General features: G+C 45.3%; 5 protein-coding genes, 2 long non-coding RNA genes, 1 other non-coding gene and 1 pseudogene across 11 annotated transcripts; 3 read left to right on the forward strand and 6 right to left on the reverse strand.

Annotated features, from left to right (window-relative positions):
* Positions 1-36,269: 36,269 nt before the first annotated feature.
* On the reverse strand, positions 36,270-37,972 carry LOC123395527 (haloacid dehalogenase-like hydrolase domain-containing protein Sgpp). Its single transcript, XM_045090531.1, has 2 exons — positions 37,400-37,972; positions 36,270-37,252 (listed from the first exon to the last, which is right to left on the reverse strand). The coding sequence occupies exons 1-2, from the start codon at positions 37,405-37,407 to the stop codon at positions 36,484-36,486; spliced, it is 777 nt and encodes a 258-aa protein (XP_044946466.1). The 5' UTR covers positions 37,408-37,972; the 3' UTR covers positions 36,270-36,483.
* An 11,032-nt stretch (positions 37,973-49,004) lies between these two features.
* LOC123398451 lies at positions 49,005-55,408 on the forward strand. Its single transcript, XM_045092922.1, has 11 exons — positions 49,005-49,093; positions 50,905-51,010; positions 51,075-51,425; positions 51,887-52,045; positions 52,509-52,550; positions 52,654-52,716; positions 53,976-54,068; positions 54,166-54,309; positions 54,636-54,743; positions 54,907-54,958; positions 55,053-55,408. The coding sequence occupies exons 3-11, from the start codon at positions 51,081-51,083 to the stop codon at positions 55,088-55,090; spliced, it is 1,044 nt and encodes a 347-aa protein (XP_044948857.1). The 5' UTR covers positions 49,005-49,093; positions 50,905-51,010; positions 51,075-51,080; the 3' UTR covers positions 55,091-55,408.
* A 6,167-nt stretch (positions 55,409-61,575) lies between these two features.
* Positions 61,576-75,264, reverse strand: LOC123453043 (annotated as a pseudogene).
* A 14,459-nt stretch (positions 75,265-89,723) lies between these two features.
* TRNAG-UCC lies at positions 89,724-89,795 on the reverse strand. Its single transcript has one exon. It is a non-coding gene; the product is annotated as a tRNA-Gly (tRNA).
* A 1,335-nt stretch (positions 89,796-91,130) lies between these two features.
* On the reverse strand, positions 91,131-92,915 carry LOC123396868 (pectinesterase inhibitor 8-like). The gene has a single exon (XM_045091659.1). The coding sequence runs from the start codon at positions 92,913-92,915 to the stop codon at positions 92,301-92,303; it is 615 nt and encodes a 204-aa protein (XP_044947594.1). The 3' UTR covers positions 91,131-92,300.
* A 212-nt stretch (positions 92,916-93,127) lies between these two features.
* Positions 93,128-95,456, reverse strand: LOC123398454 (WAT1-related protein At3g30340-like). Its single transcript, XM_045092924.1, has 5 exons — positions 95,167-95,456; positions 94,829-95,008; positions 93,898-94,312; positions 93,648-93,799; positions 93,128-93,515 (listed from the first exon to the last, which is right to left on the reverse strand). The coding sequence occupies exons 1-5, from the start codon at positions 95,454-95,456 to the stop codon at positions 93,362-93,364; spliced, it is 1,191 nt and encodes a 396-aa protein (XP_044948859.1). The 3' UTR covers positions 93,128-93,361.
* On the forward strand, positions 94,136-96,908 carry LOC123398457. Its single transcript, XR_006610155.1, has 4 exons — positions 94,136-94,225; positions 94,809-94,968; positions 95,182-95,462; positions 96,645-96,908. It is a non-coding gene; the product is annotated as an uncharacterized LOC123398457 (long non-coding RNA).
* LOC123398455 (WAT1-related protein At3g30340-like) lies at positions 96,394-98,294 on the reverse strand. 3 transcript variants are annotated; one of them, XM_045092926.1, is made up of 6 exons: positions 98,104-98,294; positions 97,951-98,013; positions 97,707-97,823; positions 97,177-97,582; positions 96,917-97,068; positions 96,394-96,727 (listed from the first exon to the last, which is right to left on the reverse strand). In XM_045092926.1, exons 1-6 carry the CDS (start codon positions 98,292-98,294, stop codon positions 96,598-96,600), a joined length of 1,059 nt encoding a protein of 352 aa, XP_044948861.1. In that variant the 3' UTR covers positions 96,394-96,597. The 3 variants fall into 3 exon arrangements, 2 of the variants coding, with proteins under 2 accessions (XP_044948861.1, XP_044948860.1); XM_045092925.1 differs by having other exon boundaries at positions 96,917-97,582; XR_006610152.1 differs by having other exon boundaries at positions 96,642-96,727; positions 96,816-97,582.
* A 72-nt stretch (positions 98,295-98,366) lies between these two features.
* Positions 98,367-101,135, forward strand: LOC123398456. 2 transcript variants are annotated; one of them, XR_006610154.1, is made up of 5 exons: positions 98,367-98,458; positions 98,534-98,647; positions 98,732-98,995; positions 99,127-99,191; positions 100,818-101,135. It is a non-coding gene; the product is annotated as an uncharacterized LOC123398456 (long non-coding RNA). The 2 variants fall into 2 exon arrangements; XR_006610153.1 differs by having other exon boundaries at positions 98,534-98,995.
* Positions 101,136-144,179: the final 43,044 nt, after the last annotated feature.

Below are 144,179 nucleotides of genomic sequence, written 5' to 3' on the forward strand. Positions count from 1 at the left end.
CTCCCCGGCAACGACACTAGAAGAATGTTGTTGACGAGTCCCTGACTTGATGCCTTCGCGACAATAGAGCCAGAACTACTCCCAGTTGCTCAACAATTGACAATTATCTTGCAATGGCCCACCAGCACGTGGGTTCGCGGCAGTTTTTGAGGGTAGAGTATTCGACCCAAATTTTTTGTTACGCCAGTGAGGAGGTGAGAGAATACTCTCGAGTATTAGCAGCTGAATGTGTCAGATTCAACAACACCTGAAAGATTAGTATCTGCAAGCAAAGTATCAGCAGCAAAGTAGGATGATAACAAATGTGTCAGAAACGATGTGTTGACGGCATACTATTCCTAACTGTCGTATCAATGGCGCCAGAAGTTGCCCGTTGACGGAAATTGTCTTTGCCCGTCAATGCCGAGCGAGCCAGAATTGTAGGAGGTAGCACCAGTGTGACGAGTAACAGCAGTGGCAAGGAACAGCAGTAGTGACAGCAGTAGCAAGTAGCAACAGTAGTAATAGCAGTAGCAAGTAACAGCAGCAGCAACATTAGTGACAGCAGTAGGAGCAGCAACAGGAGTAACAGCAGTAGCAAGTAACAGCAGCAGCAACAGTAGTAACAGCAGTAGCAGCAAAGCAAGACAAGTAGCAGCAGCAGTGGGACAAACTCATAGGCAATGGGTCGGTGATTTGTTTGGATGATATTCATCATGCAACAGTTATAACATGGAGAGATTTGTGGCTAGCTCCCATTCGTCAATGTGATGTAGGCATGCATTCCGTGTGTAGTCATACGTGCTTAGGGAAAAGAACTTGCATGACATCTATTGTCCATCCCTCCCGTGGCAGCGGGGTCCAAAAGGATACTACAGGATATTAAGGTTATCCTTTTAATAAAGAACCGGAACAACGCATTAGCACTTCGTGAACACATGAACTCCTCAAACTATGGTCATCACCGGGAGTGGTTCCGGTTATTGTCACTCCGGGGTTGTCGGGTCATAACACATAGTAGGTAACTACAACTTGCAAGATCGGATCTAAAACACACATATATTGGTGACAACATAATAATTTCAGATCTGAAATCATGGCACTCGGGCCCTAGTGACAAGCATTAAGCATGGCAAAGTAGTAGCAACATCAATCTCAGAACATAGTGGATACTAGGGATCAATCCCTGTCAAAACTAACTCGATTACATGATAGATCTCATCCTACTCATCACCGCCCAGTGAGCCTACGAATAGATTACTCACGAACGATGAAGAGCTTCATGGAATTGGAGAGGGAAGAAGGTTGATGATGACGATGGCGACGATTTCCCCTCTCAGGAGCCCAAAACGGACTCCAGATCTGTCCTCCAGATGAAGAACAGGATGTGGCGGCGCCTCCGTATCGTAAACGCGACGAAATCTTCTCTTCTGATTTTTTTTCTGGGCGAAAGTGAATTTATAGAGCTGAGTTTGGGGGCGGCAGAGCCACGTGGGCCCCACAATCTTGGTTGCCGTGGCCAGGGGGTGGCCGCGGCAACACGGCTTGTGGCCCACTGGCCCATGCCCTCCGGTGGATCTTTGCGTAGGTATTTTTCATATTTTCCAGAAAAATTCTCCGTAAATTTTCAGGACGTTCCGAGAACTTTCATTTCTGCACAAAAACAACACCATGGCAATTCTGCTGAAAACAGCGTTAGTCCGGGTTAGTTCCATTCAAATCATGCAAATTAGAGTCCAAAACAAGGGCAAAAGAGTTTGGAAAAGTAGATACGGCGGAGACGTATCATGTCTAATGCAAAGGATGTAGCGATTCGCGGGGAGGACTACAAGATCAGGAGGCAGCATGCTGCCCTTGCGAAGGCCCTGACTCTGGTGTGATGTGATGATGTGATGAACTCAATGTGGCAGCATGTTTTATCTTTATCTTTTGGGTTACTTTTGGTAAACTGAATGTGGTTGTTTATGATGTGATGAACTGAATTTATGGTAGTAATGTATTAGGGTACCCAAAATATTATGCTATCTATATTTGTCTGTCCTTAATTTAGCCTGTGGTGTATGGTTAGTTCTGTTTAGATGTTGTAAGCTATGAGTTTAGGTGTTGCAATGATCACACATGTTTTTTTAGTGTTCTTTCACTCATCATACATGCTCCTTTTTCTCACCAGTTTAGGTGCTGCAATCATCACACATGTTGTTTCAGTGTTGCTTCACTAATCAGACATGCTGCTTTTTCCCACGAGCATGTCTCATTATCCGATGTTTTGAGCTGACATTCGATAGGACAGTATAAATTCAGAAAAATGCAAAAAAATAAACCTTGAGAAACTATCTATGTTTGTGTAGGAGATCATGTGTGCAAAATTTGAGGTGATTTAGAGGAGGTCAAAGAAATTTGAATTTGAGAAATGTGCTCCAAATGAGCTCCGATGCTAGTGTAAATAACCCCATTTGTAATCAAGTTTTTCCGGACCTACTCTAAATGAGCCAAATGTTTTTTATTAACACCTATTCAATCTATATAGTGTATATTCAAACTCTCACAATTTTTTAATTAATCTTCATATTTTTACATTTTCTTTTGAAAAAATATGCATTAATATAATAACTACTAAAAACACGTTTAAAATATGAAAATGGAAAACTAAGTTCAGATCATTCTTATTCACTTTGAAATCAAGCATTGGTGGTTTTTTTATTTTTTTTTATTTTCAAAAGCAGAAGTTAACCCTACCTCATCTCCTTGAACTCTATAAAATGTTGTACATGATAGCTCATATGTGTGAAGGTTTTTTCATGAAAATGACAATACACCAAGTTTATGATTTTCATGAAAATGACAATAGACCAAGTTTAGTATTTTTCCTCGTTAGTGTGTCTTATAAAACGACGAACGTCGAAGGTTTCATACTTTTTGTTTTTTTAAATTAAGTATGCTCAGTCAAAACCTTAGAAACCCCGTTGACCTGCTCAAAACCCCACTAAACCCCGCGGGGGTTCGCCTAACCCTAGGTCCAAACGTCAGCCGTCCGATCATTCCCTAGAGCCAAGCGACAACCTTCAGATGTGGTCTTCTAGAAGGAATTCAGTGGGCAGGCTGCGTGCAGGCTCCGCGCCGTTGGATCACATGGATGGCTCCGCATCGTTGGATCGTGGGGCAATCCGCGAGAGGCAATTCTGTTGGTTGTGCTCGGCTGCTCGCCCACCACTGACTCCGCGAAAAAAACGTAGTTATTTGGCCCAAAAGGAAACGTAGTTATTGAGCCCAAAAGGAAAAGTAGAAATTGGGCCCTAGGGTTTACTGATCCTGTTGGCCGAATTGCATCATTTTATTCTTCTTTTCAAACTGTTGGGGATATTATCTGTTGATAACCCGCCCTAGTTGGGCCGGGTCACCAAAGCTGGCGACTCATCTAAAATGTAGTTTGGGCCTTGGTCTGGTGAAGCCGAGAGTAGTATGGCGGTTTATGACTTTTGGAAGGAGTCCATAATGAAGAAGGTCTCCAAACTTCGGAAGGGCGGCGACTTAGAGATCGCAAGAGTCACGATTTGTGTAAAGGAAAGGACCCTTGTAAACCCTAAGGAATCGACCTATATATAAAGGCGGGTCCCAGGAGAGAGGAGGATAGGTTAGAAATCATCGAGTACTAGGTCTGGCGAGTTACGCCCTCCTTGTAATGGAAACTCCATCAATACAACTCAAAGCAGGACGTAGGCCTTTACCTCCTCACAAGGGGCCGAACCTGGGTAAATCACCGTCTCACTCCCGTTCAACCCCTTTGAGTCGCCACCAAAAGTGCGATGGCTCTAGTACTAAGTCCTTTCACGAGGACATCTGCCGTGACCAAACCACGACAGTTGGCGCCCACCGTGGGGCCTGCGCATGGTGGAGTTGAGTTCTCAAAGGGAGCCCTACCAGGGTTTGGGAGCTACACGACGGGGCTCATGACCCGGAGCCGCCGTGGGAAGTACTACATCAACAACCTGCAATGGGGGCCCGAGGCGGATTCGATCGAATCTGGTTACAGGGTCCCCTTCGGCAAGATCAACGTCTTCATCAGCATGATTAGATCATCCGTGCCTGAGCCGGACATCTCCACCGACATCGTTGAGCCGGCCAGGTACGTCCGCCCACTAACAACGCCAAATCTGATTCGCCCGGTCTTTGTTGGATTCACGCAGGGATTGGAGGAACCAGAACACTCAGCGACCCAGGAAACCACACCAGTCAACACTGATGAAGAATCATCGATGGGCGATTCAGATTCAATCCGGTCTCTACATGGGGATTGTCTTGGGGGCTTGTCGTTGTCCATGGACCCCGAAGTCCTTGACCGAACCCGCCGCCAGATCGCCATTTAGATGGCTGGGGCGACTCAACCCTCGCCAAACCCGGCAGGCGGGGATGGGCTGGCGAGACATCTAGAAGCCCGACCGCTGTCTTGGTGGAATTAGCAGCGGAAATTACAAACCTTATGGCGACCCCCATCACACCGGAAAATCAGGAGGCAGTAAACACGGAATTGGCAAAGCTAATAGAGGCAGTGGCAAAGGCTCGTCGGGATGCCGAGGTGGAGTCCGCCAAGATCGAGACCCGGCAAGCTCAAATTACCGCCGAGAGAACTCGCTTAAATACTGACAACTCGCGGCTCAAAAGACACCAGCGCGCATCTGACGCCGTCCACCAGCGGAGGCACTAGGGTCACCTACCCCCTGATCTCAACCCGACCCACCTGTTCGATACTCCGCGAACTCCCGGGGCGGGAGCCGCCCCCGGGGGAGGACCGGGCCAACCACCTAACCCACCGGTTCAACCAATTGAGGATCGTATTCCCCGATTCCGGACACCTCAAGGTCACTTTTCCAACCTAGTGGACAACGTCCTTGCTGCAACTCGCCATTTGGAATCTCTTTCGATTCACGGCAATACTCCTGCCGAGATAGAAGCAAGAAACGCCATTGAGATGTTGAAGACGGCGGTGGTTCAAAACGCCCAGTTCTCACATAGCCTAGATAGGCTGCATTCCACTCCCCGGGCGAGTCACACCAGGAGTCGGCCAGAGGACCAGCCCGCTGTAAACAGCGGACCACGACTCATCCCCCAGGACAACCCGCCTGATCATCAAAACCCACCGGGCCGGGATCTCCCGAACATCCAAGTCGCCCCAGTCCCTCTCGTCGGGAGCGGTGGACGAGTGGGGGTGCCGTGCTAGGCCCCCGCCCTTCGCAACGAACGAATGCCCAAGGATTTTAAAGGACCAAGAAAGGTGCCTAACTACACCCCGACCTTGAGGTGGCATCATGGGTCAAGAGTTATGAAATCGCCATGGACATGCTCGACGTAAACGAAGCAGTTTGCGCCAGATACTTCACAATGATGCTCGAAGGGTCAGCACGTACTTGGTTGAAAAACTTACCCCCCAACTCCATCCAGACCTGGGCTGAATTGAAAGAGCGCTTCATCAAAAACTTCCGAGGAACCTGCAAGCGTCCAATGACGATTGTCGATCTGCAGCACTGTGTTCAGCGCCTCAATGAGTCGGCCCACCACTGGTCACGGCGGGTCACGGAAATTATCCATTCATCAGACGGTATTACGGCGGCTCAGGCTGTGTTGATCCTCGAGCAGAATTGCCACTACGAACCCCTGGTGCAGAAGTTGGGGCGACTCAAGCGAAAGGTCCAAGACATGGGGGAGCTAATGGATACCCTCACTAGATACGCTGAAGCAGACGACACCAAAGATCCCGGTGAGGACGGTAAAGCTAACTCGCCAAAGAAGGGTGAGTCATCCAAAAATCATACCCGGTTCCAGGGACGTAACCGCCACAATCAGGGAGCCAATGGCAAGAGAAGGCAGCAAGAGGAATCTTCGGATTTAGTCGCCAATACCAACACCAACAATGGCAACCAACGCCAGAAGAAAAACAGGGGTTACAGTGGTAAGAAGCCGCGTAACTATGAAGAGTTACTCAAGGGCTCTTGCCCGCACCATGCTATGGCAGACGGACCGGCGACTCATTCCTGGGAGAACTGTTTTGTGATGCGGGACTTTCGGGCGGAGGCGATCAAGAAAAGCCAAAATGGTGACCTGGACCAACGGCAGGAGCAGTTTGCTGCAACCAACCAACGTCAGAACCCCTTTGGCGGTTTTCCCGAGCCGGGGGCTCAGGGGGGCTCGCAGGCGAGCAGCGGCCAGTATGCAGTGCATCACCAGCGGTGGTATAACCCGCCCGGAGCTTTTCAGCAACCACCCCCACAGGGGGCTTCGCACGGTCAGGATGACAACGGTGGCTTTCGCAACAACCCCAAACAGTTAAGCAATGGGCAGTACCACGTTTTCACCACCAATGCTTGCAGGCATGATAAGAAGGTGAGTCATCGGGCGTACAGTGTGTCCGAGCCGGCACTTCCCAGGTACCTCCACTGGTCCGAGCAGACCATATCATGGAGTAGGGAGGATCATCCGCCAATAGTTGACAATCCTGGCGACTTAGCGTTGGTCGTAGCTCCCCAAGTTGGGGGGTACACCCTGTCGAAGGTGCTAATGGACGGTGGCAGCAGCATTAATATCTTATATTTTGACACTTTCCAAAGGATGAATCTATTGGAGAAGGATTTGATGCCTTCAACCACGGTATTCCACGGAATCGTCCCGGGAGAGTCGGCGTACCCCATAGGCCGAGTCGCAGCATATAACTACAGGAGTGAGTCGCTGATGTTTCAGGTGGTCAAATTGAAAATCCCCTACCATGCGCTATTTGGGCGGCCGGCTTACGCCCGGTTCATGGCTCGCCCATGCTATGTTTACCTTAAAGTCAAGGTGCCTGGACCTAAGGGACCCATCACGGTGGACGGTGATAGAAGAATTGCAAAGGAATGTGAAGAAGGGGACGCGGCTTATGCAGAAGTCGCCTGCGCTACAGAAGAGCTCAAGTATCATCGGGCCAATGTTGATCCTGCTGACATGTCACCCTTAAAGAAGCCAACGACAGATGTTGAGCCGCCCCTCAAGTTCAAACCAATGGATGACACTAAAACGGTTGATTTCGTTCCTGGCGATTCATCCAAGCAGTTCACCATTCGGACGGGTCTGGATCCCAATTAGGAAAGCACGCTCATCGAATTCATCCGTGAGAATCGGGACATCTTCGCATGGAAACCTTCTGACATGCCTGGTGTGCCGAGAGAATTCGCTGAGCACCATCTTAATGTTGACCCAAAAGCAAAACCTATCCAGCAGTATCTTCGCATGTTTAACGAAGAACGACGCAAGGCAATCAGGGAAGAGGTTGCCCGTCTCTTAGCCGCCGGATTCATCGTGGAAGTTTTCCACCCCAAATGGTTGGCTAACCCGGTCTTGGTACTCAAAAAGAATGGTACTTTCCGTATGTGCATTGATTACACGGACCTCAACAGAGCTTGTCCAAAAGATCCTTTCGCTCTTCCCCGCATCGACCAGATTATTGACTCGGTGGCGGGATGTGAACATTTGTGCTTTTTGGACGCCTACTCTGGATATCACCAAATCAAGATGGCCGTGGAGGATCAACAGAAAACAGCCTTTATAACCCCCTTTGGGGCTTTTTGCTATGTATCCATGTCGTTTGGGCTCAAGAGTGCAGGGGCGAATTATCAGCGCTGCATCCAAAACTGCCTCCGCAGCCAAATCGGACGCAACGTCCACGCCTATGTCGATGACATTGTGATTAAGACCCGCCAGGGGGAGAAGCTACTGGAGGATCTCAAGGAAACTTTCGATAATCTGCGGGTGTGTCAGATGAAGCTAAATCCCACCAAGTGTGTTTTTGATGTTCATGCAGGGAAATTGTTGGGCTTCCTGGTGTCTGAGCGTGGCATTGAAGCTAACCCGGACAAAATCGAAGTAGTCACATCCCTTGGGAAACCGGCAAATGTTAACCAAGTCCAACGGATGGCGGGTCGCATTGCGGCTTTAAGTCGCTTCGTAAGCCGCCTGGGAGAAAAGGTGATTCCCCTTTATCAATTACTAAAGAAATCTGACCATTTTGTTTGGACAGATGAGGCAGATGAGGCTTTCGAAGCCTTGAAATGGCAACTGGTCAACCCGCCGGTCTTGGCCGCCCCGACTGAGAAAGAACCCATGCTTTTGTATATTGCGGCAAATTCTAAAGCAGTAAGTGTGGTGATGGTCATTGAAAGGAAGGAGGAAGGGAAGGAATACCCAGTGCAGCGCCCGGTGTATTTTGTCTCCGAAGTGCTAACTCTTTCCAAGCAACGGTACCCACATTGGCAGAAGTTAGTGTATGGGGTGTTTATGGCGAGTCGGAAGCTTAAGCATTATTTTCAAGAGCATCCCATCACGGTGGTTAGTTCCGCTCCCCTCGGGGACATCATCCAGAATCGGGAGGCAACAGGGCGGATTGCCAAGTGGGCGATTGAACTTGGGCCGCATCATGTGCGATATACCCCTCGCACAGCCATCAAATCCCAAGCTTTAGTTGATTTCGTCAATGATTGGACAGAGTTGCAGGCCCCGGAAGACAGGCCTGATCTTACATACTGGACTATTTATTTTGATGGATCCAGACAGCTGGAAGGCTCGGGGGTTGGTGTGGTACTGGTATCCCCTCAAGGAGATAAATTCGGTTATGTCCTCCGACTCATGTTTCCGTGCACTAACAATGTTGCGGAATATGAAGCTTTGCTTCAGAGCTTGTGACTCGCCAAGGAGATGAACCTTACGCGGGTTAGATGTTTTGGCGATTCTGATCTGGTGGCGTAGCAAGTTTCAGGCACTTGAGATTCTCGAGACCCCGTGATGGCGGCTTACAGAAGAGCTGTGTCCGATGTGGCGGGTCATTTCCATGGCTATCAGGTTGATCACATTGACCGGCGCCTTAACGAGGCAGCCGACGCCCTTCCACGTCTTGGTTCCCAGCGAAAGCCGGTTCCCCCCAACGTTTTCCTGGATATTTTGCATAATCCCTCCGTAAGTTTGCCGTCAGAGGAGGAGTTGGCGATACCAGATCCCGAGTCTCAATTCGTGGCGGCTCTCCACGTCACGCCGGATTGGGTTCTTCCCTATCTGGCCTATCTCGCCCGGGGCGAGTTACCAACAGACGAAGTTTTGGCCCGCCAAATTGTTCGGCGAAGCAAATCCATGGTGATCATCAATGGCGAATTATATAAGCGGAGTGCCTCTGGGGTTTTTCAACGATGCGTTTCCTTCGAAGAAGGATGCATAATCCTAAATGACATTCATTCCGGTGATTGTGGGCATCACGCCGGGTCACGCTCTTTGGTTTCAAAGGCATTCCGTCATGGTTTCTTTTGGTTGACGGCTCATGCAGATGCAGAAGAGATAGTTCGTCGATGCGAGGGATGCCAGCGTTATGGACGACAAGCTCATGTGCCGGCTCAAGAACTAAGAATGATTCCCATCACTTGGCCTTTCGCGGTCTGGGGGTTATACATGGTTGGCCCCTTTAAAATGTCATCTAACAAGAAAACCCATTTGCTGGTGGCGGTTGATAAATTCACCAAGTGGGTCGAGGCAAAGCCTGTTGGAGCTTGCGATGCGGAGACGGCGGTCAAATTCTTGAAAAAGCTGATCTTTCGGTTCGGATATCCACACAACATCATTACTGATAATGGCACTAATTTGTCTCAAGGGGCGATGCAGGAGTTTTGCCGTCGAGAGCATATTCGGCTTGATGTTTCTGCGGTCTCTCACCCGCAGTCTAATGGGCAGGCGGAATGGGCGAATCAGGAAGTTCTACGGGGAATCAAGCCCCGGCTCATGGTTCCTTTGGAAAAAAAACCCGGGATGTTGGGTTGAGGAGTTGCCTTCAGTGTTATGGAGCATCCGGACCACCCCGAACCGGTCCACTGGTTTTACCCCTTTCTTTCTGGTCTATGGAGCAGAAGCAGTTCTTCCCACTGACATGAGGCATGACTCGCCCAGAGTCGCCGCTTACGTGGAACAGGACAACGAACTGGCGCGTCAAGACTCTCTGGATGCCTTAGAGGAGGCGCGTGACTTGGCTGCGGCCCGATCAGCCATTTATCAGCAGGATTTACGGCGTTATCACAACCGCCGGGTCAAGAGCCGAACCTTTCAAGAAGGCGACTTAGTGCTTCGGCTGATACAGGATCGTGCTGGCATGCATAAGTTATCACCACCATGGGAAGGACCGTTCGTTGTCAGCAAAAATCTTCACAACGGCTCTTACTATGTGGTGGATCTCCGGCCTGACCGGCCAACCACGGAGGCTGAGTCGACTCGCCCTTGGAATATTGCCCACTTGCGGCCTTACTACACTTGAGCTTTTAAGCTCTGCATTTTGTAAGTTTTTTAGTCCTTATTATAAAGCAACAAAATTAAAACGCCTCCCGACTTGGGGGCTTCCTCTTATTGAGATCAGTTTTATTATCCATTTGGCCTATGAAATTGTTATGTTGGGTGGCGCTTGAGCTATTTGACTCGCCCTATCCTGTCGCGACCTTATGAGCCGACGAAATCATTCTTGGGTGGCGCTTGAGCTTATTGACTCGCCCTATCCTGTCGCGACCTTATGAGCCGACGAAATCATTATCTTGGGTGGCGCTTGAGCTTTTTGACTCGCCCTATCCAGTCGCGACCTTATGAGCCGACGAAACTGCTATCTTGGGTGGCGCTTGAGCTTTTTGACTCACGCTATCCTGTCGCGACCTTATGAGCCGACGAAACTGCTATCTTCGGTGGCGCTTGAGCTTTTTGACTCGCCCTATCCTGTCGCGACCTTATGAGCCGACGAAACTGCTATCTTGGGTGGCGCTTGAGTTTTTTGACTCACCCTATCTAGTCACGACCTTATGAGCCGACGAAACTGCTATCTTGGGTGGCGCTTGAGCTTTTTGACTCGCCCTATCCTGTCGCGACCTTATGAGCCGACGAAACTGCTATTTTGGGTGGCGCTTGAGCTTTTTTGACTCCCCCTATCCTATCGCGACCTTATGAGCCGACGAAATTACTATTTTTACCTTCCTGGCACTGTCGCAAGGTTTTTCAGCATTTTTTCTGAGTCGCCTCAAAATATTTTGGGGCGACTGCTATTTGTTATCACTTATTATTCATTAAGATGGTTTCACATATGTTTTTCAAAGTTTAGAACAGGTTGATGATCGAAATCATTCTATCCATGGCGGATTAAGCATCATAAAAAAGCCACAAACGGCGGATTAAGTATTTCAAATCGCCTTAAGGGCGACATAAGGATTTTTTTAAAGCCTGTTGCGAGCTTTGGCCAACCTCAATCTGCAAGTCGCCCAGTACCCAGTTACACTTGGACAGAGCGGCAAATTCATCTTCATCGGTCAGGATTGATGAGAGATCTGCGTCCAAGTCAAAAGGATTCTTGGGTCGGCGCGGAGTTAAGTTGGTCGTCACAAAGGTTGGCGGGTTGACCTTCTTGTTCTTATTGTCATAGGCGGCCTGGTATTTTGATAAGTCCAGGCTTGCAGCAAGCTGAGTCGCCGCCAGACGGGAGTCCTTGACAACGCGCTGATAGTCTTCTTCGGCGAACTCTGACCCATCATCCTTGAGTTGAAGAAAGCCCGCCGCTACTTCTTCTGGGTTGATCTCTGGAGCATATGCTAAGCATCGACTCAGCGTAGTCAGCACTCCTTTCCGGGGGGGCTGACCGAGTTAACTCGCCAATCTGGGAAGGAAGCGTGGATAGGCAACCAAGCATCTTCTTTATTGATGTTATAGGCTCCTTGGCGCCCATCACCGCTTTCACAGTCAGCACACTGCCGGTATATAGCTGCTCTGTCAGCGTGTAAATCGCCTTCAGCGTCAGGATGCAATCATCTTGAAGATTGGCGGCTCTCGGACCTGTATAACGGGTAATGATAGTCAGCGACTCATATCAGAGGTATTTGTTTACAAAAGTCAAGAGTTAGTTATTTACCAAAGACGGCTTGTGCCAAGTTTGAGATATGACGTTTTAAGTCGGACAGTTCTTGTTGCACAGTATCCAATTTGGCCTCAGCTTTCTCTGCTCGCTTTGTTAAAACATCTTGGTCAGCTTGAGCCCTTTTTAAGTCGGCTTTTAGCTTTTCCATCTCAGCTAGGACCGGCCGATACTTCTCCTCCGATTTGGCTCGGGCATCCTGCTGATCAGATAAGCTTTTCTTCAAGTCGCCAAGTGTTGATTCAGTCTGGATAAGAGATTCCTATTGAAGCATATGATTAAGGGGCAAGTCTCAGAACTATTGCAAGCAATATCCCTGACACTTGGGGGCTAATGTATAATTTTCAGACAAAATTATACAGCATCAAGACCCGGCTCATCTTTTTTCTGATGACCCGGCCCTTGGGGGTTACTGGTCGAAAGTTTTTAAGTCATCAAGACCCGGCTCATCTTTTTACTGATGACCCGGCCCTTGGGGGTTACTGGTCGAAATTTTTTAAGTCATCAAGACCCGGCTCATCTTTTTACTGATGACCCGGCCCTTGGGGGTTAATGGGGATAATATAGTATACAACAAAATTTACCTCATGTTTGTTTTTCAGGATCCGAAGCAGGCTTTTCTCCATCTCATAACTCGCCTCCAAGCGACTTGCAAAACCAGAGCAAAGTTCTTTGAATTCCAAATGTTCATATTGAGAGAGCTTGGCCTTGGAGAGTTCATACTCGGGAACAGTTTGAGATGATGATGATACATGCTTCGATAAAACCGCTGTGGCCGGTTTAGAGAAGCTAGTACCAGCGATAATAACAGCGTCCGGGTCTTCTGCTGTTGTCAATGGACTTGGCGGCTTGGAGGCATCCATTGTTTCCTTGGGAGAGCTAGGGAGATCCACTTGATCTTCAGGTTTGTCTTGGTTCGGGTTATCTTGGATCGGCGCCGATTTCTCGGTAGGCTCCGAGATTGTGACAGAGTTGACCCGCGAGTCTTTATTTTCTTCACCTGTGCCCTGAAAGGAGCAGGGGTTGTGTTTAAAAGACTGAAAACTTATCACCATCAGTTTCAAAGTAAAAATTATCAAAAGACTTACCCAGGGACACGGATCATTGGCGGAAGTGCCGACATTACTGAGTTGCCAGATGTAGGAGGAGAACTCTGCAAGAATTGTACGTCGAAGATATGAGCAGGTTACAAATGCGATCTAACAAGACGTGAAGAAGTGCTGATTAAAAGATACCTCATTTGGCCTTTTCTTGTTCCTTGTTGGTAAACCGGATACCAGATCGCCGGAATGGATTCGGGTCTTCCGATTTGAAGTGTGTTGTGATTTCTTCAGAAGAAAATTTGGGTCCAAACAAGCATTTGCGTGTGAGAAGGGAACTTTCCCACAAATTCGCCTGGCCGGCTTAGGTGGAGAAGGAGATGAATCGGAGGAAACAGAAATTACCTCTACAGAATCCTCGTGGCTTTCGTTGTCTTCATTCTATTCAAGAGATGCAGAGGTATAAATACAAAGTTATCGGTAATGAATGGCGAGTTAAGAAAGGATAGGTTTTTACCTCTGAAGGTGCGTCGCCGACTTGGGATTCATCAGCCTCAGATGGTTCAGTCACGGCAGCTTTTCCCTTGCCCTTGGATTTCTTCTTTGGAGGCGGCCTAGCTTGCTTCATGGCTGTTTTTTTTGGCTTCTTGGACCAAAATTTATCACCTTTCTGAAATGGCATATTTTTTAAGAAGCCATAGTTCGAATGACACATAAAAAGTAAAAGACAAAAGGCGGGTTAAAGTTGTTTACCTTGGGTGCCGGGTTAATTTTGCAGAAAAGTTTGAGACCTATTTGGCCGCATTTTCCCGCAGGCTCACCGGTCAGCTTCTTGATAATGGTGACAATATCACTTTCCGTAAGAGCCATGTGGAAGTAGCATTGAGGATGATCTAAAGTGCCGTCGAATTCGCACATTAGCCCGTCCCGGCGACTTAAAGGGAGGATGCGCCATTCGACCCAGCAGCGGATAAAATCAACTCCAGTAAGGCCGTTGTTTGTCAAATATCTTAACTCAGACAATACTGGGATGAAATCTGACTCCTCCTCTTCGGTGAGCTTGTCCGGGATCTTGAAATTCGTTGGAAGGCCATCTTCCCTATAACCCAGAAGTTTATTTTCACCTACAGACGAGGTTTCTTGACAATAAAACCAAGACTCGCCCCAGCCTTTGGGGTGGCTTGACATGGCGAGTGACGGAAATGGGCTATCCCTGCGGCGTTGAACATTTACACCGCCGAGCTCCAAGCTGGGGCCATTGTGAAATTCTGTTTGGCGATTTAAGTGGAAGAAATACCAGAATGAGGGAACTGAGGGTTCCATCCGCAGGTAAGCTTCACAAAACACCTGGAACTAGCATATGTTGCTTATCCAATTGGGCCCTAGATCTTGGAGGCGGACATTCATGAAAGCCATGGCGTCTCTGAGGAACTTCGATCCAGGCGGCTTAAAACCCCACTCAAGGTGTTCAACGAAAACAACTATTTTCCCTTCTTTGGGATTGGGGATTTCTTCTCCGAACCCGGTACGCCAACCGATAACATCCTGAGGGTCCAGATTTCCCGTTTTCACATAATCCTCTAGTATGGCATCATTAACCTTGGTAGGGAGCCAGTCACTTTTGAAGACGGCGCCCATGCTACAAAGGGATAAAGTACAGGTGAATTGACACGCCAAAACATCTACTGTAAGAGGTGAAACGATTTCATTTGAGTCGCCAAGTAATTTATCCGCTGGTTGAGGAAAATTTTTGATCCGCCAATAAAGGCCCGGGTCAGGTTGCTAGGGCGACTTACGAAACTATGGCTACTTAAGGGAGCGATGTTTCCAGGGCGTCAGAGGCATTTATCCAAAAAAGGCGAAGTATGAAGATTACAAACAGTTTTTACATAACAAGCGGTAGCTTATGGATCTACTGGACAGATGGAAATAAACGCGGAAAATAATCGGAGACGGCAACCTACGACTAAGATGGGATAATACTGTTGATTTGATGAAGTGCTACTCTAAGTGTGCAAATCGAGAGCGGACAGATAAAGGTATCAAGGACATTGGTTTTCTCGTCATCATCGCCATCAATTAAACAGGAACAAATAGAGCCATTCGGGAGATGCCCAAAGCACAGTAGGTATGAACTTTGAAAGAACTTGGATCTACTCTTAAAATGGCGGAAGCTAACCTCGTGGATATGGCCGGAGACGTCCGAAGAAGGTTTCGCCGCGAGTGCTGTGCGGACGGCGACGAAGGTTTCGGACGAATGCGAAAGCCTCGAGGTGGCGACGAGATGTCCGGTGACGACGAGGTGTACGGCGGCGACGAAGTGCTCGATGGCGGCGAGGCGTTCGACAGCGACAAAACTGCTCGGCCCCGACGGGGTGTTCGGCGGCGACGAAGTCTTCGGGCAGCACCAAAGCTTTCGGGCGGCGACGAGGTCTTCGGACGGCGGCGGAGCTCTCGGGTGGTGATGAGATTTTTGCTGCGATAATGGGGGAAGAAGGGCGATAATGCGGGTAGGTGAAATGCGCCCAGTCCTTTCCCCCCACCTATTTAACAGGGCAGGCGCTGGAATCGAGGCGCTATGAGCGGGAACTGTCAAACGATAAAGATTCGCCATGATGGCGCCACGAAATTTTTGGGATAACGATGTCGAAGGATCCGTTGAGAGATTACGTCGTTATCCTTTCCGGGAATCGAGGAAGGAGCTAACAAGAAGCGGTTTTGGCGACTCAGGTTTTTCCGCAACAGATGGCGGTTTGAGTGCATGGTGCATAAGAACAGTGAAGATGAATCGCCCTTAAGTTGAGCAAAGATATTGGCGTGAAGGAAATTCAAGTCAATATGGGGCCTAATGTTGGGGATATTATCTGTTGATAACCCGCCCTAGTTGGGCTGGGTCACCAAAGCTGGCGACTCATCTAAAATGTAGTTTGGGCCTTGGTCTGGTGAAGTCGAGAGTAGTATGGCGGTTTATGACTTTTGGAAGGAGACCATAATGAAGAAGGTCTCCAAACTTCGGAAGGGCGGCGACTTAGAGATCGCAAGAGTCACGATTTGTGTAAAGAAAAGGACCCTTGTAAACCCTAAGGACTCGACCTGTATATAAAGGCGAGTCCCAGGAGAGAGGAGGATAGGTTAGAAATCATCGAGTACTAGGTCTGGCGAGTTACGCCCTCCTTGTAATCGAAACTCCATCAATACAACTCAAAGCAGGACGTAGGCCTTTACCTCCTCACGAGGGGCCGAACCTGGGTAAATCACCGTCTCACTCCCGTTCAACCCCTTTGAGTCGCCACCAAAAGTGCGATGGCTCCAGTACTAAGTCCTTTCACGAGGACATCTGCCGTGACAAAACCACGACACAAACCACGGTTTCCCACGCGTGTACACTCCCAATGTCGCGGTGGGTGTTAAAATGGGCTACTTCATATTTGACCCCGTTATTGCCACGACGAAATAACACGTAGCACTACGACTATTTAAGCCACCTTTTCCTCTGTCATCCCATATCCATCTCCCATCCTCTGCCATCTGCCCTTCTTGCTCTTCGACCCCTTCTCCTTCTTCTGCACATCCCTTAGCCATGCAATACACCGGACCAACCTACCTCTTCCCACCCATCGTGCCAGAGAGGATCTACCCTACCAGCGTGTACGTTGAGCGCACACTACGTGTGTGGGTGATATCAAGGTGGAGGACCGCAAGGAACTTCATCGAGTTCTTCCTTGCGTCCGGCTACAACCACCTCCCGCATGGATCTTCAACAATGTTCCACGTCGAGGAGGTCATCCAAAACGGGATGGTGGTTACTCTCCTTGCCCACTTCACCAACATATTCGACGCCTTCTACGTCCTCGGCCGGGTGTTTTGGTGTGGTTGCGAGTTCATCGCTTTCACCACCCACAACATGTTCACAGAGTACAACAACATCTTCCCCACTGCGTCGCGCATGCACACTCTTCCGTACCCCATCAACAACGCCCCGGAGGAGCAGTGAAGGGCGCCCGGAGGAGGAGCGAGGTGGAGAAGGCGGCAGCTAGGGTTCTAAACCCTCTATCTTTTTTCTTTGAGTCTATGTTATGTTAAGTTATAATTGAAATATTGTGGATGCTATCGGCTTGTTCGCCCTTTTATTAAGTTCTATTATTAAGTTTTCTATCTATTCTATTATTAAGTTCTTCCTAGTTTGAACTATGTGATCGTGCTATGGGCTTGTTGGCCCTATCTACATATTGGGTCTACATATTTGTTGATTGTTTTCTTAGAGAGCTTGCTTTGTTAGTAACCACCTACTGCATTGATACGTCTCCATCGTATCTACTTTTCCAAACTCTTTTGCCCTTGTTTTGGACTCTAATTTGCATGATTTGAATGGAACTAACCTGGACTGACGATGTTTTCAGCAGAATTGCCTTGGTGTTGTTTTTGTGCAGAAATCAAAGTTCTCCAAACGTCCCGAAAATTTACGAGGAACATTTTTGGAAAATGTGAAAAATATCTGCGCCAAGATCCACCTGAGGGGGTGGGCCAGTGGGCCACAAGCCCTGCCTCCGCCACCGCCCCCCCCCCCCCCCCCTGGTGGCGGTGGGCAAGCTTGTGGGGCCCACACGGCTCTCCCGCCCCCAATCTCAGCTCTATAAGTTCACTTTCGTCCCAGAAAAAATAAAAAGAGAAGATTTCGTCGCGTTTGCGATACGGAGGCGCCGCCACATCCTGTTCTTCATCGTCATCATCAACCTTCTTCCCTCTCCAATTCCATGAAGCTCTTCGTCGTTCGTGAGTAATCTATTCGTAGGCTCGCTGGGCGGTGATGATGTAACGACCAAGATGCGGTCCTTTCCGATCTGGGGATCGAGGCCCCGAATTGGAAAGGAGCGCATCTAAGCGTCTCGCAAACAGGTAACACAACACATACATAATAATAAAGATAGACAATCAGGGGTTCAATTGCCTTCTCATAAATATATATCAGAGTACATCACGCATACAACCAAAGTAGTTCCGCTACGGACTACAAAACATAGAAAGGCTATGGTACCCTGCCTGCAGGCCCACGATCACGACCATGCCTCAATCTTCTGGTAAAGGCGGTCTGTCTCCTCATCGTACTGATACGCCAGCTGCGTGCCGTCGGGATCATCTGTCTCTGGGGTACCTGAACCTGTTGGTATTGTGGAGGAATCCGTGAGCCACGGGGACTCAGCAATCTAAGACCTTGGTGCCAGTACTAGTCAAGTTATTAGGTAGGATAAGGTGAAGTGTTTAATGTTGCAGCATCCTAAGCTTGATTTGGCGGCTAACTTACGTAGAACATTTATGAAGGTGGTCTATTCTAGCGGTCGTGTATACTTGATCACTAAGTGATCCTGAACACCTACCTACGTCATTCATAACCCCATCGTGTTCCGGATCGAAGAGCGATCTTCGAGGGGACAGTCATGGTTACGCACACAGTTTGCAATTTTATTAGCTTTTGTTTAAGTTATCTAATACCGAATGTTAACAAAATATTCCAAGTTGCCACATAACCACGGGCACGGCTTTCCGAAAGATTAAACCCTGCAGGGGTGCCCCAACTAGTCCATCACAAACGTACACGGGCCGCAAAGTAATCCTCTATCACGAATCTCGTGATCTCGTCGGATTCCTTAGAGGAAAACCTCAACTCTCGGGGAAACCAAAGCTTCATCGGGATTCCTATACGCAAGATATATCGCTAAGGTAAGACAAGACTAGCAGGACCTCCCGACGTGTCAACGACCCCGATAAGAGCGGCGTATCTCAGTCTCAGGACACGCCGGATGGAACTAGCTACAGGTACCAAACCTCAAGTTTCCTTGTGGTGGCCCCGCAGGCAGACCAGTTTGGACCAACACTCATGAGGAGCACTGGCCCGGGTTGTTGATTACAGATCCTCGGGGTGATCATTCCCTATGCAGATTATTATTAAGTGATTAGCAAATTAACACCAATGTTGGGTCCTGCCGGACAAGCCTTAGCACTACGCGATTTATCAAGGGGTCCCCATAACAACCCCGAACGTGTTAGGAGCGATCAATATGGAATCAAACACCGGTAGCCGGTAACTAAGGCGGCAATAACGGAACAAAGCACCCGGCAAAAGGCTAGGCCTTCCGTCATTTACCAAGTATATAGGTGCATTAATTAAATAACAGAATTTAGATAATGATATCAAGCTCATGTTGTCACATGAGACAAAGCACCTGCATCTAGCAATGCTAACATTAGTAGCTCAGCAAAGCCTACTTAGCCATTCAAGTTTTGCTAGGAAGGGATAGTGTTTGGTTTCATGGCATATCAGGAGGCAATTTAATTCAGTGGTAGGCAGCGAGCAATATGACATGGAAACGCAAACTAGCATAACAAGTCTAGAGATGGAATCAAGGTCATATCATCTTGCCTGTGAGATCCTCAGCTTGGAAGGGTTCTTGTTCGTCCTTCACGTACTCTCCCGAATCCACGTACTCGTTCTCCGATACCGGTGCTACCCAACATAATAATAACATCCAATGAACAACAGCACCTCAAGATGCAACAAGCACATGATGCATGAGATGAAAATGAGCATGCATCACTATTTCTATCACTAACACAAGCTTAAGGAGCTAAAAACAAGTTCCTGGACAGAACTGCATGCTAACCTATTTTGACATGCATGAGAATGACATGATCAGATGCGTCTCGTGAAAACGATGCAAAACCATATAAAGAACATTACAATCGGAGCTACGGATCAACGGGAATCAATGAAACAAGATATGAAGCCCTACGTGTCAAAATCTTCACCACACACTCAAATGGCACAATTCTGGTTTTCCCAGGTTGCCAAGACATATAACAACCCAACATGAATGGATTGGATCAAGGAAGATCACCACAACATCAACTAAGCACTCACAAACATCAAAAAGACAAAACTACATAATCTGCCATAAACTGCATAATAGCACTTTGTGAGCTACATGCAAAGCACCTACAGCCACCCAACTATGACAAATAATATATGTGGCTGTAGCTAGCCAAGAATACTACCAGCACAAGCAATAATCACACAAAAAGGAATTAAACACAGGAAGATACAAGGCTGCAAACTTTCCCAAAACCATCAGATCTCAGGGACTTCGTGAAAATTCCTGCACCTGACTTTTTGTCTTTGCTCTGAAGCTTTTTTGACAGCAGCCAAAACATAACCTACAGGACTCCAAATGGGATGCAATTTTACAGGGAGCTTTACAAACATACCAGGTCCAAATTCCTAGCACTAAACTAAGGCTAGATCACAACACAATGACCAGCACAACCTCATCTACAGGGGAAGAAAATATAACCAGATTCTCAGACTTAGTGAAAATCTCAGGTTTTCACTAATCTGGAATTCCAACACCAAGCCTACTTTGGATGGGCACAACTTGCACACATGGATTCCAAATCATGAATTGAAACGAACATGTGGTAGAGGGGGTCACCCTCTACTACCACAACCAAGAAACAAATACAAGAGCACTTCACAAGTCACGGAACCAAGCTCTAAACTTAGAAGAAAATGTAAATATGACTTTTCCAGAAAATGTTCCAATGGCAAAAATGATTTCACCAATGGATTCCTGGGATCTTTCTACCCCAAAACCATATATGAAACATATGCACTTGCTTGGAGCAAGTGAGCTCAAACTAGGAGGGAAAAACTATATAGAATCCAACATAGTGAATAGTGCAACATTTCATGCAACTTTTACTAGAACAACTATCACCTAGCTATGCTCATGTGCACAAAGACAATATATACATGAGGGTTTGGACCCCATGTCTTGTGTCATGCACAACAACACCACAAACACTACTACCACATATATCTTACGCACAACTCATGCCCTCTTTCATATGCACATGAGGACGAGCACAAGTGTTGCAAAGTGGGGCTGTTTTAACCACATGCATATCATCAACTCATATGCATGTCATCTAGTAGAAACCCACACCACCTACACATGCTAGCAACACAAAAGAATGCTAGCACATGCATATGGCACTTACACACACACATGCACATACCTACTGCCATCTAACTAGACACACAAGCAAAAGAACACAAACCACCTACACTTACATCAACTACAAGGGAGGCACCACACACACACACCCACATTTGGCTAGCATCATGTGTATGCACACACACACACATACCTCTCACAAGAACACACACACACACATGCACACTCCACTATGCTTGCAAGCACAAGACTATACAAGCAAATGCACCTACATGCACTCCCTCTAGAGCACACACACACATGGGCAGAGAAATGTTTAAACCAATATAGCACAAGAAGTAAAACAACTAGCTACTCACCAAAGCTGATGAAAAAAAATACTCAACAGCAAAAAAGGAAAACAAAAAGGGGGGGTCTCTGGGTTCGAACCCAGGATCCCCTGGTACTGCCTACTGCACCCAAACCACTCTGCTACTGACCAAGCTCGACAGTTTAGGGAAGTTTAACAGGATAAAACATCCCCCTGCGCTACTGCTACTGTGCCAAAACAAAGGAGAATTAAAAAGGGGAGGTGGCAACCCTGGGACTCGAACCCACGCCCACCTGCAACTACACACAGACACACATCATCTGTCGCTATGCTACGCTCGAATACTTGGTGTAACCAAGGGAGTTAGCAAGGTAACCCATCGAGGCGGGTGTGCCCTTCTACTCACAGAGTCGTCGATGGCAGCAAGCCACCGGAGCGAGCCTACATGCTCCACTGCTGCTCTGCGCTACGACGAAAGGAACTACTGCTACTGCTGCTACGTGGGGAAGATCTCTGCTGCTTCTGCAACACCGAGACACACGAACTGCTGTTGCTGCTGCTCGGTAGAGAGCTCGGCGATAGTGAGGTCGCCGGCTGCCTCGTCGTGCTACTGCTGCTGATGCGCCACCGGAGGCCGGAGCAGAACGAGGAGAAGGAAGCCCCTAGAGAACTACTGCTACTGCCCTAGCTCCATCTAGACGCCACGCACAACCACCACCTGCACCTGCTACCGTCTACAGACAGAGAAGCTCGCACGCGTACACATGGAACCGGGCTGATCTACGGAGGGGGAAGGCAGGAGAGGTTGATCCGCACCTTGGGGAGGAAGAAGGGGTTTGGATCGGGGAAGATGGCGCCACCGGAGAGGAAGAAGAAGGCTGACGAAGAAAACCCCTGATTTGCAGAACCGACGCAGGGGAAGGAGCACCGCGAGCGCGCCCTTGACGAGCTCGGGGCCGTCAGTGCAGTCGATCCCTGGGGCTCCTAGCGCCGAGAATGGATCACGGGGATCCACCCCGAGCTCCCGGACATGGCGACGGCGGCGAACGGCGAGGAGCTGCTCTCTTTCGGGTACCCTAACCTACACAGCCTTACCGAGGGGAAGAAGAGAAGGAGATGGGGAAGAAGATGGTGGCGGCGGCAGGAGGGAATGGAGATGAACCCTAGGCGGGGAAGGCACGGACGCCAATGCTTATATGGGGCCCCTCGACGTTAGTGCAACGGCGTCACTGCCCACTCTCTCTTGCACACTGACGGAAAGCGAGGGAAGGAAAACAACGGCGTCAGGAGGAGGACGAAAGGCGGATGGGCCACCTGCGTGAGGGAGGAAGGGAGAGGGCCGCCAGGGAGAGGGAGCCCACTGGCGCTATTTAGACAGAAAAGAAAAACATGTGCTTCTTCTATTTAAAAGAAAGGCCAAAAAGGAAAAATAATACAAGGCAAAAACTACTGGGATAAATTCAAAATAAAATACCCCCTAGTCATATAAAAATATGAACTATTTAAATAAAATAAGATCAAGATTTTTAGGAGCAGATAATATTTCACAAAACAGAATTAATGCCTCTATTTTGTTCTTATTGCACCTGCTTTCAACACTTTTAAAAACACCAAACTATCACAACTTCACACTCACAACAATCCCTAAACATTGGACATTTTTAAAACAGGGAAGGATCATATAAATATTTGAGCTAGGGAACTAAAAGAGAGAGAGGGGGGCTTTGTAAATATGACAAGCCTCACTACCTTAGTACTACCATCACATGAACTCTTAGTAGCCCCTCAACACACACACAAGATCACATGCAACACAAGGTAGCTAACCACAAGATCACCACACCACATGAAATGCTAAGATCATATAGCAACAACACAAGACAAGGCATGCAATGATATGCTAAGCATGCATGCAAGGAAGGAAAAGAAATACAAGGAACATCACAAGAAGTCATGGCACAAATGATAACATCAAATCTCTGACAAGGTGGACCCACTGCAATAGGTTCCAAATAGGGAAGGTTTACATCCGGGGCACTACAGATGAGTAGGATGAGATCTATCTTGTAATCGAGTTAGTTTTGCTGGGGATTGATCCCTAGTATCCACTATGTTCTGAGATTGATGTTGCTACTACTTTGCCATGCTTAATACTTGTCACTAGGGCCCGGGTGCCATGATTTCAGATCTGAAATTATTATGTTGCCACCAATATATGTGTGTTTTAGATCCGATCTTGCAAGTTGTGGTTACCTACTATGTGTTATGATCCGGCAACCCCGGAGTGACAATAACCGGAACCACTCCCGGTGATGACCATAGTTTGAGGAGTTCATGTGTTCACCAAGTGCTAATGCGTTGGTCCGGTTCTTTATTAAAAGGAGAACCTTAATATCCCCTAGTTTCCTTTTGGACCCCGCTGCCACGGGAGGGATAGACAATAGATGTCATGCAAGTTCTTTTCCCTAAGCACGTATGACGACACACGGAATGCATTCCTACATCACATTGACGAACAGGAGCTAGCCACATATCTCTCCGTGTTATAACTGTTGCATGATGAATATCATCCAAACAAATCACCGACCCATTGCCTACGAGTTTGTCCTACTGTTGTTGTTACTTGTCTTGCTTTGCTGTTCTTGCTTGTCTTGCTCTGCTGCTACTGTTGCTACTACTGTCGCTTGCTCTGTTGCTACTTGCTACTGCTGTCACTACTGATGTTCCTTGCCACTTCTATTACTCGTTACACTGCTGCTACCTGCTACAATCTTGATCACTGGTCGTTGACGGGAACAGACAATTTCCGTCAACGGGCAACTTGGCGCCATTGATACAATCGTTAGACAAAGTCTGCCATGTCAACAGATCGTTTCTAACACCATTGTTATCATACTACTTTGCTACTAATACTTTGCTTGCAGATACTAATCTTTCAGGTGTGGTTGAATTTGACATATTCAGCTGCTAATACTTGAGAGTATTCTCTCACCTCCTGTTTGGCGATCAACAAATTTGGGTTGAATACTCTACCCTCGAAAACTGCTATGATCCCACGTGCTGGTGGGCCGTCAACAACATTCTTCTAGTTTCGATTGCCGGAGAGTGCTAGCAGCATTCTTGTGGTGCCGTTGCAGGAGAAGGTCTGCTGTTACGAAGTCAGCATTTTTCTGGCGCCGTTGTCGGGGAAGGTCTGCTGGTACGGAGTCAGCATTTTTCTGGCGCCGTTGCCGGGGAGGTATTGCTATATTCTCTGAGTCACTTGGGATTTATATCTGCTGATCACTATGAAGAATCTGAAGGATCCGAAAACCAAAGTCTTGCCCTCAACTACGAGGAGAGGTAAGGAATTGCCATCTAGCTCTGCACTTGATTCACCTTCAGTTATGAGTAAGTTTGCGACATCACCTCCTGCTAGAAATCTTGATATGTCGCATGTGCTTGATGATGCTTATGATGCTACTGCTAGAGATGCTATGCTTGATACTGCTAGAGATGCTATGCTTGATACTATGCCTGATACTGCTTTGCCTGATATTGCTAGAGATGCTATGCCTGATACTGCTTTGCCTGATGATGCTAGAGATGCTATTTTGCCTGATGATGCTATCCTTGATACTGCTAGAGATACTACTTTACCTGATGTTCCACTAGGGGTATTCCTTGATGCTCATATTGCTAGAGTTACTGCCAATGCTCGTGATGCTTTTGAAACTGCCGATATTATTGAGATAGAACCTGCTTTTGCTCCTATTAGATCTAGCTCTCCTAGATATGAATTGCCTGATATACCTGAGGGTTACGTTATGGAGGGAGAGATAGCTGAGGATTTTCTTGCGTGTAAGGATGCCTATGACGCTAAGAAATTACTTCTCAAGTGGAAGGAAAAATCTCTGAAAGCTAGGATGAAATAATCTCTCTAGTCGAATCTGATCCTTTTCATGGTTATGAGTCTGAGACGGTCGTAGCCCATCTTGCCAAACTACACGATATAGCCACCCTTTTCACTAATGAGGAGAAGATCCGCCACTACTATATCCTTAAGTTGTTTCCTTTCTCTCTAAAGGATGACGCTAAAGCCTGGTTCACCTCTCTTGCTCCTGGATGTGTGAGTAGTCCCCAGGATATGGTTTATTACTTCTGTGAGAAATATTTCCCTGCGCATAAGAAGCAAGCTGCCTTGCAGGAAATATACAACTTTCCTCAACTCCAAGAAGAGAGTCTTCCACAAGCTTGGGGGAGGCTTGTCCAGCTACAAATGCTTTGCCTGATCACCCTCTTAAGAAGAACGAGATACTTGATATCCTCTATAACGGACTTACCGATGCCTCTAGAGACCACCTAGATAGTTGTGTCGGTTGTGTTTTTAGGGAACGAACTGTAGAACAAGCTGAGACCCTACTGAATAACATCTTGATCAACGATAATGCTTGGACTATTCCCGAAACACGTCCTAAGCCAACTCCGAAGAAAAGATGTATTCTATTCCTCAGTCTCGAAGATATGCAAGAAGCCAAGAAATCTATGCAAGAGAAAGGCATTAGATCTGAAGATGTCAAAAATCTACCACCTATCGAAGAGATCCATGGTCTCGATAACCCGATACAAGTAGTAGAAGTGAATTCTCTGTGTAGGTTTGATGAGAGTGATATTCCTTTTGACAAACCTGCTAGCCTATGCTTTGATGAATTTGACAACTTTGTTGCCAAACAACAGAGTTTCAATGAATATGTTAGCACACATTTGGAACAAAGTACTCGTATGCTTAGACATTTAAGTGCTTGTGTAGACAGAAATGTCAATGATCTAAAGCTTCTGAGTAAACATGCCTCTATGATTACTATTCAGGTAGAACAAGTACTTAAAGCTCAGAATGACCTGCTCAATGAATTAAATGACAACTCTGTCAGAGTCATTACTAGAGGAGGCAAAATGACTCAGGAACCTTTGTATCCTGAAGGTCATCCTAAGAGAATTGATCAAGATTCTCAAGGAATCAATGCTGATACACCTAGTCATCCTAAGGAGAAGAAGAAGGATGATAGAAACCTACATGCTAGTTCACCAAATATTATCACACCTGAAGAACCTAATGATATTTCTGCGTCTGATGCAGAAACACAATCTAGTGATGAACATGAACCTGGTGACAATATGGACAGTGATGTTCATAATAATGCTCAACCTAGCAATGATGAGGATGTGGAGAATGAACCTACGGTTAATCCTGATAACCCACAACCTAAGAGATACGATAAGAATGACTTTACTGTTAGGAAGCATGGTAAAGAAAGGGAGCCATGGGTTCAGAGATCTATGCCCTTTCCTCCTAAGCCATCCAAGAAAAAGGATGATGAAGATTTTGAGCGCTTTGTTGAGATGATAAGACCCATCTTTCTGCAGATGCGGTTAACTGATATGCTCAAGATGTCTCTGTATGCCAAGTACATGAAAGATATCGTGACTAATAAACGGAAGATACCAGATCTTGAGATCTCACCATGCTTTCCAACTACACTTTCAAAGATGGAACTCCCAAGAAACTTGGTGATCCCGGAGTGCCCACTATACCTTGCCCCATTAAAGGAAACTACATAAGAACTGCCTTATGTGACCTTGGAGCCGGTGTTAGTGTTATGCCGCTCTCTCTTTATCGTAGACTTGAGTTGGATAAGTTGACACCCACTGAAATTTCTCTGCAAATGGCCGACAAATCAACTGCTTTCACTACCGGCATTTGCGAGGATGTGCGTGTTGTGGTTGCTAACACCACTATCTTAACAGACTTTGTTATCTTGGATATTCCCGAGGACGATGCAATGGATGTCATCCTTGGAAGACCCTTTTTAAACACTACAGGGGCTGTTATAGATTGCAACAAAGGCAATGTCACTTTCCATGTCAACGGTAAGGAGCACACAGTGCACTTTTCGAAGAAACGATATCAAGTACATTGCATCAATGCTATCGAAAAGACTTCATCGATTCTTATTGGGAGCTTTCAATGCCCTATTCCTCGTGTCAAGATGAAGTATGATTTGCTTGTTGGGGAGATACATATCCCCATTGAGGTGACTTAGTGGCTATTCCAAAATTCTCCATTCTCTCTTGCGATTCGAAAAAGTTTTGTCATAAGGACTTGATCAACCCCATTGACGGATTTCTTTCGATGACCATGAAATGGATGAATCAAAGAGTCACATACCTCTGTTTTAAGCTTTCATTTTCTGTTGCTTAGAACAAAAATGATATAATTAGTTTAGTTTTTCCTGTTTTCTGTTTTAGCGTCCTAGAGAAAAATACCTCGAAAATAAAAGTTCTCCGATGGTCCTGAAAATTTAGTATGATTTTTTCTGGAATATTTGATAATTAGTGGGGCTGAGAGCTGGCCTGGGGCCAGACCAATGGGCCACAAGCCCTGCCACCGCCACCCCCCCTGGTGGCGGAGAGCAAGTTTGTGGGGCCCACAGGGACCCCCTCCACTCATTCCAGCTCCCAGCCTCTTCTTCCACCTCCAGAAAAAATTGTTTCGCAGCTCAAACCCGTGTTCTTGCTCATTTGGCTGTGATTTTCGATCTCCTTGCTCAAAGCACCATTCTCCGAACCGTTTTGGGGAAATTACTCCTTGGTAAGTGACTCCTCCATTGGTCCAATTAGTTTTTGCTCTAATGCTTTATCCTTCGCGTATTCTTGCTACCTTGGTGACCCTGTTCTTGAGCTAGAAATGTTGATTTTAGCTTGTCCCAAGTAGTTTTAGCGCGTGATACGGTCTCTAGGCACTAGTAGGAGTAGTTGCTACAAGTTGGGTTAATCTTTATTCACTTTTCTTTCGAAGTCTCTAAAAATTTCAGAATATTTCAAAGCTACAAAAAGGAAAAGATGCGGAGGTTCTTGAGAGGCTCTTCAAGCCGTAACCCCAAGGAGGATGAGAAGAACCACCCCAAGTACGTAGTCCCTCGAGTCACAGAAGTTCGAGCGTGCGAGTGGCCAAGTGATGAATTTCTGCGCGTCGCTGGACTTTATGAAGACTTTTATTACTTAGTGGAGAACGCAGGTCTTACTGCGTTCGTAGAAGATAAGTGCTCACAATATCTCCTCCTCACCAATATTTTTGTTCAAAGCTTCAACTTTTATCCGAGGAAGAATCCTCCCATGGTTGATTTCATGATATACGATGTTCCCAAGTGCATGACACTACAGGATTTTTGCAATGTATGCAAATTACCTTATGTTGGGGATATCCATGACCCTCGTCCACGGGACTTGGAGGATTTCATTGGTACTATTGCTGTTGGAGAGGAGAGAGGAGTGTCTCGCGCTAGAATTGCTAGCATACATTTTCCTGTACTTCGGTACTTCTCATTATTTGTGGGAAATGTTTGGTTGGCCGTGGGGAGGCTGGATCACTTAGTTCTCCAGACCTTGCGGTTTTGCGCGAAGGCCTTTATAGCGATAAGACTTACAGCCTAGGTGCTATTGTGGCCCAGCGGTTGAACATCAACTGTTCCAAGGGTGTCGTCTATGGAGGTATCTATGCTACCCGTCTTGCCAGACACTTTGAGATACCCATTAGACTGGGAGAGGAAGGAGAAATGCTTCTCCCCGAGAAATATCTGGATTATGACAGCATGGTTCGCCATGATTTTCTGGATAGAGATGCTAGTAGACGGATGATTTATAACCTGGTATTTAGTCAGGGTACTCGAGAGACTATTACTTTGCCTGCTCCTTCTTTGTTCGATCTTCATGGAGGCAGGTACACTATTATGCCCTCGGACATCTACGCATATTGGGGCTTGGCCCAACCACAGGCGCCCGTGCCCGAGCCGCCAGTCGAGTACCAGACGCCAGTTTATCAGTGGGAGCTAGAGGAGCTCACACGGCAGTGGCATCCAGAGTCTACTCCGGAGTATCCTGGAGCTGGTGATTTCCCACCATGGGAGTAGACCAAGCTAGGCCAAAAGCCTAAGCTTGGGGGAGTACGTGTTCTCACCGACTTTACATTCATGCTTATGCTTTCACTTTGTTAGCCGGTGTTCACACTTTGCCACTGTATTATCCATGCTAGTTTATTTTCGTTTTTTTGTTCTCTTGTTTTGTGTCCTTTTGAGAAAACCCAAAAAAAATTCCTTTCTTCTTTTGCTTGTTGGGAGCTTTCCCGTGTAAATAGTTTTCTTTTTCTTTGGGTCAAGGTAGAAGATATTGGTTTCAATGTTTAGTGGTTCTTGCATGCTTACATGTTTAGCTTTCAAAGAGCCATATTACTTTGTCTTCTCCTTTGTGTTTACCTGCAGATTCAGCGTAGTCCAATGCACGAGCACTCTTATTATTGTTCACATCGTTCGATCGTGCAAGTGAAAGGCAATAATGATGATATATGATGAAGTGACTCAGACTGAAAAGCTGGTATGAACTCTATCTATTTTGTTTTTGTAAATATGACTAGCTTGTCGACCTAGATTCAGCTTTGTTGTGAGAGAACCATGTTTGCAATGACGACTTAGAGATCATAGTTTCTGATGCCATGCTTATTTAGCGGAGAGTTTATAATGGTTTGTCTTGAATGCCAACATAGATTTTGAGATGACTATGATGTAGTATGATAGGATGGTATTCTCCTTTGAATGTTTCAAGTGGCTTGACTTGGCGCATCTTCATGCATGTAGTTGAAACAAAATCAACATAGCCTCTATGATGATCGTGTTCATGGTGATTTATATCCTGTTCATGCTTGCATTCAATGTTAGTCAAACTCATTACATCTTGATGACTGTTGTCGCTCTCTAGTTGGTCGCTTCCCAATCTTTTGCTAGCCTTCACTTGTACTAAGCGGAATACTGCTTGTGCATCTACTTCCATAAACCCAAAAGTTTTTCCATGAGAGTCCACCATACCTACCTATTTGTGGTATCTACCTACCGTTCCAAGTAAATTTGCATGTGCCACTCTCTAAATCTTCAAGAAATAATCTGTTTTGCATGCCCGAACCGCTCATGTGGTGACAGAGGGCTATTGGTATCTTCCATGCTAGGAGTGTTATCCTCGACATGTGTTTATTCACTGTCATTCACGAGAAAGGGGTCGGTAATTGGAATGCCCAGTTCCGCGCTTAAATCAAAAACATAACAGTAAAACAAGACTCCCCCTGGACTGATGTTAGTATGGACGGTACCCGAGGATTCGGCTAGCCGTGGAGTGTGATTGATTGGTGGTGGGGGAGTTAAAACTTTACTTTTCTGTTTAGGAACCGCCTATAGCATGAGTAGCATGGAAGATATTGAGAACTCTTGGTCATTGCGTTGACAATGAAAGCATGCCACACAAAATTATTATCTCTGTTTTCAAAGCTTGAGCTCTGGCACCTCTGCAAATCAATGCTTCCCTCTGCGAAGGGCCTGTCTATTTATTTTCCTGTTGAGTCATCCTGTTCTTTCACAAGCACCAATTAGAGAGCACCTCTGTCATTTTTATGCTTTGCTTTTGATTGATATTGAGTATGACTATGACTGGATCTTCGTTGCTATGAATTACAATGTTTAGTCAGCCCTTGATCTTTGAAAGTGTTGTGCATTTATGTTTTGCGGTCTCAGAAAGAGCTAGCGAGATACCACCTATTCATATTGTTTCATGCTTGTTTTGATTGAAGTGTTGGTATTCGAAACTCATTATTATGTGCTCGTTAGCTGATTTTGCCATTGATATTAGTTTACCGTGAGACCTTTGTGTCATTTGCTTATGTGGTTAACTTGTGATCTTGCTGAAATTCTGGTTATGAGTTAGACATAGTTGCAACAACAAGATCAAACAGAGTTTGTCAAAGTTTTTCTTTCTCTCTCAGTTTGTCAACTGAGTTGCTTGAGGACAAGCAAGGTTTTAAGCTTGGGGGAGTTGATACGTCTCCATTGTATCTACTTTTCCAAACTCTTTTGCCCTTGTTTTGGACTCTAGTTTGCATGATTTGAATGGAACTAACCTGGACTAACGTTGTTTTCAGCAAAATTGCCTTGATGTTGTTTTTGTGCAGAAATCAAAGTTCTCCAAACGTCTTGAAAATTTACGGGGAACATTTTTGGAAAATATGAAAAATATTTGCGCCAAGATCCACCTAAGGGGGTGGGCCAGTGGGCCACAAGCCCTGCCTCCGCCACCCCCTGGTGGCGGTGGGCAAGCTTGTGGGGCCCACACGGCTCTACCGCCCCAATCTCAGCTCTATAAGTTCACTTTCGTCCCAGAAAAAATAAAAATAGAAGATTTCGTCGCGTTTGCGATACGGAGGCGCCGCCACATCCTATTCTTCATCTGGAGGGCATATCTGGAGTCCATTTTGGGCTCCGGAGAGGGGAAATCGTCGCCATCGTCATCATCAACCTTCTTCCCTCTCCAATTCCATGAAGCTCTTCGTCGTTCATGAGTAATCTATTCATAGGCTCACTGGGCGGTGATGAGTAGGATGGGATCTATCATGTAATCGAGTTAGTTTTGATGGGGATTGATCCCTAGTATCCACTATGTTCTGAGATTGATGTTGCTACTACTTTGCCATGCTTAATGCTTGTCACTAGGGCCCGAGTGCCATGATTTCAGATCTGAAATTATTATGTTGCCACCAATATATGTGTGTTTTAGATCCGATCTTGCAAGTTGTAGTTTCCTATTATGTGTTATGATCCGGCAACCCCGGAGTGACAATAACCGGAACCACTCCCGGTGATGACCATAGTTTAAGGAGTTCATGTGTTCACCAAGTGCTAATGCGTTGGTCCGGTTCTTTATTAAAAGGAGAACCTTAATATCTCGTAGTTTCCTTTTGGACCCCGCTGCCACGGGAGGGATGGACAATAGATGTCATGCAAGTTCTTTTCCCTAAGCACGTATGACGACACACGAAATGCATGCCTACATCACATTGACGAATAGGAGCTAGCCACATATCTCTCCGTGTTATAACTGTTGCATGATGAATATCATCCAAACAAATCACCGACCCATTGCCTACGAGTTTGTCCTACTGCTGTTGTTACTTGTCTTGCTTTGCTGCTGTTACTTGTCTTGCTCTGCTGCTACTGTTGCTACTACTGTCGCTTGCTCTGTTGCTACTTGCTACTGCTGTCACTACTGTTGTTCCTTGCCACTTCTATTACTCGTTACACTGCTGCTACCTGCTACAATCTTGATCGCTGGTCGTTGACGGCAACAGACAATTTCCGTCAACGGGCAACTTGGCGCCATTGATACAATCGTTAGAAATAGTCTGCCGTGTCAACAGATCGTTTCTGACGCCATTGTTATCATACTACTTTACTACTAATACTTTGCTTGCAGATACTAATCTTTCCGGTGTGGTTGAATCTGACATATTCAGCTGCTAATACTTGAGAGTATTCTCTCACCTCCTGTTTGGCGATCAACAAATTTGGGTCGAATACTCTAACCTCGAAAACTGCTACGATCCCACGCGCTGGTGGGCCGTCAACAACATTCTTCTAGTTTCGATTGCCGAAGAGTGATAGCAGCATTCTTGTGGTGCCGTTGCAAGAGAAAGTCCGTTGTTACGGAGTCATGCATGCAGCCACAACGAACCCTTTTTTTACACAAGCCACAAATATGTAGCCACCTAGCTAGAAGAGAGGAACCAGCGGCACTGACCGTCACTGCATCCATAGCGGCTGGCGTGCAAGAAAGATGATCGGTCAGTGCATCATGGCGGCACGCATCGGCGCAAGCAGGCTCGGTCGGCGCATCGTGGCGGTGCGCATCGACGCATGCAGGCTCGGTCGGCGCATCGTGGCGGCGTGCATCAACGCATGCAGGCAGGCTTTGCTGGGTGCATGCTTAGCAGGCTTCTGTCATGACGGCGCGCGCACACGTTTAATGCAAGGGACGGTCCAACGAAGCCACGGCCCAACGGTCGAATAGCGACACCACCCAACGCGGCCCCATTTGTCAGGTCTAATGGTCGAACAGCGACACCTCCCAATGCGGCCCCACTTGTCAGGTCCAACGGTCAAAGGTGAACTCGGCCCTACGCGGCCCCACTCGTCAGAGTTAAGGGTCAAAGCCATTGACCCGACGGCAACGTCCGTTGTGACCAGTTCTAAAGGTTTCAGGCAAAGGAGTAGGGAAAACTGAGCAAAAGTTTAGAACGCGGGAATGAATGAGTAGAGCTAAGGAACTAGGGTACACATAAAAAAACCCAAAAGAGAATGGACACCGACAAATTAATGCATGCACACAGTAATAGCTCGTACTAAGGGCCTGTTCTGATCTCCAGCTTCTATCTTCTCAAAGTCTCGAGTGAAGCAGTTCCGAGCGATTTAGCTCGTAAAAGCTGGAAACGAGAACCTGAGCGATCCCATAGTGCCAAAATGAGAAGCAACGAAAGCCCAGCTCCACAATACGAAGAAGCGAGGAGTTCCTCCTAATTACAAGAGGATGCCATCGCGAAGTACAAAAAACGATTCGCGAAACAGATCCCAGTCGCTCGTGGGATGCTCGCCTTGCTCGTATCCTATGCGAGCGCACGTGGCCAGTCCTCGTCCACACAACGATACAAGGTGGGCTGCCTCCATCCGGCCCAAATTGGCACCCACCAGGCCAATAGGCTCCCAGCTGGCCCAAATCATAGAGAGAAGCTACGAACACTGTCGAACGAATGGAATCGCCAGGTGAAGTTCAAAGCAAGCTCCAGAAGCTGATTTTGTGCAGTTTGAGAAGCTCGGAGAGGTTCAGAACAGGCCCTAAAACGAAAACTCCCGACTATTGAAGAATTGACGTGGGTCTTCATTTAATTTAATGTTGGCTTGAGTTGTAATGGACATAACAAGTATTGTAGAGCGACGTACCACGAGTATACAGGTGTGCTCCATTAGGGTGAAGGAGGACGGAGCTGATCGGAATAGGAAGGAAAGGACAGGTTGCTCAAGAGGAAAGAGAGGAAGCAAGCATTGGTGGCGAGAGAGTAAGGGAGAAGCATGCGTCACTGGTGAAGATCCTTGAATCGATTCCTTCTGCGTAGATGATATAGAGGATCTCATGTTGGGCCAAACGGACTCTGGGATGACGTCCTCATTGCGTGGGCAACAACTGTGGCTACAAAGCTCTTAGATGTGCCTATGGCAAATGTGATTTCGTGGGGCAAACGCTTAGGGCCAGTTCTTTTCTGTGGGCCAAAAGAACTCGTTTTGAGAAGCCCATCTCTAAACCCTAAATAAGCTAGAAGCCCAAAAGAACTCGTTTTGAGAGTAGCTTCCCGCAGCTTATGACTTAAGACCGAAGCGGTATATCAAAAGGACACCTTCTTTGCTGAAATTATAGAGAAAATACCCCTCCGAGGTCTCAGCCCACGTCACCCGACCCCCCCCCCCCCCCCCCGCAGAACGGAAAAAAGAACCGTCGCCTCGCTCGATCCCCTCTCGCTCTCGTGCTCGCACGCCGCACAGAAAGGCTAGAGTTCCTCGCCACCGTCGTCGGTCCCTGCTGCTCGTCGCGTAGCTCCGTCTACATGGACGACAGGTAGGAGCCCACCTTCTACCGCTTCTCCATCCACTGGCGCGACTCCTCACCCCCGGTGTTCCCCTTCCATCCACCGGCATGAGGACACCGGACAGCTTCGAAGCAGCGGCACAGGTGGCCTCCGTGGCAGCAGGACCTGCGACAAGTTTGCTTCCCTCATTGCATCTCTGCCACCAGGCTTGCCCATTCCTCTCGCCGTCGTCCCGCTCCGGCGGTCATCTCATGTTCCTCCTGCCGACCCGTCCCCGTCCCCCCTCCCTCCCTCTTTCCCAGGTGTTGGACGAAGCCCGGGCAGCAGCTCGTCGGAGCATGGCGGGCAAGTCCCCCATGCATCTCCGTCAAGCCTACATCGGCCACCTGGTGGTCCATCTCCGTTGTTTGCAAGGGTATTACAGACTATTCCTGAGCATATGTGAAAATAAGCTAAAAAGACAGAACCAAAAAAGAACTAGATAGCTTATTTTCATGGGCTTATTTCTAGAGCAACTTTTCCACGGCTTATTCCCATCACAACTTATGCAATAGCTGCATCACAAAAGAACTAGCCCTTACTAGGTAGTGGCAGCGAAAGAGGGAGCCCCAAGCTCTTTCCCGAACATCTTTAATAGGGGAGGCGGGGACTCACGCGACTAGTCTGACGGTGTGCGACGGACGTCACCATGGTCCGGATCATGCGAGGTGTGTGACACTCTCGTGAGGTAGACGACAAACAATGTTAGGTTAGGTCATGGAGAAACAAGAGTTTTCGGGGGGCCGTTGCGGGAGTTTGTGTTAGTGCGAACGAGAAACGAAAACGGGATGCAGGTGTACTATGCATTTTTCTGATGTGTTTACAGGAAATAGAATAACTCTTGTTTAAAAAATGTTTGTATGTACGAATGCAATCCAAACGACTTCAAATCTTAAAGGTAGTCTCTTTGGTACTCCCTCCGGTCTTTTTTACTCCGCATATTAGAATTGTATCAAGTCAAACTTTACAAAGTTTGACCAAATATATATTAAAAAATATCAACATCTACAGTACCAAATACACATTTCATGAAACTACATTTCGTAATGAATCTAACAATATTAATTTGACATTGTGAATGTTGATATATGTTTGTATAAATTTGATCAAAGTAGAGATACTTTGACTTCGGGCAAAGCTAATATGCAGACTAAAAAGGACCGGAGGGAGTATATATCAAGGCCACACAGAAATATTCAAGGTTTTTGGAAACTTATATATAATAGGCATTCCCAAATACCCCATATAAAAAAGTTATTAATTAAGGTTGAATCCTAAACATAATATAAAAATAATTAACATGTAAGATAATAGCATATTATTAAGAATGTACACATTTTTTGAGGGATTTTCATATACAAAGTGTTAGATTTGGAGTGAAGTTTATTTGATCTGTCCAAGAACAGGAAAATAGAAAAATTAAACAGCTAAGCGGCGCTTGGGCAAAGCATCTATATTCTACGCATAACTGTAAACTTTTAACAGACCCTGCATTTATTTTTTTATCAAAAGCTGCTCAAATGTTTAAATTGTTTTTGAAAATTAAAACAAGACCTCACCCATCAAATTATCTATCATAAAAAAAACTTAGATTTTTTAATTGTATTTTTTGAAAAAAAATTCTTTCAGCGCGGATGCAGATGATGTTTGGCTCATAAGTGGATTATTGACGGGATTCCAGGTACTCAATTCTCCACGGGAACGGAAACATGAGGCTCCACCGCGCTCAGCTCTGAATCAATCTTGGGAGCTCCGGCGGCGGCGTCCAGCGCGGCCCAGAGCTTGGCGTCGCGGTAGTCCCTGACGACCATGGACGCGCCGGCGGCGACGACCTTGGCCTCCCGGCTCTCACTCGCGACAGCCACGACCGGCATCCCCGCGGCCACGCCGGCCTGCACGCCGACCACGGAGTCCTCGAACACGACGGACCGCTCCGCCGACGCGCCGAGCAGGGCGAGCGCGCGGAGGTAGGGGTCGGGGCACGGCTTGGAGCGTCCCTCGCCGCAGTCCTCGCCGGCGACGACGAGCTGGAAGAAGTCCGCCAGCCCGAGGATCCCGATCATGAGCTCGGCGTTGGCGCGGGGTGCGTTGGTGACTGCCGCCCGCTTCAGCCCGCGCTCCCGCGCCCACCGGCACAGCTCCCCCAGCCCGGCCACCTCCCGGAGCCCCTCCCCGGCGTACCGCGCGAAGAGCGCCTCCTTCTCGGCGAAGAAGGCGTCGAGCCGCTGCTGCGGCCAGTCCGGGAACAGAAAGCGGCCGATCTGCTCGTTGCTGCGGCCGGCCATGTGCGCCATCCCGAACTCCGGCGTGACGGGGGCGCCGCCGTTGTAGCCCAGGCCCTGCAGCAGCTCCGAGAAGGCGCGGTGGTGGAACGGGTCGGAGACGCACATCGTGCCGTCGATGTCGAACAGCAGCGCCTCCAGCGGCGCCGCCCGGCGGATCCCATTCGCACCGCTGCAGATTGCAGAACGCACACGCGATTCAGATTTCAGAGTGAGAAAAACAGAGGAAGAAGTCAGAGATTGTTGAGATTTGAGAACCAGAAAGAAAATAAAAATCACATCTTTGCACCTGCTTACTAGAGAAGAACTCAGAGATTACCTTTCCATGGTGGTGTTGTGTTCTTGAGGATGCCCGGCTGATCTGCAAACTGGGTGGATTTCTGATGGCTGTATTGATATTGGCAATGGGAGAAAGTTGGTTGGTTAGTGTCTGAGCTGAGCTGCCTCTGCTAGTGAGGTTGGTTTGAGTGTGGTTGGTGGCAAATTCATCATCATCATCTCACCAGTTCCAGCTTTTGACCTTTCAGAAAAGGAGCAGTTCACATTGCAACACTGTATACACGATTGCACTATGTTTTTTAAGATTAAGACAGAGCAGTTTCATCCAACTTCCGGCAGAGATCTCTCAAGGTTAAGTGGTCCATGGTCGGCAATAAGCCCAACAATTTTCGGATTTCCGTTGGCCCCGTGAACAACACAACAATCTCGGGTCATTGAAACGGAAGTTATTTATTTGTTTCTTTAATACTTAGTACTCCCTTCGTAAAAAAATACTTGTCATAGAAATAGATGTATCTAGATGTATTTTAATTTTAGATATATCCATTTCCATTTATTTACGTGACAAGTAATTTCGGACGAAGGGAGTACAAATCAAGAAGGAAAGAAAAGAAAAGGGTATCACACTAAAATCTTTGCATTTAAAATAATATCAGAAATATCACGGCTGAGAGGGCTATGGAGATGGTTAGAAATATTGCGGCGGTGAAGCCTATGAATGACTGTGATATTAGTGCACTAGGGATGGAGGCATTAGAGTGTTTATGTGAAGATCTTGTGCCACCGTCACTGATGTCTGAAGAGTATAATGAAATAGGTTCGGAGGGGTGTATGGCCCCTTCGCAACCTAATGCAGGTGCACAGTCTGACCGGTTATATGGTCCCGATGACCGAACGGGATAAGCCAAAACGCCCGTGGGAGTGGAAGGTTTATCCTGAATATGCGGTACGCAGAAGCACAAGACTTAAGACTGCAATTTTTTATGATGAAAGATGAAAGAAATCTTTTGAAACAGTAGAGGTCTAGTGGACTTGGCTAAAAGAAGATTTCTAGGGGAAGCAACACTTGAACACAAACTAGCTTTTATTGCACTAATGGAAACCGGTAGAGATAGTTTTACGTCACAATTTCTTAGTACTCTCTTTGGTGGTATTGATTTTGGTTGGCACTGTCTATCGCCAAGAGGAAGGTCCGATGGGATCTTACTTGGGGGTAAGGTGCGCGACGCTCGAAGTCCGAAACGTAGTGTTCGGGGGCTTCGCCATAAAATTTAGGGTGCGCTCGAAGGAGGATGGGTTCCATTGGGCACTTATGGGAGTGTATGATGTCGGCCAGCCGGAAAAAAGATGGACTTTGGCTGACCTTGTCCGGATTTGTTGGGACGAGCAGCTACCGATTTTAGTTGGGGGCGATTTTCATATCATTAGGCGACGAGATGAAAAAAATAACAACTTTGATGGTAGATGGTTATTCATGTTTAATACAATAATCGAAAGCCAAAATCTGTGAAAAGTTGAGCTATCGGCCAGAAAATTTACTTGGGCGAACGCTTTGCCCAATCCAACCCTTGAGAAGTTGGATCGGATTCTCAATAGTGTGGATTGGGAGCAAAAATTCCCTCTCGTAACGGTGCGAGCGATGCCGAGAGCGATTTCTGATCACACCCATTGCTTGTTGACTCGGGTGAAGCAAAACATGCGGGTAACAAGAACACTTTCTCTTTCAAGTTAGCATGGTTTGAGAGAGAAGGCTTCATGGACCTCACAACTAGTGAATGGGCTAGGGCTACAGGGGGAAGATCGATGCCGATAGATTGCAAAATAAAATTAGACACCTGAACGGTTCCTAAGGTGCTATGGAAAACATGAGAGCGGCAGATATAAGAAGGAGAAAGAAAGACTTCGCAAACTTATAAATGAGTTAGACATAAAAGCCGAAGTCGCGTTGTTAGATGACAATGAGAGGGCATCTAGAGGGGAGGCAGAACAAAATCTCAAACAACTCCTCAGAGAAGAGGAGTTGTAATGGGCACTTAGAGTGAAACTGACAGGAAGTTCAAGGTGATGAGAACATGCATTATTCCCATTTTGATTGCGAATGGAAAACACAGAAATAAAAAAAATCCAACTTGAGCAAGATGAAGGTACAGTTGTAGGGCTCGAAAACCTGAAGTTGTATATCTCTGAATATTATAAGCAACTTTTCGGGGATCCTGATGACAATTTTGTGTCGATGGATGAGGAGATGGTTGGTGATATTCCACAGCTCAGGACAGACGAGAACGAGATTTTAACTGCACCATTTACAAAGAAATAGGTGTTTGAGGCCATATCAAAAATGAAGGACAATAAGGCACCAGGTCTGGATGGGTTTCCGTATGAGTTCTATAAGATATGTTGGCACATTATTAAGGATGACTTACTTCAGATGTTTCATGACTTGTTTAATGGTCACCTGCAGCTTTTCCATTTAAACTTTGGGACAATTACTTTGTTGACAAAGAAGGAGGGGGCGGTGCGCATTGAAAAATTCCGGTCTATTTGCCTGCTTAATGTGAGCTTCAAAATATTTACAAAGGTAGGGACGAATAGATTGACGCAGATTGCACATGCTATGGTGCAGCCTAGTGAGATGGCTTTCATGCCAGGCAGAAACATACTAGAGGGTGTGGTCATCCTCCATGAAACCTTGCATGAAATTCACTCGAAAAAACTAGATGGGGTTATCTTCAAGGTGGATTTTGAGAAAGCTTATGATAAGGTTACACTACAAGAAATATGTTAATTTGCGACCCTCCATATTGGTCGCTGAAAGGTCATTGCTTTTCATTTGCGACCTTTTTGTGACCAAAAATAGTTGGTCAAAAGCTGACCATCTTTAATGAAACTTAACGATCAAAATGAAAGGCCGTTGGTTCTATGACCAATTGTTTCGGTCACTAGCAATCTGTCCACAACACGTCAAATCCGACGTGGCAAGCTGACATGGCAAAATTGCGACCAAATGAAAAGGTCGTTGATTAAAATCAACTCGCTCGAGTTCGGTGTCTATATGGGGTAGGCCCATTAATTTAACATATTTATTGTTTTTCCTTACAATTTTGGTCAGCTACATGGGCCAAGCCCTACAAATCGACCTTTTTATTTTCTAAGCCATGGCGTTTTTGTACCAAGAGTTTTAGTTTTTTTTTTATAAAATGGGTCCACTAGTCAAACATGTCCCACTTGTTAGGTTCTGATAAGTGGGTCCCAACTCTTAGGCTTAGATTCTTCATATTTCCCTTTCACAAAACCCTTTGTGTTCTACTCGAGATAACATATACTCATGAACCTACCTCTGATACCACTGTTGGGGAACGTTGCATGGGAAACAAAAAAATTCCTATGCACACGAAGACCTATCATGGTGATGTTCATCTACGATATGAGATTAGATCCACATACCTGTGTAGATCGCTAAGCAGAAGCGTATATAATGGGGTTGATGTAGTGGAACGTTCTGTCCCGCGATCTGTCCCGCGAACTTCATCATGATCCGTCCCGCGAACTTCATCACGATTCGTCCCGCGAACTTCATCACGATCCGTCCCGCGAACTTCATCACGATCCGTCCCGCGAACTTCATCACGATCCTTCCCGATCTAGTGCCGAACGGACGACACCTCCGCGTTCAGCACACGTACAGCTCGATGACGATCTCCACCTTCTTGATCCAGCAAGAGGGGGCAGAGAGGTATAAGAGTTCTCCGGCAGCGTGACGGCGCGCCGGTGGTGGTGATGATCTACTCCGGCAGGGCTTCGCCTAAGCTCCGCAGAAATACGATCTAGAGGAAAAACCGTGTGGTATAGGGTCGAGCAGCACGTGGCAAAGTTGTGTCACAAAAACCCTCAATACCCCTAGTATATATAGGAGGGAGGGAGTGTTGGGGAACGTCGCATGGGAAACAAAAAATTTCCTACGCGCACGAAGACCTATCATGGTGATGTCCATCTACGAGAGGGGATGAGTGATCTACGTACCCTCGTAGACCGTACAGCAGAAGCGTTAGTGAACGCGGTTGATGTAGTGGAACGTCCTCACGTCCCTCGATCCGCCCCGCGAACAATCCCGCGATCAGTCCCACGATCTAGTACCGAACGGACGGCACCTCCGCGTTCAGCACACGTACAGCTCGACGATGATCTCGGCCTTCTTGATCCAACAAGAGAGACGGAGAGGTAGAAGAGTTCTACGGCAGCGTGACGGCGCTCCGGAGGTTGGTGATGATCTTGTCTCAGCAGGGCTCCGCCCGAGCTCCGCAGAAACACGATCTAGAGGAAAAACTATGGAGGTATGTGGTTGGGCAGCCGTGAGAAAGTCGTCACAAATCTGCCCTAAAAGCCCCATATATATAGGAGGAGGGAGGGGGACCTTGCCTTGGGGTCCAAGGGACTCCCAAGGGGTCGGCCGAGCCAAGGGGGGGAGGACTCCCCCCCCCAAACCGAGTTGGACTTGGTTTGGTGGGAGGAGTCCCCCTCCCTTCCCACTTCTTCCCTCTTTTTTTTCTTTTCCTTTGATTTTCTTATCTTGGCGCATAGGCTCCCTTGGGGCTGTCCCACCAGCCCACTAAGGGCTGGTGTGTCCCCCAAAAGCCTATGGGCTTCCCCGGAGTGGGTTGCCCCCCTCCGGTGAACTCCCGGAACCCATTCGTCATTCCCGGTACATTCCCGGTAACTCTGAACACCTTCCGGTAATCAAATGAGGTCATCCTATATATCAATCTTCGTTTCCGGACCATTCCGGAAACCCTCGTGACGTCCGTGATCTCATCCGGGACTCCGAACAACATTCGGTAACCAACCATATAACTCAAATACGCATAAAACAACGTCGAACCTTAAGTGTGCAGACCCTGCGGGTTCGAGAACTATGTAGACATGACCCGAGAGACTCCTCGGTCAATATCCAATAGCGGGACCTGGATGCCCATATTGGATCCTACATATTCTACGAAGATCTTTATCGTTTGAACCTCAGTGCCAAGGATTCGTATAATCCCGTATGTCATTCCCTTTGTCCTTCGGTATGTTACTTGCCCGAGATTCGATCGTCAGTATCCGTATACCTATTTCAATCTCGTTTACCGGCAAGTCTCTTTACTCGTTCCGTAATACAAGATCCCGCAACTTACACTAAGTCACATTGCTTGCAAGGCTTGTGTGTGATGTTGTATTATCGAGTGGGCCCCGAGATACCTCTCCGTCACACGGAGCGACAAATCCCAGTCTTGATCCATACTAACTCAACTAACACCTTCGAAGATACCTGTAGAGCATCTTTATAGTCACCCAGTTACGTTGCGACGTTTGATACACACAAAGCATTCCTCCGGTGTCAGTGAGTTATATGATCTCATGGTCATAGGAATAAATACTTGACACGCAGAAAACAGTAGCAACAAAATGACACGATCAACATGCTACTCCTATTAGTTTGGGTCTAGTCCATCACGTGATTCTCCTAATGACGTGATCCAGTTATCAAGCAACAACACCTTGTTCATAATCAGAAGACACTGACTATCATCGATCAACTGGCTAGCCAACTAGAGGCATGCTAGGGACGGTGTTTTGTCTATGTATCCACACATGTAAATGAGTCTTCATTCAATACAATTATAGCATGGATAATAAACTATTATCTTGATACAGGAATTATAATAATAACTATACATTTATTATTGCCTCTAGGGCATAATTCCAACAGGGAGGGGAGGAGGCAGCCTCGAAACCTCAAGGTTTCGCCGAAATTGGAGGTGAAGGAGTCCTACTCCAATCCTACTTGGAGTAGGATTCCACCTTCCCACTTGGAAACTCTTTCCACCTTGTGTTTTTTCCTTCTCAAACCTTATGGGCCTTAGTGGGAACTTATTCCAGCCCACTGGGGGCTGGCTTATCTCTTCCCATAGCTCATGAGACCCCTTGGGCGTGACACCCCTCCCTATGGTCCCCGGCACCCCTCCCGGCACTCCCGGTACACTACTGATGAGCCCGAAACTTTTCCGGTGACCAAAACAGGACTTCCTACATATCAGTCTTTACCTCCGGACCATTCTAGAGCTCCACGTGATGTCCTGGGTCTCATCCGAGACTTTCGAGCAACTTTCGGTTACCAACACCTATAACTCAACTATACCGAAACGTCACCGAACCTTAAGTGTGCACACCCTACGGGTTCGAGAACTATGCAGACATGACCTGAGACACTCTCCGATCAATATCCAATGGCGGGACATGGATGCCCATATTGGATCCTACATATTCTCCGAAGATCTTATCGTTTGAACCTCAGTGTCAAGGATTCATATAATCCCGTATGTCATTTTCTTTGCCCTTCGGTATGTTACTTGCCCGAGATTTGATCGTCGGTATCTGCATACCTATTTCAATCTCGTTACCGACAAGTCTCTTTACTCGTTCTGTAATACAAGATCCTGTGACTTACACTTAGTCACATTGCTTGCAAGGCTTGTGTGTGATGTTGTATTACCGAGTGGGCCCCGAGATACCTCTCCGTCACACGGAGTGACAAATCCCAGTCTTGATCCATACTAACTCAACGGACACCTTCGGAGATACCTGTAGAGCACCTTTATAGTCACCGAGTTACGTTGTGACGTTTGATACACACAAGGTATTCCTCCGGTGCCAATGAGTTATATGATCTCATGGTCATAGGAATAAATACTTGACACGCAGAAAACAATAGCAATAAAATGACACGATCAATATGCTACGTATATAATTTGGGTCTTGTCCATCACATGATTCTCCTAATGATGTGATCCCATTATCAAGTGACAACACTTGTCTATGGCCAGGAAACCTTGACCATCTTTGATCAACGAACTAGTCAACTAGAGGCTCACTAGGGACAGTGAGTTGTCTATGTATCCACACATGTATTTGAGTTTCCAATCAATACAATTCTAGCATGGATAATCAACGATTATTATGAACAAGGAAATATAATAATAACTAATTTATTATTGCCTCTAGGGCATATTTCCAACACCTTGCCTAAAAACATGACATATCGAGTTTGCTCGAAATTCGCCGAAATGGAAATAAATCGACATTTCGGCAAAATATAAGCAACTCACGGGTCATGTCACTCACACAAATCCCTTCATATCGCAAACACACATATTCCCATTATTGAAATGCACAACTTTTTAGTCACCTATATATATATATCCTAAGAGAGATTGTGCACGGCTAAATAAATAGCTAGACCTAGTTGTTGTGAGGAGAGATGACTCTAGCTAACTAGGGAAGAGGGAGAGAGATGACCTAGCTAGCTAGATCTATATGTATGGAAGGAGGGGAGAACCAAATAAGTGTGGAAGCTAGCTAGAGTGAGAAGGCCATATTTATGGAGGAGAATCAATTAGGGTGGAGGGGGCATTATTGAGGAGAGATGATAGGTAGAAGAAAGAGAGAAGAAGGGCAACAATGGTGGAGAAGTAACTTAGAGAGAGGAGAGGAGAAATGAGGGTATAGGGCAAAGGGGGGAGGAAGGGGGAGAGGGGGTGTGTGTGGGTAAAAAACTGTCCACAACCACGTGTAGCAGTAGCGCTGGTTCTAGAGGAGCGCTACTTCTATGGAACTTAGCAGTAGCGCTTTTCACAATCGAGCGCTGCTACTATAGCTACTGTCGGTGGCCTCGTTGGGGCCCTTTTAGCACTAGCGCTGGTTCCGGAGGAGCGCTACTTGTTGGGGAACGTCGCATGGGAAACAAAAAATTTCCTACGCGCACGAAGACCTATCATGGTGATGTCCATCTACGAGAGGGGATGAGTGATCTACGTACCCTTGTAGACCGTACAGCAGAAGCGTTAGTGAACGCGGTTGATGTAGTGGAACGTCCTCATGTCCCTCGATCCGCCCCGCGAACTATCCCGCGATCAGTCCCACGATCTAGTGCTGAACGGACGGCACCTTCGCGTTCAGCACACGTATAGCTCGACGATGATCTCGGCCTTCTTGATCCAGCAAGAGAGACGGAGAGGTAGAAGAGTTCTTCGGCAGCGTGACGGCGCTCCGGAGGTTGGTGATGATCTCGTCTCAGCAGGGCTCCGCCCGAGCTCCGCAGAAACGCGATCTAGAGGAAAAACCGTGGAGGTATGTGGTCGGGCTGCCGTGGAAAAGTCGTCTCAAACCAGCCCTAAAACCTTCGTATATATAGGTGGGAGAGGGGGGACCTTGCCTTGGGGCTCAAGGAGCCCCAAGGGGGTCGGCCAAGCCAAAGGGGGGAAGGACTCCCCCCCAAACCGAGTCCTACTTGGTTTGGTGGGTGGAGTCCTTCTTTCCTTTCCCACCTCCTCCGTTTTTTTCTTTTCCCTTTGATTTTTCTTCCAATGTGCATAGGGCCCTTTTGGGCTGTTCCACCAGCCCACTAAGCGCTGATGCGCCACCCTCAAGGCCTATGGGCTTCTCCGGGGTGGGTTGCCCCCCCGGTGAACTCCCGGAACCCATTCGTCATTCCCGGTACATTCCCGGTAACTCCGAAAACCTTCCGGTAATCAAATGAGGTCATCCTATATATCAATCTTCGTTTCCGGACCATTCCGGAAACCCTTGTGACGTCCGTGATCTCATCCGGGACTCCGAACAACATTCGGTAACCAACCATATAACTCAAATACGCATAAAACAACGTCGAACCTTAAGTGTGCAGACCCTGCGGGTTCGAGAACTATGTAGACATGACCTGAGAGGCTCCTCGGTCAATATCCAATAGCGGGACCTGGATGCCCATATTGGATCCTACATATTCTACGAAAATCTTATCGTTTGAACCTCAGTGCCAAGGATTCATATAATCCCGTATGTCATTCCCTTTGTCCTTCGGTATGTTACTTGCCCGAGATTCGACCGTCAGTATCCGCATACCTATTTCAATCTCGTTTACCGGCAAGTCTCTTTACTCGTTCCGTAATACAAGATCCCGCAACTTACACTAAGTTACATTGCTTGCAAGGCTTGTGTGTGATGTTGTATTACCGAGTGGGCCCCGAGATACCTCTTCGTCACACGGAGTGACAAATCCCAGTCTTGATCCATACTAACTCAACGAACACCTTCGGAGATACTTGTAGAGCATCTTTATAGTCACCCAGTTACGTTGCGACGTTTGATACACACAAAGTATTCCTCCGGTGTTAGTGAGTTATATGATCTCATGGTCATAGGAACAAATACTTGACACGCAGAAAACAGTAGCAACAAAATGACACGATCAACATGGTACGTCTATTAGTTTGGGTCTAGTCCATCACGTGATTCTCCTAATGACGTGATCCAGTTATCAAGCAACAACACCTTGTTCATAATCAGAAGACACTGACCATCTTTGATCAACTGGCTAGCCAACTAGAGGCTTGTTAGGGACAGTGTTTTGTCTATGTATCCACACATGTAAATGAGTCTTCATTCAATACAATTATAGCATGGATAATAAACGATTATCTTGATACAAGAATTATAATAACAACTATATTTATTATTGCCTCTAGGGCATAATTCCAACACTACTGCTATGGCACTTAGTAGTGGCGCTTTTCACAGGCGAGCGCTGCTGCTACAGCTACTGCCGGTGGCCTCGTTGGGACCCATTTAGTAGTAGCATTGCAGATAGTTCTAGCGCTACTGCTAAGGCCATTACCAGTAGCGCTTGATATTTCTAGCGCTATTGCTATGTAGCAGCAGCCCTGGCTATTTTCCAGCGCTACTACTAGGCTCCTAACTATAAGGTTTTTCCTACTAGTGTGTGTCACATGGGAAAGGAGGTTTACGGTGAGGTGAAAATCAACCGGATGATTTGAAATGTTTTTCAAAAATAAAACGAGCATTCATCTGGAAATTGATAGAAACCGGACGTATCCAGCCATCCGATGTGGCATTCCCCTTATGTTGAGATTTGGGAGGCGGTGATGGGGCCTTTGTTGGGGTTGGCCTCCTAGGGGAAGTCAACCAAATTTTCACTCTTTCAAGGGCCTATTTGAGACTGCTTCACTTCATCAAAATCAGCTTCACTTCATCAGACCACTTGGAGCAGTTTTATACATAAGCTATAACACTATCAAGAGAATGTTTGGCTTCCATCTAGCTTAAGCTTCAAGAATAGAAAATTTGGTGGAAAGAATCTATTTGATTGGTCGAGGAGAAAGAAATGAAGGGGTGTCCAGTTACTCGTGGTAGTAGCGGGTAATTTCCCACCAAATCCATCTTCTAGAGTTTTTTGAAGCACCCTGTGAAGAGCTTTATAAAAACTTTAAAGTTGTACCTCAGATTCTAGTTTTTTATGGAGCGGCATATCGCGGAGCTATCCTGTTTGGCTTGTATTTTGCGGAGCGGAGCTGAATTTTAAGGAGCAAACCAGTCCCAAACACGCTCTAACACTAGACTTCGCCCCCGTCTCATGTTAAAGATAAGGGACTGCTAGGCATCCACTTGCAGATGCGCGCGTCCGCCACTTCGCTGGCCGTTGGATTTACATGCGGGCAGTCCTTGATCGATCTCTTGGCATGTCCCATTTGTCTCCTCCCCACTCAATAATTCCTGAAACAACGGCCGCGTTGCAGAAACAATTCCTCAAACAACAGCCGTATTACGGAAATAACGACCGTGTTGCAGAAACTTTCTTTTTTTCCTGATGACATCCGCCTAACTTTTCTAATTTTCTGCAGCAAGACCTTTGTTGGAAAACCTACCCTTCTTTAATTTTCTACAACAAAACCCTTATTGCAAAAATTGCAAACACATCTTTCGTCTATTTTTTTCTTAGCAAGACCTTTGTTGCAAAAAATGCAACAAATCACCGATCACATCGCACACTAACACAATCTGTTTTGGTGCCAGGACTGTGTTTAGGTTGAAGTGTTCCACGGCGGAGTGGCGATCTTGCCGGATTTGTCGATCTGGTTGCCGGGAGGCGTTTGGCGGCGGAGATCCAGCATGGATGCGCTCACGCCGTCGATCTACAGGCGGTGGCGCTCGGGCGACGACACTTACGCATCACGGACGGTGGACGGATCTCAGTGAGGGATCCACAGCTAGCGGTGGATGCGTAGCAGCTCCCAAATCATTTCCCTAAAGATAAATCTTCTTCTTCTGAATCGATAAAATATACTCCATCCATTCTAAAATACTCCCTCCGTTTCTAAATATAAGTCTTTTAAGATACTTTATTAGAAGTCTACATACGGAGCAAAATGAGTGAATCTACACTTTAAAGTATGTCTATATACATCTGTATATAGTTCATTAATGAAACCTCTTTAAAGACTTATATTTATAAACGGAGGGAGTAAATGACTACTGTATTATTTTAAAGCGAAGGGAGTATGACAAAAGTGTGTTACTTGGGCTGCAGCCAGAGTGAAGCCCAAGAGGACCGATCCACGCAGCCCGTGACCCTCTCGCCTGCTGCCGTCGGTCCCGTCCCCGCGCCGCCGCCCACCAGTGACAGTCGCCGCCGCCTATCCCACCATCGCCTGCCGCTCGCTCGCCCGATTTCCTCCTCGCCCCACCACCGAACGCATCCGGCCGTCCGCGGGTTAGACAGCTACGGGGGGTTGAAGCTCCAGCCTCAACCCGTGACCATCGCCGGCGCCAACGCCCCCGCCCCCGCCCGCGCGCTCCGCCGAGGACCTCATCAACAGGCCACCTTCTTCGACCTCGTCGTCCTCCGGTAATCAATCCATCCCTTCCAGAAGATAAAATAAAAACCAGAGGATATGACTGTACCTGAAAATGTACCAATATACATACATATGGGCCACTGGTACACGATGTATCTCATTGCGTCAATCTGTACTAGCTCAACACCTCAAGCTTTGCATGCTAAATTTCTATGGCTGCTTGATTAGTTTTTCTGTAGTGCTCTGCATCTGCATTACCATGGCCCGGCTCTGCACCTGTGTGGGTTGGTCTCCATATATGCATCAAATCAAGTATTTATCATTTTCATATGGTTGTGTAGATGATGGTACTGGCTTTGAGCAAGAGAGAACCCCATAAATAAGAGTGGCATTCAGCTTAACTACGGTTGCTGCTATATATGTTGTCTCTCATGTGTGCAATTTCTCCTATATCATTCTCATCTATGCACTTCCGTCCAGCCTATCATACCATGCGGTTAATACATATCATTCCCATTTATGCACCTCTATTAAGTTATTTCCAGATGATCATTGTGAGATTTAAGCTTAGCCAGGAAAAGTAGAGCTGCAGACCCTTACTTTTTTTTATTCTGTTCTCTGTTAGACGGTGTGACTTCCCTCTTCCCCCAGGGGATGATGGGGATACTACCCCTGAGGGAACAAGTGCGAAAAATTAGTCTAAGTATTTCAGAAGGGGGAAGGGGGGGGGGGGGCGGAGGTGATGTTCTTGAGATGTGTGAGAGTGGGGATGGGGGAGGGCCGGCCCGTGACTGAATAAGTCAAAGTGTGACGCCTAAGAGCAAGACGCCACACATTACAAGTGTGGCGCCACACTACGGGGGGTGGGGTCGGCCCTGATAGTGCCAACGTGACCAAAGGTACGGTGCCTAGGACTAATGCGTCATACAGTATAGTGCGGCGCCTTCTTGTCGGACGTCACATAAAAAGGTTAGACCAGTGAATTTCTTTCGCGTACAGTTCATTTTGTGAATTTGTTGCGTTCTTAGGTCAAATTTGTCCGTTTTGCCCTGGTCGTCCCTCCAAAGTCCAAAGTTGTGTCCTCCAAAACGGAAATCACGGCGTTGAAAGTTGAAACTCGCAGAAGAAGAAAATAAAACAAAATATACCCTATACCCTCGTCTTCTAAACTAAACCCTATCCCACTCCGATTTCACCCGAATCGGGGGTCCTCCTCCCCCTTTTCCCCACTCCACCACCAACCCAACACAACCAGCGCGGCGGCGGCGGCGGCCGCACAGGTGCGCTTCTCCCATCCTCCCCCTCCCTCTCCCCTCTCCCCGACCCCCTCTCTTCCCTGCACCGTCGCCTCCACCCCGACGCGCCCTCCTCCTCTCCCATCTCAGGCGTCCCACCCCCTCTCCCATGGGCTACCCAACACCCCCCTCCCCGACGCGGCCGCCCGCGCCCTGCCTCTCCCGGTCTCCGCGTGTCCTGCCTGCACACTGCCTGTTTGTGATTTGTTCTACCACCAGCAAGTAGTATCTGTTCGTCAGAAATAAGCTCTCCAGGATTCACTGGACCAACAAGTGTTTGTTGTTCTAGCATGTTTGTTTCAAGCAATTTGTTATTCAAGCTGCCTGCCCGCATTGCGAGACTTGGCAAAGGAACCTGCAAACTTCACCTCTCACCAGCATCCACTTATCCTGTTGTTCATGTCCATATACACCATTTGTGCTGCTTCCATGTTACAGCTTCTGCAAACAATTTATTACTGTGGCTGGCTCTCTGGGCGCCTCTATTTCTCTTCTAGTTCTAAATAAATCTCCACTACCTCTGGTGTGCAGCAAGTTGATTTTTCTGTCTGTGTATCATTGTGCAGATTAGCCAAGTGTTTGTCGATCTGCAATCGGGTTTAAGAAGCCCAATTGGCCAGTCCAGTTCAACACGGAGCCCTCCAATACGGCCGTCCAAACCAAGCCTCAGTGGTACACTGAAACTTTCCGTTCTCACCAGTGCTATTTTGGCTACCATCTCATTTCGCGTTAGCAGCTGTCGATGAGGAGTTGCTATTCTTCTTCTTCTCTCTGTGGGATTTCTAGAGCGGCGTGGAGGCACGCTGTGGCCGGCACCCTGAGCCTGAGCGACATCCGCCACCACCACCAACACAGCCTGCGCTACTTGCCCCTCAGGCCTCCCGTGCCGCCCATTGCCATTTGCCTCGCCGAGCGCTTCTTCTCTTCCTCCTCGTCCAAGCGCCCCACCAAGAGATCCGCCGCAAAGAAGGCCACACCGCCGCCGATGGACTCTGCCGGCAGCGACCCGTTCTATGTCGTCCGCAAGGGGGATGTCATCGGCATCTACAAGAACCTCGCCGACTGCCAAGCTCAAGTCAGCAATTCGGTAATGAGTTCTGTTTTTAATCTTTGTTTTACCTTCTCCTTACCTATCAACTAGTTACACTAAGCATTCAGTCAATTGTTTTTGACGATTATCTGCATTTATCACCCCCCTTGAAGAAAATGTTAACACCTGCTCACCTGCCATTTTTTTCAATGAATGTAGCATCCTAAGAAGACATATCTACACTTGATAACTGTACCTCTAAGTGCTTCCTGGAATAAGAAAGGATGGATAACGTAACACTTCACATAAATCCTGAACGGTGTTCATGCATCTCATAGGATGCTAATATCATTGTTGCGCTGGAGACTGCATCTCATAGGATTGCTTAAACCGCTGTGTTCTTTCTTGCGTTGCTGCAAAGTTCATCTGTTTGTTACTGATAAGGCGTTACTCAATGAAAATAAAACTTATTATTACCATTCAAATAGACATTTCTTATGTGAAAATTATCTTGGTAGGTCTGCGATCCTTCTGTGACTGTGTACAAAGGCTATTCTCTTCGTAAAGACACCGAGGAGTATCTCACTGCGCGCGGGTTAAAGAATGCTCTGTATTCCATTAATGCAGCAGATGCAAAAGATGAATTGTTTGATGATCTGGCACCCTGCCCTTTCCAGGTAAAAATTCCTTGTGTAATTGTAGTTTCCAACTATTTTCCCTGATATTATATCTGTAACATGGCAGTGTAGTATAGTTTTATTAATCCCTTTCCGCTTACCTGTGGAAGTTACCATATATGCTCTGTGTTGTACTGTATTTTGAAAACGCTTTGCAATGTGTGGCGGCATTGACGCTACCACCTAAAACCAGACTTATGTTTTATGTGCTTCTTGGTTCTATAGGCATGGTATTAGTATTGATAGAAAGGGGTCACCACTAAAATATAATTTTGTGACCTCCTTATACCATATATGCCAATGATATCCCATAATTCCAGGGCATTAGTTTTTCTGACACGTAGTTCCAAAGCTAACTTGACAGTTGGGCTTATCTTTCTGTTGTATCCTCAGCGGTGGTTGCATTACTAGCGCGTTTGCTCATAAACTCTCATTATTTTTATTGTGTCACCTTTCGTTTCAGCAACCTGATGGAACCTCTACTTTGAAAAGGCCACAGGAGATGGTGAGTAGAGATCTTTTTCTCTCTCGAAGTTAAGCGTGAACAAATGCTCTGTTCAAAAAGTTTTCACATCTCATGTACTCACACCAATAATTATTTGCTGAAGGAAACTGGACCATCTAAGAAGCATCCCAAAGTCGCTGGACAGGAGCCATTGCCTGATAGTCATGTGAGTATGGATACCATGTTCTAGCCTAAACTGCATGAATACGGTGATACAGTTACAGATATGGACACTACGGTACCGTGATACGTTAGTTTTTAAAAAACACATATATGGGTATGCGGACACCGCAACATGTGCAGTATAGAACATTCTAGCAATCAAAGCATCAAGCTTGCTGTGAGTTTGCAGATCGAAGCTTGCTTCAATAGCTGATGACACCATTCTCTTCCTCCTACTGATGCCATTGGTTGGCACTGGAATATCGAGAGGCTTGTTAGGAGCCATTGCATCAGCCCTGTCTTGTTCACCTTTGAGCTGAATTAGAACATCAACATTCATTTTCGAACATGGCTTGACACCATAATTTGACCACTACCACTTCAAGAGATGTGCTTTCACTATTGACTACCTCCCATTAATTTCACGGTTACAGATCTACATACGAGCTTTGTATTCCCTCCTTGGCCTCATCTGGTCTTCTCAATCTTCTGAGCATACCTCGACAGTGGTGACTTTCACATCTTCATTTGGATGAATCACACGAGCATCATTCAGCATTTTGACTGCACTGACCCCTCCACTGCCTGCACATTGAGTTTGAGCTTCCAAGTTCCAATGCCAGAACCAGAACCTCTAGCAGAGCTAGCCATGGGTGACCTTAAGAGGAGAAGAACTGAGTGGAGTGCAGCACCTCGAAAAGAGGGGGGAAAGGGGAAACTGGCCTGGCCTAAAGAGGGAGCTGCGGTGGCGCACAGATTGGGTGGCGATCAGATAGAATGATGGAGCAACAGCGGCCTGGGGCTCTCCTACTGTACGGTGGCACTCAGAACAGGGGCGGGAGCAGTGGCGGACCGGCGGCAGCCAGCCTTCCTCGCGTGTGTGCTGTATAGCGGCGGCGCGGAGCTCAGGTCGGATGGGGGCAGAATTAGGCAAGAAAAAGGGAGGGGGTTCTTGTGGGTATAGATGGTTGGGTTAGGATTTTCCTGTGTCCGACTGGTATCAGGGGGTATCCCACTGGTATCCGAATTAGTTTAATTTTTTGGACAACAGAAAATCAGGTGTACATACAGGATAAGTATCAGCTGGTATCCAGATGTATCTAACTCCCAAGATGTCGTTCTCCTGTCATATCCATGCAATTTAGGTCCCTCTTTCTTGTTTTATTTTGTCATTATGATTTTGATATTAATATGCATATTTGCAACTTATCTTGACATGAGGAAATGTTGACTTACTCTCATCATTGAACCTCGTCTTTACAGCTATCCTGCATTCTTGAATTTGATGGTGCTTGCAAAGGAAATCCCGGGAAATCAGGGGCCGGTGTAGTAGTAAGGCGGTCAGATGGATCTATGGTATGTAAGCCAACTGTTACTGTGCTGGTTTGTTTTCTTAGTGTTTAGTTACCACGAGTAGCTGATGAGGACCATGTTCTTCTACTTTTAACTGAAGATTGCTCAACTACGCGAGGGTTTGGGTATTGCAACGAATAACGCTGCTGAATATCGTGCATTGCTCCTGGGGTTGAGATATGCTGCTAAGAAGGGATTCAAATATGTTCGTGCTCAAGGCGATTCTAAGCTTGTCTGTAACCAGGTCGGTTGTCGTACCTTCGCTACTTTGAAGCTTGATGTGCAGTTTCTGGTTACTCTTTGCAGTCCATCAAAACAATAGACTTGTCAAATTAAAATGATCGAATGGCTTCTGTTTTTAGTTCGTGCATTGTTTCTCCTTTAGTTTAACACGTTTATATTATTTTATTTGGGCAAGGAATAATTGGATTAAGGTCTTGATTGTTAGGGCATACAGTATCTGGTGAAACTAATCAGAGTTGTTTCATGAGTTCCTACGGTAGCTGGAAGCTTTTATTAGCATTGCTTTTTTTTCTTAACATAAGTAACACACTGAACTTTCTGGAGCAGGTCCAAGATCTCTGGCGTGTTAGGAATGATAATATGGCGGACTTGTGCAAGAAAGTCAAGGAACTGAAGGGAAGTTTCCTTCAGTTTCAAATCAACCATGTTTTGAGGGTAGGTATCATATCTTTTTGTTACCTTGTGATCCGGTTCAAACTTACTTGTATGAGCCAGCCTGGGGATCTATCATATGAATGCTAGTTGGTCGCTCCGAAGTCTGAACAGCTGCCAGCTAAAGCTTCTGACGCTTTCACTTATTTGGTTCTCTGCTACACAGGAGTTTAATGCAGATGCGGATGCCCAAGCTAACTTTGCTGTTGAACTTCCTGGTATGCAATCATTCTCTGAATCTATCGCGTGAACTGTTCTAGTGTCTATCTACGTACGTGTGAATAACACCTGATGCCTTGTTGCTCTCTACAGTTGGTGAAATTCAAGAGCAGTCAAGCTTCCCATGCTAGTGGTTGCGCTTCAGAGTAGGGTTTTTTTTTTTTTTTTTTGCCGCGACTGAAGAAGTTAAAGCTCATTTCACATTGACCGAAGCAAGAGTTCACTGTTGAGCAGTGGGAAAATGCGTAATTCGCAGTTGATCCGTGAGGTTACGAGCTGGAGTCGAGATGTTAGGAGGAAATTGTGTCTAGATTTTTGTATGAGCTTGAGTAGCCTGGCGCTTGTGTTTAATTCACTGATATTATGCGGACTACATACAGCGTCAGATACTATTCAGTAGCATATAGTTAATTGCTATTTCCACAAAGGGAACGATTTTACTGCTGCAATTTTTCTGTCTTTTAGCCTTGTTCAGAGTCATGCTGCTGCACTTGCACAACCTTGTTCAGAGTCATGGCGATAAAACAGTGCCACACTCGCAAGTTTGTTCTGATTATTCTTGCATAGAGCAAAAGAGAAAATGGTTTATTCACAACAGAAGCAGAAAAAATATAACATTGATGACGTTTTAACAAACAGAAAAGTTGCCAAGGTAATTTTTTTGGTTGACAGTGGGTTTGGACCAATTGCAATCAAGGGGTGCAAGTTTTTCTAACCCCGCTTTTTAGGCCCTGTTTGGAACCATAATAGATTATGATAATCTGGATTATGAAGATAGATTATATAATCTGGTTTATAAAAATAATCTAGGTGGGCATGTTTGAATATAAACTGTAATCCAAGTTTTACATTGTATAATGACTTGTCTGTCCTTTGTTTTTTTTTTTAAAAGAGGAGGGTGTGGCGGTGGCAGGAAGAGTTTCTTTACAAGAAAAATAAAAGACAAATATCAACAAGTGGTATATTATACGACTATAATCAAAGAGTTTCTTTACAAGAAAAATAAAAGAAAAAGATCAACAAGTGGTATATTATACGACTATAATCAAACTGAGGTAAAAGAAATACTTGGCCATATCAACTTGACATACGGAATCATTTGCATAATGTATATATACTTAGAGCGATAATCCACTTCTGAGCAGGTTCATCTGCACCCGCGTTGAAGATTTTTATTTTTCAAAATAAATACTAGAAAATTTCAAAAAAAAATTGCACAGCAGATAATTTGGTGCGTGAGCCCCCCCCCCCCCCCCCTAGTGCCCGCTGTAATGTATAAATCATTTGGAGATCTGGACGGTTCTCGACAAAAAAGACAAATTCAGGGTATGTAAAAATGTTTATTGTTCATGCATTGTTGTGATTGAATTTGTCTTTTTTGTCAAGGGCTACTCACATGTCCAAATGATCTAAAAATTGGAGCGGACCTCACGCAATAAATTTCCTATCGTGTAATAATTTTCCTCAATAATTTCTCTACTTCGATTGACAACCCTCTTGCTTGCGTCGAATGCAAGTGTTTTGCTTTTTGTGTGCAGTCGCTGAAGACGGGGGTTGGTTGTTACTCCTATTGGTTTGATAAAACTTACTTCTCTACTGAAGGAAATACTTACTTATATTATGTTGCATCACCCATTCCTCTTGACGGAAAATCCAACGCATATCATAAGCATCACCCATGCCGCCCTAACCACCAACAACAAGCCGATTTGAGCCTGCCCCACCGAAGATCGCGCGACCGATTCGGAGGTTCGTTGGAGCTCCGACAACGGTACTGGTTGTAGCAGCTCTCAGCCGCCTTCCCTAGTAGCCGCTGCCCTCTCATGGAGCTAGCAGGGGCAGCCGTGCGACCACCGCAACCCACCAAACCGGCGACTTCTCGGTCGTTGCCACTACCGATGCATTAGCGGGAGCGAAGTCCTCCAAAAGCCACGCGGTCGTCCACAGGTTGTTGAAGCAGTCATCGCCCATCCCAAACATGCATTGCACCGCCCATCAACGCTCCGATCCATCGTCGGTCGATTTCTTCCACCTCGCACATAACATGTTCGACATAATTCCCCAAGGTAAAAAATCGTGCAAACTGGAGTTTTCCCTCGATGATAAATAATTTTCTTTAGAAAAAAATACTGTTTAGAGTGAGAGCAAGCGTGCTGAAAACTAGAAAAGTGCGTGCCAATTCACTATTAATTCTTACCTTGATAGTATATCATCGAGACGATCACATAAAAACACCGTTAAGAAGAGATACCTCAACCCTGGCAAAACCTAAAACAACAACAATACTATAGTTATGCAACCATCAATCTTAGATCTATAACGACAACACTATAGTTATATAATCTAATTAAAAATGCTCACTTATAATAAGTGCGGCTGGGACTGATGATATGAAAAGATGGTTGTTGACATTATGCCGAACAGTTATCATGCACATGACATCCTATCGTGGCTGGTAGGATCAACACCTATGGCCGAGTTGGCACCTAACCCCCGAGCCCCGCGCATTGTCTTCATTGTGCGCAAGCACCAGAGCACCCACATTTGACAACGCTGATATGATGCGCAAAAGGATAAAACAAGGACCAATTGAAGGCTGGTCACAGTAGCGACATGACGTTCATTGCTCTGTCGTTCCTTGCTTTCCTGCTGGCTGTGGTGAGCCATTGGTGTCGACACGCATGCTAGGAGGAGGAGGAGCGTGTTGGCGCGCGCGGTCGAGAAGTCGAGGACCGTGCCACTACCTGCTGGTTGATGGACGCCCGTGCTGCTAGTTGGCGGCTGCCATGATGCGGATAACAATGATAGAAATTGATGGCGGCTCGACAGAAAAATACTCAATAGTGGCCTCTGATGCTAAGTCCCGTACTTCGATGCTTGGCAAGGCATCCGTGCAATGTCAGAATAGCACGATTGGTTAATCGAACTATCTGTCCTGAGCCCGACATGGACCGAAACAGGAAAGATGTGCTAGTCTTGGCCTAACCCGGCCAAGATCTTGCATTAAGTAGGACTTCATAATCACATATTTATACTAAATATTTTTATTTTGTTACACCTTATTATCACAAAATTTGACTAGTATTTGCATTATGTTTAACAATATTTACCACACATCTGCATTGGTAATATTTTAAAATTTAAACACTACTGGCATATACAAACTGCTATCTTTATAAACAAGAAGAGTAGCATACTATTTTATTTGGAAATTATGTTAATTTTTGGTATTATAGTTCAGGATGTTTTTGAAATAAATCTGGTTGATCCAAATCTAAATAAAGCACAACAAATGACAAAATCACATGCATCCATCACCGGAGTAATTTTTTCAATTTATTTAGAGATAACAAAAGATGTAGTTTGCATGGCTTGCACACGCGGTGAGCTAGACATTGTACATGTATATAGTGTGTTTAGATGTGTTTGTGGTTGTTTTACCTATAAATATCTTCGTAGAGGATTCTACTATGCACAAGTCTAAGAAGTATATGGTACTTCTTCTGTTTCAAAATAAGTGTCTTAGAACATCTCTAGCAGACCCCGTATAAAGCCGCGTTCCGTAAAATAACCATCAAAATATGGGTTGACGCGGAAAATGTTGTCCGACCAGACCCCGCAAACGCGTCCGATCCGTAAATATTTTTGAGAGGCGTGGCAAAATCTCATCCCCAATCCGCGAAAACGCAGGTTTCCACCTCGCCCTTGCAGTGCCCCGTGTCCGAGGAAAGCAGTTGGCGGGAGGGACATTTCAGCCCGTGCCCTTTCACCACCCCTTTCCGCGGCCGCCCGCCATTGGTTCCACCCGTCCGACGCCGAAAATTCTGGCCAAATCTGCGGGCAGAACCGCGCCGCGGGGGCACCCCTACCCTCTTCCACTGAGCCGATGTACCGGCTGCCCGGATCCGCCAATCCACCATCGGAGAGTCACCGCCCCCGAGCAGCCGGTGAGTTTGTATTTGTGCTTGTGCCCAGCGGTATGCATAGTTGGTTAACGCAACACGGGTATTTGTGAATTTAGATGGAATTGAGCCCGTGCGAGAAATTTTTGCTCGAAAATTCGTCCGATTCGGATGACTCGGATGTTGAGACGCTGCTTGTCAACTATCGGCAGCAGACGTTGGTGATGACCCTTGCCATGAAGGAGCACAAAGACGAGAACCGAAAGAGGCGGCGAGGATCGACCGTCGGCCGTCTTTGCATTCCTCGAAATCGCCATCTCAGGAACGAGATGTTGATGCAAGACTACTTCGCGGAAAATCCAACATTTCCGTTGAACCTCTTCCGAAGAAGGTACCGAATGCACCAATCCCTCTTTGTGCAAAAATTTCAAGGTTGCTTCGGTAATTTGAATAATTATTACAATTTGGATGATTGTGAACTATGTTTTATTTGTTTCAATTTCAACTCATTTGTCGGAATCGCTGTCAAATTTGCCTATTGGGGGGTTTTCGGTTTGCAGGCCGACTCGGCGGCGCCCGAGCAGACCCCGCGTAGCCGACCCGTAAAAGAGCATCTTCTGTGAATATTTTTTTTACAGGTCCGTTTTGCGGAGTCTGACTCTGTCCTCGCCCGCGCTGGTCCGCAAATTCGTTTTTTCGTAAACTGTAAATACATTTTGCGGGTCGGCGTTATACGGAGGCCCTCCGCTAGAGATGCTCTTAACTTTAAGCTAGTTCTAGTATAAAATTGTACTAAGCTTGAGACACTTATTTTAAAACAGAGGAAGTAATTGTTTCATCTCTTATTTTAGTACTAGCCAAGTTAATAGTTTGTCCACACATTTCTATGTAGCAAAGTTATTTTTATATTAACAGATGAGGTAACAAATACATGGTGAAATAAAAGTTGTCCCCTTTCAAAAGGGAAAAACCCTCAATGAAGCAGATATTTTTGGACGAATTATTGTACACACAAGAACCAAAATTGCATGTCTTGGTAGGTATGCGGCAACCATATCATCAGTGTTTAGACGTTAGATTTAGCATAGATGATAAATAAATGTAATCTGGTCGAATCAAAATGCATTTCCAAGAAGGTGTTGATGCACAAAATATCTACTAAACTGTACACATGAATCATTTCAAAAAACCCTGAGAAGTAGTATAAAAGATGAAATAAGACATGACATTGCTAAAATATTAGCACGATGGAAAGGGTACTAAAAGCGAGTAGAGAAAGAAAAACTCTTCTCAACTATCCCTACATATATTCAGATTCACCTCTCTATCTACTTCATATGATCTATCTTCTATCTTCTGATGTGTCTCTCTCTCTCTCTCTATATATATGTATCTGTATTTTTTCTATATAGGACAAATTTTATCTATCATCGGTGGTAGTTACAACCATTTGCGTTTTGTATATTGTAGCATCTATCAAATCGAAAAGTATGTACGCGTAGTATGTAGTATATAATAATGTTTAGGTAGTATATGTACTATTTTTTTGGTATTATATATCATATTTTGTGTATGTTCTTTTTTACATACAAAAATATACGTATTTCACAAATATAATAAAACTATGGGCTAACTTATAATTGTTTCATGTAACTCACTTTAAAAAATCTTATATATAATATATAAACATAACTAAAATGATAAATTAATATATATATTAACGCATGATAGTATATGGAACATATGGGGTAACTACAACTGGGTTATAAGACTTTGAAAATCATATGTTCCACCCATATACTAACGCATGAATGTTTAGGTAGTATATGGAATATTCATTTCATATAAGACTAGTAAAATTAAAAATATAGGTTATAAGACTAGGAAAATCATATTTCATGTATATTTTACACTATATTTTTATGTTTGTAATTTTACAAGATATAAAATATTTGTTATGCTGACTATATATTTTCTTACGTTCTCTTTTTACGTATGAAGTAAGAACAAAAATTGAAACATAAAGCATTGATGTGAATATAGAGGGGGGTGAAGAAAAAAATAGTTTTCATCCACGATGACGGATAGTCAATCCCTAGAAAGTCTATTCATCACTCAGGATGCAGAATAAGTTATATTTCACCCGAGGTAATCTTACGTTTCATAATTAAATTACATTTAAAATGTAAATAGTTACATTTAAAATGTAAATAGTTACATTTATACAGATTCACTTTGTAAAGTTTGACATAAAAAACAAAAATATAGGTCATAAGACCAAAAAAACGCATTTTACGTATATCTTACACTATGTTTTTGTGTTTGTAATTTTACATGACATAAAACATTTTTATGGTTTCTATATATTTTCTTACTGTCTCTTTTTACATATGAAATAAGACAAAATTTACGAAACGTTAAATGACAATGCATTGATATAAAAATAGAGGGGGTGAAAAATAGCTATTCCTCAATCCAAATTAACAGAAGCTTGAACAAGGAACTAATCCATGCGTGGGACGTTATTGTGACGTTCTCTACAAAGGAGGGCCGGTCGGAAATATTTCCACATCTCACCGGCATGGCCTCCTTGGCCCATGCTCTGGTTGGGTTTGTTTCCATAAAAACCCAAGTGAAAGCGACAAATTCAGAACACTCTCCTCAGGATTCGCCCTGCAAGCGCCAGTTAATGATGAAACAACACCCAACCGAAATCACGACGCCGGCGGGAGCTGCAGCGGGAGGAGGAAGGGCGGGAGGAAGGGCGCCCGGTAGAGCAGGCACGTGTTGTGGCCCTGCGCGGCCATACGGTCGAGGCAGACGTAGTGGAATACGTGTCGGCACCCTCGCAGCCGGCGCACGCGCGCGACGGCGTGTAAGTCGTCGAGGCACACCGCGCAGCCCTCCGGTAGCAGCATAGCTTCGCCTCCGTCTCTGGCCCTGGAGAGCGCGTCAAAGCGCATGGCCGGGGAGTGCTCCTCCAGCTTCTCGAGGCAGTGGTCTTGGCCATACTGTTGGAAATATGCCCTAGAGGCAATAATAAATTAGTTATTATTATATTTCTTTGTTCATGATAATCGTTTATTATCCATGCTATAATTGTAGTGATTGGAAACACAGTGCATGTCTGGATACATAGACAAAACACTGTCCCTAGCAAGCCTCTAGTTGGCTAGCCAGTTGATCAAAGATAGTCAGGGTCTTCTGATTATATACAAGGTGTTGTTGCTTGATAACTGGATCACGTCATTAGAAGAATCACGTGATGGACTAGACCCAAACTAATATACGTAGCATGTGATCGTGTCATTTTGTTGCTACTGTTTTCTGCGTGTCAAGTATTTGTTCCTATGAACATGAGATCATATAACTCACTGACACCGGAGGGATGCTTTGTGTGTATCAAACGTCGCAACATAACTGGGTGACTATAAAGATGCTTTTCGGGTGATGAGGATGAGCCAGCCGATCCTAACATAATTTTGGAGGACCCGGACGACGAAGCCTCAAAATCAGATAAAGATGTCTCCGACGCGACCGGACTTCCACTAGATTTTTATAGGGGTCAGGAGGGACTACAGGTATCTCCGAAGGTGTTCGTTGAGTTAGTATGGATCGAGACTGGGATTTGTCACTCCGTGTGACGGAGAGGTATCTCGGGGCCCACTCGGTAATACAACATCACACACAAGCCTTGCAAGCAATGTGACTTAGTGTAAGTTGCGGGATCTTGTATTACCGAACGAGTAAAGAGACTTGCCGGTAAACGAGATTGAAATAGGTATGCGGATACTGACGATCGAATCTCGGGCAAGTAACATACCGAAGGACAAAGGGAATGACATACGGGATTATATGAATCCTTGGCACTGAGGTTCAAACGATAAGATCTTCGTAGAATATGTGGGATCCAATATGGGCATCCAGGTCCCGCTATTGTATATTGACCGAGGAGTCACCCGGGTCATGTCTACATAGTTCTCGAACCCGCAGGGTCTGCACACTTAAGGTTCGACGTTGTTTTATGCGTATTTGAGTTATATGGTTGGTTACCGAATGTTGTTCGGAGTCCCGGATGAGATCACGGACGTCACGAGGGTTTTCGGAATGGTCCGGAAACGAAGATTGATATATAGGATGACCTCATTTGATTACCGGAAGGTTTTCGGAGTTACCAGGAATGTACCGGGAATGACGAATGGGTTCCGGGTGTTCACCGGGGGGGCAACCCACCCCGGGGAAGCCCATAGGCCTTGGGGGTGGCGCACCAGCCCTTGGTGGGCTGGTGGGACAGCCCAAGAGGGCCCTATGCGCCAAGGATAGAAAATCAAAGAGAAAGAAAAAAAAGGAGGTGGGAAAGGAGAGAAGGACTCCACTTTCCAATCCTAGTTGGACTAGGATTGGAGGAGGACTCCTCCTCCCCTTGGTGCGCAGCCCTTGGGGCTCCTTGAGCCTCAAGGCAAGCCTTCCCTCCCTCCTCCTATATATATGGAGCAATTAGGGCTGATTTGAGACAACTTTTCAAAGGCAGCCCGACCACATACCTCCACGGTTTTACCTCTAGATCGCGTTTCTGCGGAGCTCGGGCGGAGCCCTGCCAAGATCAGATCACCACCAACCTCAGGAGCGCCGTCACGCTACCGGAGAACTCATCTACCTCTCCGTCTCTCTTGCTGGATCAAGAAGGCCGAGATCATCGTCGAGCTGTACGTGTGCTGAACGCGGAGGTGCCGTCCGTTCGGCACTAGATCATGGGACGGATCGCGGGACGGTTCGTGGGAGGTTCGCGGGGCGGATCGAGAGACGTGAGGGCGTTCCACTACATCAACCGCGTTCACTAACGCTTCTGCTGTGCGATCTACAAGGGTACATAGATCAGAAATCCCCTCTCATAGATGAACATCACCATGATAGGTCTTCGTGCGCGTAGGAAATTTTTTGTTTCCCATGCGACGTTCACCAATAGTGGCATCATGAGCTAGGTTCATGCGTAGATGTCTTCTCGAGTACAACACAAAAGTTTTTGTGGGCGGTGATGTGCGTTTTGCTGCCCTCCTTAGTCTTTTCTTGATTCCACGGTATTGTTGGATTGAAGCGGCTTGGACCGACATTACTCGTACCCTTACGAGAGGCTGGTTTCATCGCTACGAGTAACCCCCTTTGCTCAAAGATGACTGGCAAGTGTCGGTTTCTCCAACTTTAGTTGAATCGGATTTGACCGAGGAGGTCCTTGTATAAGGTTAAATAGCAATTCATATATCTCCGTTGTGGTGTTTGCGTAAGTAAGATGTGATCCTACTAGATACCCATGGTCACCGAGTAAAACATGCAACAACAAAATTAGAGGACGTCTAACTTGTTTTTGCAGTCTATGCTTGTGATGTGATATGGCCAATGATGTGATGTGATATATTGGATGTATGAGATGATCATGTTGTAATAGATAATATCGACTTGCACGTCGATGGTACGGCAACCGGCAGAAGCCATAGGGTTGTCTTTAAACTAACGTTTGTCCTTGCAGATGCGTTTACTATTTTGCTAGGATGTAGCTTTAGTAGTAATAGCATGAGTAGCACTACAACCCCGATGGCGACACGTTGATGGAGATCATGGTGTGGCGCCGGTGACAAGAAGATCATGCCAGTGCTTTGGTGATGGAGATCAAGGAGCACATGATGATGGCCATATCATGTCACTTATGAATTGCATGTGATGTTAATCCTTTTATGCACCTTATTTTGCTTAGAACGACGGTAGCATTATGAGGTGATCTCTCACTAAAATTTCAAGACGAAATTGTGTTCTCCTCGACTGTGCACCGTTGCTATAGTTCGTCGTTTCGAGACACCACGTGATGATCGGGTGTGATAGACTCAACGTTCACATACAACGGGTGCAAAACAGTTGCACACGCGGAACACTCGGGTTAAGCTTGACGAGCCTAGCATGTGCAGACATGGCCTCGGAACACATGAGACCGAAAGGTCGATCATGAATCATATAGTTGATATGATTAGCATAGGGATGCTTACCACTGAAACTATACTCAACTCACGTGATGATCGGACTTGAGCTAGTCTAAGTGGATCATGAACCACTCAAATGACTAGAGAGATGTACTTTTTGAGTGGGAGTTTAGCGAATAATTTGATTAAGTTAAACTCTAATTATCTTGAACATAGTCTAAGTCCACTTTTAATATATTTGTGTTGTAGATCATGGCTCACGCGACAGTCATCCTGAATTTTAATACGTTCCTAGAGAAAGCTAAGTTGAAAGATGATGGAAGCAACTTTGTAGACTGGGCTCGTAATCTTAAGCTAATCTTACAAGCTGGGAAGAAGGATTATGTCCTTAATGCTGCGTTAGGAGATGAACCACCCGCTACGGCTGATCAGGATGTTAAGAACGCTTGGTTAGCACGTAAGGAGGACTACTCAATAGTTCAATGTGCAGTCTTGTATGGCTTAGAACCGGGACTTCAACGTCGCTTTGAGCGTCATGGAGCATATGAGATGTTCCAGGAGTTGAAGTCTATCTTTCAGAAGAACGCCCGGATCAAGAGGTATGAGACCTCCGATAAATTCTATGCTTGCAAGATGGAGGAGAATTCGTTTGTCAGTGAACATGTGCTCAAAATGTCTGGGTACTCAAACCGTCTAGATGAGGTGGGGATTGAACTCCCGCAAGAGGCTATCACTGACAGAATTCTTCAATCACTGCCGCCAAGCTATAAGTGCTTTGTGTTGAACTACAACATGCAAGGGATGAACAAGTCACCCGGCGAGTTGTTTGCGATGCTGAAAGTCGCAGAGTCTGAACTCCGTAAAGAGCATCAAGTGTTGATGGTGAATAAGACCACTAGTTTCAAGAGAAACGGCAAAGTCAAGAAGGGCAATTCAAAGAAGAGCGGCAAGCCTGTTGCCAATCCGACGAAGAAACCCAAAGCTGGACCTAAGCCTGAAACAGAGTGCTACTATTGCAAGGGTATGGGTCACTGGAAGCGCAACTGCCCCAAGTATCTGGCTGATAAGAAGGCAGCCAAAGAAAAATCAGGTATATTTGATATACATGTTATTGATGTGTACTTAAACGGCTCTCGTAGTAGTGACTGGGTATTCGATACCGGTTCAGTTGCTCATATTTGCAACTCGAAACAGGAACTGCGGAATAGGCGAAGGCTGGCGAAAGATGAAGTGACGATGCGCGTAGGAAATGGTTCCAAGGTTGATGCAATCGCCGTCGGCACAGTTTCACTTCAGTTACCATCGGGATTAGTTATGAACTTGAATAATTGTTATTTAGTGCCTGCGTTGAGCATGAACATTATATCTGGATCTTGTTTATTGCGAGACGGTTACTCAGTCAGAGAATAATGGTTGTTCTATTTCTATGAGTAACATCTTTTATGGTCATGCACCCAATGTGAGAGGATTGTTCATATTGAATCTTGATAGTGATACACATATACATAACAATGAGACCAAAAGAGTTAGAGTTAACAATGATAGCGCCATGTTTTTGTGGCACTGCCGCTTAGGTCATATTGGTGTAAAGCGCATGAAGAAACTCCATACCGATGGACTTTTGGAGTCACTTGACTTTGATTCACTTGACACGTGCGAACCATGCCTCATGGGCAAGATAACTAAAACTCCGTTCTCCGGAACAATGGAGCGTGCCAGTGACTTATTGGAAATCATACATACCGATGTGTGCGGTCCGATGAGCGTGGAGGCACGCGGCGGATATCGTTATTTTCTCACCTTCACTGACGATTTGAGTAGATATGGTTATGTCTACTTAATGAAGCACAAGTCTGAAACATTTGAAAAGTGCAAGCAATTTCAGAGTGAAGTTGAAAATCATCGTAACAAGAAGATCAAGTTCCTACGGTCTGATCGTGGGGGTGAATATCTGAGTTTCGAGTTTGGTGCTCACTTAAGACAATGTGAAATTGTTTCACAGTTGACACCGCCTGGAACACCACAGCGTAATGGTGTGTCCGAACGTCGTAATCGTACTTTATTAGAGATGGTGCGATCTATGATGTCTCTTACCGATTTAACGTTACCATTTTGGGGTTATGCATTAGACACAGCTGCATTCACTTTAAATAGGGCACCATCAAAATCCGTTGAGACGACACCATATGAACCGTGGTATGGCAAAAGGCCAAAGTTGTCATTTCTTAAAGTTTGGGGATGTGATGCTTATGTCAAAAAGCTTCAGCCTCAAAACCTGGAACCCAAAGCGGAAAAGTGCATCTTCATAGGTTACCCAAAAGAGACAGTTGGGTACACCTTCTATCTCAAATCCGAGGGCAAAGTGTTTGTTGCTAAAAACGGAGCTTTTCTCGAGAAGGAGTTTCTCTCGAGAGAATTGAGTGGGAGGAAGATAGAACTTGATGAGGTTGTCGAACCTCTCATCCCTCTGGATGGTGGCGCAGGGCAAGGGAAAACCCCTGTCGTTGCAACGCCGGTTGAGGAGGAAGTTAATGATGATGATCATGAAACTCCGGTTCAAGTTCCTATCGAACCACGCAGGTCGACGAGACCACGTGCTGCTCCAGAGTGGTACGGTAATCCCGTTTTGTCAATCATGTTGTTAGACAACAATGAACCTGCAAATTATGAAGAAGCAATGGTGGGCCCAGATTCCAACAAATGGCTGGAGGCCATGAAGTCCGAGATAGGATCCATGTATGAAAACAAAGTGTGGACTTTGGAAGTACTACCTGAGGGCCGCAAGGCTATTCAGAACAAATGGATCTTTAAGAAGAAGACGGACGCTGAAGGCAATGTGACCGTTTATAAAGCTCGACTTGTGGCAAAAGGTTTTTCACAAGTTCAAGGAGTTGACTACGATGAGACATTCTCACCCGTAGCGATGCTTAAGTCCGTCAGAATCATGTTAGCAATAGCTGCATTTTTCGATTATGAAATCTGGCAGATGGATGTCAAAACGGCGTTCCTTAATGGTTTCCTTAAGGAAGAGTTGTATATGATGCAACCCGAAGGTTTTGTCGATCCTAAGAATGCTAACAAGGTGTGCAAGCTCCAGCGATCCATTTATGGACTCGTGCAAGCATCTCGGAGTTGGGACAAACGCTTTGATGAGGTGATCAAAGCATTTGGGATTATACAAGTGGTTGGAGAATCTTTTATTTACAAGAAAGTGAGTGGGAGCTCTGTGGTGTTTCTAATATTATATGTAGATGACATATTGCTGATTGGAAACAATGTAGCGTTTTTGGAGAGCATAAAGGATTACTTGAATAAAAGTTTCTCTATGAAGGACCTAGGAGAAGCTGCTTACATTCCACGCATTAAGATCTACAGGGATAGATCGAAACGCCTGATAGGACTTTCACAAAGCACATACCTTGATAAAGTTTTGAAAAGGTTCAAAATGGAACAGTCCAAGAAAGGGTTCTTGCCAGTTTTACAAGGTACGAGATTGAGTAAGACTCTGTGCCCAGCAACTGATAAAGATAGAGAGCATATGAGCACCGTCCCCTATGCTTCAGCCATAGGATCTATCATGTATGCAATGCTGTGCACTAGACCGGACGTTAGCCTGGCCATAAGTATGGCAGGCTGGTTCCAGAGTAATCCAGGAGTGGATCACTGGACGGCGGTCAAGAATATCATGAAGTACCTGAAAAGGACTAAGGAGATGTTTCTCGTGTATGGAGGTGACGAAGAGCTCGCCGTAAAGGGTTACGTCGATGCAAGCTTTGACACAGATCCGGACAACTCTAAGTCGCAGACCGGATACATATTTATTCTTAATGGGGGTGCAGTAAGCTGGTGCAGTTCCAAGCAAAGCGTCGTAGCTGATTCTACATGTGAAGCGGAATACATGGCTGCCTCGGAGGCGGCTAAGGAGGGTGTCTGGATGAAGTAGTTCATGACGGATCTTGGAGTGGTGCCAAGCGCACTGAATCCAATAACCTTGTTCTGTGACAACACGGGTGCCATTGCCTTAGCAAAGGAACCACAGTTTCACAAGAAGACCAGACACATCAAACGATGCTTCAACCTCATCCGCGACTACGTCGAAGGGGAGGACGTAAATACATGCAAAGTGCACACGGATCTGAATGTAGCAGACCCGCTGACTAAACCTCTTCCACGGGCAAAGCATGATCAACACCAGAATTGTATGGGCGTTAGATTTATTACAATGTAATTCGCATGATGATGTGAGGGCTAGATTATTGACTCTAGTGCAAGTGGGAGACTGTTGGAATTATGCCCTAGAGGCAATAATAAATATAGTTATTATTATAATTCCTGTATCAAGATAATCGTTTATTATCCATGCTATAATTGTATTGAATGAAGACTTATATACATGTGTGGATACATAGAGAAAACACTATCCCTAGCAAGCCTCTAGTTGGCTAGCCAGTTGATCAAAGATAGTCAGGGTCTTCTGATTATATACAAGGTGTTGTTGCTTGATAACTGGATCATGTCATTAGAAGAATCACGTGATGGACTAGACCCAAACTAATAGACGTAGCATGTTGATCGTGTCATTTTGTTCTACTGTTTTCTGCGTGTCAAGTATTTGTTCCTATGACCATGAGATCATATAACTCACTGACACCGGGGGAATGCTTTGTGTGTATCAAACGTCGCAACGTAACTGGGTGACTATAAAGATGCTCTACAGGTATCTCCGAAGGTGTTCGTTGAGTTAGTATGGATCGAGACTGGGATTTGTCACTCCGTGTGACGGAGAGGTATCTCGGGGCCCACTCGGTAATACAACATCACACACAAGCCTTGCAAGCAATGTGACTTAGTGTAAGTTGCGGGATCTTGTATTACGGAACGAGTAAAGAGACTTGCCGGTAAACGAGATTGAAATAGGTATGTGGATACTGACGATCGAATCTCGGGCAAGTAACATACCGAAGGACAAAGGGAATGACATACGGGATTATATGAATCCTTGGCACTGAGGTTCAAACGATAAGATCTTCGTAGAATATGTGGGATCCAATATGGGCATCCAGGTCCCGCTATTGGATATTGACCGAGGAGTCACTCGGGTCATGTCTACATAGTTCTCGAACCCGCAGGGTCTGCACACTTAAGGTTCGACGTTGTTTTATGCGTATTTGAGTTATATGGTTGGTTACCAAATGTTGTTCGGAGTCCCGGATGAGATCACGGACGTCACGAGGGTTTCCGAAATGGTCCGGAAACGAAGATTGATATATAGGATGACCTCATTTGATTACCGGAAGGTTTTCGGAGTTACCAGGAATGTACCGGGAATGACGAATGGGTTCCGGGTGTTCACCGGGGGGGCAACCCACCCCGGGGAAGCCCATAGGCCTTGGGGGTGGCGCACCAGCCCTTGGTGGTCTGGTGGGACAGCCCAAGAGGGCCCTATGCGCCAAGGATAGAAAATCAAAGAGAAAGAAAAAAAAGGAGGTGGGAAAGGAGAGAAGGACTCCACTTTCCGATCCTAGTTGGACTAGGATTGGAGGATGAATCCTCCTCCCCTTGGTGCGCAGCCCTTGGGGCTCCTTGAGCCTCAAGGCAAGCCTTCCCTCCCTCCTCCTATATATATGGAGCAATTAGGGCTGATTTGAGACAACTTTTCAAAGGCAGCCCGACCACATACCTCCACGGTTTTACCTCTAGATCGCGTTTCTGCGGAGCTCGGGCGGAGCCCTGCCGAGATCAGATCACCACCAACCTCCGGAGCGCCATCACGCTGCCGGAGAACTCATCTACCTGTCCGTCTCTCTTGCTGGATCAAGAAGGCCGAGATCATCGTCGAGCTGTACGTGTGCTGAACGCGGAGGTGCCGTCCGTTCGGCACTAGATCGTGGGACGGATCGCGGGACGGTTCGTGGGACGGTTCGTGGGGCGGATTGAGGGACGTGAGGACGTTCCACTACATCAACCGCGTTCACTAACGCTTCTGCTGTGCGATCTACAAGGGTACGTAGATCGGAAATCCCCCCTCGTAGATGAACATCACCATGATAGGTCTTCGTGCGCGTAGGAAATTTTTTGTTTCCCATGCGACGTTCCCCAACAATACATTTTGATGTATGCAGTCCAATGGGTGATAAGGCACGTAGTGGATATCATTATGTTCTTACTTCAATGACGATTTGAGTAGATACAAGAGTATTTACTTAATGAATTACAAGTCTGAAATATTGAAAAGTTCAATTCTGTTTCGGAGTGAAGTTCGTCGTAACAAAAGGATAAACTGTCTACGAGATGATCATAGAAATGAATATCTAAGTTACGAGCTTTGGTACGTAGTTAAGACAATGTGGAAATTGTTTCGCAGTTCATGCCACCTGGAACATCATAGTGTGATGATGTGTTTGAACGTCATAGCCACACACTATTTGGTATGGTGCATGCTATGATGTCTCTTATCGAATTACCACTATCGTTTATGGGTTATGCATTAGAGACAACCGCATTCACTTTAAATAGGGCACCGCGTATTTCCGTTGAGATGACACAGTATAGACTGAGGTTTAGAGAAATCTAAACTGTCGTTTCTTGAAAGTTTGGGGCTTCGACACTTGTGTGAAAAAGTTTTAGTCGAATAAGCTCAAACCCAAAGCGGATAAATGCATCTTCATAGGATATCCAAAACAGTTGGGTACATCTCCTATCTCAGATCCGAAAGCAAAGTGTTTGTTTCTAGAAACGAATCCTTTCTCGAGGAAAGGTTTCTCTCGAAAGAATTGAGTGGGAGGGTGGTGGAACTTGATGAGGTTATTGAACCATCACTTCAACCAGTGTGTAGCAGGGCGCAGGAAGTTGTTCTTGTGGCGCCTACACCAATTGAAGTGAAAGCTAATGATGGTGATCATCGAGGATCGGATCAAGTTACTACAAGCCTCGTAGGTTGACAAGGTCGCGTACTACTGCAGAGTGGTACGGTAACCCTGTCTTGGAGGTCATGTTGTTGAGCAACAGTGAACCTACGAGTTATGGAGAAAGCAATGGTGGGCCCGGATTCCGACAAATGGCTGGAGGCCATGAAATCCGAGAGAGGATCCATGTATGAAAACAAAGTGTAGACTTTGGAAGAACTACTTGATGGTCATAGGACTATTGAGTAAAGATGGATCTTTAAAGGAAGACAGACGATGATGGTGAATCGTCACTATTAAGAAAAGCTCGACTTGTCGCAAAGATGTTTCCGACAAGATCAAATAGTTGACTATGATGAGACTTTCTCACTCGTAGCGATGCTAAAAGTCTGTTGGAATTATGTTAGTAGTTGCTGCATTATTTGTGAAATATTGCACATAGGAAGGCAAAAACATTGTTTCCTCGACGGTTTCCTTGAGGAAAGATTGTATATGATACAACCAGAAGGTTTTGTCGATCCTGAGGATACTAGCAAGTATGCAAGCTCCAGCGATCCTTCAATGGACTGGTGCAAGCATTTCGGAGTTGGAATATACACTTTGATGAGATGATCAAAGATTTGGGGTTTGTACAAGGTTTATGAGAAACTTGTATTTCCAAAGAAGTGAGTGGGAGCACTATGGAATTTTTGATAAGAATATGTGGTTGACATATTGTGGATCAGAAGTAATGTAGAATTTCTGTAAAGCATACAAGGTTGTTTGAAAGGAGTTTTCAAAGGAATACCTGGATTGCGCTACTTGAACATTGAGCATCAAAGATCTATGGAGATAGATCGAAAGCGCTTGATAGAAGTTTCAACAAGATGCATGCCTTGACAAGTTTTTGAAGGAGTTCAAAATAGATCAACAAAGAAGGAGTTCTTGGTTGCGTTGTAAGGTGTGAATTTGAGTAAGACTCAACACCCGACCCCGACAGAATAAAGAGAATAGACGAAGGTCGTCTTCTATGCCTTGGCTGTAGAATCTGAAGTATGCCATGCTGGGTACCGCACCTGATGTGTGCCTTGACTCAAAGTCTGTTGAGAGGTACAGAGAGTGATCCATGATTGAATCACTAGCAGCGATCAAAATTTATCCTTAGTAACTGATGGACTAAGGAATTTTTCTCGATTATGGAGGTGGTTAAAAAGTTTGTCGTAAAGGGTTACGTCGATGCAAGCTTTGACACTAATCCGAATAACTATGAGTAGTGAAACGGATTCGTATAGTAGAGTAGATATTTGGAGTATTTCTGAATAACACATAGTAGCAGCATCTATAAGATGACATAAAGATTTGTAAAGAACACACGGATCCGGAAGTTTCAGAACCATTGACTAAAACCTCTCTCACGAGCAAGACGTGATCAGATCCCGTAACTATATGGGTGTTGGATTCGTTGGAATCACATGGTGATGTGAACTAGATTATTGACTCTAGTGCAAGTGGGAGACTGTTGGAAATATGCCCTAGAGGCAATAATAAATTAGTTATTATTATATTTCTTTGTTCATGATAATCGTTTATTATCCATGCTATAATTGTATTGATTGGAAACACAGTGCATGTGTGGATACATAGACAAAACACTGTCCCTAGTAAGCCTCTAGTTGACTAGCTCGTCGATCAAAGATGGTCAATGTTTGCTGACCATAGGCAAGTGTTGTCACTTGATAACGGGATCACATCATTAGGAGAATCATGTGATGGACTAGACCCAAACTAATAGATGTAGCATGTTGATCGTGTCATTTTGTTGCTACTGTTTTCTGCGTGTCAAGTATTTGTTCCTATGACCATGAGATCATATAACTCACTGACACCGGAGGAATGCTTTGTGTGTATCAAACGTCGCAACGTAACTGGGTGACTATAAATATGCTCTACAGGTATCTCCGAAGGTGTTCGTTGAGTTAGTATGGATCAAGACTGGGATTTGTCACTCCGTATGACGGAGAGGTATCTCGGGGCCCACTCGGTAATACAACATCACACACAAGCCTTGCAAGCAATGTGACTTAGTGTAAGTTGCGGGATCTTGTATTACGGAACGAGTAAATAGACTTGCCGGTAAACGAGATTGAAATAGGTATGCGGATACTGAAGATCGAATCTCAGACAAGTAACATACCGAAGGACAAAGGGAATGACATACGGGATTATATGAATCCTTGGCACTGAGGTTCAAACGACAAGATCTTCGTAGGATATGTAGGATCCAATATGGGCATCCAGGTCCCGCTATTGGATATTGACCGAGGAGTCTCTCGGGTCATGTCTACATAGTTCTCGAACCCGCAGGGTCTGCACACTTAAGGTTCGACGTTGTTTTATGCGTATTTGAGTTATATGGTTGGTTACCGAATGTTGTTCGGAGTCTCGGATGAGATCACGGACGTCACGAGGGTTTCTGGAATGGTCCGGAAACGAAGATTGATATATAGGATGACCTCATTTGGTTACCGAAAGGTTTTCGTGCATTACCGGAAAAGTTTCGGGCTCGTCGGTAGTGTACTGGGAGTGTCGGGAGGGGTGCCGGGGACCATCAGGAGGGGTGTCACGCCCCAAGGGGTCTCATGGGCTATGGGAAGAGATAAACCAGCCCCTAGTGGGCTGGAATAAGTTCCCACTAAGGCCCATAAGGTTTGAGAAGGAAAAAACACAAGGTGGAAAGAGTTTCCAAGTGGGAAGGTGGAATCCTACTCCAAGTAGGATTGGAGTAGGACTCCTCCACCTCCAATTTCGGCCAAACCTTTAGGTTTTGAGGATGCTTCCTCCCCTCCCTCTCTCCTATATATAGTGGGGTTTTAGGGCTGATTTGAGACAACTTTTGCCACGGCAGCCCGACCACATACCTCCACGGTTTTACCTCTAGATCGCGTTTCTGCGGAGCTCGGGCGGAGCCCTGCTGAGATTAGATCACCACCAACCTCCGGAGCGCCGTCACGCTGCCGGAGAACTCATCTACTCTCCGTGTCTCTTGCTGGATCAAGAAGGCCGAGATCATCGCCGAGCTGTACGTGTGCTGAACGCGGAGGTGTCGTCCGTTCGACACTAGATCGGAGCGGATCGTGGGACGGATCGCGGGACGGTTCGTGGGACGGTTCGCGGGGCAGATCGAGGGACGTGAGGACGTTCCACTACATCAACCACGTTCACTAACGCTTCTGCTGTGCGATCTACAAGGGTACGTAGATCGGAAATCCCCTCTCGTAGATGGACATCACCATGATAGGTCTTCGTGCGCGTAGGAATTTTTTTGTTTCCCATGTGACGTTCCCCAACACGTACAACTCCTGTCGGAGCTGGTGGCGGACGGTGATGGCGGAGGCAGTGGGGCAGTCGAAGCTGAGGCCGTCGTCGACGCCGGCGCCTAGTAGGCGGAGTAGCCAGGGGAGAGGCGGCGGAGGCGGGCGAGCAGGAAGAGGAGGCTGAGCAGGAAACTGGGCAGCTGTGGCTCACAGAACACCGGCGCCGGGAACCCCATTGGCTAGCTGAGCTCGGTCGTCGTCGGAGAAGAAGAAGAGTGGTCTCACATGACACACAGTGCTACCTCCGGGTTCCGGCCGGCCTTCATAAGGAGGAGAGCGCAGCAGCAAGCTAGGGAGCTACTCCCTGCTTTCCAGTTTATAGGACTCATCTCAAAAATTTCAGATTTCCATTATATTAGGCTCATTTTGAGTCTAATTGAGTTAAAGTGCTTTGAATCCCACGTCATATTTAATTCATAGAGTTTATAAAAGGAAATGAGTGGCTATGCATGCATCGTTTTCTACATCCACCATGCAAGTCAAGTGATAAGGAGGATGCTATATTTATTGCCTCGGAAATTGAATATGTGAGAAATATTTCATTGGCTAGTTAAAATTAGTGTCATCCACTCACAATTCACCTTGGTAGATGAGATTTCAGATTTGAGCCCTATAAACCGGAAAGGAGGGAGTACAGGATGGGGGGTTGCAGGATGGCGACGTGGACGGACACTGGTTGAGTGTACTGCATGCTAAATTAGTTATTTATTGGAGGGTGCGTGGCATGGTTGTGAGTCCACCACCGAGATTAATGCATGGTTAATGGTTAGTTGGGTTAATTATTTGGTGGGGTGTCAGGACAGGGGCAGGTCAGTTGTGCATTTCGACTCTCCGGTCCGACCGGCTCAGCCGAGCTGAGCTGCATGTAGACCGAGCAAAATAATTAAATTGCTCCAAAAATAATTTGATGTTCCAACAAAGATATAGATCTAGCAAAAAAAACAAAATACCGGGGTCATAACAAAAATCAAAGACATTGGTAACAAAAAAGTGAGTGGTTCCAACAAAAATATGGATTCAAGCAAAAAAGAATCAAAGATGGGATGTTTGGAACACACGAAGACGGTTGTAGCGAAAATTTGTAGTGGTTCCAGCAAAAAATTCAAGGGCAGGTAGTGCAAAAAATCAAAAGGACCGTGGTAGGGAAAAAAGATAGTGGAAGCAAAATTTTAGAGTGGTTTAAACAAAAAAGTACTCTAATTGCGAATCATATAAAAAAATTGATTCCAGCAAAAAACAATAAACTAATTATAAAATTGTCATCGGTTAGAGCTCACATTCAGCATCTCGTCTGCTCGTAGCACGACGTATGCGTTGTTCTAGTATAAGTGGAAAACAACGCTCTTCGGAGCAATGCAGACACGGTTTAGAGTGGCTGCTCGCCGAAGCAGCATGGGGCAAGTGGAGGGAATACGCTCACCGGAGTAGCACGGTGCAAGGTCGAGGGTAGCACTTGACGGAGCAACATGGGACACGTGGAGCAGCGCGGGGCAAGTGGTGACCTGACACAGTAAGACTCGACGGCGTCCTACCATGTTGCGTGACGTGATTCAACGTTTTGCGAGACATCCGTGCACTATCGTGATAGCATGATGGGCTAATCGGAGTATATGCTCCCAACACGACATGACCCAAAGCACGAGAGTTGTGCTGGGCTGGCCTGACCTGGCCAAGCGTATGAATGAGATAGGACTTCAATCACGTATTTATACTAAATATTTTTATTTTTACACCTTATTATCATGAAATTTGACTATTTGAATTATATTTAACAAGACCTATGATACGTCTCCGTCGTATCTACTTTTCCTAACTCTTTTGCCCTTGTTTTGGACTCTAATTTGCATGATTTGAATGGAACTAACCCGGACTGACGCTGTTTTCAGCAGAATTGCCGTGGTGTTGTTTTTTTGCAGAAATAAAAGTTCTCGAAATGTCCTGAAAATTTACGGAGAATTTTTCTGGAATAAAAGAAAAATACCTGCGCAAAGATCCACCGGAGGGGGCATGCCAGTGGGCCACAAGCCCGTGGGCCGCGGCCACCCCCTAGGCCGCGCCGTGAGGGCTTGTGGGGCCCACGTGGCACCACCGTCCCCAAACTCAGCTCTATATCTTCCGTCTCGCCCGGAAAAAAAATCAAAGAGAAGGTTTCATCGTGTTTTACGATACGGAGGCGCCGCCACCTCCTGTTCTTCATCTGGAGGGCAGATCTGGAGTCCGTTCGGGGCTCCGGAGAGGGGAAATCGTCGCCATCGTCATCACCAACCTTCCTCCATCGACAATTCCATGATGCTCTTCATCGTTCGTGAGTAATCTCATCGTAGGCTTGCTGGACGGTGATGAGTTGCATGAGATATATCATGTAATCGAGTTAGTTTTGACGGGGAATGATCCCTAGTATCCACTATGTTCTAGATTGATGTTGCTACTACTTGGCTATGCTTAATGCTTGCAACTAGGGCCCGAGTGCCATGATTTCAGATCTGAACCTATTATGTTGTCGCCAATATATGTGTGGTTTAGATCCTATCTTGCAAGTTGTAGTCACCTACTATGTGTTATGACCCGGCAACCCCGGAGTGAAAATAGCTGGAACCACTTCCGGAGATGACCATAGTATGAGGAGTTCATGTATTCACCAAGTGTTAATGTGTTGGTCCGGTTCTTTATTAAAAGGAGAACCTTAATATCCCGTAGTTTCCATTATGACCCCGCTGCCACAAGAGGGATGGACAATAGATGTCATGCAAGTTCTTTTCCCTAAGCACGTATGCCTGATGATGCTATGCTTGATACTATGCCTGGTGATGCTATGCTTGATACTGCTTTGCCACTAGGTGCATTCCTTGATGCACATATTGCTAGAGTTGCTGCTAGATGTGATGATACTTCTGAAACTGCTGATACTATTGAAGTAGAACCTGCCATTTTGCCTGCTAGAACTAGCTCTCCTATGCCTGAATTGCATGTTATGCCTGATACGCGTTATGTTATGGAGGGAGAGATAGCTGAGGATTTTCTTGCGTGTAAGGATATCTATGATTTTAAGAAATTACTGCGCAAGTGGAAAGAAAAATCTGTGAACGCTAGGATGAAATACGACCTGAAGTTTGCTACTTCGCCTATCTTTGTGACCAATAAGGATTATGAATTCTATGTCGACCCTGAGTTAATCACTCTAGTCGAATCTGATCCTTTTCACGGTTATGAGTCTGAAACGGTTGTAGCCCATCTTACCAAACTGCACGATATAGCCACCCTATTCACTAGTGAGGAAAAGATCCGCCACTACTACATGCTCAAGCTATTTCCTTTCTCGCTAAAGGATGATGCTAAGACCCGGTTCACTTCTCTTGCTCCTGGTTGTGTGCGTAGCCCCTAGGATATGGTCTACTACTTCTCTGAAAAATATTTCCCTGCCCATAAGAAGCAAGCTGCTGATACGTCCATTTTGCATCATGCTTTCATGTTGATATTTATCGCTTTATGGACTGTTATTATACTTTGTGGAACCTTACTTATGCCTTTTCTCTCTTATTTTGCAAGGTTTATTTGAAGAGGGAGAATACCGGCAACTGGAATTCTGGACTGGAAAAGGAGCAAGTCCGAGTCCTCTATTCCGCGCAACTCCAAATGCCCTGAAAATCAACGTGGATTTTTTTGGGAATATATAAAAAATACTGGGCGAAAGAAGTGTCACAGGGGAGAAACCAGGGGCCCACAAGCCTGGTTGCCGCGACCTACCCCCTGGCCGCGGCAACAGGGCTTGTGGGCACCCTGGTGGCCCACTGGCCCCCCTCTTTTGCTATATGAAGGGTTTCGTCCGAAAAAAATCAAGGTGGGGCTTTTTCGTGGATTCGCCGCCGCCACGAGGCGGAACTTGAGCAGATCCAATCTAGAGCTCCGACAGGACGATCCTGCCGGGGAAACTTCCCTCCCGGAGGGGGAAATCGTCGCCATCGTCATCACCAACACTCCTCTCATCGGAGGGGAGTCATCTCCATCAACATCTTCATCAACACCACCTCCTCTCCAACCCCTAGTTCATCTCTTGTAACCAATCTCCGTCTCGCGACTCCGATTGGTACTTGTAAGGTTGCTAGTAGTGTTGATTATTCTTTGTAGTTGATGCTAGTTGGATTACTTGGTGGAAGATTTTATGTTCAGATCCTTGATGCTATTCATTACACCTCTGATCATGATTATGATTATGCTTTGTGAGTAGTTACTTTTGTTCCTGAGGACATGGGATAAGTCATGCTAATAATAGTCATGTGAATTTGGTATTCGTTCGGTATTTTGATATGTTGTATGTTGTTTTTCCTCTAGTGGTGTTATGTGAACATCGACTACATAACACTTCACCATATTTGGGCCTAGAGAAAGGGACTGGGGAGTAGTAAGTAGATGATGGGTTGCTGGAGTGACAGAAGCTTAAACCCCAGTCTATGCGTTGCTTCGTAAGGGGCTGATTTGGAACCACTAGTTTAATGCTATGGTTAGACGTTGTCTTAATTCTTATTTCGTAGTTGCAGATGCTTGCGAGAGGGGTTAATCATAAGTGGGATGCTTGTCCAAGTAAGGGCAGTACCCAAGCGCAGGTCCACCCACATATCAAACTATCATAGTAACGAACGTGAATCATATGAACATGATGAAAATAGCATGACATAAATTCCCGTGTGTCCTCGGGAGCGTTTTTCCTCTTATAAGACTTTGCTCAGGCTTGTCCCTTGCTACAAAAGGGATTGGGACACTTGCTGTACCATTGCTACTACTTGTTACTTGTTACTTTTCGCTTGTTACGTTTCACCTCACTACACCATCACTTGTTACCGCTACTTTCAGTGCTTGCAGTTATTACCTTGCTGAAAATCGTTTATCAGAGCCTTCTCCTCCTCGTTGGGTTCGACACTCTTACTTATCAAAAGGACTACGGTTGATCCCCTATACTTGTGGGTCATCAGCTGCCTTGCGGGAAATATACAACTTTGCTCAAGCTGAACAAGAGAGTCTCCCACAAGCTTGGGGGAGGCTCATCCAGCTACTGAATGCTTTGCCTCATCACCCTCTTGAGAAGAATGAGATACTTGATATCTTCTATAATGGACTTACCGATGCTTCTAAAGACCACCTAGATAGTTGTGCTGGTAGTGTTTTTAGGGAACGAACCGTAGAACAAGCTGAGATTCTACTGAATAACATCTTGTGCAATGAGAATGCTTGGACTATTCCTGAACCACCTCCTAAGTCAACTCCGAAGAAAAGAGGTATTCTATTCCTCAGTCCTGAAGATATGCAAGAAGCCAAGAAATCTATGCGAGAGAAAGGCATTAAATCTGAAGATGTCAAAAATCTACCACCTATCAAAGAGATCCATGGTCTCGATAACCCGATATAGGTAGTAGAAGTAAATTCTGTGCGTAGGTTTGTTGAGAGTGATATTCCTTTTGATAAACCTGCTAGCTTATGCATGAATGAATTTGATAACTTCGTTGCCAAACAACAGAGTTTCAATGATTATGTTAGCAGACAATTGGAACAGAATGCTCGTATGCTTAGTCATTTAAGTGCTTGTGTAGACAGAAACGTCAATGATCTTAAGCTTCTGAGTAAACATGCCTCTATGGTTACTACTCAGGTAGAACAAGTACTTAAAGCTCAGAATGACTTGCTCAATGAGTTGAATGACAATTCGGTCAGAGTCGTCACTAGAGGCGGTAGAATGACCCAAGAACCTTTGTATCCCGAGGGACATCCGAAGAGAATTGAACAAGATTCTCAAGGAGTTAACACTGATGCACCTAGTCATCCTAGAAAGAAGAAAGATGATAGGAACCTGCATGCTAGCAACCCTGTTGCTGCTACACCCGAGAGTCCAAATGATGCCTCTGTCTCTGATGCTCAAACACAATCTGGTGATGAACCTGAGCCTAATGATGATATCAATAGTGATGTTCATGAAGATGCTCAACCTAGCAATGATAAGGATGTGGAGATTGAACCTAGTGTTGATCTTGATAACCCACATCCTAAGAATAAGAGATACCATAAGAATGACTTCGCTGCTAGGAAGCATGGTAAATAAAGGAACCATGGGTTCAGAAACCTATGCCCTTTCCTCCCAAACCATGCAAGAAAAATGATGATGAGGATTTTGAGCGATTCATTGAAATGATCAGACCTGTCTTTCTGCAAATGCGTTTGACGGATATGCTCAAGATATCTCTGTATGCTAAGTACATGAAAGATATTGTGACTAATAAAAGGAGGATACCTGAGATTGAGATTTCCACCATGCTCGCTAATTATACCTTCAAGGGTGGAACCCCCAAGAAACTAGGTGATCCCAGTGTGCCCACTATACCTTGCTCCATTAAAGGCAACTACGTTAGAACTGCGTTATGCGATCTTGGAGCCGGTGCTAGTGTTATGCCTCTCTCTCTTTATCGTAGACTTGAAGTGGATAAGTTGACACCCACTGAAATCTCTGCAAATGGTCGACAAATCAACTGCTTTCCCTATCGGCATTTGCGAGGATGTGCCTGTTGTGGTTGCTAACACCACTATCTTAACAAACTTTGTTATCTTTGATATTTCCGAGGACGATGCCATGGCAGTCATCCTCGGAAGACCCTTTTTAAACACTGCAGGGGCTGTTATAGATTGCAACAAAGGCAATGTCACTTTCCATGTCAACGGTAACGAGCATACGGTGCACTTTCCGAAGAAACAATATCGAGTACATTGCATCAATGCTATCGAAAAAACTTCATCGGTTCTTATTGGGAGCTTTGAATGCCCTATTCCTCGTGTCAAGATGAAGTATGATTTGCTTGTTGGGGAGATACACATCCCCATTGAGGTGACTTAGTGACTATTCGAAAATTCTTTGTTCTCTTTTGCGATTCGAGAAAGTTTTGTCGAGGGGATTTGATCAACCCCATTGACGGATTTCTTTCGATGACCATGAGATGGATGAATCGAGGAGTCACAAACCTCTCTTCCAAGCTTTCACTTAGGTTGCTTAGAAGAAAAATGATAGATTTAGTTTAGTTTTACCTGTTTTCTGTTTTAGCGTCTGGTAGAAAAGTACCCCGAAAATAAAAGTTCTCCAAACGTCCTGAAAATCAAGTATGATCTTTTCTGGAATTTTTTAAAAATACCGAGACGAAGAGCTTGTCTGGGGGCTGCACCAGTGGACCACAAACCCTGATGGCGCGGGCACCCCCTGGCCGCGCCACACGGGCTTGTGGAGGCCCACAGGCACCCCCTCCACTCATTCTTGCTCTCATCTGGTTCTCCTACCTCCACAAAAAATCGTTTCACAGCTCAAACCCATGTTCTTGCTCCTCTTGCTGGGATTTTCGATCTCTTTGCTCAAATCACCGTTCTCCAAACTGTTTTGGGGAAATTACTCCTTGGTAATTGACTCCTCCATTGGTCCAATTAGTTTTTGCTCTAGTGCCTTATACTCCGCGTATTTTTGTTGCCTTGGTGACCATGTTCTTGAGCTTTGCATGCTAATTTTAGCTGGTCCCAAGTAGTTTTGATGCGTAATATGGCCTCTAGGCACTTGTGGGAGTAGTTTCTACTAGTTTAGTTGAGCCTTGTTCACCTTTCCTTTGGGTCACTGAAAATTTCAGAAAAGGAAGATGTCCAGGAGAAACTTTCATGGTGGTTCCTCAAGCAAGAGAGGTCCCCGTCTTGCGATTCGGGAGCCTGATCCTTACGAACCTAGGGACGCGCAGGTACAACCATGTGAATGGCCTTCTGATGAATTTATGATTGAGGCAGGATTCAAAGATGAGTTTGATGCACTTGTTCACAACGTCGGACTTGAAGAATTCATCTCCAATAAATGTGAACAGTATGTTGCTCTCACTGCCTCTTTTGTTCGTAGATTCAAATTTTTAGCTGGCCATGAGACATTGGTACTGTTTGATCTCTATGATAAATCGTATACCATGGATTTAGAGGATTTCAATAGAATTTGCAAAATACCTACTTGGGGTAGCCTCAGTGATCCTCCTAAATCTTCGGTTAGAGATTTTTGCTCTGGTATTACAGTTGGAGAAACTAGAGACATTACACAAGCTACCATGGGGAGTATTCATTTTCCTGCCTTGCATTACTTTTCCCTCTTCATAGTCAGATACATTAATGGCAAGATTGAGCATTGTCACCTCTGCGCACCCGACCTTAGTATCCTTAAGAGTGCAGTGACGGGTGACAAAAGCTTCAACATGGGAGCTATTATAGCAAGGAGGCTGAATAAGAATGCTATTGAAGGGGATTTCTTTGGTGGGATCTATGCCACTCACATAGCAAATTTTCTTGGAGTACCCATCCACGAAGGAGATCCCCCGCTCCACACAGCTTTCCTTGACCGCGTCGTTTTGACACGCTACCAGTTCCTTGAGAGGGATGATGAATCCCTCCTATACTGTCTGATATTTAACCGGCAGCGTGTTTTCCATATTACCCTTCCTGCTCCTGCTCTCTTTGACTTTCAGGTAAAACAGAGATATTACATAACCAGAGGAGAGGCATAGGAGTATGAGAGGGAGTCAAAGGTTGCTCGCCTCCGTGAGGCAGCTATTCAGGCAGTGGCTGCAGCACTCCCGTATAACCCCCATTATGATTTTGGGTTTCGCGAGGACCATCCTTGGGAGTAGATTAACTTAGGCCAAAAGCCTAAGCTTGGGGGAGTACGTGTTCTCACCGACTTTACATTTTTGCTCATGCTTTCACTTTGTTAGCCGGTGTTCACACTTTGCCACTGTATCATCCATGCTAGTTTATTTATTTTTCTCATTTTCTTTTCGTGTGTTTGTCTAGTTTGAGAAAACCCAAAAAATATTTTCTTTTTCTTCTTTTGCTTGTTGGGAGCTTTCCCATGTAAATAGTTTTCTTTTTTCTTTGGGTCAAGGTAGAAGATATTGGTTACAATGTTTAGTGGCTCTTGCATGCATACCTGTTTAGCTTTCAAAGAGCCATATTACTTTGTCTTCTCATTTGTGTTTGCCTGCAGATTCCAGCTTTAGTCCAATGCACGAGCAGGATTATTATTGTTCACATCGTTCGGTCGTGCAAGTGAAAGACAATAATGACGATATATGATGAAATGACTGAGCCTGGAAAAGCTGGTATGAACTCGATCTATTTTGTTTTTGTAAATATGACTAGCTCATCATGCCTGATTCAACTTTGTTGTGAGAGAAACATGTTTGCAATGACAACTTAGAGATCATAGTTGCTTATGCCATGCTTACTTAGTTAGGAGCTTATAATGGTTTGTCTTGGTTGCCAACATGAATGTGGAGATGACTATGATGTAGTATGATAGGATGGTATCCTCCTTTGAATGATTCAAGTGGCTTGACTTGGCGCATGTTCACGCATGTAGTTGAAACAAAATCAACATAGCCTCTATGATGTTCATGTTCATGGTGATTTATGTCCTACTCATGCTTGCACTCAATGTTAGTTACTCTGAATGCATTTTGATGACTGTTGTTGCTCTCTAGTTGGTCGCTCCCCAGTCTTTTGCTAGCCTTCACTTGTACTAAGCGGGAATACTGCTTGTGCATCCACTTCCATAAACCCAAAGTTGTTCCATATGAGTCCACCATACCTACCTATGTGCGGTATCTACCTGTCGTTCCAAGTAAATTTGCATGTGCCATTCTCTAAACCTTCAAGAAATAATCTGTTTTGCATGCCCGAACCGCTCATGTGGTGACAGGGGGCTATTGGTATCTTCCATGCTAGGCGTGTCCTCAATATGTGTTTATTCACTATCATTCACGAGAAAGGGGCCGGTAATTGGAATTCTCAGTTCCATGCTCAAATCGAAAAGATAATTGCAAACAAAACTCCCCCAGGATTGATGTTGGTATGGACTGTACCTGAGGATTCGGCTAGCCGTGGAGTGTGATTGATTGGTGGTGGGGGAGTCAAAACTTTACTTTTCTGTTTGGGAACCGCCTATAGCATGTGTGGTGTGGAAGATGTTGAGAAATCTTAGTCATTGCGTTGACAATGAAAGCATGCCACCCAAAATTATTATCTCTATTTTCAAAGCTTGAGCTCTGGCACCTCTGCAAATCAATGCTTCCCTTTGCGAAGTGCCTGTCTATTTATGTTCCTGTTGAGTCATCATCCTCTTACAAAAGCACCAATTAGAGAGCACCTCTGTCATATTTATGCTTTGCTTTTAACTGTGTTGAGTATGACTGTGATTGGATCTTCATTGCCATGAATTACAATGTTTAGTCAGCCCTTGGTCTTTGAAGGTGCTCCGCATTTATGTTTTGCGGTCTCAGAAAGAGCTAGTGAGATACCATCTATTCATACTACTTCATGTTGTTTTGATTGAAGTGTTGACACTTGAGGCCTATTATTATTTGCTCGCTAGTTGATTATGATATTGATATTAGTTTACCGTGAGACCTAGATGTCATTTGCTTATGTGATTTGCTTGTGATCTTGCTGAAACTCTGGATATGAGTTAGACATAGTTGCAACATCAAGATCAAACAGAGTTCGTCAAAGTTTTTCTTTTGTCTCTTTCAGTTTGTCAACTGAATTGCTTGAGGACAAGCAAGGCTTTAAGCTTGGGGGAGTTGATACGTCTCCGTCGTATCTACTTTTTCGAACTCTTTTGCCCTTGTTTTGGACTCTAATTTGCATGATTTGAATGGAACTAACCCGGACTAACGCTGTTTTCAGCAGAATTGCCATGGTGTTGTTTTTGTGCAGAAATAAAAGTTCTCGGAATGTCCTAAAAATTTACGAAGAATTTTTCTGGAATAAAAGAAAAATACCTGCGCAAAGATCCACCGGAGGGGACGTGCCAGTGGGCCACAATCCCCTGGGCCGCGACCACCCCCCTAGGCCACGCCGTGAGGGCTTGTGGGGCCCACGTGGCACCACCGCCCCCAAACTCAGCTCTATATCTTCCATCTCGCCCGAAAAAAAATCAGAGAGAAGGTTTCATCGCATTTTATGATACGGAGGCGCCGCCACCTCCTGTTCTTCATCTGGAGGGCATATCTAGAGTCCGTTCGGGGCTCCGGAGAGGGGAAATCGTCGCCATCGTCATCATCAACCTTCATCCATCGACAATTCCATGATGCTCTTCATCGTTCGTGAGTAATCTCATCGTAGGCTTGCTGGACGGTGATGAGTTGGATGAGATCTATCATATAATCGAGTTAGTTTTGACGGGGATTGATCCCTAGTATCCACTATGTTCTAGATTGATGTTGCTACTACTTGGCTATGCTTAATGCTTGTCACTAGGGCCCGAGTGCCATGATTTCAGATATGAACCTATTATGTTGTCGCCAATATATGTGTGGTGTAGATCCTATCTTGCAAGTTGTAGTCACTTACTATGTGTTATGACCCGGCAACCCCGGAGTGACAATAGCCGGAACCACTCCCGGAGATGACCATAGTATGAGGAGTTCATGTATTCACCAAGTGTTAATGCGTCGGTCTGGTTCTTTATTAAAGGAGAACCTTAATATCCCATAGTTTCCATTAGGACCCCGCTGCCATGGGAGGGATCGACAATAGATGTCATGCAAGTTCTTTTCCCTAAGCACGTATGACTACATACAGAATACATGCCTACATTAGATTGACGAACGGGAGCTAGTTACTTATCTCTCCGTGTTATAGATGTTACATGATGAATCACATCCGTCATACTCATCCATCACCGATCCACTGCCTACGAGTCTTTTACTACTGGTCCTTGCTACGTTACTTTGTTTAGGCTTGTCCCTTGCTACAAAAGGGATTGGGCCACTTTGCTACTACTGTTGCTACTGCTGTCACTCTGCTGCTGCTGCTACTGTTGTTCCTTGCTACTTCGCTGTTACTTGTTGCAAGACCCTTTTCCGACACCGTTGCCGGGAAAGAATAGTTACTCGTCCACGTGCAACCTACTGGCGTCATTGATACAACAGTTAGGAATAGTCTGCCGTTAACAGACGTTTCTGACACTGTTGCTATCATACTACTTTGCTACTGATACTTTGCTTGCAAACACTAATCTTTCAGGTGTGGTTGAATCTGACAAACTCAGCTGTTAATACTTGAGAATATTCTTTCACTCATTTTGCTTCTTGTGTAGACTCCTAGTGAAATATCTTAAAAGACTTATATTTAGGAACGGAGGGAGTATATTATAATTATATCATGTCTTATTTGAGTAGCTCAGCTAGTAGTTTGGTCCACACATTTGCTTGGAACAAAGTTATATTTTTATTTCAATAGATAAGGTAACAAATACATGGTGGAATAAAAGTTGTCCCCTTTTAAATTGAAAATCCCTTCAAGGAAGCAGATATTAGTGGATGGATTATTGTACACGAATTGCATGTCTTTGTAGGTATGCGTCAACCATATCATCAGTGTTTAGATGTTAGATTTAGCATAGACGATAAATTATGATAAACCAGTGAATCAATATACATTTCCAAGAAGACGTTAATGCACAAAATATGTACAGAACTATAAACATGAATTATTTCCAAACCCCCTAGGAAGTAGTATAATAGATGAAAAAAAGGCATGTTATTGTTAAAATCTTATAGGAAGATTGAAAGGAGACTAAAAGTGAGCAGAGAAAAAAACTCTTCTCAAGTATCTCTACACATATTAAGATTGAGTGCTCTATCACTAGTAGAAAAGAGAGCTTTGGTTCACGGCCTGAAATCCCAATAGTCCCGATTCACTCACGAACCGGGACCTATGGGGGCATCGGTCCCGGTTCGTGAGGCCAGTGCACCGGCCAGGTATCGTGGCGATTTACGGTCTAAACAAAGAGTTGCGATTTACGCACCCCAAAGTAAGTAGTACTAGCTATTTCCGCGCATCTCTAATTGATTTAAATTTTCATCAATATATCATTACCATGTTTGCTTATCAGTTTGATTGAACTCTATTCCCGTAACGTGTATGTACCAGAGAGAAGGCACTGTTTTATGTGCATACTACGTATGCGAGTTCATTCGCCACTCGACCTCTGAGCGGGTCTTCTCTGAGAAACAATTTCAAGTACTTAAATAATATTCATAATTGTGTTGAGTTTTATTCATATATATATGCATGTATTGACCCCCCTTCTTTAAATTAGATCTCGCATATGCGGGATGAACTCCTACCATATGACCGCATACGAGCAATTCAAGAGGAATTGGCGGGATTCTTTCTTGACGACGTCATACCTAAAGACGGAGAATGCCATGTGGATTTGTCGACATTGGATCTTAATAATTAGATGATGTTTTGGATTAATTGTAAAAGATGTTATATTGTATATATGTAATAACGTCGGATAGATATACGAAAACTTGTTGTTCGACCAAGTACGGAGAAAGAGAGGACACTTCTCTCTATTAGCTAGCTAACACAATACGAAACCCCTAAATTAACCCTCCAAAACACCCTCCATTCAAAAAAAACACCTGCCAGATGCTGACGCGTGGATGCAGTTTTGTCCCGGTTGGTGTTACCAACCGAGACTAAAGGCCCTCCTGCCTGGGCTCCCCGCAGAGGCCACGTGAAGGCCCTTTTGTGCCGGTTGGTAAGGGAACCGGGGCTAATGGGCCTCTGAAACCGGGATAAATGAGTCATTTTCTACTAGTGTATCTACTTCGTGAAATAGATAGAGGAGTCAATATCAAGCAATCTTGAAGCCCAATATCAAGCAGAGTTAGAGAAAGAGGAGTAGTCTCACATGGCGGGCACAGAAAGCTACCTCCGGTCGGCCTTTATAAGGATGAGCTAGAGTAGGAGGGAGGAAAGAGAAGAGCTTTGTGAGCTACAGGATGGGGGTTGCAGGATGGGACAGACATGGGCTAATAGTACTGCATGCTTAATTAGTTATGATCTGTTTGGGCGTGCGTGGCATGGTTGTAAGTCCACGAGTGAGCTCAATGCATGGTTAATGGCTAGTCATGTGAGTTGTGCCTTTCGACTCTCCGGTCCTGCCGGCTCTTTTTTTTAATGGAATGCGCGCCTAGTTAGCTTTTATACGTACGAAATACAAAATCCATCAACAAATAATACCTGAAATAAAAAAGTAGTTGTCCCGGTTTCTATCCTTCAATTGGACGCCGTACATGCAAAACAACCTGTGGTTAGATGGTTATAGGGATAGTGGTATTCCAACCCATCAGGGTTAAGTCTGGGTGCTTACATTATTTCTGGATTTATTTTAGGATTTTCGGCTTTTCAGTGGAAGAAAACGTTTCCATCGACGACGAGGTATGCGTGTGTGCTTTCATAAAGGTGAATGTACGCGCGTGTATATGAACGCTTGCGTTTGTACCGTGTTTAAAATAAAGTTAGACGCCGTACATTTTATTTGGGGATGTGTGCATATTCAATTTGGCAGATATGAAGTATTTCGTTCATTTTGCTTTAACACATGTGATTTCTTTCACTGAAAGTTGGGTCGAGCGTGCATGCACGGGAACCGGCGACCGCACGGACAGGCTCCACTGGACGAACATTCACCACAAAAAATTCCATGAAACAAGTGGCAGCACCTTAGCGTCTCCTCAAAAAATTCCATGAAACAAGTGGCAGCACCTTTCACTTAGAACAAAAGGGATGCGTCTGCCGGGAGTCGAACCCGGGTCTATTGCTTGGAAGGCAATTATCCTAACCGTTGGACTACAGACGCAGTCATGACGACATTTTAGATGTAGCCTATTTATAATGCAAGTTGCTGTTTTCATACAGCCAAGATTTTTCGCTCACGGAATGCACAACGACAAACTTAGCAAAAACTGATAACTATTTGATTCCCTCGTCAACTAAGAATTTTCCGATTCTTACTTTGAATTCATTCTACAAACCATATAACATTCATTTTTTCTAAGGTGGTCAACTACTACACGAAGAAAAAATATAGGAAAAAAAGAAAACACTCCTGTAAAACAGTACACATATGAGGTAGACAGCTTAACTCGACAATCATCTCAAAGTTTTCCTAGAGTACATATATTTGTAAGTACTAGACAGTAGACACTCGAGTGAAACAGTATGCACATAAGGTAGCTATTTTGCTTGCTACGTGCTAGACACTAGCTAACCCCCTCCCCCCACCCCCACTCTCACCCTCGGTTCCCTCCGCCTCTCTTCTCCACGTCCCTCTAACATTCCTCCTCCCTATACCCCTCTCTCCACCAAATCTAGCGGCATCGTCGGGCAATGAGGTGAGGGGGGGGGGGTGTCACTGCTCCTGAGTAGTAGTTGTAGCTTCCTTTCTTAGCATGTTTGCATCCTTCGTGGCTAGATATGGGCGTTAATCGACAGGGTGAACGCACCGTCCAGCTCCTTTTTTCATCGTCCTCGGCTTGATTTTCATTGCGGCCTTCCTCGTCGATTCATTTGGCTCCTTAGCTGGAGGCCCACTTTGTGGTCTTTTGATGCTGCTTATCTATCTCAAGCTCCTTAACCGGAGGCCCGCTTTGTGGTCGTTGAATGCACATCATCGGCAAGTAGGTTTTCAACGTTGCTTTAGTTTCTACACGAAGACCACCATCATTCCAAGGGGCTTATTCCTCTCTCGCACATGTTGTTACAGATGATCCTTGTCGTTGATGATCTACTAATCCTTTGTGTCAAGAGGTTGCTTGACGAAGTGGTCTCCATCCCCTTTAGGTTGTTGGTCATCATCTTCATCACCGGTGTCCGATTACAGGTTCTACTTGATGGTGATTGTCGGCAAGAAGGATTTGAGGTGGAGTAGTGTCGGTCGGGTCTCCTAACGTTTGCTAGACTCGTGGCCCTTCATGTGCCCTCTCCGTGCGTGGTTGAGTGGCACGTGTTTGCTGCAATATGCTCTTTTTTGCGATGGAAAGGAGTTTTATTGCACGATATTAGAGTTACAATCAATAGGACACAAATCCTCGATACATGGAGGTACCGAGCTCACCCACACAGTCGTGGCAAATTCTGAACGACTATAATTGGTCAACCGATCTGCTACTCTATTTTGAGTACAGTGTACCTTCTGAGGTAAAAACTCCCTACTACACTTCAAGTCCTAAATCTCTAGAGCTGACCATAAGCTGAACGAGCCAACGACTTGGTAGAAATCGCTGAAAGAGCCTCCGAAGAATCAGACTGGACCACCACCGGAAGTTGTGTATGTTGGATGGCCAAAGTCATTCTTTGCATGGTGCATGTAACTCCGTCTCTGACGCATCATTACAATGAAATAACACTTTATAAGCTACAAAAATAATCTGTCCTGCATGATTTCTTAGAACCATACCAGCCATCGTAGTCTCATTCGATTCCTTGAAAGAACCGTCCACAAACAGGGCCACCTAACCAGGCTCATGCGCATGCCAAGGGGCATTGGAGGAACAAGATCTCACCATCGACACCACAACGTCATCTGTAACAAGCATTTTACCTTTCTGTATCTCCTCCGTCGCCAGTAGGCTTGATAGATTTATAGTAACTATCCAAATAATCCACCATAACATCAACACGTGGTACTTCAGTCCCATGTGTTCTATCCAAACGAAGCATTATCCAACAATAGCTCATCAGAGGGAAGAGGCCAGCGAATTCTCATTCGAACCCAGATTTTCCTGGCATAATCGCATGACACCAGAGCATGGAAGGTTCCTTCTTCCTCGATGCCACACAACGTGCAAGTTGCTCGTTTGGAAAGATGTTTACCCTTCATCCCCTAATTTAAATAGTGACAGACCTTTATTTCGTAAAAAAATACCCTTCATCCCATAATTTAATATGCTTTTCGTTCTTTAACACTGTACTAGAGTTAAAAATGACTTAAATCATTAGATGAAGGGAGTGTCACACTTAAAGTGTCTTAGATTCGCTACTAGTTGTACATATCATATACCGTGTGTCTACATGCACCTCATAGCGGAGGCATCGAAGAGCCTAGAACATCGGCCTAGCACACATTAATCGTATTCATTTTTTTAAAGACCACCTGGCTACATTTTACATTTTATTATCACACTCGTCTTTCATTGATAACACGTACTTAAAAAAAGGTAAAAACATTACACATATCAAACTATTTTATGTATAGACATGTTAATAAAAGAGGGTTTATTTGTTCATTATAATCGCATTTCGCTTTATTTACGTCGGTGGAGCACGCATGCCTTCCCCATGCCAAAGCGGCCGATCGCGACGGTTAGGCGATGCCGCTGGTGAGCCCGAGGGCGACGACGGCGAGGCGGCCATACTCCTTGTCGTGCCCGGCGACGGGGACGGCGCCGCCTCCGCCTCCCTGCGTCTCCTCCTCGCCCTTCCACGCGTCCTCGCACCGCTCGGCGGCGCCCAGCGCGGCCGCGATCTGCTCCACGGCGCGCCCGTACACGCGCGCCCGGATGTTGTCCAGCGCGTCCCGGAGCACGTCGGCGGCGGCGCCGTAGAGCTCCGTGCACCGCCCCAGCCTGGCGCGCGCGCGGGGGCTGCCCTCCGCCTCGCCCAGCCCCTCCATCCGCGCCTCCGTCGCCGCCGCGTGCTCCACCGCCATCCGCGTCGCCGCCGCCGCCAGCGCGTGCATGTCCGCCGCGTCCCGGCCCTCCCGGTCCGACGAGAGGGACGCCACGCAGTGCGCGTAGTCCACCGCCGCGTCCCGCTCCGCCGCGCCCTGGCACGCCTCCTCGATCCCCGCCGACGCCACCGCCACCGCCGCCTGCGCCGTGCGCGGCACCCCGGCCAGGAAGAGGACCGCCACGCCGACGGCGAGCGCCATCGCCATGGACGTGGTGTGGTCGCCGCGTCCTCCTTGCCTCATCGCCATGCTGCCTCGGATTGTTCAGGAGCGCGGCTGTGCGCCATGGGTATTTATGTATGCGCTTGTGTGTTGGGTTGAGGGCCCGTCAATGGAGGACGACACGACACAGGTGTCGACCATGCCCCAAGCCGGAGATCGGCCATTGCTAATTCTGTCACGAACGAACGACACAGAGTCTATGGCCAAATTAGGGCTCCGAAGTCCTAAATATAGATTGATTTGAGTGACACCATCAACCAACATCTCATTGTAACATTGTTTATCTCCATCTTCACCAGAGCATCTCACTCTCATGTGAAGAAGATCACCGGCGACAACATCACAACTGTTTTCTCATCCAAATTTCCTACGTTACATTGTTGATTAGTAGTTTCAGTCCATCAGATTCTCCAGTTCAAAACTTCAAATGCGTGCGTGCGTCTTGCTGCAGTTCAGACTTCGGTTCAGAAGTGTCACACTCTCTCTTGGTGCTCTGCCACGTCGCCGTGGCCGGCTGCTGCTTCCACCGTCTTCGCCGGAGCGGCGGCGGCGGCGGCGGCGGCTTCCTCCCTCTTGCCCCACAGCACGAGGTAGAGGCCCAGGATCACCAGTACCGACCCCAGCACGCTGTAAATATCATGTCATCATCATCAGAACAGATCAATCGACACAGAATGAGATCACTGTTGAAGGAGAGCACTCTGAGGAAAAACAACAACAGTGTTCAGAGAGTGGGTTCAGTTTTAATGGTGGGCCGACCTGCCGAGGTAGAGGGGCTCGTGGAGGACGCAGAGGTCGATGCCGGCGACGAACATCTGCGCCAGCGGGCTGAAGGCGGCGGTGAACACCGGGCCCCGTTTCTCCACGCAGTAGATCAGCAGCAGGTACCCGACCCCGGACGCCACCACCCCCTGCCCAATCCAAATCCAAATCCAAACAAACAAATCCCCAAATCAAAATCTTGCATCTTTGATCTTCAGGAATCGATGGACGGATCTCGCGCACGTACGCAGTAGACGACGGCGGCGATCTCGACGGTGCCGCGGAGCCGCCAGGCGGCGACGCCGGCGCCCCACTGCGTGGACAGCGCCAGCGCCGCCGCCTGCGCGAAGCTGAGCAGCGACATGAGCGCCGTGGCGGAGTACACGGCCGGGTACAGGCGCGTCAGCCGCCGCTGCAGCAGCAGCCACCCCGCGAACCCCACCACGTTCGCCAGCATCGACGCCGACCCCAGCACCCACCGCACCGCGCTCCGGTGCTGCTCCGCGACGCCGGCCGCCGCCGACGGAGGAGGCAGGTGGTGGAGGTGGTGGGTGAGGGACGCGCCCTTGTAGAAGGTGAGCATCATGGCCCCCGTGAGGGAGAGCAGCGTGCCGGAGATCTTGGCGCTCCCGGACTTGCTCCGAACCTCTAGCGCCTCATACCTAGCACCGATTGTGGATGAAATTCATCTGAATTTGTCTGGTCTTCTAGTAGTAATTGTGTTTATAAATCATGGCTCATTAGTGTGCAATGCAACTTAGCTTATGAAGAAGTGTTTGATTCTGATTCACATGATTTAGGAAATTACAGTATGTGTTAAATTTCTGTTCATAGTAAAGTTATCGATGTGATCCGTAAAGTCGAAGTCTTTTTCCTTCGCTGTTGGTTCAGTTCAAGATGCTACTATGTGCTAGATTTGATGAAAAGAGATTTAAAAAGTAGTTTTAGCGCAGAATCAAACTAGCTATTAGGGTCTTAATTCATTTCAAGCTGCTATTGTACTATTCCTAGTTAAATTAATGGAAACTGTATTAAAGTGTTAAAACCGAATAAATTCAAACTTATAGTGGTGCTACACACTTGTATATGAAACTTTCCAACTTGACCTACTACATGGAAGAAACCTTCTTTTCACAGAAAACAACTTTTTTGCCGCAGAAAAGAGAATGAACAATTACCCGAAAGCGAGTGATATTAGGAAGGTAACCACCGGGAGCAGATTGCCGAAAGTCGCAGCAAATGTTGCGGTCGTGTACTCCAACCCGACGAAGAGCGTGTACTGAAGCAGCACCGGTCCGAGGATTCCACTAAGGAACAGGTATGCAAAGATTTCAGCAGTGATCTTTGGTCTTGTCTTCCTAAAAGGAGGAAAGGGGGAGAGAAAAAAGGCCAGCGCAAGCGCATGATCAGCAACAGTGAAATACCAACGACGAACTACTGGTGCTACTACCAGCAGCTGCTTTTATCATCATGATCTGTTTGCCTTTGCTTTTGGTTATAATGATGATGATGATACCTTTCCTTGAAGTAGGCAATGGGGCCAAGGAATACAGTGGCCAGCATCTGCCTGAAAGTGATGAGGACCAGCCGGTTCATCCCCTGGTTCAGCGCCTGCTTGAGCAGCGCGGTCATGACGGCGATCACGACGTTCGTCGCCACCATCGCCGCCGTCGGCATCCACTGCTCCACGCATCCTGCACTCCACATTTTCGGTCCGTCCGCCTTGATGATCTGATGGGCAGCTTGTTTCTGGTTATGCCATGGTTTTATAGGGGTGGTGACAGCCGAAGGTCCAGAAAATGGCATCTGAAGGTATGTTTCTGACTCGCGGTTTCGTTTTCGCGCACGTGACTGAGAGCTAAAACATGGTCTGGAGGAGAGGAGGACATCGCGTGTCCTCTTAATGTCTGAATAATTGTGGAAAATTTGCCGTATCGAGAAAATTGCGCACCCAGCTGAATCGAATAGCTGTCTCTTTATTGCACAGTGCAACGGAACAAAGTAAGGCTCTACGTCCCTTTTTTTCAGTTTCTGGCAAGCAAAATATAGCTTGTGATCCTTCCTGCATGGCCTTCTTCTACACTGTAGGGCATTGGATGCTGTCTTAGCACTGAAAAATTTGGCATGAGCCATATTTAGGGGAACACCTTCCCGTGAGAAAGTTCTAAGATCCAATGCCCACTGTCTCTCTTCTTTGATGAGCAAAATGTTTCTTTAAGTCCAAATCAAATCGCAAAGTATAGATTCCATAGTACCCGCCCCCACAGGGCCGTGGGGTGGTCGTACAAAAATCGTGCGGAGAATATTTTTCTTTTCTTTTCTCTTATTTCTTTCCATGCTCAATGTGACAGATGTGACCTTCTAATGTACTGAGATATGGGCAACCTATGCCCACCGCTCTTTATCACCTGAAGAATTTGGGCTACATTTAGGCATATAACCTCAGCAATTAGCCTGGCACATCATCTCGTTGTGCGAGCAAAAACGCATACGACAACTGCATTACTAATAGTACTGTATACTACTCCCTCCTTTCCGGTTTATAGGGCTCATCTCAAAAATTTCAGATTTTCATTATGTTAGGCTCATTTTGAGTCTAATTGAGTTAAAGTGCTTTGAGTCTCATGCCATATTTAATTCATAGAGATAAGAGAAGGGAAATTAGTGGCTATGCATGCATCTTTTCTACATGCACCATGCAAGTCCAATGAGAAGGAGGATGCTACATTTATTGCCTCGGAAATTGAATATGTGAGAAATATTTCATTGGCTACTTAAAACTAGTGCCATCCACTCATAATTCACCTTGGTTGATGAGATTTCAGATTTGAGCCATATAAACCTGAAAGGAGGGAGTATTCCTCTTGGTTAAACAACGTAGGTGTAGGAAACTAAGGAGGAATATATGCCATAGTTTTACAGCCTGTGAGTCCCATAGCTTTGGTCCTCATGATTTGATTTGCTTCTCCTTATCCTCTTCCTCTTCTTTGACAGATGGTACCGTGGCCGAGGCATCCCTGCTCTTTCCCCACAGCAGAATATAGAGGCCCATGATCATCAGTATGGATCCCAGTACACTGCAATGGCAAAACAAAAAATACAAAAGGTGATGCCGTTTGGACCAGCCATTGCAGTTCTACAAGTGCAGAAAGTGGATAAACTCACCCGTAAACTGAAAAGATTAAGCATCATTTGTTTCAACATGGGAACTGAATGAATGGCCATGATACAGTACTGGTTGAATAACCGAGGCAGGTCAATTTTACCTTCCAAGGTAGATGTTCTCATGGAGAAAGAAGAAATCAATTATGGCCACCATGATCTGGATGATGGGGATGAAGGATGAAGTGAACACTGGCCCTCTCTTCTCCACACACCATGTCATCAGTACATATCCCACTCCAGACCCCAAGATTCCCTGCAAAATACAGTATGAAACAAGCGTTCTTTGGTTCAGCAATTCTCTACAGAGCTCTCTCAACTCTTTTTTTGGTAAAATAAACTGCAACAAAAGGATCTTACTTACTGTGTATAGCACTGTGACAATCTCCACTGGCTTTGTGAGGACCCACACCGATGCCCGCCGCTGTATCGCTGCCGTCAGGCCCCCGCCCTGCAGGGAGCTGATGACGAACATGTACGCGGTGCTGGAGTAGAGTGCGGGGTACTTCTTGGTGAGCCTGGACTGCAGCAGGAGCCAAAAGGAGAAGCACAGGCAGTTCGCCAGTAATGCTAGGGTGCCCAGGGTCCAGCTCTTCTTGCCAGATTCTGCTGCTGCAGCTGCTGCTTCTGCATGCTGGCCTGAAGGCTCTGCTTGGTGCGTCAGGGCCACACCCTTGTAGAGGGTCAGGAGCATGACGCCCGCGAACGACATGAGCGTCCCGATGATCTTTGCAGCTCCTGCCTTGTTCTTCATGTTCAGCGACTCCACCCTACATCATCCATAAGCAGTATAGTATTCCCAAAGGGTTTCAGAGAACATTATTAGCAAGAACAAAGTGCATGAGAAAGGTACCACCTGCACGTTAATTTGAAAATTGGGACACACACACACACCTGAGCAAGACCGCGATGAGGAAAGTCAGTACAGGAGCCAGGTTGGTGAATGTTATGGCGAATGTTGCTGTTGTGTACTGCAACCCATAGAAGAAGGTATACTGAGAGAGTGCGGCGCTAAAAGGGGAGGAAAAAGTCAATGATGAATCAAGCAGAATCATTTCTGGCAGAACATTATATAGCCGAGTTGCTGTACTAATATGAGGAAGTGATTGCTGTGATGCTTTGTTTTTGCCAACCATACCCTAACGCTGCGCTGAAGAAGAGGTACACGAGGATCTCCAGTGTGAGCTTAGGCCTTGTGTTCCTGAAAGACAAAAACAACGGTAGCATCATATACTAGCCCAAGTTCTGAACTCTGCTGGTCATCTTCTGCGAATCATAATTTATGTAGTACCGTTCTTTGAAAAATGCGATCGGAGAAAGGAAGACTGTGGCCACCAGTTGACGCAGCGTGATGAGCACTAGGCGGTCGAGCCCTTCCTCGAGCGCCGCCTTGATCAGGGCCGTTGTCACGGCAGAGATGAGGTCGAAGACCAGCATTGCGATCACCGGTTTCCACTCATCGATGCGCGCCATCGCCCGCATTACTCTGATGATGAATCTTTGACACACCTTCACTTGTACCGCTGTGATGATCCTCTTGTCATGGACTACTTATAGGCATATTTTACCAGACGGAGATCCTTCTGCAAATCAAAGAGATGTCACGGAGGATACGCAGCAATGACCCTTTTACCCTCCATAAAAAGGTGCTAGTGATAACAGATAATGCGATTAGTTATTAACATGAAATGGTCCATCTCAACATGTTCTTTTTTCTTCAGTGCCATGAGAAGCTGCTGACAAGAATGACTAAGATATATTGACCGCTTGAAGCATCTCCTCCATTGCTGAGTTGGCAGTGACAGTGGAAAAGATTCCACTATTTGCACACTTTGGTGAGTTTGGCAAGCTCTTGTTTGGGCTACAAACTTGACCCTATTCTTATCATGGTAAGGATGCATAACTATTCAGTTATGCAGAAAAGGTGGCGTTGTCCCATCCGATCCAATCTAGAGGAAAGCAGGATGGTGAGTTGTTAGTGGAATTGCGAGGCCGAGAGACGAGCAGCTCCTAGTTCCGAGAGGAACGGCGAAAGTGGGTTGTCGGTATGATGCAGCATTGGTGCCCATGGTGGAACTGCACTTTGCTGCAACTGCATATTACTTCATGATCAGGAAACGGCCAGCAATGCGAGGCTAGCTCCTATACGCAGCGATAAGAAAAATCTCCGTCGCCGACAAAAGGTAGTAGATCCAGACCGGTACGGTCACATAAAATTCCCCGAGGTTTTTCCTGCGCACTTTGTGCAGCGAGCAGCTGCCCACTAGTCCCTTTCAGCGGTAACGATGTTACTGCCGCCTGTTTCCTACTGCAGGGGTTACTGGATCCGGACAAGATGCTGAAGATTATGCCCACCTGGAGAATATCATACATGTTCAGGTAACTTGCCTTACTGGATCACATACAGTTAGCAAACTAACATTATTCAGGAATTACTGTGAGTGCAAAGCAAAATGAATCTTTATCAACTGGTTTGCATCCAGATCACAATCTAAGCCACATCTTCAGGCATATCCTCCTACTAGGCTTTAGCTGCTTGCAAGGACAGTTAGATGTGGAACAGTAGGGTATTGTCCCAATCACAGTACAAGCCCTAATCAAAAGCAAATTAAGAAGCACAGGAAAAGAGATGGCACTGGCTTTTGCCATAGGCCTATGGCTGAGCAAAGTGCTGACTCTTCTCCATGCTGATAAAAAGCTGCCTTTAACCTGACACAAAAAAAGGTCGTGTGTCAAAAAAGAAAAGGAGAAACTTGTCATTTGCAATTTGTGAGAATAACATGTTTGCATATATCAGTGTGCATCTTGTCCGGATCCAGGGAGGGAGGGAGGGAGGGAGGGATTTTGCCTTATGCATTTCTTTTCATGGAGGAGAAGAAAAATATATGATTGTATTCTTCAGAGCATCTTGTAAAAAGAGAACTTTAACTAACTGGTATGATTAGCCTAGTGGCCACTGCAATCGACCAGAGATTGGATGCTAACCTTAACACATTTGAGAGGTTAGTGCCTGTCGGTCTCATCGCTAGCCTTAATCAGATGCTAACAAAATTCGCTGATTAAATTATTATTTTTAGGAGATCTTCTGGTCTTTTCGTATTCGGAAGCTAGACTCACAAAGTAGCAAAGCACTAACCAACATTGTTTTTTTCCTTGTAAGGAAAGCCACAAAGAAAGGAGACCAGTTTCTGTCGTCATGATTTGGGCCAAATGAGCCATGTGAAGGCTGTTATTCGATTTCTTGGGCCTATTGTTGCATATAAATGGGTGGCGGGCAGTTAAATATGATTTTGACTTCCCGTCTTAAGGGAAATTTCTAATCGAAGCTCGGTGCATCAAGTTCCAGTCTATTTATTTTTTCTATTTTTCTTTGTTTTTTATTACATTTTTCTTTTCAAGATTTAAAAAAACATGTTTTTGTAAAAGGTTTAAAATTTTAACAATACATTTGGAATTATTTAAATTTATTGCGAATTTTGAAAATAGTTTCAATTTCAAAGTGTTCTCTATTTTTAAAACTATTCACGATATAAAGAAAACTCTTCTCAATTTTTCATAACTTCTCATAAAAAATGTTTCTCCTAGAAATCAAAATAAAAACCTTAAACCAAAGGAAAATAGAAAATCAAATTACCCCGAGATAGTGCGGACGTGGATTTTTGGGACATGCGGCCACGTGATGCCGAAATCTTGTGTGTTCGCGTGCGCATCGCGATTGCTATTTATTATAGCCTCATTTGCAATACCTAACATGTTAATCCCCATCGCTCGTGAATACATCGTGAATACATCGCACTATACAACCAGCTAGTGGGCCAGACGACATTTATGTTCGTAGGAATACATGCTTGTATGTTAGAGGCCCATGTCACACTTTGGGCGATGGCATAACTGCTCTTAGATGTTGGGCAAACATCATTAACCACACATGCTCATTAGTGGCTCGAACTGTAGAGGTAGAAAACAGTTGGATCTTACAAGTTTTTCATTGCTCGCTGATTTCAGGAAAAGGAGAGCTGCCAGACAAGAGAATACGAGTGCTGAAAGGGTAATCGCACTGAAAACAACATTAACATGATTTGCTGAGAGTCATGATGGGCTGCAGCCTGCAAGGGGAGCTGGGTGGAATTGATGGGCGTTTTAATTTACCTTTGTTGTGTAGTTAAGCACATGTGGGCTGTCCAATCATGATTTATTGACATTGAGTGGATGTGGTGCTTGGTGTATTTTCATTTGTTTTGCAGGGTATCTCATCATTAGAGTTTGCGTAATTATGTACCGCTCTATTACGACTTGCTATAATACCTAACCCTTGATGATAAAGTTGGATGGGTTAAAAGATAAGATCAAGAGCACGTAACACGTACTAGTAGCTACATGAAAATGAAATACATATGAAAAACAACAACAGTCCCCTTGCAGAGGGGATAAGCTTCAGAGTTTGTGCATGAACGTCATTCTCATGGCCAGTAAGTTTAGGAGCCCCAGGATGGAAATGTTCTTCAGCCATATTTCATCATGGCCATGAACACATGCTTGTGAACTATGGCGAGACTGGAAGGAATAGAGAAGGAGCACAGAGAAGAATGATTGCAAGCTAGAAAATTACAAGGATTGTGGGTAGCTCACTCGGACTGACATGTCATGGACGCTAGCCTCACTTCAATGCGTGAGTCTGACTTGTTAGCAGGAGCGGTCAGACGTAATACACAGGCTATACCACTTGGTATACGAGGGATGAAAAACATTATACCGGCTCGTTGTATTAAAGTTGCACGAATCACGTGGGAACAAGGGGTGTGGATATCAACCTCGCGTGGCTGCATGTCCACTCATGATTTATCGGAAATAGTGCTGGCTATAGTGCATTGCTACATTCTTTTAGCAGTAAACCATGCTTTATTAAATAGTGTCAAGGTTTACATGAATAATACAGGGATCATGGGGATACCCTAGCTACACATGGCGACCAACATCTAAAGAACTAGAAATTTTTGCTAGATTATGTGCTTCCCAGTTGGAAGCTCGGCCTTCAAATTTGATATCACATGTGAAGACCTCTCTTGACCGCAAGGCAATTTCTTTGACAATGGCTGAAAATCTTCCTTCTATGCCCTTGCTGATGTGTGTGACCACCGTCTTTTAATCACATGCAGCAACAAATCTGTCCACCATGAGGTCAAAGGCTAGTGAAAGAGCCAAGAACATTCCATTATAATCTCTGCAGACCGCTGCTGCTGTCCCTCGGTCACCGTTCCTCAAAATCTTTATGTAACCTTCTTCTTAGGGATGTCAATGAGTACCCATTACCCACGTACCCTGCGGGTAAAAACCCTATTAGGGTAAGGGTATGAGACAAAAACTTACCCATGGGTATATAAATAGGAAAATCTAAAATCCATCGGATAGAACGGGTACGTGTATGGGATCATATAACCCATACTCATATACCCATGTACCCATATAAAATCTATGTAAACTCAAAATTATCTGTACAATCGACACTATGTCAATAATTTATGAATTGAAAGTGTATGCCTATGTGCTGTTGTTTATGACTACATGATGTTGTTTTACAAGTATGTGTTGTAGTTATAATCTATCTTTGTAAAATATACGATACAATGCATTTTATAACTATAAATTCATTAAATTGATGTTTGCAAATATGGATAATTTTACCAGCGGGTACCGTCTATCCTGTCGGGTAACGAGTATAGAAAAAAATTATACCCGTTGATGGATACGGGTAAGGGTGATGGGTAATATCAGACGGGACGGGTAAGGGTATGGGGAGGCTCCACCCATACCCATACCCTGCGGGTGCCATCCCTATTCTTCTGGAGGCCTCCAAGTTGGACGGGAGGTAGCCCCGACAGTGGGCGCAAGACCCGCCAGCCCTGAGCTTTCTATGTACTCTGGTTTCCAGCTATAGTGCGTTGCTACATGGGTTGGCCAACCTGAGCACACATTTGTGCGACATGCCGACAATTTAAACAATAACACATATGCTATAGGCCTAAAGTGGGGCGTGCCTATACCTCGCTCGATGCACATTTGGTGGTCGCCTCGCCTGAAGAGGCAAGTTGACAATTGCGTCGTTGTTTTTGTCTTTTGATGTTTGTGTTTTATTTATAATTTTTTGTTTACATTTTTATACTCCCAAATATTGTACACATATATTACGAAAATATAATTTACATACAATTTTGAAAATGTTAATCATGCATCTGAACAAAGTTAAGTGTGTATAAAAACAGTGTTTCCGATGTATTTATAAAAAAAATACAATGTGTATACAAAAAAGTCTACGTAAAAAATAAGTTTTTTAAAAATGGGAATCAATTATTTCAAAAAATGCTAAACATGTATATAAAGAGTGTTCCTGATGTATACAGAAAATGTATAATGTTTACGAAAAAAATAGATACCCAAAAATATATGTTTAAAACAATCCTAATCATCTATTTAAAAGTATAAGAAAAAGAAAGAGAAAACCAAAAAATGTGAAAATCCATCAGGAAATGAAGAAAAACAAAGCAAAACCGAAGACAAACAAAGAAAACTGATAAAAAGTTAGAAATAATTTTAAAAATGAAGAAAAGAGAAATAAAAAGAAATGAATAAAATAAAACCAAAGTGGAAAAGGAAACAAGAAAACTGGAGTAAAAGAGTGCAATAAAAGGAAACCAAGGAAAAACATCAGAAAACCGAAAAATAAAGAAAAATAAAACAATAAAAACCGGTGAAGAAATAATAACCCAGAGAAAATACACAACAAGGCAAAAAATGAGAAGAAAATAGCAAACTAAACCCAATGAATGAAACTCCGCGAACCCCAACGAAACACAACGAATGAACAAAATAAAGCAGAGAAATGGGCTGGCAGTGTAGTTAGCTTCAGGCGAGAGAGAAGGACCACTCGGCCAAATCAAGATATAGCTCCCGCGCCTTCAGTGTTGGATGGAACCACACTGCACTCACTGGCCATCACCATGGGCCAGCTGCCTAGTAATATTTGTTTTCCTTTTATTTCCAGTTTTCTACTCTAGTATTTCCTTTTCACCCTTTCTTCATTTACTTGTTCAGTTTTTAGTCCTTGTGTTTCATTCTCTACTTTCTAAACTGTATCTTATAGCTATTTCACATATTTTTATATTATTTTTTTGGTCTCATCTATTAATATATCAAAGTTTAATGTTATGGAGTTATTTACCATATTTATCAGTATGGACCAGTTTTACATGTCAAGAAAATATTTAGAAGCACCATCATTTTTTGGCATACATAAGAAAGTTATATACATAAACGAATATTTATTAAATTTGAAAACTATTTTTAAAAAGTGTCATATTTTATGATGATTTTTAGAATTTTTCTGAATTTTATACTTTATGTGAATTGTGTTTTCATTATGGGATGAAAAATGAATATAGGGGTGTAGCTAGGAGGTGATCCGATGGTCCCCGGACCAGCCTGAAATTTCCAAAAATAAATGTCTATTTTGAGGTTGGACCACCCTGGCCATTGTGAAACATATGTTCAAGGAAAATCCATAAAATGTGATTTTGTTCTAAGAACTTGTTTAATACAATACTACATTTAATTATCCATAAAATCTATAAAGTGCAAAAGATAGGAACTCCAGCCACACACCACTGCTGCAAAGAAGATGCCGGAATTGTGCCAATGTGGCTTCACTTTCTGCATCTAATTTCCCACCATGATCCGGTAAAACAATACAACAGAGGAGAGACGACCAAACATTTAAGTATAACATCAAAGGTTTGGAAAAATAGTTTAAGTTGCTCACCCAAATAGATGAGGACTCTGTTTACTATCCCTGTAGAAGACCTAGAGACCAAGAGATTGAGATATGGCAATTCCTGACTAATACCAATACTCATTTGGCACCATCCTTGTCATCACCGCTACCAAGAGCTCACAACCCATCGGACCATGCAGTCGAAGTACCACAGACTCTTCGTTGTCAATTGTGTCGACCCTAGTCTAAGACAAAGATTGAACCGCGTGACTTTTATTCCATGGGACCTGACATTCAAGGGTAGTGGCCAAGGGTAGACAAGCCACAATATAAACATAAAGTAAATCATGATAGTCGAACATTCAAATATGTGTTCTCCCGCGACCACCTGATGCCCAAGAGCTCGCTAGATTTGAAAAAACAAAAATTGATGAGCATGAGCAAAAACGTAGAGCTTGTCCCCGACGATAGCAGTGACTAGGTTACAAATGTGACGGTTCTAGAATGTCTTTCATAATCTAGTTCCCACTCACTTAAGGTGGGGAATGGGAAGTTTTTCGCGGGGTTTATTTCTTATGGGTGGCAATAGACTGTTGCATGTTCACAATTATCGTCTGAGGGTGCGTACGCTTGCATGTGTGTGTGTGTGTGAAGTATATCTGGCCATGGGCCGGGCCGGTCCCTAAAAAGCAGATGGCAAAAATCTCAGTCCCAGGCCCGCCTAAGCCCTGCCATCGGGCCTACTTTGAAACCCAAGCCCGACACATCTGTTGAAAAGCCCGTCGGGCTTGGGGCAGCGGGCCAGGGCCTCTTCCTTAAAATCCTAGTATGTCAAGCCCAAGCCCAGCACGACCCTGCTGGTGGGCTCAAAACTCAAGCCCAAGCCCAGCCCACGAACAGGCCCATAGTGCCTAGGCCCTGGATTTTGGGGCCGGGACGGGCCGGAGATGGCCAGGTATAGTGCGAAGAAGGATATGTTTTTTTTGTCTTCCCTTGGACTCTTAGCAAGTAGTCTAGCAATATACTGACTTTTTTTATGGGGAGTTTACCAGAAATCCGTCGGTGCTCCTCAGATCGTGCGCTCCTGCTTGCGAAAATATTTTTTAAATGCCAAAATATTCAATAAAAAGTTTATGTGTTCTTTGTCACATTCAAATGCTATATAGAGATTTATAGGTAAAATGGTGAAACATTTTGGCCTGTGCGCTAAAAACAAAATAAACACCAAATGTTATCCAAAATATTGTTCTAAATTTGTTTTTTTTTCACCGGCGAAACACCGTTGCTCTATTTCGCATGAAACTTTTGAAGGATGCTTGTGATAGTAACAAGAACATCTACAAAAAAATCAGAATTTTTTGAAAACAATTACTATATCTTCTTTTATTAACACAGGAGCGCGCGTTCCGGAAGCCAAAACGCTATTCTTGGAGTATACTGACTTATTTGAACAATAATATAACATGTTTCTTACAATATGCCATATCTCACTTATGCATGGCAAGAGACCGGCCCATTTCACAATCATAGTGTGTGCGTGAGATAGATATTTTTTTCCTTTTCTCTCGCCTTATATTCTTAGCAAGTAGTCTACCAAACACATATTGAGAGCATCTATAATCGGACTCTCTATATCCTCCTCAAACGCCTGGGGCATCTTCCTAGTCAGTGTTCGATTAAAAAAAGTTGACCCAATTAGACCCCTCACTTCCTTCCTAAACGCTCGGACCGTCCAGCTCCCCTTATATCCATCTCAAATATATGATGATATAAGAACTCGCGGACGCGTCCGATAAATCCAGAGTCCACCACGTAGGATGTGAACCCACACTGGACCATCATTTCTCTTATTTATTTATTATTTTCTTTCTTTCTTTTCTCCTCCATCAATCACGTGCAAATGATCGAACATATAAGAAATAAAATAAAAAAATAGTGGCTTAAAACAGACTTACCCAATCACTGACCGGGCTCGTCTGCGAACGTTTATAGGTCATATTTGCTAAGTCCTGTTGTAGATGCTCTCACTTTTCTTTTGAAAGGTACTCCCTCTATTCTGAATTATAATATGTTGTACTCCCTTCGAACCATATTAACGGCCGTTGATCTAGTATAAAGTTAAACTAAATCAGCAATAATTATGATAGATGGACTATTTTTTTAATTGGATCTACATGGGCGTGTTGTGGTGTGTTTTTTCATCCATTTCAGTCCATGCGAAGTCCATATTAAAACATTCAGAAAATCTTATATATAATTCAAAACGAACGTACTTCACTAAAGTTGTACTAAAGCTGCGACGATTAATACGGATAGTATGGAGTAGTATATACACTAATAACCTATTTAAACCAGAACACAAAATATATCCAGAAGAAAATGGATTTATCTTATTATTACTTTGGCGATACAGAAAGAAACTAAAAAAAACATATATAGTGATGAATGGATGCAGCATGGGAGGTGAGCGGGACGTGCCGTCCGGTTGTAGTGGGGCGTCACCACCACACTAGGCACACTAGCGCGGGCCCACGGGGACAAGCGGGCTTGGTGCCCACGGGCCGTCTCAGTCTGTCTGCCGCCCTGCCGGCAAGCCGTCGGTACAGGCCCATCTACGCGTGGGGGCCCGGCCACGTCACGTTCGAACCTTCGCCAATCACGCCATCACCGCTCCGTTGTTTTCTGCGGATCGATCTCCATTTGTGCACTGCAGACGGACGGCGACTGGCTTAGGGCATCTTCAATAGTCTTATGATTATCGTCGGTAAAATTACCACATAAACGATTTTAATGACATAACACATAATAAAAGAAAAGAAAGAATGTAATCGTACGAACTTGAAGCAACGGTTCATGCACAAGCTCCGAGGCAAGCATGGTCATTTCTTCAACATTTAATGAACCCGCTTAGTTATTTGCATACGATTAACATACACTCCATTAAAAAGCTTGTATGATGTGTTGTTAGCTGCTGATCTGAACATTTATACCAATGATTAAACATACACATTGTTGAAGATGCTCTTATGCGCGAGAGGCGATGGACCTAGCGTCGACGTGCTAACTTGTCGACGGCTTGTCCCTCTCAATGTATATATGGAGTAGCATGTTAATTAGTAGTAACATATTTTAATGGTCACACTGTTTCATCATAACATTTCATTGATGCATGGTTGAGAGGGTAGCATGGCATCACCGGCTAGCTATATATGATCCTAGCTTGAACTCCGGCAGCCCAATGCCGTTCGGCCGGCGGGCTGCCTTGCTCCGCCTCCTGATCGACGCCACCGTACGTCCAGGGCCGGTCGTGAAATTTTGGGGACCCGGGGCAAGAGTAAAACCTGAGGCCTCAATGTAGTCATCATATTAAGGAAAAAATGATATGCATATATATGAAATATTACCAATAACAATTAAGTGCGCCCCAGAATCAGTGTATATATATATATATATATATATACCTAAAAATGTTCAAATTCGTCATGTGCTAATGATGTGTGATTCCTGCCAATGCTTATAGTAGAAGCAAAAAAACTTTGATGATATCTTTTGAATAAACACCTGCTAATGCTAGACCTGAAGATGTTACAGCAGAAGCAAAAAAAACTTTGCTAGCATCTTTTGAATAAACTAATCATTTTAACATGTTCCTCACCATTGCTTAATTTCCTATGGTAATGGGCTTATGGAAAACGGCTTCCTGTATCGTCTAGATGTATGCCATTTTTTGTCCTCTCTCATCGACCCTTTCTCAACTAAGATGTCTCTTGTTTTATTATCAACATTATCCTAATTTTCTACATAAATATCATCACTATACACTGGTTGTTCATCATCATCACAAGCGGATTGTGCATGTGCATCCGATGAATTACCTACATGCTTAGAGCCACTTATGTTGGTGTCAACTTTTTCTTCGTGCTGATCAAATTCTGAATTGCTATTAGTTGGTTGCCATTCCTTTATGAAAACTATCACCAACCCTCTTTGAAACAATTATGAATATTTCTGCAATGTGGTTGTACTAAATCATCCACAACTTTCCTCCTTCTCCTTTCAATGGTATCAGATGGATACTTTCTTATGGACGACAAGACACAATGCTGAAAATAATTAAGTCTGCATCAATTGACAACTGTTGAACAATACCAATGTGCCGGATATTCATCTAGGAGACTAGGATCCTCAATATGGATAGAAGATATACCTCAGATAGCCGAATCATTGATGGACGAAGAGCAAATCGGTGTTCTGATGCCGCCCAGGAAATTGAAATCGGCCGCCGGTCTGAATTAGGGAGGAAAATTGGATTTATTAGAAGAAAGGGAAAAGGCGAGGGCCGAACTCGCAGTAGAGAAGAGATGAAGCATCGGCAGCCGCAGAGAAATTGGGGATCGCTGACTTAAATGCGTGTGTGATGAAATAGGAAGGGATCAATCCGTTCCTTTTTTCATCAGTTGTTACTAACCATAGTGCGAATTGAAAGAATCAATCAGTTGCCTTTCTTTCGCCGTGCACGTAGTAGTTAGGAATGAACGAATTGATTGCTGATTCCCTTCCCGCCAGATGCGTACATTCCATCGTGCTGGTGTGAAGCAAAACAGTCCAGTCCATAGATTTCTTAAGGACCGAAATATGTTGGGCCATAATCTACATGTATACCTTGGAGGGGCCCCTTGATCTGGGGGGCCCGGGGCGGCCGCCCCCCTGCCCCCCCTCAGGGCCGGCCCTGCGCACGTCGTGTCATCGCCGGCCTCTCCGGCTCCGGGGAAGCTCGCTTCGGTTGATCCTCTCTCTCAGGTTACCGGACCAGACATGGTCAGCGACGGACAAGACATAGACAGCAATGGCGGTCGCGGTTTGAGGAAATACACATGCATGCGCGTCAATCGACAACGTTATATTCCGTCTCGTCGTTTCCTCCTTGTCCATTTTCTACGTGCGGATCGTCGATTGATGCCGGCCAATTTATTCATTAATTATTACTGTATGTATATGGTCCATGCATGACATCTGACACCGAGTCACTAAGAGCAAGTACAATAGTATAGCCAGCTGCTGCCTATAAGCCATTGACATGTCATCTATAGCCCGTCTTATAGTCAACATGTATAATAGTTCATTGTAAAAGTGTACTACTTCTTTATTATATGGTCCACCTTTCATACTCACAAAATGACTAGGAACACGTGCTAGAGCTGACTCTTAGCTAAGAGCCCGCTTATTACCTTCCCTCTCCTCTTCTCTTTCCTCTAAATAACTAAAAATAGATTAGTTTATTCCTTATAGCCAGTTGACTCAGCTTTATTATACTTGTTCCAACTAGCGTGTGTATTTAAGTGACGGGAATAATTAACTAGTCGGATACGCACATGCATTGTATTGTACACCCTATTGAACGTGCTGCCTTGCTAGCTGCATGCAATATGTACGTAAATACATAGCCGGCAAAAAATGTACGTAGATATACATAGCCAGCAAAAAATGTACATAGATACATGTATCATACATAAACGTATGTGGACACGACAAGGACATCCCTACCGTATGTGCGCACCACAAGGACATGCCATATACTTCCTTCATTCTTAAATATAATTTTTTAAAAGATTTTATTAAACAACTATATACGAAGCAATATAGGTATGGAAATACTCTAAAGTACATCTATATACATTCGTATATAGTTTTTTAATATAAACTTTAAAAAAACTCATATTTATAAACAAAGAGTATGAATCATTACTACATGTATTGCGTAACACCGTTAGCATGTAGTTTCTAGCTCCACTGTACTTACATACGTACTTAAGCCAGCTGTTGATTTAAGTATATACATGTGTCATGTGTGTACATGTATGTACGTACGACGACGTATGTGGTTTTCATTTAAGGTCATGTTCGACAACGCTCCAAAGAGCGGAGCGGGATACTAATCACTTCCTAAATTATTAGAGCTGCGTGCCGCTTCGTTCCGAGGCGAAGTTACGTAGCGAGTGCACTTGCCACTAGTAGAAAAAGGATCTATAGTTCTGGTTCGGTTGGACCATTAGTCCCGGTTCACGAACCGAGACTAAACAATCGAAACTAATGCTAGCCCTAGTTCGGACCCGAACCGGGGCTAATGACCCTTCACGTGGTGGGGCTGAGAGGGAGGAGGGGAGGGGTATTAGTCCCGGTTCGTATTACGAACCGGGGCTATTTCTTCGCTGCTTTTTTAGCACTTTTTAAGGTTTAAGGTTTTGAGCATTTATTTGTTTTGGGCACTTTTTAATTCTTGTTTTGCACTAAATTGGATGATACATACACAACAATAAAGGAACAACTATATTGCACATCATCGTCACGAATAGATTACACCACCTCATCCTCGTGTTTTGTCGAACATATTACAAAATATAGACACGAGTTACACATGTACATATGCATCTCTTTTACACTTTAACATTTCATCTGAATTGCATCGACGGGCAATAATATTCTCCCTTCATATCTAGGACCTCTGCATCTAATAATCCGACAATTTCCTCTTGAATTGCTCGTACACGTTCCTGTGATAGAAGACCGTCACGCAACCGTTCGATCTAATTTAAAGAAGGGGTCAATATATATATATCAATGAAACCGAACACAATTCACGGTAATAAAATAAAGCCGTGAGTATTGTTTATGGTACTTCAATTTTTTTATGTCTCGGTTTCTCTCCGTCTCATGGGTCATCTGGCGAATGAACTCGCAAACATAGTATCCACATAAATTGTTTCTCTGCTCCTGCCTCAAGCACTTTACGAGAACAGAGTTCAATCAAAAACATAATCAAGAATTATAATGGTATTGAAACTAGAATAAAGAGATGCGCGGATCTAGCTAGTAGTTACTTACATATATTTGTTTAAATGTAAGCTCTGACTTCCAAACACCCCGAGCCTTGGCGGTGAACCATTTCCAAGCCCTGCCAAGAAAAGGAAATGAATAAAGGAGTTCTATATTAATCCTTGCTATCAGGAAATGAACGAGAAGTTGCCGATATAGTGCCATAATGAATGAAATTACCTCTGGAGGCATTCCTGCATGTTCGTCCATTCAGCGAGGGGTGTGCGTTTCGGGTCCATGACTATTACTTGTCCCTCGTCAGGTACAATGATTAACAAAATAAAGTGGAACCTGCGCACGCATAACGAGTCAATTATACACTTATAATAACATCGATTAAGCGAAAATAGAATGTGTGTAGTAACACTCACTTGAAGTTGTAAGGAAATAGTATTTCCCTTTTGATACTGGAAAATCTTAACCCTTGTACCAAGTTATTCTCTGTCTCGCGGGGTTCCGTTGCGAGAATTTGGTGATGAATGAAATATGGGTTAATGAACCCAATGTCATAGATTTTTCCTCTTTTGCATTCGGGAATCTTCATTATGCAAAATTAATATAGTGATGAGTAAGATTATACATGCAAGAACGAGCTGAGTTAGACTTAATAACACAAATTAATAATACTTACAAACAATAGGCACTGATGATAGATTTGTCGAGGGCGTCTTGTTGGTATAACTGAAATAATTCGTCGAATTCAATCATTATCACGCCATCTTCATGCCCGGAATGCTTGTCTGTATATGCAAGGTACATCCAGTTTTGTTGTTGAGCACATGCTTGCATGTACCAGTTATGCAATCTTTGTATTTTTGTTGGTAGCGTGTTTACTAACTCAGGTTTGACGAGAGGAGCCCCGTACCGGTACATATATGTTATGTCACCGAATTCCTGTATACGGTTTAAGTACTCATCAATAGACATGCCATGAACCTTGGCCGCTTCTTCGTATTGTGCAACAAACTCTGGATCGATACCAGCTGTTTCATCATTCCTCTCCTCGACCGCAGATTCGCTCGAGCACACCTTTGTATCGCAATAAACTTTGAGCTGGGGGAACGATTGTTTTTTATTGTCCGAGCTGGGCAACTGATTTTCCGTTGGACGTATTACTCTTAACCGCTGCTTTTTTGCCTCAACCGACTTGAGAATAGAGCGTTCATAGTCTGCTGGCAACGGTGGCGGGGGATCTGCAAGGGTTTTCAACATTTTCACGCATGCGACGTGATCTTCTGGGGTGGTGGGGAACTCTGGCTCTTTCGGCTTCTTCTTGTTAGCCACGTCAGCCTTCCACTGTTGATGTTGGGCGTCTACCCTCTTAATATTGTCCTCTCCAGTATAGTCCCAAGGTCCCATCTCCATATCCTTATGAGGTACTTTTGGGAGGGGCGACAACTTACATTTGGGTGATCGGAACGCCTTTCTGCTGCCACTATTAGCGGTGGTACGTTTCCGGTTTTTGTTCTGGTCCTCACTGGACGGAGACGGTTGACGGGGCGGTGGAGACGGCTGATGCGGCGGTGGAGATGGCTACGCTTGAGACTAGTGAGGCGGCGAAGATGACGGTTGCGCTGGAGACTGGTGAGGCGGCGAAGACAATGGTTGCGTTGGAGACTGGTGATGTGGAGGCGAAGAAGGATTGCTGCTCTGAGGAGTCGGTGGCCTTGGCATCCAATTTGGAAGCAAGATGTCCTCCTTTGGCCATAGAACGGTTTGTTTCTTGATTTCTCCAAGTTGAGTCAAATCCCTATCTTCACCTGCAAGGTGGTCGAGTCTCGGCTCCTGATAATCTTTCATCACTTCATCCACCGCGACGACAACGTACCCTTCTGGAACCGGAGAGAAATACCAATTTGGATGTGGTCCAATTGGTAAGGCCATGCCGACCACCACCGTCAACCTTAAGTTAGCAACTTTCACCTTTAGCTCACAATGTGTGCTCTCTGCGATATCATCCACTGGATAGCGACGAGGAGGATCCGTCGTCGGTGCATCATCACCATCATCATGGAGCTGTGTGGAAGCGACAGTGCTTTTCCGATTTCACGCAGCTTCTATCATGAGCCGCTGAGATTGGCCGCTACCTTCCTGTCTGTCGATTTGATCCTGCTTCAGCCGCTTTACTGCTTCTTCTACATTACGCAGCCGGTCTACAACAGCCGCTTTCTCAGCTGCCTCCTTTTCTTTTCTCCTCTGATGGCTTCTATCGGGAAATCTCTTCCTTTCCTCGGAAAACGCAAGCATCCACGGCGGGGAGCCTGGTAAGCCTTGTGCTTGCCCTTTGTGTTCCTTATTCCCAAGGACGCATGTGAGCTCGTGGTTCTCTCTATCGGGAATGAACACTCCCTCTTCAACATCCTGTACTGCACGTCTAATCTCCTCGATGGGCAGAGGATTATCTTTGTGTTTTTGGTTATATATTGCCTTCCCTTCTTCGTCCAACAAGCCCCATGCCCGTAAAACCAGTTTCTTATTTGTTCGAGCCATCTTAAGGGTTGTGGAGTGATATTTTCTTTCCAGAAATGATCCCTCAAGTGCTTCCCACTTAGCCATGTTAGTGCCGTAGCCACCATGCCCCATAATATGGTGGTACTTCTTCTTACCTGCATTCGTCTTATTTGTTGCAGATTTTTTCATGGCGTCCTCCGATTTCTTGTACGCCACAAATTCGGCCCAGTAGTATTTTATCTTCTCATAGCCGTGATCGAAATCTGGAGTCTTATCTTTCTAGCCCATCAATAGATCGGCCATCTTCTTAAGAGCCCACTCCTTGACTTTTTTTTCTAGAGCCGCTTTTCGCCTATTCATTTCCTCCTCATCTGGATCCACCTCTGGCGCCGGTAGGGTGAAATGAAGCATGAGCTTTCTCCAAAGGTTTTCTTTGGCTGTTGTGCCGACATATGAGACTCCTTCCTCCCTTGCCTTAATCCATTCTCTAGTGGTGATAGGGATGTGGTCCCTAACAACAACTCCACATGCCTTCACAAACTTCTTCTTTACATTTGTGGGAGCAATTGGTTGCCTGACATTTGAGACTATTTCGATCCTATATCTCTCACTGTCATCCAGCTTCTTGGTTGGGCCTCGTTTCGTTCGTACTGAAGTTTTGCTCGATCTGTAGGGCTAAAAGAAAGAGCATTAATATATGTATATAGTAGAGGATCAATTATATATATATATATATATATATATATATATATATATATATATATATATATATATATGCACCTCGACTGAGTGATCGGCTTCTCCCTCGCCGGCTTCTTCCTCATTGGAGCCGTTGATTCCTCCCTCGCCCAAGGTATGGGCGTCTACCTCACCGGAGCTTCTACCTCATGTTGAGAGACTCATCTCCCTCGCCGGACTCGTTCATAAACTGATTGGTGACATCGATGTTGGAAATATGCCCTAGAGGCAATAATAAAATGGTTATTATCATATTTCCTTGTTCATGGTAATCGTCTATTGTTCATGCTATAATTGTATTAACAGGAAACCGTAATACATGTGTGAATAAATAGATCACAATGTGTCCCTAGCAAGCCTCTAGTTGGCTAGCTCATTGATCAATAGATGATCATGGTTTCCTGATCATGGGCATTAGATGTCATTGATAACGGGATCACATCATTGGGAGAATGATGTGATGGACAAGACCTAATCCTAAGCATAGCACTAGATCATATTGTTCGTATGCTAAAGCTTTTCTAATGTCAAGTGTCTTTTCCTTCGACCGTGAGATTGTGCAACTCCCGGATACCATAGGAGTGCTTTAGGTCTATCAAATGTCACAACGTAACTGGGTGACTATAAAGGTGCACTACGGGTACCTCTGAAAGTGTATGTTGGGTTGGTACGAATCGAGATCGGGATTTGTCACTCCGCGTGACAGAGAGGTATCTCTGGGCCCACTCGGTAGAACATCATCATGAGCTCAATGTGACTAAGAAGTTAGTCACACGATGACGTGCTACAGAACGAGTAAAGAGACTTACCGGTAACGAGATTGAACAATGTATAGGTATACCGACGATCGAATCTAGGGCAAGTTCTATACCGACACACAAAGGGAATTGTATACGGGATTGATTGAATCCTTGACATCGTGGTTCATCCGATGAGATCATCGTGGAGCAAGTGGGAGCCACCATGGGTATCCAGACCCCGCTTATGGTTATTGGCCGGAGTGGTGTCTCGGTCATGTCTACCTGTCTCCCGAACCCGTAGGGTCTACACACTTAAGGTTCGATGACGCTAGGGTTATAGGGAATTGTTATACGAGATTACAGAAAGTTGTTCGGAGTCCCGGATGAGATCCCTGACGTCACTAGGAGCTCCGGAATGGTCCGGAGGTAAAGATTGATATATAGGATGTATGGTTTTGGACACCGGAAATTTTTCGGGCGTCACCGATAATGTACCGGGACCACCGGGACCACCGGGACCACCGGTAATGGTCCCGGGGGTCCGCCGGGAGGGGCCACCAGCCCCAAGAGGTAGCATGGGCCAAAAGAGGGAGGGCAACCAGCCCAAAGTGGGCTGGTGCGCCTCCCACAAGGAGGCCCAAGGCGCAGGAGGTGGAGAGGGGGGAAACCCTAGGCGCTGGTGGGCCTAAGGCCCACCTAGGGGTGCGCCACCCCTTCCCCCTACCCTGGCCGCCGCACCTCCCATCTGGGGGGGGGGCTGACGCACCACCTAGGGTGGGAACCCTAGGGGCACCCCCTCCCCTCCTCCTATATATAGTGGGGGTTTTGGGGCTGTTTGACACACAGTTTTCCCTCTCCCTCGGCGCAGCCCTGCCCCCCTTCTTTCTCCTCTCCCACGGTGCTTGGCGAAGCCCTGCCGAGAGACCTCGTCTCTCCATCGACACCACGCCGTCATGCTGCCGGAGATCTTCCCCAACCTCTCCCTCCTCCTTGCTGGATCAAGGTGCGGGAGACGTCACTGGGCTGCACGTGTGTTGAACGCGGAGGTGCCGTGGTTCGGCACTAGATCGGAATCACACCACGATCTGAATCGCCACGAGTACGACTCCATCAACCGCATTCTAGCAACGCTTCCGCTTAGCGATCTTCAAAGGTATGAAGATGCACTCACCCCTCTCGCGTTGCTGGTCTCTCCATAGGAAGATCTGAATATGCGTAGGATTTTTTTTGAATTTATGCTACGTTACCCAACAGTGGCATCCGAGCCAGGTTTTCTATGCGTAGATTATATGCACAAGTAGAACACAAAAGGTTGTGGGCGATGATTTGTCAATTTCTTGCCGCTACTAGTCTTATTCTTTTCCGGCGGTATTGTGGGATGAAGCGGCCCGGACCGACATTACACGTACGCTTACGTGAGACTGGTTCCACCGACAGACATGCACACCGTGCATAAAGGTGGCTGGCGGGTGTTTGTCTCTCCTACTCTAGTCGGATTGGATTTGATGAAAAGGGTCCTTATGAAGGGTAAATAGCTTTGGCATATCATCATTGTGGCTGTCACGTAGGTAAGAAAGCGTCCTTGCTAGAAACCCACATCAACCACGTAAAACTTGCAACAACAATTAGAGGACGTCTAACTTGTTTTTGCAGGGTTTAACATGTGATATGATATGGTCAAAGTTGTGATGTTGCATGTATGATGTATGAAATGATCATGTTATTGTAATAGGTTCCACGACTTGCATGTCGATGAGTATGGCAACCGGCAGGAGCCATAGGAGTTGTCTTAATTTATTGTATGAGATGCAACGCCATGTACTTACTACTTTTACTTCATTGCTAATGGTTAGCTATAGTAGTAGTGATAATATTAGTTGGCGTGACGACTTCACGGAGACACGATGATGGAGATCATGGTGTCACGCCGGTGACAATGATGATCATGCGATGCCTGAAGATGGAGATCGAAAGAGCAAAGATGATAATGGCCATATCATGTCACTATATGATTGCATTGTGATGTTTATCATGTTCTTCATCTTATTGCTTAGAACGACGGTAGCATAATAAGATGATCCCTCTTAAAATTTCGAGAATGTATTCCCCTAAGTGTGCACCGTTGCGAAGGGTCGTTGTCTCGAAACACCATGTGATGATCGGGTGTGATAGATTCTAATGTTCGCATACAACGGGTGTAAGCCAGATTTACACACGCGAAACACCTAGGTTGACTCGATCAGCTTAGCATGTACATACATGACCTCGAATACAAGAGACCGAAAGGTCGAACATGAGTCGTATGGTTGAATACGATCAGCATGAAGTTGCTCACCATGGTGACTAGTCCGTCTCACGTGATGATCGGACACGGGTTAGTCAACATGGATCATGTATCACTTAGATGACTAGAGGGATGTCGATTTAAGTGGGAGTTCATACTTAATTTGATTAAATGAACTTAATTGTCATGAACTTAGTCTAAAAGTTGTCTTTATAAATATTGGAGATGGCCAACGTCAACCTCAGTTTCAACGCATTCCTAGAGAAAAACAAGCTGAAAGATTATGGTAGCAACTATGCGGATTGGGTTCGCAACTTGAAGCTCATCCTTGAAGCAGCTAAAAAGGCTTATGTCCTTGATGCGCCGCTAGGTGACCCTCCCGCTCCCGCAGCAGCCCAGGACATTCTGAACATTTGGCAAACGCGGAGTGATGACTACTCTCTGGTTAGGTGTGGCATGTTATACAGTTTGGAAACGGGGCTCCAAAGGCGTTTTGAGCAACACAGTGCATATGAGATGTTCCAAGAGCCGAAGCTAGTTTTTCAAGCTCATGCCCGTGTCGAGAGATATGAAGTCTCCGACAAGTTCTTTAGCTGTAAGATGGGGGAGAACAGTTCTGTCAGTGAGCACGTACTCAAAATGTCTGGGTTACAGGGTCGTCTGACTTCACTTGGAGTCGAACTTCCGGATGATGCTATAATTGACAGAATCCTCCAGTATCTCCCACCAAGCTACAAAGGTTTTGTGCTGAACTACAACATGCAAGGGATGGAGAAGACCATTCCCGAGTTGTACTCGATGCTCAAGTCTGCAGAAGTAGAAATCAAGAAAGAGCATCAAGTGTTGATGGTCAACAAGACCACTAGTTTCAAGAAGGGCAAGGGTAAGAAGAACTTCAAGAAAGACGGCAAGGCCGTTGGCGTGCCCGGTAAGCCAGATGCCAGGAAGAAGAAAAAGAATGGACCCAAGCCTGAGACTGAGTGCTTCTACTGCAAGGGAAAAGGTCACTGGAAGCGGAACTGCCCCAAATACTTAGCGGACAAGAAGGCCGACAACGTTAAAGGTATATGTGATATACATGTTATTGATGTCTACCTTACCAGCGCTCGTAGTAGCTCCTCGGTATTTGATACCGGTGCTGTTGCTCACATTTGCAACTCAAAGCAGGAACTGTGGAATAAGCGGAGACTGGCCAAGGACGAGGTGACGATGCGCGTCGGGAATGGCTCCAAGGTCGATGTGATCGCCGTCGGCACGCTACCTCTACATCTACCATCGGGACTAGTTTTAAACCTTAATAATTGTTATTTAGTACCAGCTTTGAGGATGAATATTGTATCAGGGTCTTGCTTAATGCGAGACGGCTACTCATTTAAGTCAGAGAATAATGGTTGTTCTATTTATATGAGTGATATGTTTTATGGTCATGCTCCGCTGGTGAATGGTGTATTCTTGATGAATCTCGATCGTGATGTTACACATATTCATAGTGCGAATACCAAAAGATGTAAAGTTGATAATGATAGTCCCACATACTTGTGGCACTGCCGCCTTGGTCATATCGGTGTTAAGCGCATGAAGAAGCTCCATAATGATGGACTATTAGAGTCTCTTGACTTTGAATCATTTGACACATGTGAACCGTGCCTCATGGGCAAGATGACTAAGACCCCATTCTCAGGAATAATGGAGAGAGCGACCGACTTATTGGAAATAATACATACTGATGTGTGTGGTCCAATGAACATTGAAGCTCGCGGTGGCTATCATTATGTTCTCACTCTCACCGATGATTTGAGTAGGTATGGGTATATCTACTTGATGAAGCACAAATCTGAGACGTTTGAAAAGTTCAAGGAATTTCAGAGTGAGGTCGAGAATCAACGTGACAGAAAAATTAAGTGTCTACGGTCTGATCGTGGAGGAGAATAGTTGAGTCACGAGTTTGGCACACACCTAAGGAAGTGTGGAATCGTTTCACAACTGACGCCGCCTGGCACACCGCAACGCAACAGAGTGTCTGAACGTCGTAATCGCACTTTATTAGATATGGTACAATCTATGATGTCTCTTACCGACTTACCGCTATCATTTTGGGGATACGCATTAGAAACTGCAGCATTCACTTTAAATAGGGCACCGTCTAAATCCGTTGAGACGACACCGTATGAACTATGGTTTGGCAAGATGCCTAAATTGTTGTTTCTTAAAGTTTGGGGCTGTGATGCTTATGTGAATAAACTTCAACCAGAAAAGCTCGAACCCAAAGCGAAGAAATGCGTATTCATAGGATACCCTAAGGAAACTATTGGGTATACCTTATATCTTAGATCCGAAGGTAAAACCTTTGTTGCCAAGAACGGATCCTTTCTAGAGAAAGAGTTTCTCCCGAAAGAAGTAAGTGGGAGGAAGGTAGAACTTGATGAGGTAATTACACCCCCTCTCGAACAGGAAAGTAGCGTAGCGCGGGAAATTGTTCCTGTGGCGCCTGCACCAACTGAAGAGGAAGTTAACGATAATGATCATGAAGTTTCGGATCAAGTTACTACTGAACCGCGAAGGTCCACAAGGGCACGCTCCGCACCAGAGTGGTACGGAAACCCTGTGATGGAAATCATGTTGTTAGACAACGGTGAACCTTCGAACTATGAAGAAGCGACGGCGGGCTCGGATTCCAATAAATGGCTTGAAGTTATGAAATCCGAGATAGGATCCATGTATGAGAACAAAGTATGGACTTTGGTGGACTTGCCCGATGACCGGCGAGCCATAGAAAATAAATGGATCTTCAAGAAGAAGACTGATGCAAACGGTTATGTAACCGTTTATAAAGCTCGACTTGTCGCAAAGGGTTTCCGACAAATTCAAGGAATTGACTACGAAGAAACTTTCTCTCCCGTAGCGAAGCTGAAATCAGTCCGAATCATGTTAGCAATTGCCGCCTTTTATGATTATGAAATTTGGCAAATGGACGTCAAAACAACGTTCCTTAATGGGAACCTTAAGGAAGAGTTGTATATGATGCAACCAGAAGGTTTTGTCGACCCTAAGGGTGCTAACAAAGTGTGCAAGCTCCAGCGCTCCATCTATGGGCTGGTGCAAGCATCTCGGAGTTGGAACATTCGCTTTAATGAGGTGATTAAAGCGTTTGGGTTCATACAGGTTTACGGAGAAGCATGTCTGTACAAGAAAGTGAGTGGGAGCTCTGTAGCTTTCCTCATACTGTATGTGGATGACATATTATTGATGTGGAATTATATAGAGATGTTGGAGATCATAAAGACCTATTTAAACAAGATTTTTTCAATGAAGGACCTTGGAGAAGCTGCATACATATTAGGCATCAAGATCTATAGAGATAGATCGAGGCGCCTCATAGGTCTTTCGCAAAGTACATACCTTGACAAGATATTGAATAAGTTCAATATGGAAAACTCAAAGAAAGGGTTCTTGCGAGTTTTGCAAGGTATGAGATTGAGTAAGACTCAGTCACCGACCACGGCAGCAGATAGAGAGAAGATGAGTACTGTCCCCTATGCTTCAGTCGTAGGTTCTCTAATGTATGCCATGCTGTGTACCAGACCTGATATAAACCTTTCCATAAGTTTGGTAGGGAGGTACCAAAGTGATCCCGGTATGGAACACTAGACAGCGGTCAAGAATATCCTTAAGTACCTGAAGAGGACTAAGGAAATGTTTCTCGTTTATGGAGGTGACGAAGAGCTCGTCGTAAAGGGTTACGTCGACGCTAGCTTCGACACAGATCCGGATGACTCTAAGTCATAGACCGGATACGTATATGTTTTGAATGGTGGGGCAGTGAGCTGGTGCAGCAGCAAGCAAGAAGTCGTGGCAGCATCTACATGTGAAGCGGAGTACATAGCTGCTTCAGAAGCGGCTCATGAAGGAATTTGGATGAAGGAGCTCATCACCGACCTTGGAGTGGTTCCAAGCGCGTCGGGTCCAATGACGCTCTTCTGTGATAACACTGGGGCCATTGCCATAGCCAAGGAGCCCAGGTTTCACCAGAAGACCAAGCACATCAAACGCCGCTACAACTCCATCCAAGACCATGTCCAGAGTGGAGTAATAGAGATTTGTAAAGTACATACGGATCTGAATTTCACAGACCCGTTGACTAAACCTCTTCCTCGAGCAAAACATGATCAACACCATAATGCTATGGGTGTTCGATACATCACAATGTAACTAGATTATTGACTCTAGTGAAAGTGGGAGACTATTGGAAATATGCCCTAGAGGCAATAAAAAAATGGTTATTATCATATTTCCTTGTTCATGATAATCGTCTATTGTTCATGCTATAATTGTATTAACAGGAAACAGTAATACATGTGTGAATAAATAGATCACAATGTGTCCCTAGCAAGCCTCTAGTTGGCTAGCTCGTTGATCAATAGATGATCATGGTTTCCTGATCATGGGCATTAGATGTCATTGATAACGGGATCACATCATTGGGAGAATGATGTGATGGACAAGACCTAATCCTAAGCATAGCACTAGATCATATTGTTCGTATGCTAAAGCTTTTCTAATGTCAAGTGTCTTTTCCTTCGACCGTGAGATTGTGCAACTCCCGGATACCATAGGAGTGCTTTAGGTGTATCAAACGTCACAACGTAACTGGGTGACTATAAAGGTGCACTACGGGTACCTCTGAAAGTGTATGTTGGGTTGGTACGAATCGAGATCGGGATTTGTCACTCCGCGTGACAGAGAGGTATCTCTGGGCCCACTCGGTAGAACATCATCATGAGCTCAATGTGACTAAGAAGTTAGTCACACGATGACGTGCTACGGAACGAGTAAAGAGACTTACCGGTAACGAGATTGAACAAGGTATAGGTATACCGACGATCGAATCTCGGGCAAGTTCTATACCGACAGACAAAGGGAATTGTATACGGGATTGATTGAATCCTTGACATCGTGGTTCATCCGATGAGATCATCGTGGAGCAAGTGGGAGCCACCATGGGTATCCAGACCCCGCTGATGGTTATTGGCCGGAGCGGTGTCTCGGTCATGTCTGCCTGTCTCCCGAACCCATAGGGTCTACACACTTAAGGTTCGATGACGCTAGGGTTATAGGGAATTGTTATACGAGGTTACCGAAAGTTGTTCGGAGTCCGGATGAGATCCCGGACGTCCCGAGGAGCTCCGGAATGGTCCGGAGGTAAAGATTGATATATAGGATGGATGGTTTTGGACACCGAAAATGTTTCGTGCGTCACCGGTGATGTACTGGGACCACCGGTAATGGTCCCGGGGGTCCACCGGGAGGGGCCACCAGCCCCAAAAGGTAGCATGGGCCAAAAGAGGGAGGGAAACCAGCCCAAAGTGGGCTGGTGCGCCTCCCACAAGGAGGCCCAAGGCGCAGAAGGTAGAGAGGGGGGGGGAACCCTAGGCGCTGGTGGGCCTAAGGCCCACCTAGGGGTGTGCCACCCCTTCCCCCTGCTGTGGCCGCCGCACCTCCCATCTGGGGGGGGGGCTTCCGCACCACCTAGGGTGGGAACCCTAGGGGTGGCACCCCCCTCCCCTCCTCCTATATATAGTGGGGATTTTGGGGCTGTTTGACACACAGTTTTGCCTCTCCCTCGGCGCAGCCCTGCCCCCCTTCTTGCCCCTCTCCCACGGTGCTTGGCGAAGCCCTGCCGGGAGACCTCGTCTCTCCATCAACACCACGCCGTCGTGCTGCCGGAGATCTTCCCCAACCTCTCCCTCCTCCTTGCTGGATCAAGGTGCGGGATGCGTCACCGGGCTGCACGTGTGTTGAACGCGGAGGTGCCGTGGTTCGGCACTAGATGGGAATCACACCGTGATCTGAATCTCCGCGAGTACGGCTCCATCAACCGCGTTCTAGCAACGCTTCCGCTTAGCGATCTTCAAAGGTATGAAGATGCACTCACCCCTCTCTCGGTGCATAGGAAGATCTGAATATGCGTAGGATTTTTTTTTGAATTTATGCTACGTTACCCAACAATCGACATCGCCAACTAAAATATCATCCCCGCGAATGACACCATGCATCACGTCTTCCTGATATTCGTCTATGTCGTGTATTGGATCCATAGTATCTACAAATTAATTAAACATAAAAAAACTAAATTAACTAACAAATATATAATCTGTTAATATACATCAAATAATCCACTTAATATTATCGAATATATAATCTGGAATACATAAATAATATATCTCCTGAATATAGTAATACATCGAATAATATATAACTGATCAATCAACAAAGAGTCGCCTCTGTACTGAGGCGCGGGCGATGGACACCCAAAGAGGAGGGACCATCACTGGATCATAGCTCGGGTTTGATCCCTGAAGAACCTGCCAGGTACTGGAGAACCCGACATCCAACGCCTCCATGTAGCGACAGACGTGCTCGTCCACCTCCCTGACACGGCGACGTACCTCCTCCTTGGGGGCCGGCACCCTCGGCACCCTCAGTGGCCCCCGCAACTGCCACCAAAGAAGCTCCGGGTAGACGACGGGAGCCTAGTTCCTTGCCTAGCTGCGCGTCCGGAAGGTAACTCCTCCAGTGCCAGCCCGACGGAGCCCAGTCCCGCACATGCTGGCGCCTATCAAGCAGATGGCCGCCACCGAGTCGACAACGAGGACGCTGGCCGGGCATCGTATGTCCTACTATTTAAATTCCTACTATTTAATAAACTTTTCTAAACTTGTATTCCCTCCGTTTCAAAATATAAGACCTTTTAAAGATTTCATCAGAAAACTCTACATACGGAGGAAAATGAGTGAATCTATACTCTAAAATACCAAAAAAATTGAATCAACTTGTGCACATACATAATGTGGCATTCTTGATAAATCCATTACTAACACTAACAATGTAGTTTCCTTTTTCTCTTTTGTTTTCTTTTCAAATACATGTCTATTTAGGTCATATACATGGTAACTTTTTTGGAGATATAAGGAACATTTTTTGGTTCATGCTGATTTTTTTTAAATATGTGATTTTTTTTTTGAAATACACATTTTTTGTTTTTTTGGAAATTTTTAAATACACGTTCATTTTTTTGAATGGTATGAAATAGATGTATAAATGTATGTAGACATATTATGACATTGTATAAAGTTTTTTGAGAAATCACATGAATGTAACTAAACTTGACAAATATTCTACAATCTACACTACAAATATTCCTCTAGCATATACACTAAAAATATTTATCTAGCATATACAGTACAAATATTCTACAATCTACAAGAAAATTCACCTATGTACAATCTACAATCTACAAAATATTCTACAATCTACGATCGATCGAGAGGAGAGGAGAGAGGCTCATCGGCGGCAGGGAGGAGGAAGCGGAGGCGGGGAGGAGCGCGGCACCGGCGATCGACGGGGAGGAGGGCGCGCGAGGCAGAGGAGCGCGTGACACCGACGACGGGGAAGAGGGCGCGCGCGGGGAGGAGCGCGGCACCGGCGACGGGGAGGAGGGCACCGGCGAGGAGGAGTGCGTCGACGGCGGCGGGAAGGAGCGCGGCGACGGTGTCGGGGCGTTCGTCCATTGCGCAGCTTGGCGGCGTTGAGGCGTTCGTCAGTTGTGCAGCGAGAGGAGGAAGAACTGCGGCGATTTGGGTTGAAAATTTCCAACTCCCGCTAATATAGGTGGAGCTTTAGTCCCGGGTCGGGGCTCGAACCGGGACCAAAGACCCCCTTTAGTCACGGGTCTAGCCCCGACCCGGGGCTAAAGGCAGTTTTTCGGCAACGCAACAGGCGGGAAGCACGGACCTTTAGTCCCGGGTCGTGGCTCCACCCGGGACTAAAAGGGGTCTTTGGTCCCGGTTCGAGCCCAGACCCGGAACTAAAGACCTGGGGTTGGCGACACGCAAAGTTTCGTCCCACCTAGCTTGTCGAGAGGAGCTAGGACTGGTTTATAAGCCCCGGTGCCCCCACCATCTCGAGCTTCTCTCAAACGCAGGCTTACGGGTCTAAACGCACTCTCTCTGTCTAAATTTGAAAATAGATGCGAATTTAAAGACAAAATTCAACCTAAATTTAAAATGCAAACTGCTGCACTTTGAATTCAGGTTGAATTTTATCTATAAATTCGCATATATTTTCAATTTTTTCCATTATTTTTGTTTTGTTTTTTGCTTTATTTATTTTGTTTTTTCCTACTTACAGCTAAATACTTACATCTAAATATTTAGTTTTCGAATAATTTACATTTAAATTCTTTGAAATTTGTGAAAAATTATTTTCATAGTTTTCTATTAAAGATTTTAACAAAAAAACTTTATGAAAATTCTTTCAAATTGATTTTTTTGTTTCTTTTTATATAATGTTTTACTTGATTCTTTTTAACAAATATACAGTTTGATCATTTTAGTCGATTATTTTTAATTCATTTTTTTAGTTAATGTCTTAATTCAAAAACACTACAAATGAACTCTGAAAATGTTAAAAGTTGGCATGGTATCATCATCTCATCCACATAGCATGTGCTAAAAAGTTGAGAGGGTTACGACAAAATTTGGATGCACTTCGTGTACAAAATGGACAATCTATTTCGAAGTATTAGGGTTTCGAACGAGAACTCATGTGTTATAGAGGGATTTCAGTTTTTTAAACTTATTTGAACTCCATAAAATTTGTGTGTTCAAAATACACCATTCAAAGGCACATCACAAATTTTCAACAATTTCTCACTTCATTTGGTATTTTTCGTGCATTTACTTATTTTTTTGAGCTAATTGACCCTGAAATTGAAAAGCACTACAAATGAACTCTGAAAATGTTGAAAGTTGGCATGATATCATAATTTCACCCACATAGCATGTTCTACAAAGTTGTGAGGGTTACAATAAAAACTGGATGCACTTCGTGTACAAAATGGACAATCTCTTTCGAAGTATTGTGGTTTCAAACGAGCAAAGAGATTTCTTTTTTGAACTTATTTGAACTCCATACTTTTTGTGTGTTAAAAGTGCACCATTCAAAGGCACATCACAAATTTTCAACAATTTTTGACTTCATTTGGTATTTTTCGTGCATTTACTTATTTTTTAGCTAATTGACCCTGAAATTGAAAAGCACTACAAATGAACTCTGAGAATGTTGAAAGTTAGCATGGTATCATCATTTCACCCATATAGCATGTGCTAAAAAGTTGAGAGGGTTACGACAAAAACTGGATGCACTTCGTGTATAAAACGGACAATCTCTTTCGAAGTATTAGGGTTTCGAACGAGAACTCATCTGTTACAAAGGAATTTATTTATTTTGAACTTATTTTAACTCCATACTGTTTGTGTGTTCAAAATGCACCATTCAAAGGCACACCACAAATTTTCAACAATCTCTGACTTCATTTGGTATTTTTCGTGCATTTACTTATTATTATTTTTAGCTAATTGACCCTGAAATTGAAAAGCACTACAAATGAACTCTGAAAATGTTGAAAGTTGGCATGGTATCATCATTTCACACACATAGCATGTGCTAAAAAGTTGAGAGGGTTACGACAAAAACTGGATGCATTTCGTGTACAAAATGGACAATCTCTTTTGAAGTATCATTAGTACACATCACATAAAGTTTAATACATTAGTACACATCACATAAAGTTTAATACATTACATAGATTTATATTTCGATCCCTTGCCTATGATCGCTTTGGCCATAACCATGGAGCATCTTCATTATTTAATAGGATGATTGGGTCAATTTTGACCATGAAGGGCGGAATTTCATCAAACTTATTATAATCTGCTCACATGTCTGTCTTGTCCTCGATCCCCACGATGTTTCTTTTCCCTGAAAGAACTATGTGACGCTTTGGCTCATCGTATGATGTATTCATTTGCTTATTTTTTCTTTTTTTGGTCTGGAGGGCATGTCTTTCACGTAGAAAACCTGAGCCACATCATTGGCTAGGATGAATGACTCGTCTCCGTAACCAAGATTCTTGAGATCAACTATTGTCATTCCGTACAACTGGTCTACCTTTACCCCTTCTCCATTCATGTTCACCCAACTATACCGAAACAAAGGGACCTTAAAAGTAGGTCCGTAGTCAAGTTCCCATATCCCCTCTATGTAACCATAGTATGTGTATTTTTTTCATTCTCGTCTGTCGCATCATAGCGGACACCACTGTTTTGGTTGGTGCTCTTTTTATCTTGGGCGATCGTGTAAAATGTATTCCCGTTTATCTCGTACCCTTGGAAATGTAATACACTCGAAGAAGGTGACGCGACCAACAAGTAGAGTTGACCTCCAACAGTGTTGTCATTCATGAGACGTGCTCGCAACCAACTGCCGAAAGTATCCATGTGTTTTTCTTCAATCCAGGAGATAGCCTTCCCCAGGAGCTCGGAGCGTACAAAATTCTTGTGCTCCTCGCTATACGAAGCCATGAAGGTGGAACTTTGTTGAGGCATAATTTATGCCTAAGTAATTTTGGTGATTGATGACAGTATCGTACAGGACTAATCGTGTGTGTCAAGGTTTCAGGCAACATTCGTCAACGGCACAAGACGACACGACTCCTCTCTTCGGGAACGGAAGCACGGCGCTATCCTAGATTCTCTTCATTTGAGTCATAGGAAAGCCGTACTATTAAGAGGGGATCCGTAGTGGAAAGGTTTGGGTGGAATCTATCTTTGCACACGCACACCTCTATTTTCTCCCTTTCCTTTATCGTTGGAGCGGCCCTCGCCGGTTTGTTCTCTGCGTCTCGGCAAAATGGTCCCCAGCGGTAGTACCGCTGGTCCCAGCGGTAGTACCGCTGGACTGCCAGCGGTAGTACCGCTGCAGCCAGCGGTAGTACCGCTAGCTGGCGGTAGTACCGCCCCTGGTCAGCGGTAGTACCGCTGGCCAGCGGTAGTACCGCCCCTGGTCAGCGGTAGTACCGCTCCAGGTGCCCTGTTCCACCTACCTAGCGGTAGTTCGTGGACGGACCCTTGTGCGAAGACTTTCCCGGCGGTAGTAGTGTTTATGCACTACCAAGGGCCAGCGGTAGTACCACTGGTTTCAGCGGTAGTACCGCTGGTGCCAGCGGTAGTACCGCTGGAAGCCCCAGCGGTAGTACCGCTCCTTCTCAGCGGTAGTACCGCTGGATCTCGGGCAGAGAGTGGGAAAACGGTCTGAATTTTCCCCCCACTATATAAAGGGTTCTTCTAGCTGAGGAACTCTATCTCTTACCTCTCTAAGCTCCATTGTTGCTCCACAAGCTTAAAAGTGCCCGATCTCTCTCCCTAGCCAATCAAACTTGTTGATTCTTTAGGGATTAGTTGAGAAGGCCTAGATTCACACTTCCACCAAGAGAAAAGTTGATTCCCCCACCTATCCCTTGCGGATCTTGTTACTCTTGGGTGTTTGAGCATCCTAGACGGTTGAGGTCACCTCGAAGCCATATTCCATTGTGGTGAAGCTTCGTGGTATTGTTGGGAGCCTCCAATCTTTGTGTGGAGTTGCCCCAACCTTGTTTGTAAAGGTTCGGTCGCCGCCTTCAAGGGCACCTATAGTGGAATCACGGTACCTTGCATCGTGCGAGGACGTGAGGAGAATACGGTGGCCTTAGTGGCTTTTTGGGGAGCATTGTGCCTCCACGCCGCTCCAACGGAGACGTACTTCCTGTTAAAGGGAAGGAACTTCGGTAACACATCCTCGTCTCCATCGGTTCCACTTGTGGTTATCTCTAACCTTTACTTTGTATTTGCTCTTACTTGTGACTATATCTTACTTGTCTTATTAAGTCTTGTTGGTAGCTTCTATTGGGGTCACCTCTTTGTCATATTATTTGAGCACTCGTTTAGTGTTTTCCTTAACTTGTTAAGATTAGTTAAAAAGTGGTCGTTGTCTATTCACCCCCCCCCTCTAGCCAACCATATCGATCCTTTCAATTGGTATCAGAGCTACGTCTCTTTATTAAGGGTTTAACCACCCGAAGAGTATGGAAGGCGGAGAGGAAGTTAACCGTGGACAACCCGAAGACATGGACTTGACTTCGATCACAAGGGACGACTTGAATACGGCTATGGCCGCCCTCAAGACGTCCTTGACGAGCGAAGTCAAAACCATGCTTAAAGAATTAATTGATGGTCTTAAAAGTTCACCCGAACCGGCTTTAGTGGTTAAACCCACCATTTCCGATTCGGAGGCCAACTCCTCTAAGGAAGCGGCTAAAGGTATGCAACCTGCTTCACCTCACGAAAAGGATGGGACTGGAACCTATGCTTCGGTTCCACCTCCCATGACATATGGAGGACCCGTTCTCGCACCTCGTCTTAATCCAGTTGGTCCTCCTCCTAAACTTGTAAAAGGTGACTTTGCTAGCTGGGTATTTTCTATTAAGTCTCATTTGAATCACAGCTCAACAAACTTATGGAGAATTATCGAGCAAGGATATTACCCCCATGACCCAAGCAACCTCACTCCAAGAGAAGATGCAGACAATCAATATAATCACTCTGCGCTGTTTATTCTCCAGTCTGCTGTGCCACCTGAAGATCTTCCCCACTTACGTCCCTTCACATTGGCCAAGGATTGTTGGGAGCATATTATGGTGTTGTATAAGGGAAGCTCAAGTATTCAACGATCCAACTATGAAGTAATACTTGATCAGGCCGATGAGTTTGTGATGAAGGAAGAAGAAGACCCTCGTGATCTCTATCGGAGGGTGACTGCTATTGCTGTGGCACTAAAGGACCATGGGAGTAAGGATGTGGATGACACTTGGGTCAAGCGCAAGTTTCTGAAAGCCATCATGCCTTTCAACAAAGCCATGTCATCTGTCATTCGTCAGCGGCCAGACTTCCACTCCTTGTCTTCCAGTGAAGTGTTGGATGAGTTCATTGCTATGTCAATCATGAACGAAACAGCCGACAATGCACTTGCTCGTGTCCGATCAAAAACCACTTCACCCAAACTTGCGTTAAAGGCAAGAGCAATGCTTGAAGAGGAAGAAGAAGATGAGGAAGAGGAGAGCTGCCCTGAAGACACAAAGTATGCCTATCATGAGCACATGGCTCTTGCATCAAGGCAATTTTGGGGAAATAAAAGGAACTCAAGACCAACCTTCAACAAGAACAACTCAAGTGGATTCAAACCCAAACAACGAGTAAGGACATGTTATAACTGTGGCAACGTGAGTCACTTCGTGGCAGAGTGCCCCTATGAGAAGAGAGAAGACAACGGAGGCAAGCTCATTCGCAAAGACAAAACCAAATCATATCCAATCAAGAACAACTTTGTGAAGAAACCTCACCCAAAAGGAATGGTGGCCCTGGAGGAGTATCCCTCTGATGATGATGATGATGATGATGATGATACAGTGGCAACGGCAACTGTTGCTATAGCCACTACCCCTTCCCAGAAGGTGTCTCTCTTCAACGCCCCCAACGAGAACCACATCACCAAGTGCCTCATGGCAAAAGGTACCAATCAGGTAACTCCTATCATTAAGACCAACATTGCTTCTGCTCCTTCATTGCTAAATTGTGTAGAAGAGAGTGATGTTGGAGAACTTAATGAGCATGATCTTGATAAGTTTCTATGCACTATTAAGGGAGAAACCAAGAAGCATTTTGTTGCTCTCTTAGAACAACTGGGTGAGGCTACTGACCTCATTGAGTCTCATGAGGAGACCATCTCCGAGCTTCATGGACATAGCCGTGACTATGCCGATGAAATTGCCAAATTATCTAGTACTCTAGAAGATGAGCGCACTCTTCGTTTGGCTCTTGAGGAGTCATATAACGATGACTGCACTAAAATGCAAAAGAAACTAGATCATGATGTTGTTCTTACTCGCATGCTTAAATCTGAAAAGTATGCTCTTGAGGTTGGCCGTGACAGACTCAAAGAAGAGTTTGATATACTTGACAAGGCCCACAAAGCCTTGAAGGGTGTTCATTTCACTCTGAAAGAGTCTCATGATCAACTCCAAGCAAAGCTTACCAAGGAGATCTCTACTTGTCCTCCCTTTGTGTTAATTGATAATACTTGTGCAACTAACCCCTGTTGTGAGCATGTTCATCTTGTGGAGGAAAATGCCAAGTTAAAGGAGAAACTTGAGAAGGGCCTTGTGTCATGCAGACAAGGTGAGAAGAGTCTGAACGATCTCTTGAGCACTCAAAAGGGTGTTGTAGGAAAGGAAGGACTTGGACTTACCTCTAAGTCAAAAGGTAAAAGAAAGAACAAGAACAAACGATCTCTCACTCTCATGGACATCTTTGTCAAGGAGGGTGAGGGGACTCAGAAGGTGAACAGGAACAAGGTGGACTATGGAAACCCCAAGCAGGCCAAAACCGCTCTTACTAACACAGCCGGCAAACTCAATTCCTCTTATGTATTACGTTGTGCTAGTGATGGGCATGTTTATGCCAGATTTGTTGGTTCCTACGATGGGGATATTAAATGGGCTATCTGGGTTCCTAAGACCCTTGTCTCTAACATGAAAGGACCCATTAAAAAATGGGTACCTAAAACCAAGCCTTGATCTATTGCAGGAGTTTGCTTCCGGTGGGGTGTCATGGTTGCTCGATAGTGGAGCAACAAATCATATGACCGGAAGCAAGGACTTAGTGGTGGATGTGCATCCTTCTCCATCTATGCCCACCCATGTCCAATTCGCCGATGCATCCTCGTCTAAGGTATTGGGATTTGGTAAGGTGATCGTCTCTCAAGATTTGTCTATTGAGAAGGTCATGCTTGTTGAGTCTCTTGCCTACAATTTACTTTCCGTTCGTCAACTTGCAATCATGGGTTTTTCCACATTCTTTAATATTGACACTGTGGTCCTCCTAAGGAGCAAGACTCTTAAAGTAGCCTATGTTGGACATGTCGAAAATGGTCTCTATGTGGTAAACTTTTCAAAGCGACCCACTAAGACTGCGACATGTTTAATGGCTAAAGTTGACGTGGGCTGGCTTTGGCATCGCCGTTTAGCCCATGTCAATATGAGATCTTTGCAAAGTCTTCTGACAGGGGACCATGTTCGTGGACTAACAAATGTGAGTTTTGCTAAAGATCGTGTTTGCAGTGCCTGCATTGAAGGAAAGATTCATGAAACTGCTCATCGTCCAATGACTCTTATCTACACTAAGAGGCCATTGGAACTTCTCCACATGGATCTGTTTGGTCCTCCTACATTTGATAGTCTTGGAGGAAGAAAGTATTGCCTAGTCATTGTTGACGATTACTCAAGATATACCTGGGTATATTTCTTCAAAAAGAAGAGTGAAACCCAACAAACGGTCATCAACTTTGCTAGTGAAGCGCAACGTCAACATGAAGCGAAGATCTTGATGATTAGGAGTGACAACGACACCGAGTTCAAGAACTACACCCTAGATGAGTTTCTAGGTGATGAGGGAATAAAGCACCAATATTCTGCACCATATACCCCTCAGCAAAACGGCGTGGCAGAAAGGAAGAACCGGACCTTGATAGACGCTACAAGAACTATGATGGCAGAATTCAAATCTCCATACAACTTCTGGGCAGAGGCCATCAACACAGCATGTCATGCGTCAAATCGGCTCTACATCCGCAAAGGCTTGAACAAGACTCCGTATGAGATCCTAACTGGAAACAAACCCAACCTCAAGTACTTCCGGGTATTCGGTTGTAAGTGTTTCATTCTTAAAAAAGGAGCTCGACTAGCTAAATTTGATTCCACAGCACATGAGGGTATCTTTGTTGGTTATGCTACAAACTCTCATGCTTACCGTGTCCTCAACAAGTCCACCAGACTAATTGAGGAGACGTGTAACGTAGAGTTTGACGAAAATAATGGCTCCCAAGTGGAGCAAAGTGGTCTTTGTGATACAGGTGATGAAATTCCTCCAGAAGCCATAAGAAGAATGGGGATTGGTCAAATACTCCCCATTGAGGAACCCCTTGTGGCCGAAGGAGAAGGACAATGCTCTACGCAAGTGGAGCCATCACCCCCACAAGCCCCACACGCTTCCGATGAACAAAGAGAAGACTCTCAACAAGTTGATCAAGCTCTCAGTCAAGACCAATTGCCTAACAATGGTGATATGCCCTCTGAAGCACTACCAGACCCTGAACCAACACGAGATCAAGATCAAGAGCAACCACTAATACAAGATCAAACTAGTGAACCTGCTCAAGTCGAAGGACAAAGTGATCAGGAGACTGTCTCACAATTCCCTTCTGGAGCTCCAACAACCGGTTCAAGACGCAAGGGAAAACAAAAGATACAAGTCGATGCTCCCCTGTTATCTAATAAAGAACTATTGGAGCGTCGAGCAGCCAAGAATGCGAACAAACTGAAAGCCAAGTCACATCTTATGAAGAATGTTCTTGGTAGCTTAAAAAGGGGAGTATCTACCCGTCAACAGCTTTGGAATTATTGTGAGCATCACGCGTTTGTCTCGTATTGTGAACCTCAACAGGTACAGGAAGCGCTCGATGATGAAGATTGGCTTATGGCCATGCACGAAGAACTTAACAACTTCGAGCGCAACCAAGTATGGGATTTAGTGCCACGACCAACGAAGGAACATAATGTCATCGGGACCAAATGGATATTTAAGAACAAGCAAGATGCAAATGGAATTGTGATTCGAAACAAGGCAAGATTGGTGGCTCAAGGCTACTCCCAAGTCGAGGGTATCGACTACGGTGAAACCTTTGCCCCTGTTGCACGTCTAGAATCTATTCGCATGTTACTTGCTTTTGCTTCTCATCATAACTTCAAATTACAGCAAATGGATGTGAAAAGTGCATTTCTTAATGGTCCTTTAAATGAGTTGGTATATGTCAAACAGCCCCCGGGATTCGAACATCCCAAGCTTCCCAATCATGTATACAAACTCAATAAGGCACTCTATGGCCTTAAACAAGCCCCACGCGCGTGGTATGAGTACCTTACTGAGTTGTTACAAGATCGTGGGTTTGAAATTGGGAAGATTGATCCCACTCTTTTTACTAAGAGGGTTAAAGGGGATTTGTTCATATGCCAACTATATGTTGATGATATTATCTTTGGCTCTCCTAACATTTCATTCAATGAAGAATTTGCTGCGCTAATGACTGAGAAGTTTGAGATGTCCATGATGGGAGAGTTGAAGTTCTTCCTCGGATTCGAGATTAAACAAGGTCTAGAAGGGACATTCATCAAACAAGCCAAGTACACTCAAGACATGCTCAAACGGTTCGAGCTTGAAGATGTCAAACCGGTCAAGTTCCCCATGCCAACCAGATGCAAGCTTGATAGTGATCCCAATGGTAAAGCAGTGGATCAAAAGGTATACCGCTCCATGATTGGATCCCTCCTTTACCTTTGTGCATCTAGACCGGATATTATGTTGAGTGTAGGGATATGTGCACGGTTTCAATCCGCACCAAAAGAAAGTCATTACATGGCTGTCAAACGGATCTTTCGATATTTGGCTCATACCCCAAACTTTGGCCTCTGGTATCCCAAACTAGCAAACTTCAATCTAGTTGGCTATTCTGACTCAGATTGGGCTGGAGATTGTGTGGAGAGGAAGTCAACATCTGGAGGGTGCCAATTCCTTGGTCGCTCGTTGGTAAGTTGGTCTTTAAAGAAGCAAAACTGTGTATCCTTATCATCCACCGAAGCTGAGTATGTGGCAGCTGCAAGTTGTTGTGCACAATTGCTATGGATGAGGCAAACTTTAAAGGATTATGGTGTCACTTGTGACAAAGTGCCTCTTCTATGTGACAATCAAAACGCCATCAAGATTTCCCTCAACCCAGTGCAACATAGCAAAACCAAACATATTGATATTCGTCATCACTTCATCCGTGAACATATCAAGCTAGGTGATATTGAGGTTCACTTCATTCACACTGAAGAGCAACTTGCAGATATTTTCACCAAGCCACTAGATGAAGCAAGGTTCCGGGAGTTAATGCATGAGCTAAATATCATTGACTCAAGTAATGTGGATTGAAACTAGGCATATGGCACCTCACTTCACATTCCATCTGGGTCTAGGTGTAGGCATGGACATAGGGGGAGTGTTGTTCTCTCAATGAACTTTCCCTCCCCCCCATTATGCATAAATCAATCTAGTCTTTCACTTTAGCCATTGTCAAATGGCACTTGTGCTTCAAAGACGAGCATTGGCCATGAACCCAAGGATAATTCTTCGCGGTGTCATACCACTGTCTCAAACATAGGTGGCCTCGGCCACCGCCCCTCCATCCTTTCTTTTTTGTATAAAAGAAAAGGATGTACTATGACAAGTGAGTACATTTTTCCAAGTGATATCTCATCTTTTACTTACTTGTCATATGCCCAAGTCCCTCTCTTTTCTTAAAGCCGCGCTGCGACATTTGCAGCGGTACTACCGCCAGGGTAGCGGTACTACCGCCAGGACCCCAGGGGTACTACCGCCAGGGGTAGCGGTACTACCGCCAGGACCCCAGCGGTACTACCGCCAGGGGTAGCGGTACTACCGCCAGGACCCCAGCGGTACTACCGCCAGGGTAGCGGTACTACCGCCATAGTTCAAAATCTAACTCGGCCGGCCGGAATATTTCTAGGGTTTCAAGGGGGAGCGGTACTACCGCCAGGGGGAGCGGTACTACCGCCAGGGGGAGCGGTACTACCGCCAGGACCCCCAGCGGTACTACCGCTGCAATCCAACGGTACTACCGCCAGGCAGCGGTACTACCGCTATAGTCCAGCGGTACTACCGCCAGGTCAGCGGTACTACCGCTGGACCCCAGCGGTACTACCGCTGCCCGTACCCCTTGGGCTATATAAAGGGAGGGGGAGCCCGATTTTCAATCTGTTTCTTCTTCCTAGCGGCTCCTCCCTCCCCTACCCCGAAAACCCGCTGTTTGGATCTTTCTTGGAGGAGCTCCTTCTTCCCGTTGGTGTGGAAGGGCTGATTCACCTCTTCTTCCTCCTCCAAAGCCATGAATCCCGGTAACAAAAGCTCCTCCCCTCTTCTATTTGGTTGTTCTTCGTGTTCTAGGGTTAGGAGCATTGGGGATTGCATTCATCTTGTTGATCCAATGACTTGTTGCTATGATTACTGCCATGGTATAGGGTTTCATCGTCTTAGATCGAATATTTGAACTTTTTTGATTAGATCTAAAACGTGCTCTCTCTTGCCTATGCATGTTTATACCTCGTGTTACTATGTGTTCCTCTTGACAATAGGGCTGATGTATACGTATTAATGTTTATATTCAGTCCATGCCCTAGAATACAAGTTTTATATGTCTAGATCTGAAAGTCAAACCCCCAGCGGTACTACCGCCAGGGGGTAGCGGTACTACCGCCAGGACCCAGCGGTACTACCGCTATGACCCCCAGCGGTACTACCGCCAGGACTGGCGGTACTACCGCCAGGACCCCCAGCGGTACTACCGCCAGGACTGGCGGTACTACCGCCAGGACTGGCGGTACTACTGCCAGGAGCATTCACGGTGTTTTTCTCTTTGGGCTTAGCAATGCATGTTTTCTTTGTTTTTCTGCACTTTCAAGATCCATTGCCTTGACTTTTCGTGTCGCCTCTTTTTCGCTTTGTGGTCTGTGTCACAGGTGGCTCTGCTCGCCGTTCGAACCCCCACGGGACACGGCATCCAAACAGTTTCGCAACACAGAGGCGCCCGAGGGGTCTGCCACGTCTGGTCTCCCCCCTAAGAAGAAGTCCTTCAAAAAGGTTGCCCACAAGGACAAGAGGGTGAACATCCGCACCATGTCCCCCAAGGAGTTTCTGCAGTTTCGCACCAAGAACCACTATCTCCAGGAGAGGGAGACGATCGAGGGTGTTGAAAATGTCTGGGTTAAGGACCATTGCAGGATATATCGAGATGTCATTGCAAACTTCAAGAAGAATTACATCTCTGTCCAGTGGATTGATTTGGCACATCTTCAGCGGCATACAGAGTACTTTGGTGATTCTCTTGCTTTGATTGACAAGATGGGCCTCAAAAACATCATCACCTTCAAGACAGATTTTGATCCCACGGCAGTTGCTCAGTTCTACGTCACAGTTCATTTCTCCCATGATGAACAGCGCTCCATGATTTGGATGACTGGGCCAAAGAAGATGACTGGTTCCTGGTCAGAGTTCATGCAGTTCATGCACGTTGATTTTCAGGGTGCTAACACCCCTCTTGGGCTGCGTCCTCACGCTCCAGTCCCTGCTGATAAGGGCCTCGCAAAGGACAGACTACAGACACTATATCTGAGGAAGGGGGTGCTTCCCAAGCACCTGGACATCATGCACCGCATCTTTCGGAACACCCTCTTTCCTCGAAGTGGTAACTTCGATGAGGTCCATGGCGCCTTGGCTGAGATGTTGTTACTGTGTGAGGAGGCTATGTCTGTGGAGGCTGCTCAACTGGATATTGCAGATGTGATGTTCACAGAACTATGGAACTGCATCATCAACCGTAAGGTCCCTATCTACGGGCCTTACCTGTTTGCATACATCTGCCACAAGTGGCAACAGGCGTATCCGGATGAGGTGCTCTACGCACAGTCTGACTATATTGTGCATGACCCAATCAAGCTGCGCATCAAGGATAAGTGGACCAACCCATCTTCATCCTCTCAGCAAATGGACACAGATACAGAGACCGCTGCTGGTAGAGGACCTGCCTCTCAGTCCCGCTCGTCTGCCATGCCATCTTGGGCTATCAAGTTGCAGGACAAGATGAAGACTCTCTTCTGTATGCAGGCCAAGGGTCAGTATCAGTCACACGTGGCTGAGAAGCAGAGCCGCCAGAGGCATAAGCGTGTTCTCAGGACCTTGGATGTGGACATCTCCAGTGGCTCAGAGGACGACATCACGCCTGAGGCCACCTGGATGCAGGCTCAGGGGTACCAGTGGTCGGGTGATGAGGCGCAAGAGGAGGAGGAGACTGATCAGGAGGGGACCGACGAGTCTGGTGATCCTGAAGACGAGGAGTAGCTACCTGTGGCATTAGGTGTGCCCCCTTTTTGGTGTCTTGTGCCAAAGGGGGAGAGAGTCTAGGGATTTGATTTCATTCGAACTTTGCATTGCTTTGCTGATTTGCTTTGAACTTGGTTTGCTTTGTTTGCTATCGTGTGTGAGACATGATCTTTCCTATGTGAGATTAGATTTATTTCCATCATATGCTCTGAGTCATATGTCATATATCTCTATCTTTTTTATTCTCATATTATTATCCATGCAAATCCGGTATTGTCATCAATCCACCAAAAAGGGGGAGAGATTGTTGAGGCATAATTTATGCCTAAGTAATTTTGGTGATTGATGACAGTACCGTACAGGACTAATCGTGTGTGTCAAGGTTTCAGGCAACATTCGTCAACGGCACAAGACGACACGACTCCTCTCTTCGGGAACGGAAGCACGGCGCTATCCTAGATTCTCTTCATTTGAGTCATAGGAAAGCCGTACTATTAAGAGGGGATCCGTAGTGGAAAGGTTTGGGTGGAATCTATCTTTGCACACGCACACCTCTATTTTCTCCCTTTCCTTTATCCTTGGAGCGGCCCTCGCCGGTTTGTTCTCTGCGTCTCGGCAAAATGGTCCCCAGCGGTAGTACCGCTGGACTGCCAGCGGTAGTACCGCTGCAGCCCGCGGTAGTACCGCTAGCTGGCGGTAGTACCGCCCCTGGTCAGCGGTAGTACCGCTGGCCAGCGGTAGTACCGCCCCTGGTCAGCGGTAGTACCGCTCCAGGTGCCCTGTTCCACCTACCTAGCGGTAGTTCGTGGACGGACCCTTGTGCGAAGACTTTCCCGGCGGTAGTAGTGTTTATGCACTACCAAGGGCCAGCGGTAGTACCGCTGGTTTCAGCGGTAGTACCGCTGGTGCCAGCGGTAGTACCGCTGGAAGCCCCAGCGGTAGTACCGCTGCATGCAGCGGTAGTACCGCTCCTTCTCAGCGGTAGTACCGCTGGATCTCGGGCAGAGAGTGGGAAAACGGTCTGAATTTTCCCCCCACTATATAAAGGGTTCTTCTAGCTGAGGAACTCTATCTCTTACCTCTCTAAGCTCCATTGTTGCTCCACAAGCTTAAAAGTGCCCGATCTCTCTCCCTAGCCAATCAAACTTGTTGATTCTTTAGGGATTAGTTGAGAAGGCCTAGATTCACACTTCCACCAAGAGAAAAGTTGATTCCCCCACCTATCCCTTACGGATCTTGTTACTCTTGGGTGTTTGAGCATCCTAGATGGTTGAGGTCACCTCGAAGCCATATTCCATTGTGGTGAAGCTTCGTGGTATTGTTGGGAGCCTCCAATCTTTGTGTGGAGTTGCCCCAACCTTGTTTGTAAAGGTTCGGTCGTCGCCTTCAAGGGCACCTATAGTGGAATCACGGTACCTTGCATCGTGCGAGGACGTGAGGAGAATACGGTGGCCTTAGTGGCTTTTTGGGGAGCATTGTGCCTCCACGCCGCTCCAACGGAGACGTACTTCCTGTTAAAGGGAAGGAACTTCGGTAACACATCCTCGTCTCCATCGGTTCCACTTGTGGTTATCTCTAACCTTTACTTTGTATTTGCTCTTACTTGTGACTATATCTTACTTGTCTTATTAAGTCTTGTTGGTAGCTTCTATTGGGGTCACCTCTTTGTCATATTATTTGAGCACTCGTTTAGTGTTTTCCTTAACTTGTTAAGATTAGTTAAAAAGTGGTCGTTGTCTATTCACCCCCCCCTCTAGCCAACCATATCGATCCTTTCAAACTTTTTAGAACTGTGTAGTGTGCTTGAGTGAAAGAATGCATGTCCCTACATATCACTGCTTTCTTTCCTAGTGCCTTTTACACTCAGTCTCCCCTCATGCCGTGATTCAAGAACACCAATCGGCTTAAGGTCAGGAAGAAAGTTTTCACAGAACCCAATGACCTCCTCTGTTCCATAGCTCTTGGAGATGCTTCCTTCTAGCCTAGCACGATTATGAACATATTTCTTTAAGACTCCCATGAACCTCTCGAAGGGGAACATATTGTGTAGAAATATAGGACCGAGAATGGAAATCTCGTCGACTAGGTAAACCACGATATGCGTCATAATATTGAAAAAGGACGGGGGGAACACCAACTCAAAACTGACCAGACATTGGACCACATCCTTTTGTTGCCTTTCCAAACGTTCTCGGTCGATTACCTTCTGAGATATTGCATTGAGGAATGAACGTAGCTTCACAATGGGTAATCAATCATTTTCCGGTAGAAGCCCCCTTAATGCAACCGGAAGCAACTGCGTCATAATCATGTGGCAATCATGAGACTTCAGGTTCTGGAATTTTCTTTGTCATATTTATTATCCCCTTTATATTAGACGAGAAGCCAACGGGGACCTTCATACTGCTCAGGCATTCAAAAACATTTCCTTCTCTGCTTTGGTAAGAGCGTAGCTGCTTAAGTATTGACGCCCTTTATCAGTCTTCTTGTCGTATGAGTCTTTCATACGTTGTTGCTCCTCACGTGCTTCTGTTGTATCTTTTGTCTTTCCATACACGCCCAGGAAGCCTAGCAGGTTCATGCAAAGATTCTTCATCACGTGCATCACGTCGATTGAAGACCGGACCTCTAGGTGTTTCCAATAGGGTAGCTCCCAAAATATAGATTTCTTTTTCCACATGGGCACGTGTCCGGTAATGTTGTCTTTCGGAACAGATTGACCGCCAGGACCCTTTCCAAAGATTACTATTTGATCCAAATCCTTGACCATACCCAATAACTCATCACCAGTAGGGAGGTTAGGCTTCCTCCGGTGATCTGCCTCACCGTTGAAATGCTTGCCTTTCTTTCTTACGGGATGATTGGCCGGAAGAAATTGACGACACCCCACGTAGACAACCTTCTTAGATTTTTCCAAATATGTACCTTTAGTCTTATCTAAATAGTGCGTGCATGCATTGTATCCCTTGTTTGACTGTCCTAAAATGTTACTAAGAGCAGTCCAATCATTGATGGTTATGAACAACAATGCTCGCAGGTCAAATTCCCGCTGTTTGTGCTCATCCCACACACATACACCTGGTTTGGCCCACAACTGTAAAATTTCATCAACTAATGGCCTTAGGTACACATCAATGTCATTGCCGGGTTGCTTCGGTCCTTGGATGAGCACCGACATCATAATGAACTTCCGCTTCATGCACAACTAAGGAGGAAGGTTGTAGATACATAGAGTCATGGGACAGGTGATGTGACTGCAGCTCTGCTCCCCAAAAGGATTCATGCCGTCTGTACTTAAACCAAGCCATAAGTTCCTTGGGTCATCTGCAAAGTCCGGCCACTCCCTCTCTATTTTCCTCCACTGCGACCCATCTGCGAGGTGTCTCAACTTTTTCCCGTCTTTCTTACGTTCGTCTTTGTGCCATCGCATCAACTTGGCATGCTCATTGTTTGTGAACAGACGTTCCAACCGTGGTATTATAGGAGCATACCACATAACCTTAGGAGGAACCTTCGTCCTGGGGGGCTCGTCATCGCCCTCAACACCACCAGGGTCATCCTGTCTGATCTTGTACCGACATGAAGTGCATACCGGGCATTTATCCATATTCTCGTACTTCTCACCGCGGTACAAGATGCAGTCATTAATGCATGCATGTATCTTCTGCACATCTAATCCAAGAGGGCAGATAACCTTCTTTGCTTCGTACGTAGTCTCGGGCAATTCGTTATCCTTTGGAAGCTTTGGCTTCAATATTTTCAGTAACTTCTCAAATCCCTTGTCACATAAACCAGTTTCTGCCTTCCATTTCAAAAGTTCCAGTGTGGTACCGAGCTTTATGGTGGCATTTCCGCAATTTGGGTACAACTACTTTTTATGATCCTTTAGCATGGCCTCCAACTTCAGCTTCTCCTTTTCTGTATTGCATTCTCTCTTTGCATCAGAAATGATCCGACCAAGACCATCAGCGGGCGCATCTGATGCCGGTTGTTATTCACCTCCTTCTTCTTCATTGTCTTCCATTGTAGTATCACCATATTCTTCAGTGAACATAGGATAGTTGCCATCATCATCTTCTTTATTGTCTTCCATCCTAACCCTCTTTCTCCGTGCATGGTCCAACAATAATATGTGGGCATGAAACCTCTCTGAAGCAAGTGGAGATGAATGGTTTTCGAGCTAGAGTACTCGTTCACGTTTTGACAGCCACATGGACAAGGCATAAAATTATCCACTTTGTTTGCCTCAGCCACATCGATAAATTTATGCAGGCCTCCAATCAATCTGGAACCGCATCGTTCGCCGCACATCCATCACTTTCGTGCATTAATCTGACATCATACATGAATAGTGAAATGACCACCATACATTGACTCATGCAATTTTTTGTATCAATTACAAATGAAAAGGATAAGGTTGCTAACCTCGGTCGAGGATACCATTTTGTGTGAACTTTAATGTGACTCGGGCATTAGTCCCGGTTCGTAATGTACTCCAAAGTGCGTCGGTCATCGTACATCCATTGGCGGTTCATCTCTATTATGAAATTAAGTATATCAAAAAACCATTGCAGAACAAAATGAATAGAGAAATGAAAAAATTAATACAAGTTCATCATCACATTAAAACCAAAGCAGAGTAGTGATCAAATGTTATTATTGAAAAAAAATACATAAAATTCTCTCATAAAACAACATACAACTATGTAATACATTTAAATGGAACAACAAATGCGATCAAAATCGCAACTAAGGTAACAATTGACCCAACAACATAATGATACCAAGCCTCTTTATCAATAACATATTTTCTAATATTCCTAATCTTCAAACACATTTCATCCATCTTCAAGCGCATTGCATCCGTCTTCAACCGCATCGCATCCATCTTCATCTTGCGATCATCGACGACATCGGTGACATGCAACTCCAGTTTCATATTCTTCTCCTCAATTATTTTTAATTTTTTCTTCAAGTAATTGTTTTCTTTTTCAACCAAATTTAACTTCTCGACAAGAATTTCTATGTGGGTTAGAATTTCCGGTTCACATACCTCGTAGATTAAAAATATATGTCGCGTTGGTCGTCATGATTGTCATAAATACTAAATAAAACAAATAGTTCTAAAAGATAATATATACCACATCCAAATCATAGACAGGACGAGGGCCGACGGAGGCGGATATCAAAACCATCACACTATATAATAACAAAAAATAATGAAAGTAAGTAATTTATACAAATATGTATCTAAATCATACAAGTAAGAACTTTTTTTTCTTTTAGAAAGAAGATAAGAACAAGAGGCTCACCACGGTGGTGCTCGCGACGAGATCGACGCAGGCGATTGACAACCGTGAGGACGGGCACATGACGGCACCCTACACATGTGCATACTCTAAGAAGTTAATTTGAGCTCAAATTTTGCATCTAAAACAAAATAACTTCCACGTACACTCCTACACTAAAACCCACAAACACTTGTTCCCGACACTAAAATCAATAGAGCATTTGAAATGAGTTAAACTAGCAGTAATAGATTAAAGGATGAAGTAGCTAACCTTTTAAAACACTTGTGTAGTTGGTGCACGGCAA

This window comes from Hordeum vulgare, chromosome 5H, assembly GCF_904849725.1.
Source record: "Hordeum vulgare subsp. vulgare chromosome 5H, MorexV3_pseudomolecules_assembly, whole genome shotgun sequence".
In the NCBI taxonomy this organism is placed as follows: domain Eukaryota; kingdom Viridiplantae; phylum Streptophyta; class Magnoliopsida; order Poales; family Poaceae; genus Hordeum; species Hordeum vulgare.

Bases quoted from the DNA above. Each gene is read 5' to 3' on its own strand.
- LOC123398451 (XM_045092922.1), top strand. From the start codon at position 51,081: ATGAGGAGTTGCTATTCTTCTTCTTCTCTCTGTGGGATTTCTAGAGCG. The intron at 52,717-53,975 runs GTGAGTATGGAT...TCGTCTTTACAG, and splicing joins AGCCATTGCCTGATAGTCAT to CTATCCTGCATTCTTGAATT. The intron at 54,744-54,906 runs GTAGGTATCATA...TCTGCTACACAG, and splicing joins AAATCAACCATGTTTTGAGG to GAGTTTAATGCAGATGCGGA.
- LOC123396868 (XM_045091659.1), bottom strand. From the start codon at position 92,915: ATGGCGATGAGGCAAGGAGGACGCGGCGACCACACCACGTCCATGGCG.
- LOC123398454 (XM_045092924.1), bottom strand. From the start codon at position 95,456: ATGCCATTTTCTGGACCTTCGGCTGTCACCACCCCTATAAAACCATGG. The intron at 94,313-94,828 runs GTAATTGTTCAT...AATCGGTGCTAG, and splicing joins CTAATATCACTCGCTTTCGG to GTATGAGGCGCTAGAGGTTC. The intron at 93,516-93,647 runs GTCGGCCCACCA...TGATATTTACAG, and splicing joins GAGCCCCTCTACCTCGGCAG to CGTGCTGGGGTCGGTACTGG.
- LOC123398455 (XM_045092925.1), bottom strand. From the start codon at position 98,294: ATGCGGGCGATGGCGCGCATCGATGAGTGGAAACCGGTGATCGCAATG. The intron at 98,014-98,103 runs GTACTACATAAA...TTTGTCTTTCAG, and splicing joins ATCGCATTTTTCAAAGAACG to GAACACAAGGCCTAAGCTCA. The intron at 97,583-97,706 runs GTGTGTGTGTGT...TGGATGATGTAG, and splicing joins CTCATCGCGGTCTTGCTCAG to GGTGGAGTCGCTGAACATGA.